Source organism: Anomalospiza imberbis, chromosome 3, assembly GCF_031753505.1.
Source record: "Anomalospiza imberbis isolate Cuckoo-Finch-1a 21T00152 chromosome 3, ASM3175350v1, whole genome shotgun sequence".
Classification (NCBI taxonomy): domain Eukaryota; kingdom Metazoa; phylum Chordata; class Aves; order Passeriformes; family Viduidae; genus Anomalospiza; species Anomalospiza imberbis.
Window position 1 is genome coordinate 83,190,319 of NC_089683.1, and position 138,949 is coordinate 83,329,267.

The 138,949-nt window shown below is 47.9% G+C and overlaps 1 protein-coding gene and 4 long non-coding RNA genes across 9 annotated transcripts; 2 read left to right on the forward strand and 3 right to left on the reverse strand.

Annotated features, from left to right (window-relative positions):
- Window positions 1–39,654: 39,654 nt before the first annotated feature.
- On the reverse strand, window positions 39,655–43,240 carry LOC137471264 (uncharacterized). Its single transcript, XR_010997492.1, has 2 exons — window positions 42,134–43,240; window positions 39,655–41,528 (listed from the first exon to the last, which is right to left on the reverse strand). It is a non-coding gene; the product is annotated as an uncharacterized lncRNA (long non-coding RNA).
- A 14,475-nt stretch (window positions 43,241–57,715) lies between these two features.
- LOC137471265 (uncharacterized) lies at window positions 57,716–61,748 on the forward strand. Its single transcript, XR_010997493.1, has 3 exons — window positions 57,716–58,176; window positions 58,213–59,989; window positions 60,440–61,748. It is a non-coding gene; the product is annotated as an uncharacterized lncRNA (long non-coding RNA).
- A 10,726-nt stretch (window positions 61,749–72,474) lies between these two features.
- Window positions 72,475–108,471, reverse strand: LOC137471266 (uncharacterized). 5 transcript variants are annotated; one of them, XR_010997496.1, is made up of 5 exons: window positions 106,091–108,471; window positions 102,115–103,801; window positions 101,923–102,016; window positions 81,024–81,065; window positions 72,475–73,540 (listed from the first exon to the last, which is right to left on the reverse strand). It is a non-coding gene; the product is annotated as an uncharacterized lncRNA (long non-coding RNA). The 5 variants fall into 5 exon arrangements; XR_010997498.1 differs by lacking the exon at window positions 102,115–103,801 and having other exon boundaries at window positions 106,091–107,257; window positions 107,932–108,455; XR_010997497.1 differs by lacking the exon at window positions 102,115–103,801 and having other exon boundaries at window positions 106,091–108,043; window positions 108,194–108,454.
- Window positions 108,472–115,251: 6,780 nt separating this feature from the next.
- Window positions 115,252–116,179, forward strand: LOC137471267 (uncharacterized). Its single transcript, XR_010997499.1, has 2 exons — window positions 115,252–115,431; window positions 116,034–116,179. It is a non-coding gene; the product is annotated as an uncharacterized lncRNA (long non-coding RNA).
- Window positions 116,180–129,327: 13,148 nt separating this feature from the next.
- On the reverse strand, window positions 129,328–132,540 carry MRPL14 (mitochondrial ribosomal protein L14). The gene is made up of 2 exons (XM_068185438.1): window positions 132,355–132,540; window positions 129,328–129,988 (listed from the first exon to the last, which is right to left on the reverse strand). Exons 1-2 carry the CDS (start codon window positions 132,444–132,446, stop codon window positions 129,622–129,624), a joined length of 459 nt encoding a protein of 152 aa, XP_068041539.1. The 5' UTR covers window positions 132,447–132,540; the 3' UTR covers window positions 129,328–129,621.
- Between the last annotated feature and the right edge of the window lie 6,409 nt (window positions 132,541–138,949).

The following is a 138,949-nucleotide window of genomic DNA, read 5'->3' on the forward strand; positions in this document are numbered from 1 at the left end:
AAATTTAAAAAGAAGCCATAGGAAGCCCAGGGGCCTAACTTGAGGGAAGAGACTTTCAAGAACACCCTATTGGAAGCAGATGTCCTGGTCTCCAGGAGTCTCCTTCAAACCCCAGGTTGTAAAATCTTTGGTTTTGAAAATGAGAGACAGTAATAGCTTCCCTTTGGATAGAAAGTTATTTGTGAGAAGCAACCATATGACTCAGCCTATTTCACCCTAGGACTACAACTGTGTGCCTGAAAGCAGTAAGAACTCTGCCCTCCCTTAAGCAAGAGAAAACTGATAATTTATGTTGCTGGAATAAATGTCCTAGTAAAGGCTACCACAAAAAGGCTTGGTGATATTCCTAACCCCAAATCCAGTCCTTTCTCCTGCACTGGGAGAGAAGGGAAGAGTTATTGGCAGGACACACTTGAAAAATCTGGATAGAGATGAGACCTATGTCAGTGGAGCCTTATGTAAAGGTGTTGCCTGGGGAACATCCAGTTCTGTGCCATCTCACTCTTAATTGAGGCCTGAGCTGTTAAATTTCTCTTGCTTCTAACCTTTACTTCTATAGCCCTGATGAGTGAGTTGGTGTGATAAGAACCTATAAGTGAGTCACAGTTTGAGGAACAGGATTCAAAGTAACATTCTGTTCTGGATGCTCAGACAGAAACTTTAATTAGTAGTAAGACAACCACCACATGGAAAATGTCAGCTGATTGCAGGGCCAAATTACTGGAGCTTTGCCTTCTTGGACATACAAAAGTTAGTTCCAATTTTTAAAGAACAGTTCTAGAAAAAGCACATAAAGGGGGTTTAGATGCACAGGTCATAATTTTCAGGGGATCTGTATACATGGTTTCAGGTAGTGGCATTTCCTGCTCAATTTCACAAGAAAGTAGGGATCTACTCAAGAAGGAACAGAGGAATATGGCTTAGGCATAGCACCTAATGATACTACGATGATGTGATTAGCATGGGAATTGAGTAGAAGCTCCAACTGCTCTTCTTGTTACTTCTTTAACGCTCATTCATCAATTAACTGCAAAGTGACTTGACCCTCACATACATGACTATAGGCTACTATAGTTACACAAGAAATGCAATTAACTCTGCAGAAATTACATCCTTGCTGCCAGCAGCCAGCATGTCCTAGTCTTCACCACACTTCACGTAGCAACCAGCTGAGCTGGGGAGATGGCTGCGGCAAGAGGTGGAAAACAAGCAGGTATGGGTAAAGTAGCCCTTAGAGAGCATTTCAGAGGGGTTCACAATATTTTATCCTACCTGTGGCATCTTAGTAATTTCATTGTCCATCTCTTAAACATTATTTCTTATTTATGTCCAGTGTCTTGGCAAAGGGAGCCGTTCAGTGCCCAATGCCAGGTTAAAGCCAGGGGTTTAGTGATAAGGGAACATGGAAATGAAGCCAATACTTATTTTTGTCTCTAAAGCGTGCACCTGATACTGCAGCATGAGCTTTGTCAGGCCTTACTTGTCTTCACGCCAAAGGCTCAAATCATGTGAGAGTGGGGGGCCATTCAGGAACATTTTGCTGAGTGGGAGTTCCTCAGGAGGACTTCCCTCTCCCCTGATTTCACCCTTTTGTTTGAGGAAAGCTGGTCCCTGACCTGCCCAGAGCATGAGCTCAGTTAACATTTGAGCCAGTTAGAGGCCAAGCAACTTATGAACTTCCCATCTCCCTGCAGTTACTGCTGGGAAATTGTACTTGTCCCAGGAGCAGAATCAGGGAACTAAACATAAAGCTGTGAATTTGCAGCTGACCTGGGTGAGAAGAGCCCCCATGCTTTAGATGGCCTCATATCTATTTCCACCAGCAGAAATATTGCCACCCTAGCCACTGAATCAGTGAGCTTGGAATTAAAAAGGAAGCAGTGTCCACCTGATAAAGATGATTTGCTCTTTTGCTTTAATTGTGGCGCTCAGAAGTGTAACTGATTGTAAAAGCTCCATGAGCTCCCTGATATCAGCTGAGCCACAGTATCTGGCCACGTCCAGGCTCCTCACCCACAGCAAAGGAGGAGTTAAATGCATTTTGTGGCAGCAGTGAAACCTTTACCCCTCACCTCATATTTGTGAAATGCTCACACACAGAATCCACTCCTCTGTCCAGCTGACACACGGCAATCTCCAATGACAGACCATATGTCTGGGCCTTCAGAAGTGATTTAGCCTGAGTGACTGATTTGTTCACAGCAGAGAAAAACATCCTTTTGTGGTCCTAAAGAGAGCCAGCAAAGATATTATCCAGCCCAGCTGCCAGTCACTAGTGTTGGCTGAGGGGAGCTCTCCCTCATCTGTTTTAGTGTGAAATTTTTAGTGCAAACCAGTTTTAGCAGTAGGTTAAGCTAAACCAGATGATTCTGTCCTTCCTCAGCTGAGGAACCCCACCCTAGCAGAGCTGTGGGATGTCGTACAACTCCAGCAGAAGCATCACGGCAAGTAGGTGTTCAGTGCAAGCATCCTAAAACTTTTCCTGGTCACTTGCAAAGTCAGTGTGCATCCTTGTTCTCAGTGGCAGAGATCGTTTCATGCACTGCATTGCCTGGGTCATTTACTTAAACCAAGGGATCCTTCCTGGTTATTCCATATGGGAGGCAGACATACTCTGCATGCAATTGGAGCTGCCTTACAAAGCTTTGTTGGGGGCACTGCAGGAGAAGTGAGTTTCTGCAGCCAGCTACTGACATTGAATAGCCCTGCTCCCTTCAGGAATCCACTAGTGAGACCCTTTATCCCTGCCTAACATTGCTAGTTTCACTGACTCTGCTCCTCTCCTCCTACCCCCATCTCTCTTTATGTGATCACCTAACCTCTCCAAAATTAGTGGTGCTATGTTTAGCCTGTTCTGGCACTCCAAGCACTCCTGTGGATGCTGAGATGGTCTCATAGGGACTCTACGAATTTCTACTGCTATTGGAGAGAGGAGTGTTTTCAAAACTGCTGACACCGGATCCCAGTGAGTGAACAAAACCAGGAGGCTGGAGCCTGTGAAATGTTCTTAATATAACTGGGGCAAATGGCTCCCATCTTGTGTTACTGAAGCCCCACAGTCATGTGCCCCAGCAGTCCCATGTCCCTGTCAAGCAGGAGGGCAAAAGTGTGAGGTCATTTCCAACAACTCTGTTTCTGTGATATCATCACAGGAAAGCCAAGCATCTACTCATTTTAGGCGTGGAAAGTCAGAGGAAGGGGCAGGTGCAGGACTTAAGCTTTCCTTTCTGCCCCCATGTGAGGCAAGCATAGTTTGGAAGGGTAGAGTGGGGTCATTTTCCTCCCCTTTCCTCCTTCTTGAGGACACTGTAGCCGTATCACTTGCAGCTCTTTAGGAGTGCTGGGCTGAGGCAGCTTTGCTCCAGCCCTACCGGAGTATGCAAGAGCCATCTACAGGTGATGGGAGATAAGGCGGCACAGCCCTACCTTCCCTTGCCAGCAGGAGGGCAAGATGCTAACCCCAGATGCTAACCCCAGCTTCCCAGTGTTACAGCCCTGTCCCCAGGGTCACCGCCATCCCTCTCAAAGGGCACCTGTGCCTTCTGTGGGTGGCCACAACCTCCTCCAGATCACAGCTGCTACCTTTTAGACAGGGAACCACCATCTGAGCTTGCTGAGAAGGCTGGTGGTCCCTGGGGTGGTGAATCCTGTCCAGAGGGCCATAAGGAACGTGCCACTTGCAAGCCACCACAGGTGTGAGAGCCCCATGGAGACAACTCTGAAGCAGCCCTTACATGCCTCCAGTGAGGCAGCAGGAGGCCAGACCTGTGTGAGGCCAAGAGACTGGATTCACAGAGCAAGAAAGGGACCTTCAGCCCTTAATAAGCAGCCTGGAGATCTAGCTAGACTTCAGCCATGTTCCAGAGAACTTTGCTGGCTGCTGCATGGCGCTTGCCTGAGGTAACCTGCAAGACCACTGTGCCAAAACACAAGAGGAGGCAGAGCCCAGCTGGCTGCTGGAGAAAACACAGTGGTCATGCACAGGATACTAAGGAGGGTCAGTCTTGCATTGAAAAGAGAGGGCTCCAGATGGAGATCAGTGGTTGCAAAACATTTAGAAAAAAAATGGCAACTTCTCATATTTAGAAGGGTCGGTGTGAATTGCTGTAGGAGGCAGAAGAAGGTCTAGACTGGAAGACCACTTTCACTCAATATTCCTTGAGAGTTTTCATGTAAATCTATAAACTTTTGTACATTTGCTTTTTTTAACATCCACTGTTACTGTAACAGTTCCTTCTTTCATCCCCTTATATTTCTACATGGACCAATGCTCGCAAAGACAGCAGGAGAGCTCTAGGCATGCTCTATGCCTAAAATTCTACTGATCCCAAGAAAGGCATGTGGTGTTTCTCTACCAAAGATATTTGCCTAGCTCATTTTTTTTTTCTTTCTTTTTACCCTCTTGCCTCCAATATCTCATCATTCTCTTTGTTTCCATTCAGGGTCTTCCCCCATTACACCCACCATCCCTCTGTCCTCTTCCATTTGTTTCCTACGTATTACTCTCATTGAACCCAGCTCTGGCTTCTGAGTGCTGTAGCCCCCAAGGGCTCTGTTTGACTGACACATGACATATTTTAAAAAGTGTGGACTTAGCCCCAGCATGGTGAAAGAGCAGTAGTCAGCATGTATGAGCTGTGCAGCTTAATAGAAAATACAGCTTTTAATTAAAACTGGTATTTCGGGATCTCTGCTGGTGGCAGCCTTGCTGAAATACGACATTGCTGAAGTCCATTGCTGATGGGTTGTAGTGTGACCCCATCCCCAGGAGCTGCCACTTCCACCATCAGTGCCAGCTCTTGGAGTGATGGGAAGTGCTCTGTGTAGTGACTAAATACCCATCTTGGGCTCAGAGCACTCCCATGACACGATGGCAACAGCTTTGTAGCCTGGAGTAATGACCTGTGTGGCAAAGTGCAGGTCACAGCCATGACACTGCTTTGCATACTGTTTCCAAGAATTTAAAATTACATGAAATTGAAATGTTGTGGGATTGTGCCCCTGTTGTCACATACATAAGTGGGACTAAATCCCAGGAGACTGGGAGCAAACTCTTCCAACATCAGTCCTGTTTATTTGACACAGGACAGCACCTGCTCTTACACCTTGTTCTCCAATATCTCATTTCATTTATTCCTTTTGTTTTTGGCACCTGCTGCAGATGACTCTCCAAAGCACTCTCTGCAAGGACAGCCCCATGCCTCTCTCAGCAGGATGAAGCACCTCAGCTCTCTGTTCACTCCTCAGCCCCTTGAAGATATCACCATGACTGCAGGGAGGCACAGCTGGGGATTAGAGCCAGTGCTCCAGGCACAGACAAGCCTTGATTTGCTCCTTGTGATGCTACTGCCTCCCTGTGATACCAGGGGCTAGTGACTTGGACCTTGATCTGCAAAGACAAGCATGACTTCCTCAGTCTTGGTGTCTGTAAACCTGATTAACAGCACCGCCTTATTTCACAAGGTACCACAGTGGAAGCGGATGTGCCCTAAGGACAACTCGCAGGACCAGGATGGCATCTCAGAGAGAGAAAGCAGCAGCAGGCTGACCACGTCATGAATAATTCTCTTAAAATGGAATCAGTGCTTCCCACGTGTCCCTGAATACCTTATCTTCCTGGCACAAGTGGAAAGGGCACTGGGAACCTCAGCTTGCCCAATTTGGTTCCTGTGTGCATGGTGCCCTTGTACAGCGAAACCAGCAAGCTCTCAGAAAGCTGCAGCAGCTTGATGCAGCATTTCTCATTTCCCTCTGTGCCCTTTCAGCCAGTCCATGATCTGTGCCCAAGGCAGGTCTCAGAGCTGAGTATCTCAACTCAAAGTCACGATGTTACCTTCTCCTGAATTTTCAAGAAAAAAAATACCTTCTCCATGGGTGGGCTGTGAGATCAATGTTTTCCATCAAAGGTGAAGTGAATCAGTGCTGTGTCCTTCAGGGTGCATCTGCCAGAGGCTAGTCACTGAATAGTACTTCAGAGAAAATTAGAGGGAGAATAGAAACTAGGTTTTTAGTATAGAAGAAAATATGGGGCACACCTGGTACCCAGAGCCATAGCTCATTTGATAGAGGTTGGTTGTTTGGGGGTTTTAAAGTTTCTAATATTAGGATGGATCATGGGGAACAACTCCATAATTTGGATCCAGCAATACCTCTACCTATCAGTAGAGGAAACAAAGAGCAAAGAACTGCCAGAAATGCTCCTTCACCAGCACTGCCCTCGGTGAGGCCCTGGGGCTCCTTGGTGCCAGATCCCATTGTGAGAGCATGGTCCCCTGGTGAGGAGTCAGCAGTGATTGAAGGTAGTCATTCTCTCTCCATAGAGTGCCTCAGAGGTCTGGCAAGAAAAAGGAAGGACCACCAACAAGAACACAAGTTCATGCTGGCTGCTGACTCAACATGGGAATGAAGTTTCAGGGTAGGAGCTGCAGGTCTGGTTTGGATTTTCTGGGGAATGTTTCCTACAGCTCTGGAAGTGAGGGCCTTAATGACTGCTACAGTCATGTAATGGAAGGAAGACCAGGGTTCTGCCAGTTAGCCCCAGACTTCCTGAGTGGAGAACCTTGAGAGCTCCCCTAGGCTGTGCAAGGGCTGCAGAGCACAAGGTACTGATCGTCTTCCCACTCTTGACCTTGCTGAAGCCCATTTGAGGAGAACCATCCCCAGAGGAGGAAGAGGAACTAATCCTGATCTTGTCCCTCAGCACCTGTCCTTCAGGACATGTGCAGGGGTGCTTTGGCTGTCAGCAGAGTTCAGCAAGAAAGTAATGAAAAACCCACCCCAAGGGACTCCTGTCCTTTTTATCCACAGGTTTAGGTCTTTCACACACCAGCAAGCGTGGAGTTAATACTGCAGTTCAGATGAAATCCAAACATTTGCAAGTGTGGGAATTCCCAAAGAAAGCAACAAAACTACCTTCACTCTGCCCTCCCAACAGTGCTTTTACAAAGCCTGCAGCTGAGTCTGCCTCAGCCAGCTGCAACAAAGACTTTTATCTTATCGGTGACCATAAAAACTTAAATTCCTCTTAGCAGAATTGCTGATGGGGACGGTAGTGCTAAGCCTGGCTTCATTGCAGGCTTGTGCAGTCAACAGCAGGGAAAAATGCTATATCACAAATTCCTGAATCACAAATTCCTGTATCATCCCCCACTCCACAGGATCCAAAATGGCTTTTCCCTCCATCACTCTAGGGGTAGGATTTTCACATTACTGAAGTTAAACAGGTACAATGCTTCCTGCAGGCTCATCTAAAAGTGCTGCAGAAGTGCTCTGTCCTGACAGCAGGTGTGATTGGCTGCAGGTGGGACTGACAGCTCCTCAGCATGGCTCCACCAAAAAGGCAAGGCAGGACTGTGTCTTCAGGCCTGAGGACAGAAGTTCCTGGCAAAGACATGCTTCTCCCTGCAAGGTGCAGTATGTTCAGCAAGGATGATGTATGTCCATGGAAATGGCTTGGCATTTTGATGGTGAGAAAGCAAAGCTTCAAGTGCTCATCTCCCACCTGGGCTCTCTTCCATGTATGAGGGCAGGTGCTAGAGCTGGAGAGCAATAGGTGGGATCAGGTCTCAGATATGGAGCTGAGACCTGGGTTACACCTCAGTGGCTAATTTTGGTGTTACTGACAAACAAGATGCTGATAAGGTTGCCTACCATGGTGTGTAACTTGGACGTGTGAGCTCCATCCCACAGATACTTGGACCTTGGGCAGGAGGTGGCGAGGAAGACCTCCCACATGCATGGGCCTTTCCTGGGCTACACTCAGCTGTCTCTCCCTTGCACACCAGCCACTGCCATCATCCTTCCTGCTGTCTCAGGTTCATCCCACTGTTTCCCTATGTGTCCCCTCTTGAGGTATTTATCCATTACCTGCTATGACCCCACCAACTATTCCCAGCCTCCCCACACCTTCAGAAGAATTAGCCATTTCTGTATTTCCCTTGCCTCTCCTGTATGGTGCATGCGTTCTCTCAGACCATTCACCAGTATGCATTTCCTTCCCCATGTACACTTCTCATGTAGGGCTCTGAGACAATCTGAGCACTGCTCCAGCTCAGACTGGTCTCTGATGGAGATGCCTCACCCATGGAAGGAGGTTTCCCCTCAGCACTACAGCTGATGGCTCATCTTGCCCACTGGGAGGACGCCCCAGGATACCCAAGGACAAAGCACACTTGTACCAAAGACCTGGAATGACCATGCCATGCAGACACACTTGAATGCCCTCTGAGAACAGGTCTGTAAGTACTGTTCATGGCTTTCCAAGGTCTCACTACTGATGCTGATAGGAAGTCACTCTGCTTACACAGGAGAGGCTGGTGGAAATACTTGGCATGCATTTCAGCTGTTGATAAGGCTGGACTATCTGCCAATACACACTGTGTCTCTCCCTCCGTCTGACTTGGAGTGGTCTACAGTTCTCATCTCCATCATATGTCAACAGCTGTGCCTTCTGGCTCCTTTACCTTGCCTCACCCTTTGTACATCTTGGATTATAGTTGCTCAGCACAGGGGTTGGCCAAGACGCCAACGTCCAGGTTCTGTGATATGTGACTGCTTTGGGAATCAAACCATGGAGGATATCACAGAGGCACACAGTAGTGCTTGCAACTGCATTCAGACACGTGGGTTTAGTTGCAGGAGTGTACATCTAACCCTGGTGTTGGGCAGAGGGAGATAATGGGCCTCCTTCTTTCCACTGTCTAAGGCTGGGAGGTGACAAAGAGCCATCCTAATTAAGGGCTACAGAGATGAGCTTCCAAGGAGAGCAAGTTTTATTTATGAGCCAGATTAGGAGGCATTAATTGCTTTCTCTCCTGGTTTCTGCTCAGAAAGGTACAGTAATCACAGGAACATTTTTGACATTGTTGACATAGCTTCCCAGCCCTCCTGCTGAGAAACAGGGACTCTTGCATACTTCAAAAGGGCTTAAAGGCTCGGGTTGTGCCACCACAGTAGTAGTGCCGATCTAGGACTGGGGTGGGGGGAATTTGCATTAGAAGGATTAAATACCAGGGCTATTGTGGAATTTTAAACTGATGTTTTCCGGCTGACCACAGGCCCAGAGCTTGTTTGTGGCATGTTTGAGCCTCAAAAGTGCTCTTGATCCTCTGATCTTTTATTTCATAACATTTCTCCTCACTCTCTCCCTTCAAATGTATTTTGCTTTTCTTTTGGTTGCTGAGCAGACACACACTAGCAAAAGGAACACGTTGGGTTGACAGAACTGAAAGCAGTCTGAAGCTCAGGAAAGCTTTCTTTGCATGTATTTGAAATGCTGAGTGTCTGGATTACTCTTGTAGTCCTGGGTCCTGTGGTAACAATGAAGTTAAGACAAGATCCATTCTGATCATTCTGATCCAAGTGCCCTGTGAAGTTTTGACACAGTCCCACACAAACACTAAGGAGTGTTCTTACATCTGATTATCTTATGAGATGTGTGTCTGGTTTGTGGTTCATACAAAACTCTCCTGACTTTCATAGCATGATGCAAAATGAGAGGTTTCTTGCAGCTTCATCAACATAATGGTGTCTCTGCTGAGACAACCCATTACCAAAACATCAGTCCATTATATTTCTGGCACTTTTCAAGTACCTCACTCTGCAGGAAGATATTGATCCTGTGAGGATGCTCAGCCTTTGACACCACTGCGACCATCATATTTTTGTGCCAACCTGCCATCCAGCTGTCATTAAACACAGGCTCAGGCTGCAAACAGATGTCCTGCTGTGGTAGCAAACTGCTTCTTATTAGGTACTGCAGCTGTTCCTGGGTTAATTCTCAGAATAGTCACCTCCCTGCACAGCATTGTGTAAGAAAAACATGGTTCTGGCAGGGAAAGATATCTGGGTCTGGGGTTTTGGGTTGGTTTTTTCTTTTTTTGTTTGTTCGTTTGTTTTTTTATGCTCTGCACAAAGGCGAATACCCAGCCTTCCAATATTAGCCTTGCCACATGCAGCATCCCAAAGTTGAGCAAGTCTTGCCTTGGCTTGTCTTTGAGACAGACATTAGAAGCTGGAAAGGGCCAGTCTTGGCCCTTAGAATGCAACATTGTGGTTTGATGCCTGAGCAGGGCCTCAAAGGGAGGCACATGCCCCCGCCTGAAGACTGGGAGCACTGGGGGAGTCCCCTTGCTGCTCCCCCACATCACCACATCACAGCCAGCAAGCATCCCTCCAGAGGATCATCATGAAAACAGAGACCCACAGCCTGCTCTCAGCTCTTGCTTAAATCTGGTTGTCTTCCCAGAGCACAGCCCTGTGTTTTACAGGGCACACACACCCTCTGTAAGCAGAACCAGTCTCTTTCCACTGCCATGTGGCCCTTTGTGGCTGAAGGCCCCTGTCAGTGTCAGCTAAAATTGCTGGGGACCTAATGTGCAAATATATATCTGCTCCTGTCCTTTCAAGAATCATTCTTTCATGTGTTTCTAGTAGTTATAATTTAGCAGGAACTTGGCAACTCATCAAAGCTAGCATTTTCCCTTAGTCTGATGCAGGAAAGTAATAGAAGAGCAGCCACTAAAGATCTTGGACACAGAGACACGGCAAGAGGATTTTTCCCTGCAGCCATGACTCAGATTTACAGTCCATCCCCTACAGAGTAGTCTCCCCAAAGTGATGGTTGTACCACAGCCAGCTATCCCTCTACCACATTTCCTCACATATCCCAGGATGAATCCTCCATGGGAAGCTAAGCATGCTGCCATGGAAGTAGATTCAGGCTCCAAAAGCAGGTGTGCTCTCATCTGTATTTGACAGATAGATGCCTGTTAATTATTTATAGTGCACAGGAGGTGTACTTGGTGCTAGACCAACAGCAAGCAAGACCAGCCCCTTTCCCCAATGAATTTTCCATGCAGATTATGCAGATACCAAGAGGGAAGGGAGGATTAGGCATGAAGGAGGAAGCCAACCATGTCACAGAGGAGGATGGTGATGAAAGGAAAGACAAAAGATGTAAGACATTTAGTGGAATTGAAAGGGGGTGGTTTGAAGAAGAGAAGAGAAGTGGTTTTCTACTCATGAGAAAAAAAGAGGCAGCAGATATTTGTCAGAAATACCAGAGAGTATTGAGATGACATACCATCTTCAGCCTTAAAACAAGCACAGCTCCTTCCCTGGCCACCATATCTTACTTGTGCAATAAGGCTGTTGGAACCTGGGAATGAATACTCCTAGAAATGCAGCAGAAGGTGCTGCCATGAGTTGGTCTTCTGCAATATGCACGGATGTGCAATATTCTGGATGTGTAGCACAAAAGGATAAGCAGGAGCTGGGGAGATACAGGCAGGACAAGATCTATGCTGAGCTGCCTGTACAGGCCTCTGTGGTCCTGGATACTTGGGAACGATTTGTCTCACAGTTAGTGGTGTTCAGATCCTGGTGTCATCATTCTGTTTAGGAAGGGGTGGGCAGGAAAGCACCAATGATACTACAAGAGGGGCATGAAATTACCACTACTTCCTCGCAGGAGACACAGCCCACAGTATATCCTTCTTCACTCTTGCAGCTGCAAACTGACAGGAGAAAAGCTGCTGACAAAAAGGAGTCCTTTAAATCAATAGTCAACCCAATGGTTTTTTGATTCACAGTGCCCTGATTCAATATCCTCCTGGAACAATGATAGTCTCTATTTGATGGTCTGCTTAGTAAGACACCTTTTTGGAATCCTGCACTGACCACATCAGACCACGCAATTCCTCTCCTCCTTGCCAGGATGCACTTACAGGTTGCCTGCTTTAATAGTTGAGGTGGCCCTTTTATTTAAATCACTTCTTTTCATTGGCTTCTGCAAACTTCTGAAACCATTTCAAGCTGATTTTTTTCCCCCTGGGCTTAAATTTCTCACGCTCATGCTCAGCCCTGAGTGATGAAATTTTGACGATAATCTGCTGGTGGTGGTGTCTTGACTCAACAGTGTGGTGATTTTGGGCTGGAACAACTGGAACTCGCTGATACACTGATTGGAGGAGGCATGGAACAAATTGTGCCTCCTTACCAACTCCATACACTCTAATTTTCAGGTCCCAGGATGTCTCTTCACCACTGTTTCAGCACCCAGGCAGACTCCAGATTCCAGAACACCCTCCTTGCTTCAGTCCATGTCGCCTGCTGATCCAGCATGTATGGTCCTGCTGTGGCTTACCCACGCAGGTCACTTCACTTAAGAGCCATTAGCAAAGTGGTTTATATTATTAAAGAGAAACATAATCAAACAGAGCCCACAGACTTAGCAAGCCAAGCTGTTGCCTTTTTTTTTCACACTGCTTTTCATTAACTTCTTTTTCCTTTGGCACAAACCTTGATGATGTATGGCCCCTGATTTTGCAGAGTGCCTGTACTTTTTCCTATGTGCCTCCCCTGACTTCTAATACACAGTACACAGTTTTGCTTTGAAATCCCTTAGGACAAATGGGCCCATTCACAGGATTAAGTGCTGCCCACTATGATTTCCAGGCTAGCTTGACTGCAGCACAAGACCTGAGGCTCTTGATTTCACCTGACTTCCTCTCGGTGTGAGAGAGTGAATTGCCTCTGTGTAGGTTCTTACGGCTCTCTTGCACTCCCTTGTTCTCTCTTTTTTAGGGTCCCTTCACCTTTTCTTCTCCCCTACACATACTAGTGCCAAGAGACCCCTTCAACACCACCTTCCCCTCCCTGCAACTGAGCCCTTGGCAACACAATCTCAGCTGAGTACTTCATCTCTGTACCCCACTGGTAGCTCAAGATCAGTCAAGGGTGACATCTGAGCCCACATTCTTTTTTACAGGGCTCCTGTGTGCTCTGCAACTGTTGGAAAGAACCCTGCTGGAGAGTTCCGTGAAAGGCAACACCAGGCAGTGGCAAAGGACTTTTCATTTTGTTTTACCCTATAAAGAGCCCAGCTGAGCAGATACTTCAACCCAAGCGTCTGTGAAAGGAGGATGGAAGAGATTAAAAGCCTTGAACCCCTTTAAAGTCACAAAGCAGTCTGATAGTGAAGGCCTCTGGCATTGGCCAAAAGGTAAGGGGGCATGGCAGGGAAAATTATCCAGAGCCAGGCTAAACTCAAAAGATGGCCAGAGTTCATCTGTGCTCCCCCTACTCTCTCGGCACTCTCCACCACCTGGAGCACCCACTGCAGAACCGGCTGGGAAGCAAGGAGGTTTCGCAAAGGGCAGACTATTAACTTTGAATCAAAAGGACATTCAGGCAGCCAGCAGGTCTGGTGCGAGGGAGGGCTGGGGGGAGCACAGCTCCCCATCCTGCCCAGCTCTTGGAGCCCAGCTGTATCAGCTGGGGCAGGGGGGAATAAAACATCTCCAGTGTCAGCCACTGAGGCTTGCCTTCCCTTTTTAGCAGCCCTGAGAGAGTGAGAGACACCGCAGGGAGAGCTGAGCTACGGGAGGGGGGGGGGGAGGGGGGGGGGGGGGGCAAATGCTGGCCTGCAAAGTCAATAGTAATTTAACACCCCACTGACTTTTTTGGTTGGCAACAGGATAGATATTTAAATCGTAACCTTCGCTCTCCTATACTCCTCCTCCCCACCAAAAATAAATAAATAAACCCAGCAGACCCTGTTTTGGCCTGCCAAGAACTTGGAGCATTTGCTGTGTACTCCCCGAGCCTCACGATGGGCACCATCAGCTGAGTCTTTCCTTGAATCAGGGATGCTCACTCCCATCCAGCCTTTGGAGGGGTGCTGAGGACCAGGTGTCAGCAGGGCTGGCCCCAGCAGCTGGCTGGGACCCAGGCCTGTGTCCCTGTGTTGCTGTGCAACCAGAGGCACAAAGCTCAGCATGGCAGTGCATACGTGCTGTTTCATCCATGCCGCAGCCAGCTCATACCAGCCTCTCTGACCCCTGGCACCGCGCTCATGGGCCCCAGCTGGGCTCATTGCCTGTCAGGGGGAGCAGCAGGCGAGGTCAGGAGTCTGTGAAGAAAGTGGGGAATATGGAGAGGGAGAGGAAAAAAAGGTATTTTTGAGTTTAAAGTAGTGTCCTCAGAGAGCCACCAGGATCTGAGACTAAATTCTTTTCCACTTGAAACGGATGCCTGAAAACAGGTCCTACAAACTCCCTGCTCTCTGCAGGTTACAGAGCCATTGCACGTCAGCCCCTCAAGCCTGCAATCTTATTTTTATTAATTTGTTCAGACCCTGAAAAAATGGAGCTCATTGCAGAGCCATCTTCTGCTCAGTGAGAATTGCCCCAATACCCATGCTTTGTCCTCCCACCCCACAGCGTAGGACAAAAACTGAGCTCCAGCATCTCCCTTACCCTCTCTCCCTTGAAGGAGTGTCTTTTCATTGCACATAGTACTGTAAAACAGTTCTTTCCCTAAGGGAGCTCTCTGTCATTCTTTACAGATCTGGTTTCTGTTTGCACCCTCTGTCCATGGGTCCTAATCCACAAGGCAATGAATTCAGTGGAAAAACATCCATCAGCTGCAAGGCCCATTGAGTATGACTGATATCAATTAGTATCTAATTTGTCTAGTCTTATTATTCACATATGAGTCCTGTGACTGAGACTGCCAGCATTAAATGGGAAATTTTCTCCCTCTCTGCACCTGGGTTTCAGTGGTTTTGATCAAACTAAATAGCCTGGCTTGAACTTCCATGGCTGCAGCCCCCACCTACCACCATTCGGCTGGATGTAGCAGAGAGAAGCACTGACTTTGGGAAGGGGGAAGCAAGAAGAGGAGCTAGCTTGGAAGAACACATACAAGTAATGAATGTGCAGTGGAATGTCCAGTTATCCCCAGAGTCTTTCTAATAGGATGACCTTCAGGTGAGCAACAGGGAAAGGAGCTTTTGTTAACATGTGTGGCGAGGCCTGTGTGCTTTCACAGGGTTGGCAGGGACTGAGGTGCTTGCCAACAGCCTGCTTTCTACTGGACTGTGCATGCCAGTTGTCTGAAAAGCTGAGAAGTCAAAAAAGGGGGCTGCAAACAAAGAGCTATGTGATGCCCAATAGAATTATGATATCAGCTCCCTCCAGTCTCCTTTGCACATTGACACAGTTCAGGGCAGAACTGCGAGTCCAAGCACCTATAAATTAAGGCTATAGTCCAAAAACTGTCTGAAGAGTGCCCTGCTGCCAAATGCAGGTGCTGACTGTGAATATTAGGGCTAAAGATGCTGATTTAAAATTTCTGAGAGTTGGATTCTGTCCTATTCCCTCCCCTATAGTGCTGCAGCAGAGGAGCTGCTTAGTGCAGCCCAGCCTTTTAAATGCTGGTGCCTGAAAGTAGGTTCTAAAATATGTGTGGAGCAGCCCTTTTCAGAAGGTCAGTTTATCTAGATGGATAATGTCAGATGTCCTCACAGCTATTGAAAACACATTCCAGCTGCCTAACTCTGGTATTTGGAGCCAAATTTGAGGTGAGTAGGATGGAAAAGTTTGGTTTCACTTGTTAACAAGTCCTTCAGTTCATACCCAGTGGAGAAAAGGGACTAGCAAAATTTAGGATGGCTACAGCAGAAAACAATAGAGACAGAAAATTGGTCTGTTAGCAGATTTCCTCCCGTTTCTTTTGTAAGCCCATGAATAAATATATCTCTGATGCCACTGTTTGTTTTTATTCTTCCTGAAAATGGTCCTCCTATTATTTTTACCTCATCCCTTGGCACTCATTGTAATCCCTCTAGTACATTATTTTCGTGAAGAAATTTAGTCTGAATAGAAGAAAGGTCGTGCTCTTGGCCACACCTCTGTTAAAGCCTAGACAACAGTGGGCTATGGCATGAGGTTATAGGTTGTGCCTCTGACTGAATGGAAACAGGAATGGCTATGGGACTGTGCTTCCTTTGTCCTTCAGATATGTCTCACTTTCAGGAATGGTGCACAATAAGTTCTAAGGACTGAGGGTTTTTTTCTCAGTAACTATTTAAAACTGAGCAACTTTTTCTTTCTGTATCAGTTTTGTACAACTCTTAGTTTATATGCACCTCCTTTCAGGACGAAGGGGATATTCAGGAATGCTGAGTTTCATAGACCACTGAACTTTGCCTTATGACATGATCAGACCCCAGGCACTGCTGAGTGGACAAACCTGGATAATGGAAGCAGTGGATCTGAGAGGAGGTAGATTATGAGTGTGCAGGACTGTACTCAGAGGAGTTCCACTTGCAGCTCTTCCCATCAGAGGGAGCCTCTCGTTCCCTGTGTCTTTGGGAGCTAGCTTTATTAGCTAAAATCAGGATCTTTGCCTGCAGATTCCAAAATAGTCCCATCCTTGTCTCCCTCCTTCCCTCTCTTTAACTAATACCTCCTTAGGGCTAGGGGGATGGCAGAGATCCCAAGGGAGTGGTGGTGGCAGGGAAATCCTAGATATCTGGTGACAACCTGCTGTAGAGGAGGAATTTAAATGCCAGTCTTCCCATGAGAGCTCAGGAGCCATGGGAAGGACCAGACTTCTTCTTTCAAGTCCCTCTGACATTCAAGAAAATGTTGCCCAAAGACCCCAGTGGGCTGGCTCTTACAAGATGCATCTTCTTGATGTTCTCCAGGCACAATTGCTCAACAGAAACACATTTGGCCTAAGCAGGAATAAATGAACTTCTGTGTCTCAGGCCTTTAACCCTCTCAGTCCTGGCTGGTCAATGTACCAACAGACACTGGCACTTGAACTATGTCTTTACAGAGTTCCACTGGTAGGGAGATGTTCTCATGGCAGAGAACCCTTGTGGGGGGCCACAGCAGCATTGTGAGCTTGGTATTTTATGAGTTAGTCTCATATGAACTCAGTCCCAGAGGGGAAAATGACACAAAATCAATTGCACAGATCAATACCTGTTCTGATGTATTTCCTGGTGACAGGCCAGATGGCTGATTGAAGGTAAACATAGTCTGAACAAAGTCTGGGCACAGCAAAATGTTCAAGCTGGGAACCAGAAGTTCAGAGCTCATCAGAGCCATCTCCACACACACATTACAGGCACCAACCAAACACTAATAAATAATTAACAGGGCTGCTGTGCATTAGCCTCAGCTTTTGGTCCCCTTCCACTACTTCTGGATAATTTCACAGAAAAGGCAGATGATAGGGCATTGTATATTTGGAGAAATCAATTAGATATTTAGCTCTCTGTGAACTTCATACAATCCTGAGAATCCTGTTTCCTCCTTCCTAAATGCTTCAGACTTCAGACCAGTCCTTTCACATGAAGGTTGTTCAAAGGCAGTCCCCTTTGGAGTCCATCCAAAGTCTTAAGCATCCAAGTCTTTCCTGAAGTTCTACAGAGCAATGCAGCAACCCTCTTCTTCCTACTGTGAACTGATCTTTATCTTCAGAATCCTCAGTTCTTCATATGATGGTAAAGAGAGACAAGACCCAGGGATGGAAGTTTCTGCTTATGATGAAGAGCTGAGAGAAGAAAATCACTTGGGCTTATTGCCTCCTTCACCATCCTCCCACATTTCCACTTCCCCTTCACTTCCTCTATCCTTCAGCTGTGGATAGTCTGGACATCCATCTGACACTTCTGCCTCTTGGCCCATTTTCCATGCCTGTAACACAACAGCACTGTAATATCAGAAATATTCTTTCTTGGGTGCTGCCCACTCTTTTGCTCTCCATAGCACACTAACACCGTCAGACTTATAACAGGCTGAAGGGAAGGAAGCCTTCATTTATTTTGTCAGGCTCCAGCCCCAGTTTTCAATACAGTCTGAAAATGGGAGGGATTCTATTATCCAGCTATGATCAGATATAGCCCAAGTGGGTGGAAGAACCTGGAGCTGAAATTGGTCTTGTCCTTTCTATTCCAAATGGGGTCTTCATAGCCTTTCCCGTGAACATGAGTACCTTAAGTAAGAGAATACCACTAGTCAGGTCTCCAGGAGCAAGAGAGGATGGCACCAGAGGGGACTGTGCCCTGACATCTCTGCAGAGCACAGCAGCTCTGCACCAGACAGCTTCATTCTTGTTCTCTGACCTTCAGTTCCCCCTCTCATTATACAACACCAGGATTAGACAGTGCCTGCTGGTTGGCACGCTCTGATGGGCATTAATACCTGCTGGCACAAAAGCAGGCACATGCCAATACTTCTGTGTGCTAATGAAAAGGCACCATTTCCACTTACATTTCACCACACATGAGGTTTCCTGACAGCCAGCATTGATCTTTGTGTTCAGGGGAACATGTGCTGCCATCAGTCCTACCTTGCAGCTCCAGAAGACCTGCAGCTTAGGGCAATGACAGAGAGCGGAGTGAGGGCAAACTGAATCCCTACAGAATTTTTGTGGGGCCAGAGCTTGTCAGCACCTTGTCACACAAAAGAACTCCCAGATCTAGGGCCCAACAGCAAGACAACACACCAAGAACACTGCACGTGACCTTACTGTCATCTTATCAGATTAGCAGGAACTCACTGTCTCATAGTGCTATGAGGCATACGAGCTAAGCAAGGTATTTTTCTAAGTAGGTAGTATTTATAATGGTCTCCAAATGTTGTGTTGGAATAGTAACTATTTAAAGCATGTTAGACTTCTAAAAGAAAAATGTCCCTTGTTGCCTCTGATAAACTGATTTCAAGGCCACGGGGCTGAGAAGGAATTTGCCCTCAAGCTTGCTTAGTCCAGAACCAACCACTGCACAGTATCTTGAAGTATATCTCTGGAGGAACTGATAACAATCACATTTCAACTCAGAATGGACAATGGAGCTATGGAGCCATTAGTCTGATTCAGATGTCTCCTATGACCAGAATGGACAGCATCTGTCCACCTGATCCATAATTGTTTGTGGTTTTGATCTAGAGGTGATGTATGGGGATATAAAACCTTTGAAAAAGTGGGGTACTAAGTGCAGAAATGGGCATTACAGGTACTAGCATGGAGGGGTTCATATCTAGCAGCTGACAGATCTGATGTTGTATGGCAAATCAATTTAAAACAATGCTCCAAGACTACCAACAGCAGCCTGGCACTGCTGCAGTTCATGTGTCAGACAGTGTGTCATCTGAAGCCTCTGTGAACAGGACCATATACACACATATGCTTGGTGACAGCCACCCACCCCCAGCAAGCTGAGGATATAAAGATTTGCTACTCAGCTCTTGGGGTGAGGGAATTTTGATTCAGTTCCACGCATGCAACTCTGGAATTCAAGTTCTGCAAACAATAGTTTGGTCACTCCAAGAGCAGTGAGCATGAAAGGGGTGTGACTGGAGTGGCTCTGCTCCCAGAAGTCAGGCCAATTCTGTAATGGGAGCTCAACCAGCATCTCTGCTGAGTGTCCAGGAAAGCAGTTTTGGCAGCCTCTCTGGAGATAGTTCCAGTTTGGGAGAAACTGCTGCTAGATTTGGGACAGACAGCATGCAGGTCATGGCTGTGTGCAGCCAACAGCACAAGCAGTCATCTTTGCCAGAGACGCTTCTACAGCACGCTTGATCTTGACTTTTTATTCATTGTATTGCATTGTTCTTGCATGTCAGCCCCTTCCACTCCCCTCTGCCTCATCAGTCTTTCATTGCCAAATCATGCCACATCTCCTCTCTGCCCAAAACTTTCTTTGTTTCTCTGCTCCTTCCCCCACAAAAAGATTTCTCTTTCACCTGTTTCAGACTCAAATGTCCCCTAGAAAACACTCTGATCTGAGTGTTTCCTATTAGACACAAAAAATACAGGAATTTTTTTGCTTAAACAAAAAGCCCGACTAACCTGCATGAGAAAAACATCTCTCCTGTAAATTCTTTGGGCTAGGCACTGTTTCATCCTATCTGTCAGAGAAATCCTCCAGCACAAAGCCTTCTGTGCAGCTCAGTTACAGTTAACAAACAGGAACGATGAACTGAGCTTGCAAGGGATGAAACAGTAAAACTGACCTTACTGGAATAAGTTCATTCCCATTTGCAATTATCTGGTGACAGATTTCACCTCAGGCTGAATAAATATAGTAATTCAGTTTCCAGAGCTCCAGTTACTATTTCATAAATGGTGCTCAACTGTGACTTGGCCTGGCTTCAAACGGGGATGAGTAGCTTAGCTCCAATTGATTTGCTCTTTAAGTAAAAATTAGAGGAAGTACAATGCCAGGATTGCAGTCCCCATGTGGAGCATGGTATCCCTGAGAGAGAGAATATGGCTTTGGACCTTGAGCTGATAGCTGGGTTCTGAAACTAATTCAGCAGGTGATCTTCAGAAAATCACCATTCTTTGGGTTTCAGTTTCCTGAAGGAAAAAGGGAGCATCAAAATGCAGTACCACATGAACCACTAGAGCGTATTTCCCTTTCTTGAAGCCAGTATAGAGTCATGTATAATTACATTTACAGTCAACTTCATGTGGTATTTCTTTCAGTGGAGCACTTCCTTCCTAAAAGCCTTGTCTTCAAATACTCATGAGAGCTACTTTGAAGAAGGGCACCATAGGCATCCAGCAGTCCTCTGGCGGAACAAAGCTTTCCCTGCACAGTATTGTCTGGTCCAGATAGGTCAGTAAGTACAAAATGTATCAGCAGACACCTAGGTTTGATAGATGTTATGTTTGAAATAAGTCAGAAATGAGCCTTCATAATTCTGTTCCTAAAACATGAGTCAACACCAAGACAAACATGGAGGTTTTAACCATCTCCATTGAGATTCTAAAAGACAGTGACTAGCAACACCTCTGCAGAGCAGCATGAATCAAGAGCTAGGGGATACTGAGGTCAGCTGAAACACGTACTGGTGGAACCAGGCTTGGAAAAGCTCTGGACCAGCTGAGAGATCAACAGCATCTCAGGCCGGGGGACAGATGACAGAGCTGTTAGAGGCAAGGGATTGGAAGAATGGTGGAGATGTTCTACATCTGAACAGAGTGGCAGCAGCAGAGCTGCATGTGAGGCAACGCAGACTGACAAGGTAAGGGATGTTGTCAGCAGGAGTGGTGGCCACAAAGGCTGCACACGCTGGCCTGCAGCCAGGCAGTGCAGCAATCAGTCTCTCACTGCTGTCAGCAGCTGGTAAGGCCACAAACTGAAAGACGAGGCTGCACAGACAAGATTATGAAACCCACCAAAGCTGCATGAGTAGGAGCAACCTTAAGTTGTTCAGATAATGAGATATTAAGGTGAGTCTTCACACACCCAGGCTCCATGTAATAGAACTACCACCTCACAGCAGTCCTCAGCACACACAGAACTGGCCTGCTGAAGGTAATGCAAGGGCACAGTGGAGTATTTCTGCAGGGCTTGGAGTTATTTGCAGTGCAGTAGTAGCTTTGTTGACAGCGGCAGCTCTGCATCTATCCATGAGGCACTGCTTTGCATAGGGCTGGCTGCTGGAAACCCAAGATACAGCACAGGGGGACAGGGCTGGTGTTTAGTCCCCTTAAAGGAAAAGGGCATGCTCTGCCTCAAGGGTGGCCAGTCTTCCACTTCAGCAGAGGGAAGAAATGAAATAGCTTGTTTGAAGGAGATACAAATGTTAAAACTGTTCCCTATAACCCTGCCTGGAGATGGTTACTGTAAATACCATCATGAGTGCACCACACTTCTTGCATAGCTGGCTGTTTTTTATTTTTTGAAATCACTCCTAGTGTTGATAAAAATCCAGAGACAGTGACATAATCCCAAAGTTATCCAAAGAGATTCAAAATATCCCATGGCTGGAAAACTTAAATAAAAGCTTTGATGTACCAAGGATGCCTCGACAGCACAGAGCTGCAATTGCCTGTGTTAAAGAATCTCACAGGACAACCTGCCTTTTACTGCCTTGACACAGTTCCAGCAAGAGGGATGGATGACAACCCTACAGAGGACAGGTCCAGCATGTAGACAACCACTACTCACCCATGGCCACGGGCACTCCAATGCCACAGTCCCCATGTGCCCCAGAGTTCCCTTGGCTAACAGGACTTAAACACAGGACTCTGCTGAGCACCAGGACACATGGCTGCCGGATAGGCATCACGAGCCACCATTGAGAAGTCCTGGAAGCCAGCCTCAGAAATCCTCAGGACTGCATTCAGCTCTCAAGATGCCACCTTATCTGCCCCTTTCCTAGCCAGCTGCCTCATAACCAGCTTCTGCAGTTGCAGTTGCTACACAAGACTGTTCACATCATCCTACATGCAGACACTGGCCAGAGCTTATAAGAAGGGAAGGACAGGTAGGAAGATCCTACCAGAGAGCATGAAAGCCAAAAATTAAAAATATACCCATGCTGGCAAGTAGCAAGAGCCCAAGTTTTGTATTCTCCAGTTCATCATGCTCAGCTCTTGCATTGCTTACACATGGGGTCTCAAGGTGGCAGAGGGTGCCAGCTCCCAAGAAGAGGACCCATCTTCCTTTCCAAAGACTTTTTTGGGCATCTGGCTTGAAATGTCAATGTAAGATACCTTAAACAAGCCTGATTTTTTTTTTTCAACCAGTATTGGAAGCCCAGTCCATAGGTGAGTGGGCACTGAAAATCCCAAGTAAATATTGAAAAACCTGATCCAAATAAATAACTTATGATATCAAATGCCTGCAATGAAGGGGGAGAACCCTGATGGCTACTATAAACCTCTGTTCATTGCAACTGCATTGGAAATGAGATCTGGGAAATCCCATTTCCAAGCAGGGCAGGATCTCCCCTACTTGCATGTGCACATGCAGCACTGACAGTCATGTCCACCCTTGCAGCAACTTCCCAACTTTGTCCTGGTGTCCTGCATGGAGATGAGTTTCACTCATGGCAAACATCTCTCAGACTGTCAAACCCAAACATGATTGCCTTGTTGCCTTGTTGCTGGAGGTCAAGGGAGGTAAAGACTTTGCATGAATACAGTGGAAAAAGAAAACAAACACACAAAAAATCCCCAGCAAGAAAGGACAAGCCAACCTTAACAAGCAAGTCCGCTACCCATAAATAAAAAGAAGCTAATCACAACATCCATTAAACTTGTAGGAGTCAAAAGTCTTCTCTCATCTGTGGGTGACCGATGGCGGGTTTTCCAGCACAAACATGCCTGGTGTCATTTGTCACCTGCGAGGGGTAAGCTGCTCCTGAAGGCTGCTCTGTGCTGGTGTGTGTGCGTGCGTGCATGTAACTCACGGAATTTCAGCAAAGTCGCATAAGAGGATTGTAGTCCTGGTTCAGCTAAAGACTTAAGATTCTGCATAATGTGTTAAGAGGAGCTTATTGCAATCCTACTACTCTGCCAGAGAAACCCTGAACAGCAGCCTATCTGTTCTCACCTTTCCCCATCTGCTAGCCAGCTGTGGAAGAGCTGGCTAGCCCTAGGACTGCTTAAAGGAGCAGGTGCATAGGCAGAGTTCAGGATTCTACATCTGTCTTCTCATGAGAGCAGATTTTTGTGCTCACTACAATAGAAAGACACTATGCAGGACAACTGATGCAAAATTCATAAGGTGTGGAGAATTCACATTTTTGCATAATCTGGAGGCCTCTGGTCAATGTCTTATAAGAAAGGAGGCTTCACAGCTCTGAAAGAGGAGTAGAGAGCCAAAAAGAGCAGTTTCATGTCTCAGTGGTGGGAAGTATTCTGAAAGCAAGGAATGGATCCCTTGGCCAAAATTACATCAACAAGGAGGATAAGTCCTATTGGGGATTAAGTTATCATGGCTAAGGCAACACAGGTAAATGTGCACTTGAGATGAGACCAGCTGTCCGAGGATTAGAGCAGGGACAGCAAAGGGTAGGGAAAAAGAAACAGAAAGGCAAGATACTCATAAATCAGACATGAATGTCAGGCAATAGTAAGGTCAAAAGGTTGGGTGAGGGTGTTTCCTGCTACTCAGCTGCTGGGAAAGTTTGGGTTTTAACAGCCAAGCCAGAATCACACACATCCTTATTCTGAACTTCTCCATGTCATTGTGCCCCATGTGCAAAACAAATCAATTGTGAAATCCTTTCTCCTAGATTCTGTGTAACTTCCTACTACATTCTCAGATTATGATGGTGCAGTGTTACCAACAGTCTTGCTACATGCTTAGGCACAAGCCCCTCTGGAGTCTCCAGTCACCACCCCATATAAACAAAGAAATAATAGTGCAGATTATGAAATAATGCATATTATGAAATAATTATTCACATTTCCCAAAGTTATCACACTGAGCAGGATAGTAGCACAATAAAGACTGGGGATAAAAATAAAGGAAGAAAATTTATTAAAACCTGATTTGCACACATATAGTAAAAAAAATAACAGTTTCAGGTGAATGTGAATGAGGCAAGGAAAGGAAGTGGACTGGAATATGAGTTATTCCCTATTCTGGAAGGCAGCAGAATCCTAGAACAGCATTTCAAAGCTCCCCATGCTAGAGAGTTTCTGAGTAGAGAACTGGAAAATTAAAATGGCTGTAACAGCAGATCAATGATACAAAGTGATTGCTGCTGTTTATAAATGGTCAGCAACCAAGCGATGTGTGTAATACCTTCTGTCCTAGAAGAATATTGCAGGGGGTAGTCCATATAGACAAGCTTTACAAGTTTATGAGGTTGCATTCTGGAAAACAATGACTTTGAGAAGCTCTGAAGGGTTACAGATAATTCACTGGAAGCTGGCTCTTGGCAGAGCAAGAAAGCCTATTCGTCCTGGTAGATAATTAAGGAGATATGGAGTAGCAGAAAGAACATTTCCCACTGGCTGACATTGACAAAACCTTTATCCACATTCAAAAGGGAAGCAGAATGACTTGGAAAGGTTCAGAATTGAGCTACAGAAATTATATGCAATCTCCAAGATACTATCTAGGATAAGAAATTCTTCAGGATACTATATAATTTATTTGAAGAAACTTAGGGACACTATGATATTTTAATGTTCTTCTAAAGAAAAATGAACCCAAGAGCAGAAAGGCCTATTACCCCACAAACAAAACCCTAATGAAGTCCAATCCAGAAAATGGAACTCACAAAATTCAAGCTGAAAGTAAGATGCAGGGGTGGGGGTTTTTTTAAGACTTCAGGAAAGAATAATTGAAATAATTTCCTGAGAAAAATGGTGAATTTGTCATCACTTGGACTCTTTACATCCAGTCTGCGATAATTGCTAAAGTACGTGGTCTAGTTTACCAGAATGTACTGGGTTTGATAAGTGCTGGGGAAGAACAAAATGACTGGACTGCCAGCTGACCAGGCATTGCTCTGTGTGTTGGTTTTTGCAAGTGGTAGGACGAGATCAGCTACTGTGGTCCTTGTGGCTGTAACAATCAGATCTTGTAATGCATTTTCCATCTGTAATTCTGACACTGGCTTTCATAAGAAGCCAGTGAGGTGGGCTGACCCACTGTGACTGTGACCAAAGATTCTCCTTCCTCAGTGCCTGATCAAGGCTAAAACCCTGTTGGCATTGCATAATGACCACTTTTCTTCTAAGGAGATGGATAATGAGAAATATCCTTGGTGGGATTTCTCTACAATGTTCAAGATACTTAACGTTTGGCATGTGGGCACTCCTGGAGCCAGAACCAGTGTCTCAATGGAGTTTTCCTTACATCTGCTGGCACTGATTTTATTATCCATGTTCTCTAGAAACTTATGCACAGGGTGAGATGTCAGCACCAACTTTTTATATCTGTCAAGATGATGACTCAGAAATATACTGCTTTTCACTAGGGCCAGCATTAGATGCAGAAAATTTGATGTATAAACAATAACGATTATTAATTTCAGGATGTGCCTACAGAGGAGTTAGGTCCTATCAGGAAACTTCAAAGAGACGAGAAGAACTTACGGTATAAGCAACAGTAATGGAGAGTACCATATTTCACTCCAGCTCTCAGCTTTGCCATGAATGGTCTTTGATTGCATGCATGTCCTCCTCCATGCCTGGACTTCTGCAGCAATAGAAAAATTGTACTTCCTGTCTCCCACCTGTATCTTTACAGATTCCTAAATCCAGGGGCTGTCTCTCTCCACCTATGCTTGTGTAGTGCCCAGCAAAGAAAGGCACTTTTGAGATTCTCAACCTGTTTTCTAAAACAATGTCTAATAATAACTACCATGTCTACTGAATCTGGTCACAATTTAGGAAGCAAAGTGTGTGGTCCTAGGTGAGATTTTGATGGAACCAAACAGATTGTATTGATGATGACTTAATTCTTTGCATTTCATTCTATCATCACATTCCAGTAAGATAGATAAGTTCCCCCAATATCTAAAAGATATATAGTTCCCCCAGTCTGCTCTGTAGTCTGTGGGCCCATAAGGTTTTAAATTACCCCAGCTCTCAGAACACTGCCCACTAAAGACAACTTCTTTCTCCCTTCTTTTACCACTTCTCTTTCCCAGTATACTCTGTTCTTCTCTAATTGAGTTATGTCAATATAAGTATTTAAGTCCTGCCTGCTACAGAGTGATTTTTAATTTAGTTTTGTGTCCAACTAGAAGCTTGCTACCCTGCTATGGAAATAATTGGAAGTTTTTCCATTCTTTTCCATGAGCTCTTGGACTAGGTTCACTCAAATTTTCAGTTTACTTGTCTTATCTTTAGTGCTGAGAGCTGGATTACTATTGCTGGCAGGTATGGAGACCAGACTATGTCCACAACGCAATTGTCTAGGAAATACATACTTTAAAGTGCTTGCTTAAGAAGCCAGTGAGAAGGAAAAATAGAAGTGGGATGAGACTGATAAAGGAGAGTAATAGCGGACAAACCCCATTTTTCTACTGCCAATGAAAATAATGGTTCACTAGAACATTCACAGGAGCAAGAAACACCACATCTCACATGCTGGGAAGAGAGTGGCATAAACTGTCTCTGGAGAAAAGACTGAGATTCAGTGAAAGATTTTGGGTAGTGAGTCATCATTTGTTAGTGAATTCTTTTGTGTATCATAGAGATGTAAATATTTCATCTTAAATAGCAGAACACCATCAAAATATACCAAATACTTAAAAGACCATGAAGGAACCTACTACTTGTCATTTCCCAAAGCTGTGCACTCCTGCATGATAACATGGAGAAAGAAAATGCTCTTGCCCCTAAAGCAGGGGTGGACTATAAGTACCACAGCAATGCCCTTGGGATGCTGATGGATAAAGACAATTCAGGAGAGCAGAGGTGAAGCTTCAGGATTGGGAGAGAAGTCCTAATCAAGCTGAGCATGTGTTTAGTTGCAGAGGATGGAATGAGAAATGCTGCTTATTAGGAAAAAGTTCTTTATCTCTGTGCAGAAGCTCTTTGCTAGGGGTAGGGAGCAGTTGCACGTCTGGAACAAGGCAGACTGTTGAGAGCTTGTCTCTTGACACTCTTGCTCACAGGGTCTTGTGAAGTCAGGCTCTGCAGAGCACAGGTTTCCCTCTGGGTACTACCTCTGTATTCCAACACAACCAGCTGATTCTGATTCAGTAGTAGTGGCTTCCAGAAACAGAGGAAGTGCCCATCCATCTCCAGACAGGTGCTGAATAGAAAAATGAAAGTAACTGAATAAAGATCCCTGGAAACAGAGATGGTGACAGCAAAAAGGGGGAAAGTAACTTTGTTACTCATCAGACTATTACCTTTGGGAAGGAAACCATGTAATTTAATATTCCTCTGGACCATTCATCTTCATTGTCCTAACTTGATATCAATAGCTGCCAGGTGGTGCCTGCAGAGGCCATTCAAATCAGATTATGTTATCATAGTTCTCCAGTCATCTCCAAGAACAGGATCATGATCATGAGGAGGAAATCTAATTATTCAGGTACATGTTACCTTATTAAAAGTTTGAGCAAGGTACATTGAGCCATTATAATGGGATTAGGGTTTGAGTTGTGTTCTCAGGGTTGCCATGACTATGTGATTTTGGTACTGTGTTGTGGGGCTTGGAGAGAACAGCTCCACTCTGGCCAACTGCAAATAATCCAGGCCATCATCACAAAAGAGTGGACACCAGCATGGACTGTTGCCAAGAGCATGAAGCTTGTAGAGATTAGATTTATCTAGTTTAAAATGCCTGAGGCAGAGACTGAAGGAGAGGTGTGGAAAGATACCAATGCCTTCTCAAACTTAGCAAAGCAGCAATCAGGGAGAGGAAGAAGAAACAGCTCTGATAAACCTTCTAGAGTACCCATTTCCAGGCTTTTGCTTCAGTATAAACACATGTCGCTCCAGAAATCCAGTCTTTTCTCATTAGTGTCACCTTTTCTAATAGGGTATGAAAAATGGTTTTTACTCCATCTGTCCGGAGTTCATGAGATTTGATGTCCTCCTTCACATTCTCAGTGAAACCCACATAACAATAGGCACTGGAAGATACTTCCCAGATATAAGACAGTGAAGGACAAAAGGGAAGGCAAGCAGGAGGAGCAGACTGTGACAAACATCATCTTCCTGAACTGCTTGTACAAAGAACTGTCTTGCTCCAGAACCAACAACACAGCATTTTTAACACTACTATTATTTGAATAGAACTACTATAGAGGTGAGATTCTCTGTCTACTTTTATAATTCAGCAACACACCGGCTTACCCAGGAAATGTTATTAGTGATGACCTGTGGACAAAATGGCCAGATTCTCAAAAAATCTTATCTCAGTGTAGGGTGCAGATCTCTCAGCAAGTCCTAAATATGTTTGAAGATATATGCCTTTTATTTTCAACTTTGGATTTTCATTTTTTCTGGTCCCATCAGCCTTAAAATGGTCACTCCTCACGTTTTAGTCCTGTGACTGGTGCATGGCTAGCACAGGAGACATTTCCAATAACAGGGAAAGCAACACTTCTTTTCCAACTACTCCTGTGCCTGGAATAACACTGACATTTTGGGATCACTTAGTAGGTTCCTATTCTTAATCTCCTGACAAGGAGTCAAAAGTACCTTGTCAAAACTGACAAGGGGTAGTTGTGGCCCCTCAGAGAATGGCCAAAGCTGACACGTCTCCACACACACTTTCCCAGGAGGGTTTATGGCACAAGCTTCAGCCCTTTCCTGTTATTACTGCAATCCTAAACTCACATGGCCAGCACAAGCCCAGATGTGTGCCTTCTGGCCATTCCCAGCTTTTGATGGTATGTATACACATCACTGAATCACACAGAATCACAAAATGACAGCCTATGCTTAGCTGGAATGTACTCATAAGGATCATTGGATCCAGCTCCTGGCCCTGCACAGGACTATCCCCAAGAGTGACACCATGTGCCTGAGAGCATTGTCCAAATGCTTCTTGAACTCTGACAAGCTTGGTGCTTTGACTTCTTCCCTGGCGCCTGTTCCAGTGCCCAACCACAGGTAAGAAAAAAGTTTTAATGCCTGCCAAACCCTCCACATTTATATATGCAACTGATGGGTAAGGAAATGCTGTCAGTGCTGCAGTGCCCTGGCAGAGAACAAAACACACCCCTACCCCTTCTCTGATGCACTGAATATGCAGGACACTTTCTCCTGACCTATCACTCCACAGCAAAAATGTGTGACATGTACTGTGGCAGAAGACTGTTCCCTTTCTGCATAGGGACCTGAATGAAGACAAACTCCTAATATGCATCTGCAAAGTGCTCCTGGATCTAGGATTAATTCCTGGAAAACAGTTACCCACTTAAAACTTTCAGCTGTCATAAAGCCTTTTTTACACACTGCCTCCCTGGATTGTTCTCCAAACCTGTCATGTGCTCAGGGATAAATCCCTTGATGAAGAGATTTACTTTTTTTCCTTCTTCACATTATTTTAATATATGTTATAATCATTTCAGTCAGCATTTTTTCTTTGGAAATGAAGATTTTAGATTTTGGAGTGGTGAGAACACCCATGCATTCATTAAATACAATTTCTGTTATGGGTTAAATGGGTGCAAATATGGAGTGCAGATTTGCTTAGGACAGGACAAGATTCCCTTCTCCTGGGGACCCAATGACTCAGGCAACAAAAAAAAAACAGGCAAGGAATTGCCCCATCCAGGGTCTTGGCATCAGTCCAGGCTCTTCCCAGCTTCTCCCAAGGGATCCATTCCCTAGAGGTGTGTGGTGGAAAGAGCAGGGCAGTGTAGTCCTATGGAGATGGCTGGAGGGTGACATTCATCCCCAGTGGGGAAAACTGGACCCATTAGGTCTGAAGAGACATGCAGGCTCCTGCTGGCTCTCTGCACAGGGCGCCAGCCACAGCGGGCTTCTTTGTATGAAATCCTGGCCCTGCTCACAGACTACCATGTGTCCCAGAAAATCCTCTTTTTTCTCATCCTCTCTCTCCCCACAAAGAAATTCTTCCACAGAATTTCTTAGAATCCCAGAATGTTGGCCATTTAGCTGAAGTTTCTGGCCGCAGCACAATTATAATTGGTCTCTCATGGACAGGCTCAGCACTGAGGCCAAAAAACTGCAAGGGTTATTAATGACTGAGTTCCCTTCTACTTCCTAACTACCAGACAGGCAGAAAAGCTAGAGGGGAGCACTTGGGGCTGAGCCACTACTCTGCTGTCATACACACTGGCCTGGTGCTCCAGCGCCTTCTTGCTGACATAAAATCATCCACAGTGCAGACACCAGATAGCACCGAGAGCTGTGAAAAGCAGGTCAGGCATTCAGAAGCCCCTCTGGTGCTCAGAGAACATTTTGGGGGCCTTCTCCCTGCAGCTGCAATGTGCATCAGGGTGCAACCTTTACAAAGGCACCTGGTTTGCCACAGGCAAGGTTGGAAGGATAAAGAGACACAGCTGGAATGGCAGACAGAAAACAGTCAGACAGAGATCCTTCTCTCTCCACCCCTCAAATAAAAAGACTGTCTCAGGAGAGGTTCGAACTGAGCAAGAATCATATTATTACAATTATTACATTCCCATTTTACAACAATCACATGGCACAGTGCCAGCTGGCACTGGGAAGCCATTGCTGCTTCTCCTTCCTTGCCTGACAAACACCGTGACAAGAATACAGTCCTTGTTAGGTTGAGAACTGAAGAATGGGCAAGGAGAGGCCAAAAACACCTCCTTGAACAATCACTGACAAGTAAACAGAGCTGAACTTGGGAAACACATATTTTAAACATATCTTCCCTGAGGTTTTTGGGGAGGGGAACTTGATGCATGGGTTGGGAAGGTGAGCATGTTCACACTTGGGCATATTTCTGTGGTGTCAAGCAGGCTAGTGGTAGCTAAGAGAAGAGACCGTGATGCCTTCATTTCACAGGGGAAGATAAAAGTCTATGAAGCTGAGAATTTAGGGACCCATGCCAACATAGCAGCTTGGGTAAATTTGGACTGGCACTCCATGCTAGCCACAGCTGTGTTCAGCCTTTGATAAGGGTTTGTCTCACAGGAGCTCCTAGCAATCTATGGTCATTCCAGCAAGCCATTCTCTTATCAAAGGTCATGTCAAAAATGTGGAGGGAAGCAGGCCCAATAAATGCAGATGACATAGGGCATTGTTTATTCATGTTAATGTTCCTAAAATCATACCTCCGACTGACAGAACAACTGCATGGAAGCACTGGGAAAAACTGTTGTTGTTTCATCAGCAAAATTGTGCATGTCAGCTGCTGTGGCTGAGTAATTTTACACTGAGTTTTGTACAGGGGAGCTGCCACTAAAGGTTTGGAAGTAGTGGATTTCAGAAAGACTTGTGCCTAATCCTGAACATGAACCACTTGTACCTATAAAACAATCTAAATTAACTGTCACCATAGCACAGTTATTAGGTTTATCCAAATGTGCATCCTTTTCCCTGTCATTCTGCTAGGCCAAGGCATTAAACTCAGGTAGCTGAAACACTGATTTCACCCAAGCATCATTTGCACCAACCTACCTGAGCAAGGCAGGACAAGATTTGGCCTGTGCAGTCTCTGGCGGGTTTGATAAATAAGACAATAGCTGTGTTCTTGTACTGCCCTAGCTTTCCAGGGCTGACCAAGAGACTCCGTAAGGGGATGTCCCATAAGGGACATTTATGTATCAATATTTGGCATCTCCTCCCTAGAAATAATTGCCCAACTATTGTCTCTCCCTGCCGTGAAGGTCCTACATTTGGTCCTATTGCAGTTGCACTTTGTCCATGACCTTTAGCAAATCTCTTAATTTCTGCTACATCTGAGACAAGTTTATCTTCACTGTCTTAAATAAGCTGGGGCTCAGATGAAGCTTCACAAGTCTCCTTGGATAAAGTCCACCAATTGCTGTCTCTTGAGCAACACTCCCTGAGATGGTAGCAAACCAAATCAGTGTTCTGAAAGTGCCATGGCCCTTGTGATCCACATGCAATCAAAAAGGCAGAGACCAAGAAGATGTCCATACCTCATTTTTAGTCTGCAAGGTTCAGCAGGCTGGTACAGCCTCCTGTATAGCTCTGCCTCTCCTTCTGTCCTTCCTTCCACATGCGACTGATTTAGGGGAGTAAAAAGGCTCTATGAAACAAGTAAATGAAAGAAAAAGAGACCTCTGGTAAATGTCCAAAGAGATCTGTCAGCAAAACCCTTTTAGTGGCCAGTTCTGCCTCCACCTTCCTCCCCAGGACAAGCATCCTTTTAAAAGAGGGCTGCAAGCAGACTACAGATAGCCAGCCTAAGATCACAGTATGGCTGCTCCACAAAGCATGGAAGTGAGAGCAAAAGGGGAAGGGAGGGTAACAGCTAATACTCTTCAACAACCTGTCCTCTTATGCTTTAGTAAAACTGGCACTGTGATTTTGCAAGGTAATAAGGAAGACAAAATGGTCTGCCACCATCCACCCTGCACCCCTCCTATGGTAAGGTTTAGATTGAGCTGCAGTGACCAAACACAGCTGGTGAGAGAGACGTAGCTCTCTGCCTGGATCTATTTTGGCTCCTCCTCTCTTCCCAACTTGCATTTCCCATATGTAATTTTGAATTATTAAAAATCAAATTTCCTTGGTGATGGATTTGCATTAATCTTAGGATAGGTTTGCATTTGTATTACTCTTAGTTTCTTCTCTTCCTCAGAGATAAAATGGTTTTTCAAATGGATGGAGAATCATTTTTTCCAGCATGACATTCAACCCAGGTCCAGCTGAATTAAACACATTATTTTTATCAGGATGCATGCAATGGCTAGGTCACGAGTAAAAGATGGTATGGGAGTTGTGGGAGGTTGTCCAAAGCTGGCACATGCTGAAGCCCTTTCTCCAAGAAGCATAATACTCTGCAATGTGTACCACTCAGGTGGATTACACAGGGAAAGAGAGTGGCTGGCCAAAAGGCCAGCCTTCAAACATGCAATTGTGGCACTTTTCTTCTGGAGCAGGAATGGCTGGTATGAACAGCTGGTTATTGTAGGCAATGTCCCAGCTTCCCCATCTCCAGTCAAGAGTGCTACACGCCCCAAAGGATTGGCCCTGGTGACTATGGGAGAGAAGTGCAGGCTTTCTGAATGACTGGGGTTTTCTGGGTACAGCATAGATTTGAAGGGTGTGGATAGAAGTTGATAATGAAGAACATTGCTTATTCAGCCCCCAGTTTATCACCTCTGCTGAGCCCACACCAAAGCAGCCGCTTCCTGTTCTACCTATGCCTGTATCTCTTTTCCTGGTACCCAATAAATACTCATCAATATCAGCACTTACTACTTTGTCACATGTTCTGCCTACTAACCCCAGACCAGAAAATATTTGACCCTGAGTGATGTTTTCTTTCTCCCCAACTGTACTTTGTAGTATCAGACTTCAATCTACATCCAACTCAAACTTCAGCTAAAGAATGTGTTGTTGCTAATGTATAACCAGGGAGTATGAAGCTGCATGTGAGAACAGCACACACCACCAGAATGAGAACAACAGCAAGCACATTGTGCTGCTGCAGAGCATTGCTTGATGTACTTTTTGCAGGACTGTGTTTGGAGACCTCAAGTTGAAGCTAGCTCCAAATGCAACGGCCTGTTGCAGGGCCAAAGCACATCATGGAAGAATTGAAGACTCATCCCTTCTAGGTGTTTGGTTTTAATCTGCACTGCTCAAAGATGCCTAAAATCTGACTAATAACAAATCTGTCTCTTGCCCCATGCCGCACTGTCTGGAGTCCATCTGGGAGGAGATTTAACAAGCTCCCTGCGTCTGGGGACCTGGCATCAAACCTTGCCTCCCCAAAGCTCAATTGCTAAGCCTGCTGTTGGCCACATCCCATTCGTCCCACATGCAAAACTTCTGCTGTGTGATGAGCTGAGAGACATCAGGGCAAGGGAGAAGCAGCTTCCAGGATGACTTCAATGGTGTGTTATGCACCAAAAAAGACACTTCCTACATTTAAGGATTGCAACGGCATATATGTGGTCATTTATCAGGAAGCATTCCTGCAGTCCCACAGAGAGCATGCATGTGAATACACTGCATCCCCTGGTGCCAGCTAACATCACCAAGGCTTGACTAATTGGCACCTGCTCACAGTGGGCAAAAGTGGTTCAATTAAAATTCCCTTGGATCAGCTGAGACACTCCAGTTTGGCAGCTGGCATGGTAGTTGCAGGGCCAGTGTGGGTGAGTTGCAGCAGCACTGCTGCAAGCAGCACAGAGGATCCCCCGGGCAGGAGAGGCTTCCTGAGCCAGGTCAGAGCTCCCTCCTACAGCCACAGCAACCACCTCAGATGCACTATGTGCTTCCACTCACCACAGCACATTTCCTAATACCCTCAGACAAACCCAGCATGCTGCCAAAGGAGAACAGAGTTTGCCTGCAGCTAGAGTGCCCAAATCCAAAATACATGCCCCACGCCAGCATGTGCGAGACCAGGCAAAGGCAGGAAGATTTTGCACGCTATATCCGGAAGAACCGGATGGGACAGTTTTCACTCAGAGCAATGAGTGAAATGATGGCAGGCCAAGATGGCTGATGGTGAGCTCAGCCCTCACGCAAGGGGAATGCAGCATGAGGAACCAGCCAGGAGCACTGAGCAAGGGTTTCAGAGGAAATGAGAACTAATTTTGTGGCTCAAGTGGTCCTAGGAGGCATCTCAGGAAGTAGTCAGACTGGGAGCAGTCTCTGTGTCCCATTGACTACTGGTGAAGGGACATCTTACTATATGCACATGACCACAGTGTGCTGCGGGAGTCCTGATGCCTCTACCAGACTTGCTCTGGTTACAGACTGTGCAGGGACTGTCTGCAGAGACTGGGCCTGGAATGGGACCCAAACTTTGGCGTACAGGACAGGAGGTCAACCAACCCTCCACTTCCCCATACTGCCAGTTTTGGAGCTCTTCTACAGGTCAAGCCAAGAAGGGTCATACCCTGAAGTGGAAAAGGGCTCAGGCAGCAGCCCTGCTGTTGACTGTGGTGTCTGCACAGGAGACAGGGTTGCTTGGAAGAACTTGTATGTGTCATGAAACCACCTGTGGCACAGCAGAACAATAACACTGCTACTCTCGAGGCCTGGTTCTGTTCCTAGCTTTGCCATGGTCTTCACAGGGTGATGAGGGGCAAGTCGTATCTCTTATCTGTGCCTCCACCTGTGCCTCCACCTGGGAAAATGTTGCTGCCTTCAGTTAGAAGGAGGATAATGAGGACAGATCTTTGGGCCCCAAGGCTGAAGTCTCCCAGCAGATTCAGGCTGAGAACAGATGAGGACACCATCTTTGCCTGAAACACCACCAGAGTGTGGTTTCAAAGATGACATCATGGCATGCGAACAGGCATTTACCCTCAGAAAGAGAAAATAGCAGAAGCATGTGTAATCATTTGCCTTTCATGCCAGCATATTTTTCTCATGTAAAGAGAGGCTCTGGCGGCCCTAAGGAGGCTGAGAGATGCCGGTGCTCCCCTGCGAAGGTGGAACTATCAGGCAAGGATGCCAGGGTACCCGCCTGGGTAAATTTGTGTATGCACTTCATGTTGTAATAGACTTTAGTATCTGATAACAGAGCCTTGCTGGAGTCTGGCATGAGGACAGAAGGAATCAAAGGTCATGCCATGAATTCCAGTTATGCTGATAGGCATCTATAGTCAGAGGAAGGAGCTCAAGAACAGGAACTGTAAACTGGTGGGGAGGGCTGAAAAACAGAAGCTGGTTCAGGGATGACAGGTATGGGTCATTTTGGATCCCAGCTGGACATTTGGTTGCACGTGTTTGCCAGGGACATGGGACAGTGTTTTCCCCGATGGAGTGAACATGAACTCTGCCATTACAAGTTTAACAAACAGACTAAACACACAGCAATAAATGCATTAAGTAGCTCACACATGTCCCTCCAGAGGCCTCTCCCTCATGGAGGAGCTGATTCATGACACAGATGGGCTGATCAGCAGATAGGTGGGAGATGCAATTATGTAGTGTGTACCTTGCACCAGGGGAACTGTATGCACACAGAAACAGCTGAGAATGGATATGATACACTGCCTGCTTTTGTCTCATGAGTCTGATGCTACCTCTCACCTTGTGCCTTACTCCTAGCAGATGCCTGGGTGGCACAGTGCTCTGTGATGCACACTGGGAGTTGGGAGAGTTCACACAAGAAGAGAGACTCTGCAGCTCTGCACAGAGATGGTTCAACAATTCCTGCATAGTACAGATCTGTGCTCGGCTCTGGAGGCAAGAAGAGGAGTTTTAAGTTCCTGTGGTATCCAGAAGAAAAGGATGGGATGGGATGGGATGGGATGGGATGGGATGGGATGGGATGGGATGGGATGGGATGGCATGGCATGGGGCAGGAACAGAAATGAAGGATGGGGAAGCAGAAGAAAAGCTCCTAGGAAGTGACTGATACTTCTAGTTGTATTGCAATAAATTATCTTATTTCTTTCTTCTTGTTCTTCAATAAAATGATGCCACTGTTTTCACAGTTTCACAACATTATCCTCCAGCCTCAGACTAGATTGGCTTACTCTGTCTTTACTTTCAAATTGTGATTTCTGTTTGGGTTCACCTGCTTCATGGCTGTTGTTTTTTGCCTCATCACAGGTACTGACAAAGGCTTTGATGACAGTCTAAAGTCACTTTTGAGATAGGAAAGATCTGGTAAACAGGCAGGAGCTTGAAATAGAGGTAGACATAGGCAGGGACAATATGAACTGTTAGCATGTGTTATCATCAGAGCATCTTTTTTCTTTGCTCCTCTGCTATTAGTGGAACACGTCAGGCAGCGACAGAAGCTACCAGTGAGGAATTGCACAGGGGGTTGATTTTTTGCAACTGAGCAGTCTCAGATCCAGACCACTGAAAGCTGGTCCCAGACTCCTAGAAAATTTATGGGAAAAATCTGATGGAGTTGAGGGAGGTTTGGCTTCAACTTCACAGAGAACAGCCTGAAATTGAAACATTGGGTGCATAAAACCCCACCCATTTAGTAACTACAAGGAAACTGGACTAAAACTGATAAATTTGAGCTTCAGTGAACAGATTAAATCACCCATTTAAATTAGTAAGCAGGAGAGCTTATTTTTAAATATTAAATAAAACCTTCTTTTCCAGTTATCCTTTTAATTATTTTCCATAAAGAAAGGAATTCTTGATTCCTTTCTAGGAATAGTCATCAGGCTGTAACCAGAAAGACTGTTGACTTAAAACCACATAGAGTCTATCTACTTAATTACTGTTACCAGCAGACAATTTTATGTACACATATTTATTTACAGCTTTATATGTTTTTATTAAATCTTGATTTTTACAATTTTCTATGCTGGGAAATAGTGAATTATGTATTTTTAATTTGTTGTAGGATGACTGTTTATCTTTAGAATTGATTCATATCCAGCTGCAATTGGAATGGATTTGAATCCATTAAAATATCTAAAAACATTTCTATTAAACTCTTTGTTTACTATTTATATAAACCACTTTAATTGCAAAATATAAAATAAAAATTAATATTAAACAAAATAAGTTGTATCAGTGGCTAGTGGGTCAAACAGGTTGTTCCAGGATACCATATACCCCAACACCATAGATCTGCTGGATCTTTTTTGCTCATCCTCATTTTCCTCACAGGTCAGAGCAGAAAAACAAGCTTGCCTGTTTTTTTTCAAACTTCATTAAGTATCTTAAGTTTGAATAAGCAAGTCACTGAATTTAAGCTGTTGAGTAAACTGAAATGGAATAAATAGTCATCTTCTACTCATAGAAGAGCAATTGGTCTCAAAAGTGGATTTATCAGTTATCAAGCTTTGGTTCCAGGTGCTTAGGCAGTGTTTTGGTTCAGATTTCTGAAACGTTTTGGCAGGAAGCCTGTGTAACTCGATATTTAAACAAATAATCAAGACAAAGAGATACTTTTTATCAAATATACTAAGCATCCAAATACAGATGGCCATTGTTCCACATTTAAATAGCTCAATTTTAAATTAGAGAAAATATATTGAATTTATGATTCTAAAAATTATTTAAAGTCTGCCATTGTTATCATAAGTCATCTGCAACGGATGTTAAGAATAGGTTGGAACTTGCATTTCCTACACAGTGACCAGTCTACCTTAAGCTGCCGCTAGGAGACTGTGGGTGGCTTCAGCACCACAAATCATTGCCCCAGAGACAAAGTTTCCACCTGGGAATTACATGTATCCCCCAGACAGAGCTGGACTGAGCTGTCAGACCAGTCATGTCCACTTGGGTTTTTAATCCTCTTCCCCCCAGCCTGTTTTTCCTGTTACAACCACAAAGGAAGTCTTTCTAAACTGCTTGTGAGACTGGAGGAAGACCCTAGACAACATGAACAGAGCATAAAATTGATGCTGATATGCCAGCTTGGATTGGAAAGGCATCTGAAATACCACCTTGAAGATCCTCCACCCCTGGCCTCTCTGTCCACCCTAGGAAAGTACTCTAATCATGTGGGAAAGGGGCAGCCACTCCATGCGGGACACTGTGAAAAAGGCTGACACATGCTCTCCTAAAAGGTTGTAATACTCTTCTGTTTTATTGCCAGTTGGCATTAATTAATTTGCTACTGTCTTCTTTCAGAATTGTCTCAATCAAGCAGTATCTGTTTGTGATTTATACTTGGCACTTCCCTGATAAAAGTTTTTCCACTCTAACTCAGCTTGAGCAAGACTTGCATCTTCTTCTTCATGCCAACTTCACTAAAGTGTCTCATCTTCCTGCTTCTGCCTCTCTTTGTACTAAATGCCATGGGAGACACAAATGGACAATATCTGAGCCAGTAGCCTGTCTGCTACTCTTCCATCACCAGCACTCAGTCTGTCATCTTGCCTGGTGGCAACAAACACATCACTATTAAGAGGAATTGTTTCGGGGTCAAATGCTCCTAACTTCCAGCTTCACTGCCTTCAGTGAGAGGAATCTGCATTATGCCAGCTGAGGATCTGTTCCTTCAAGAGAAAAACGCCCATCAGAAAGGCTGCCCAGGGAGGAAAAACAGGGTTTCTTAAAAGGTTAGCTAACGCTGCTTTAACTAAAGCCTGCCACAGCCCAGTTTCTGGAGGCTTATGGCACGTAAATCTTGGATTAACTCGATATTCAGTAGAGCTTTGCAATCCACTCGTAACACTTTCCAGTTCAGTGTGAAGAATTGGGTCTCTCATGAGCCTCTTTTCAGCATTTCTCCAAAGCTCTGGATATCCTTCTCCAGTGAGGGATTTGGAGGGGATGCATTATGAGCAGGACACTAATCTGCTCCTCACTGTGGCGTGTGAGGAACGGACTCTCAGACAGCATCATATGGCATTTGATCCCTATTTCGTCCCTAGGGTAACCTGGTGGAGAACAGTGTGCAGCCCTTTCAGCTCAGACTCCAGTATTTAACTGATAGAGATGTTCTGGTGTCAAGTTTTCACAGATGATTTTAGGTGGAAAAATATATCTAGTTCCTAAATTAACTTGAGTAGAGAAGGCAGATTGCTGTCACTGCTGGAACACTGCTGTCAGTCATTGCTGTTCAGAAATTTTATATACTTCTCAGGAGCTATGACAGAGAGAAAATCTGAAGCTCAGTCTGTTAAGGAATCATGGTGCTCACATTTTAGTTTCCAGGTTCACTCTTTTTTTTTTTTTTTTCAGATGCCTGAGAGGTCTTCTGTTTGCAATTCAGTGCAGGCTTCTGGCTACAAAAAACAATTAACCATGCCCCCAATCAGGACAGAAACAGAAAGGTACGGAGAGAAGATCGAATCCCCAAACACAAAAGGAAATATAAAGCAAAAAATTGAAAAGTGGAACGGCATGCTTCATCTCTATCATTGATAAAATATTTTGCAATCCTGGAAAACTTAATAGCTTCTTTGGCATAATCTTTATGACCTTAAAGGGGTGATAAGGAAGGTAAAAAACTGTTTCTGAAAGATTATGAATTTTCCTAGTCAACTCAGTTTTTCCTTCTCACCTCCAAGGCTAACATTCAAAAGGAAGTTTGACACATGTGGGTTGTGTTGGAACTTGGAAGCTGTTTATTTAGCTCCACCCAAGATATTACCTATGGAACCTTGCAGAGCAGGGCAAGAAAGGGAGCCCTGTGAAGTGGCAACGGCATCAGAAAAGTGAAGGGTCCATAGCTCAAACTGCTCAAGTTTATTAAAACAAAATAGGTCAGTGGAGTTGCCCAGAGGGTTACATAAGGCAGAAAGTAGCACTCCACAGGAAAGAAGGGAGCCTGTTAAAAGGCAAAGCCACTTCAGTTTGTTTATGGTCAGAGATAACTGTCTTGTGGTGTGTCTGTTCTCCATAGCTGACAGAGTAAATCACACCCTTTATCTCCACAGCAGATAAGAATTTGGACTGGGACGTTGCTTTGTGAGCTGTGGATTAAAGCAAATGGGGCTGTTATTTATTATTAGGGCTAGCATTATTATTTTGTTCCTGCCATCTCTGCATTTCAGTACCTATGTAAGGAATTTCACCACAATGGTTTCTTTCAGGGAATGTTAGGAATCGTAATAGTAGAAAGGATAAAAGCTTAATCCACATGAAAAGAAAGGTGGCTTGACAGTTGCATACAGACAAGGGAATGATCAAATGTCCTTTGAGATCATGACATTCTCACTCTGGGCTGGAGGTCAGCATGAAGTTGGATATGACATCTGGGAACATGGAAGTGCCTGTGGCCTGCTGACACATCTGTCCCAGTACCAATCTCCTCCTGCTCTGCCTGCTCCTCCTGTGCCAGAAATCCAGCTTCCTATCTTAAACACTGTCCTGTGTCCCAGTTCCCTGGCCCCGGTGTAGACAGGCATCTCTTACAAAGATGTTAGGCGCCCTGCAGCTTTCACATCTCAGTAAGGGTATTTTCTGTTTCAGGAACCCAAATCTCAAATATTTATCCTTCAGAAGTGGAAGCCTGCTGTCCCTTTTCATGCCTCCTCTTTAGCTCCTATGCTACATTGCCCCTTCCTTTCCGCAACTTCAGCTCAGTAACAGGGCAGAGTCACTTGTACTGAGAGCTCTTCCCAAAATCAGGCAGCACCTAGGTCCCACTGAAGCTCATACAATCAGAGAACACCTGATATCACAGAAAACATGAGTACTATTTTTCATGCTTTCAGGTCTGTAAGAACAAAGGAGAGCTCTTTACTAGTTTTTAGACTGTCTGATACAATGACACCTACTGAGTGGGCCATGACCTAGGAAGCTTCTCAGTGGCTTCAGGAACAGGTTCCTGGGAGGAAACATGAAACACATGCCTTTGAGCCATTTGCTGGGAGCTGGTCAGAGGAACAAAGGAGCTTTATCTTCTATGGGAAAATGCTGAATCATCAAAATCCACATTTCTCATAGGGGCACATCAGTTTTCATGACATTTTCAGGAAGAAGTTTCTCTAATGCAGGATAGAAAGCAGAAGGTTATTTTTATTTTCATTTAGGGCAGAGAGTTGAAAGAGACAGACAAGGATAAAAGGCTACAATCATACTCAGTCTGCTGGACAAACAATGTGAGAGTCAGTTCAAGTTTCACTCTGCACAGTCCAGAAGCAGGGCTGGATGTGCTCTGAGCAAACACCTGCATGCTAGAGAATAGCTGGAGGGGACAAGGTTGTAAATGTCTCTCCTTGCATAATTTTTGCAAGATACATTTGAAAAGGCCTGGGTCTGTCCCATGTCAGAAGAGCAATTCTGACACCATGCAAACATCTGTACCTGAGGATTTTGCCCTCCCAGCCAGATGGATGGTTTACATTCTCCTACACCTCATCTGCATCCTTCCAACTCACCAAGCTGCAGCAGCATCTGTGCCACGTGTCAGGGTCACATCCCTATAGGACAAAAAGGGATAAGACAGGAGCCCTCTCATTCACTCGGAGCACTGCTTCCATTTTTTCCTGTGCAGAAACTTTTCTCCTTATCAGCCAACCTCTGCCACACCAGCATGGAATAGGTTTTTGGCTGCAAGAGCACTGGCTTCTTTCATGCTACACCTATTTACCCATACAGAGGATCTGGGCCCCTGGAACACAGCGAGGATGCTCCCACCACAGCACTCAGCCCTTTCTGGAACAAGCTCCCAAGAGCACTGCACACTTCTCTCCTGATCTGTCAGAAATGCATCAGCCTCCTCCTGCAACATCCACCTGGACAGGAATGCTGCTCTTTAGGGTCACTTTCTTCCCCCACCAGGTCTGCGCCGGTCTTGTAGGATCTTGCTGCTGGGTTAAATGCGTTTTCTTTTGGCAAACAGATACCTTTGTTTGGTTGGCTCTGCTCTTTTTAAGGGATCACCCACAGCCCATGCAGCTCTCACCATGAGCTCTCTTCCTTTTTGGGGCCCCTGAAAGTGTGGCATTTTCTGATTAATTTACACCAAAGCTCAATTCCAAAGGGATCTGGTGTGTATCTTTCTTAGTAGGCCAGGCTTTGGCAAAGCAGAAATCATTCTCAGGTGTAGCAGCTCTGTTCTCCTAACATGTAGGCATTTCCACGACTAGTACAGGTATTCATTCCTCCTCACATGTGGCTGGGAGCCTTAATTCCTGGGAGGGAAGAGCACAGCGTGACTTGTATGATCCATAGTGTTACAGGCCTTTAAAACTGCATTTTCTAGTCCTTCAGCTTCTCGCTAGCTCCAAGAGGCCAAAATTTAAAGCAGGTCTGTGCTCTAGTGAGTAACTGATGTAATTACGCTCACTTGTTACAAGGAGAAGCTTTCACAAGAGGGGGAGGCGGTGGCCCCGCGCCAGGAGGTGTGTCCCCGATGACAAGCAGCGGAGCCAATCACAGCCCTGAAAGATCATCGCATTCATACAAAAAAGAAAAGAAACCGCCCCAGGGTATTTATACTGAGGAAGGAAAAAAAAAAAAAAAAAGAGAGAGAGAGAAAAGAGCTGGCAAGAAAGAGAAAAAGAGGCTGAGAACCTGCAACTTTGTTAACTAACTCTGCAGCTGAATTGAAAAAGGCCAGGCTGGTCCCCCTACAAATCTTGCTTCCTATCCCCTCCCCTCTCTTAAGTATCTCTGGAAATTTGTCTGTAAACTGGAGTGAAAAGTTCAGCTGCTTGGAGTGGTCCTCCTCTCCCCCTGGCAGGCAACCTCGTTAGCCGCTAAGCAGAGCCGGGCTTCGGGAGGGCGAGCCCTGGCAGGCAGGTGGGCAGCGATCCCTTGATCCCCAGCACAGCAGGGAGCAGGGTCGGCCAGGAGCCCCCGGGATTAATAATTACCTTCCCAGCACCCAGCACACCGGCATGGGCTCCCAGCTGCCCGTACCTCTGTTAAATAGCTAGGGAAAGAGAAGGCTGGTTTAGCTTTAACCAAGGGGTAAACGGTCAGCACTTACAAATGCTGAACCACCAAAAACCGGCCAGCCACAGGTTATTTATTCCACTTGCACAAGAGGACTGTGAGGCTCAAAGGATGAGATGGCCCGTGGCAGCCTACAAACCCCATTTTCTGCTCCTGGGCTGTTGGATGAACCAGGGTAAAAATGCTTCCCCTCCGAGTGGCGTTTCTTCCTGCCCGCCCTCTCTGCTGCCTTTCTCTGTTCTGACTGCCTGTTCCCGGGTACAGACTGTCTCTGACCGCCTTGTACGAAGCCTCGCACAATGGGGCTGTAATATAACCTCAGCGCGAACGAGCTGCCATTAATAATAATAATAAAACCGCCCATCACACCCTACGGCAGCTGCGGATAGGGCCGAGCAGCAGCCGCAGCCCCGCTCCCCCGTGGGAAACCGGTGTCCCCCGGGAGCCCGCAGCCCCCTCACCGCCGCCGCTCCGACTGCAGGGGGAAGGCGCTGTGCTTTGCCGGGGTGGGGAACACAAAGACTTTTCCCCGCCCGGGAAGCTCCGCAGCGGGCTGGGCGGCCGGGCCTGCCCGGGCCGTGCGGGCCGGGGCGAGGCGCGGGGCTGCCCTGCCACCTGCCGGCTGCGGTGGCTCCGTGCGGGCCGCGGGCACGGCCCCCACGCCGGCCTGGAGCCGCGGCCGGGGGCTGTGCTCAGCGCTGCCCTCGGGAAGGGCACCGCGCCGCGGCCGCCAGGGACCGCCGCGCCCTCCGCGGCTTGGGTCAGACTGGGGGCCCCGGCGCTCTGTGTAACCCTGCCCGCATCTGGCCAGCCTGCGGGGCCGCACAGCTGCCGAGGGCAGAGGCGCTAGGGCAAGCGGTGGCCTGGACATGGCCCGCCCCAGGCTGCAGGGGCAGCGTGGGGAGAAGGCTGAGTGTTGCTCTGCGATGGTTGGTGGTGCCGCGCTGTCAGCCCTGGCTCTTTGTTCCCTCTCCTCCCCACCTCCCGCACAATCGTCTGTTTCAGGCACGCACAGCTCTGGCTACTCAGCCCCTCCCCTTGCAAAAAACAGGAGACCGAGGAAACTCCTCTCCCATGCGCATGGTGTGAGAAATGGGGAGGAGACCTTTCTCATGCGGTACTGGGTTGTCAGTGGTAGTTCTCTGTGGGGCTGGAGTACCTCTCTGGCTCTGAACCAGGCAGCGGCCCTGCACCGCCAGCTGACCAGTCTCTGGTGGCCACGCAGTGTGGTCATCTTGGCCTGGCAGCAGGGCTTCTGCTAAAACACCAAAAGGCCTAGGGGTGGGGAGACGGGAGAGCAGAAGGGGCACATCCACGTGTCAGCTTTCAGTCAAGCAGGAGGCCTCGGGGGCTGATTGCAATGCCTTCTCTTTTGACAGGGGTAATGACCTCAGTGGAAATATGCGGGCTCAGTCTAAAGGTGCCCAGCTTGTAGCAGCTCAATAGAGAGCCCACACTGTGGGGCAGCCATGCCAGACAGATGTCAGGCTTGCTGTCAAAGCCACTTTGCCAAAGGTGGTTCTCTGAGCACCACCTCCCTGCCCTGCACCACAGTCCCTTCCCTCCCTTCCCGTGAGACTTTCAGGCTGCCTCCCTTTAGCATTGCTCCCCCCTTCTCCTCACACTAAGACTGTAGCTCACTCCCCTTCTCAGTAAAGACCACCCATTGCCATGGTAACATTGCCTCTTACAAAGTTGCAAGCAGACACAAAGATATGTTTCTCCCCTGCCTTATAGCCCCCCCAATCCCTTCATCCTGGTTAATAGGCCAGGACTTTGCTTGTAGCGAAGGGATGGAGGGCTCTTGCATTTCATTTTCATTGAGGAGGGAGAAGGTATTCCAACCCCTTTGCTCCACAAGTGCTGAAGCCTCTGGTCACCATAGGGAAAGAGCTGTCATTCATGGACCTCCTGAAAGCCCTTGAAGGCAATGGTGCCCCAGGCGGATACTGGTAGTGCAGATACTGATCCTGCACTGGGAAAGAGTAGCTGCCAATTAGAGGGGACAGGGCCCATGGAAGACAAAAGAGGGAAATTAAGACCTGTATTTCATCCACTCTGAGCAGAAAAAATCTCTGCTGTGGTTGTGTTCAGTTGCTGCCTCCCTGAGCAGCTCTGGTTCTCTTCCCAAAATTACTTCTTCAGCTTATAAAGCTAATTGGGCTGTCTCTAGGACTGCTGGCACCCCTTGCTGCCACAGCCACACCATGAATAATGGTGTGGTACTACTTACATGGGAGTACCAGCAATTTAATACTAGCCTGGATGCACCCATGGTTCACTGCAGCCATAGCTATGACTGCATCGTGGACAACAGCTTATATTTATCAATCTCTTGTTCACTTTTCCTTCCCTTTGTACTTATATACATCTCCCTCTTCTCTCCCAGTGGATCTGCCCCAGGCCTTTGCAACACTGAACAAAATCTTTCTTTCATCCTCCTTTTGCTTCTTCTTTCACCTCTTTTCACATATTTTCTCTCTTTCACTCTGACCAAGACATTCCTTCTCCTTGAAACCAGTGAAGGATCTCCCTTATCTCCTGACCTGTTTGTCAGTCTGGTCCCTCCCAGTTTATCATTTTTGTTGTATAGTTGCCATACTGGACTGTCACATGTTCTCTTACCTCCCTTTAAATACTCCATAAGTCTTCACCTCTCCTACAGTCTCCCATCCCCTGAGTTCACCTTACCACCCTCACCACTGTAGTTCAGGCTTTTTGCAACAGCTGTGCAGGAGAGCTTGGTGTGAACATCAGAGCTTCCCATCAAATGCTGTTGCTTGCAAATGTGCTGCTGAACCTGCTGACTGCCCCAAAGCAGGAGTGTGTATACAGCACCTGAGAACTGGCTCTGAACATTCCTACTTAATGCAGAGGTGTTATAATAAAATAACGTTATTAAAAGGTAGCTGGACGTTCATGCTCTGGCAACCCCGACAGACAATATGGCATGGAAAGGAATTATCTCTCCTAATATATTTTGCAGCAAATGGAAGAATCTGAGGGGGGAAAAAAGAACTGGTGCCATTAAAGTGAAGAAAAGTAATAGAAATCATTCCTGATATACAATCTGGACTCATCCCAGCATATTTCGAAAAAATAAAAATAAACATGTAGGCGATTCCAAGCTTTAATTATCTTTGACAAACTCCACTGTCAAAGTCCCTCTGATTGACTGCAAATTTTGCACCCTTCTGAGCATGAATGAGAATTAGGAGGAAAGCTACAGTAAATGAGGCTGTAGCAACAATGGACTTTCCCAGAGGCTGAAAAAAGTCCACAGAGAGGAAAATCTGCCAAGCCAGAAGTGCAAAGGCACCCCTGATCCCACTGCTCTCGTCCCTACATGTTCCTTCCTCAGTGAGGAAAACTGTAAACTCAGCAGCACCCATAACAATCAGCAGGGTCAAATCCAAACCTGAATTTTGTTTTCAAGTCAGAGCTTGGCCTAAATTCTTCTACAGTCCACCCATGTTCCAGCCATTGTTCTAGTCCAAACATTTACTAGTACTATGCTCTACTCTTCTGCTTATTCTCATGGTCCTTTTCTCTAACTTTTCTTTCCATTCTAATTTTTCCTTGAGATTTTGCCCACATTCCAACACACTATGTCAGGAGCATCCACTCTATGCTAATTTTACAATCATGATCTTTTCATTACTGTCTGGTCTCCTTCACTCTGACATGGAGGCTGGAGCTCAGGCCTTCCTGCAAAACTCAGGCATTGCCATGCCAGCTGACCTCTACTAGGCAGTGCTCCTCCCATGGGATTTTATTGGAATACTATGCCTGGGATACAGAGTTCTAGTAAGCAACTTCTGCCCTCCACAGGGCCCTCCACTGCCCTTTTCACAGGGACAAACACACACCTCTACAAAAAGCAAGACACACTTTAGTTAACCTGAGTATTTCTCTGGATGTTAATCTCTCTTCATTGACTACAAAGTAAAGACAAGGGTTTATGAGCCCCTAATTTTGTGTAAAGTGAGCTGAATTCAAGATTTTTCAGACACTATTGTAATTTTCCATAGTAGTTTTTCTTCCTCATAACAGATAGGCCACAATCCTGTGAGAAAAGCCTCCCAAGAAAGAGGATGCTTTTTCTTCCCATCAAATGCTGTTGCTTGGCTCCCCAGCCTAGCCAGAGCTCAGATAGCTACTACTCTCCCAGGGCACTGAGCCTGGCAGTGTCCAACTACAATGCTACTGATTTTTAGGCAGGACATACAGGACTTGTATTTAATTTTGATAGGCTCCTCCACTCACCAGCTAGAAATTCCTTCGTGTAATCCATATTGCCCTAGAGTCCTAGGATATCTCTTTCAAGTACAGAGGACAAACTTACCTCATGCAGTCTGAGCCTGGATATCATGGGCCCCTTTCTCAGTTAGGATAAACCAGCACAACTCCAGAGCCTCCAGAGAGGCTGTGCTGATTTACACCAGTCAAGAAGTGTGCCCCCTCGATGCAATGCCAGCTCTTAACTATGTAACACAGATCATCTGGGCTGCTTGGAAGGCTCACAGTCCCCCTTGGGCTGCCTTCTTCACTTCTGATTCCTTGTGAAACTGTTATGGCTGGAGGAAAGTCGCCACTGTGAAAAGGCACATATTACCACACAATATTCTTTCTAGCTTTGACAAACTTGTCCCCTCCTATGTTGCTCAAACCAGCTCCCATATGTGACAAGACACTTTGGCCCCCTCTTTCAGCTTTGTCAGAGTTACCCTGGGAATCTTCAGAACCCCTGGGTAAAGAGCAACATAAAACATTCGGTCATTGCTGGGCAAAAAAGGCTGTTGTGCCGTGCACAACAGGAGAGAAACCATTCAGCTTGTGTATAGTGGCACCCCCAAAAAGCATGGATAGGCTGCACATCCAGCACAGGAATACCTGTTCAGAAGAGTAGTGTTTAAAAGACATTGATTTCTGATCCTTTTCTTTATCACATCCTCCCATCCTGTATCACTGATTTCCCCAGAGCTGCCTTTCCTCTCTACCTTGCCTTCCCTTAAGCACAGACCAGGAAAAGGCATTGGACTGTCCAAGAGTTAATTCTGTAACTCAGTCCTCCAAGACAGATCAGATCATACTTGTTTCCTGAGAATAATTTTTACTGGTTTGTAACATAATAATTTGGCTTGTTCTGATCTCTGTGGCAGGTGCATTTCTGAGCAGCATGAATAGATTTCAAGGTTGGATACTCTGATACTGCTTCTTCTGGTCTTCTCTTCATATTGAAAAAAGCCAAAAGTGCCTTTCTGTTCCCAGGCATTATCTCTTCAAATACCTAATTAGAAATTATCCAGAAAGTGGAGACTTTTCTGAAGGTATACAGCAGAACAAAAAGCAACAGAACAAGTTGTAGCAAGAGAAAATATAATTAGATATTAGGAAACATTTTTGCACAATGACAGTGGTCAAATACTAGAACATGCTGTCCAGAGATTGTGTAATGTCCAGCCCTGGAGATCTTCAACTGAACAAAGAGCTGAGCAACTAGATCTAGCTCTGAAGGTGGACCTAACATAAAGATTTGCCATGCTTTGAGAAAAGGCTTGGACCAGATGACCTCTAGAAGTGCTTTGTAAAGTAAATTATTATATGAGTCATGAATATGTAATTTCAGGAGCAAGCTGTGCTTCCCTTTGTCACAGTACCCAAAGCAGTACCCTGCACCAAACTCAAAATCCACTCTGCCAGTTCATGATGTCTCAGCTTTGAATCACTAGGAGACCCTTATTAAAGAAGCTCAGGTGACTCCCAGTAAAGCAGAAACTTAAGAGATTGCTCTGACAGTTCTCATTGCACACCCTCAAACCATCTAAGCAAGCCAGAGCAGGGAATGATGGAGTCCAGGGGATTGACAGCACATCCTGCACAGTAAAGCTGTGTGGGTCATGCTGCCCATTCACACATCTTTTCAAGGGACCACTGACCTGCATCCTTTCCTGGTGAACTCCTGTGACACTGTAGTGTTTTAGGCATATCTAGAGGCTCCTCTTCACAGGAAAGAAATGTTTAACACATAGGACACCAGGTCTCAGAGCCACTCACCCTCAGGGTTATTTTGGAGGCACACTCCCTAATAGTCAAAAAAGAGAGGTAAAAGACAAAGGCTAAGAGCTCCATAAATGGCCATGTAGAAAATCCCTCCCAGGTTGCTCTTTACTTTTGCCTAAATCTCCTCCCCTTTCTTACCCCTCCTACTCTTCAAAAAGGAGCCAGATCACCCCAGAGAGTTATGATGTACTACATCCCAAGGTGCCTCGGTTTTGGAAACCCTTCGTACCACATTTTGCTTAGGTTGCCATGCTGCAGTAAAAAAATATTGCTGCCCTCTCCTCAGTGTTTCCAGAGCACTTGTCTCCAGAAGCAGCTATAGAAGAGCCAAGACAAGTGGGGAATGCTAGACACTTGAAAGGTTCCTTGGGTATGGGAAGCAGCTACTATTTGGGGTTTGGACATGGATGCAGATGAACACACATATGTGCATTTATGTGTACACCCCATTTCCCAGCCAGCAACATGTAGTATGTTTCCCCAGTGCAACAAACATCCTCCTGGGAACTGTGGGTGCTGGTGAGCAAGCAGTACAGCCCCAAATAGATTATTGACAGCAACTCATAGAGGGACATAAGAATCTAGCTGGCTTTCTCCACAGAAATTGCCTTTTAGCCACTGACTTCTGAACCTGATCCTCAGGGACATTTATAAAATACCTTCAAAGAAGAAGCTGTGAGCTAGGATCCACAGTACTTCTGGATGGCAAAGCTCATCAACTCCCTAAATGCACTATTTTATTACAGAGTATTTCTTTTTTTCTCACTACTTCTCATCCCTCAACTTTTTACAGGTGCTAACCACCTTTTTTTCAAACTGCCCAGTTGATTACCAAACCCAAATTAAGTTCAAAACATTTGTTCTCAGCCAGTCCTTTCCAGGAGTTTGCTGTTTGTTTTTTGAAATTGAAAAGGAGGCTTTTGTGCCTGTAAGTTTTCCCAGTTTTTTTCAAAACATGTCACTGTATCAAAAGAAATTGGTTCTCCCTACAAGCCTATCTGTTTCATGGCTGGTAGAGCATGGTGGTTGCACCAGAGTTATTGCTAGTGCCATGGAGAGGTTATGCTTGCCAGAGGAGACAGCATGACTCAGCTGCCAAGGAAGTCAGATGAGTGAAGAAAACCTTAGTTTCCTGATCAGGCCCAAAACTGTAAGTCAGGCAGAAATGCAGACATACAGTGAGGAGAGAGCCGGCAACTAGGGCAAAGGAACTGCCAGCATATCACACGACTTGGGGAAATGTATCTTGTGATGGGAATTGCTTGAGAAACAGGGGCCCTTAGCCATTTTCATCCAGCCCTCCCTCAGCTAAACAGATTATGATGGAAACAGAAGATGACACAAATGTCCAGAAAGAACTGAATGATCCCTGATTGGGATAAATGACCTGACTAAATTGTTGGTGCTGTGGGATGCAATCTGTTTAGATCTGACAGAGATCAGAGCAGGGATGCCACTTACCATTCAGAGCCTCTCTGCATGCTGTAGAATACCAGCAGATACTAATGGGAAGTTTAATGAGGTAGGCACATGAGGTAGGCACACACACACACACATATATAATAAAGCAGGACAGAAATCAGAGCTGGTGTCTGCTGTAAGCATGCACAGCTCAGAGAAGAAATCAATACATTCCTGCCTAGTCACACAATGCTAATGGCAACATCCCAGTACATGGTAGCCATGGAGGATTTTAATTACCACTCCTACATGTCTGCTGGGAAATGCACAATGCTAAACACCATCCAGCAGGAACTTTCTCAGAGAGCTTGAATACTATTCTCTGATTCAAGGCACTAGAAAGCCATGCTAGGCTGATAGCTAAGTAAGCCAGTAATGGGATAGGGAGCCCTTTACCTCGAGGTCACCTTCTAGTGACCCATGGTTATTACCATCTGATTGCTGTTGCCTGCGTGAAATGAGGTGAGGAGCTTCGACCAGTTCCTCATGGCCAAGTGCCTCTATCACACAAAACCTGACACTGAGGTTGGTGCTAATTGGCCCTGCTGGTCATCAGCCTCTCCGGGAAGGCTGGGGATCCTGGCTCCCTCCTCCCTGCTGGCGGCATCCCTGTCAAAGACATCAGCCCACCGCCCCCAGGACTGAAGCTCCCATGGTTGGGTAGGCTGGAGCTCTTTGAGGGCCCTTTCCTGTTGGCTAGGCTCCTTGGGAGGCGGGCAATTCCTTCTTTGTGAAGGGAAGGTTTAGGAAGGGCTTTCTGCTTTAAGACAGGGAGAAGCCCCCTTTCAGCAGCTCTCCCAGCTGACACACAATGGCTTGCCACCTCCTCGGCTGCACAGAAATGATAATCAGAGGTTCAGCTAAGAGGAGAGAAAGGGAGCTGCTCCCTGCCCTCCCAACCCCCGCCATCGGCGCGACTCGCGTCACACGAGATGAGGTGGCAGATGGGTCGTTAGGGCCGCTTTGACTTTTTTAACTCCTTCCTCCCCCAGACAGCCCACCCGCAGACGGATGTGTAGAGGCACACGCAAAGCAAGGAAGCCCCGGTCCAAGGGTTAGTTTTGCCATGGCGAGGAGCACAAGCTGTTGGCACGGAGGACTACTCTGTATCATATCAATAGCACAGTGTTTTATCAGGTGCTTGTTTAAAAGATGGTATCTGTGCTGAGTGAGGTATTTGGTTCTATCCCATTTCAGTCACCAGTTCTTCCAGGTTCCCACATCCAGACAGGGGAGATGTATCTGAGAGGGATGTGGGGCATCAGCACATCACAGAGGGATAGAAAAAAGAAGTGCCTGCATGTCCAGTGGCTCCATGTGCTTTACCTCATGGCCGTTATTCACACAGACTGGCAGGGACAAGCTCTCCCCCTCCACCTCAGCATGGACTGCCAGCGTTGGCTTAGCCAAGTAAACGTCACTGACCCAATCTCCATGAGGCAGTGCTACTCCTGGTGCAGGGCCAAACTGTAAAACTCCTCAGGGTCTTTTGCCACCTCATTTCTTCCAGGATGCTCTGAACTCTAGCAACTCGAGGAATGGCTGCAGGAGGAAGCACCTACCTGCTATGTACCTATTTTTGGTGGCTTCTTTTTTTCCCAGCAGTGGTATGTGCTGTCAAAAAGAGAGAGCCTGGCAATCCAAGCTGAGCTCTGCTACTGATTACATTGCTTCAGTCTGATCCCATTATCCCTGACTTACAGGGGCCTGGAGTTATGCCACTGTTTATTACCAGACATTATTAACATTAGAAACAATAATTCCTGGCATAGAGGTTAAAGGGGAGTTGGGGCATCTTCAATGAATTCTGCAGCATTTCCAGCATTTTTTGGGAGTGCGGTATTGTTGATCTTTTTTATTGTTGTGTCACATTTATTATGTGTGTGCTGCTTGTACTCAATCTGTTTGGCACATTTTAAAAGGCCACACCATGCAAAGGGTTGCTGCTCAGGGGAAGGCCATGTGTGCTCTGTTAACACAGCCAGTGCTTTGCTTCTGGAGATGTGTTTGGTATAGCAGTGTGAGCCATGGGTTTGCAATACCGGTACCATCAAGAACTGCTGCCTTGCAGCCTCCCCACTAGCCTAGTCCTGGCCCGACCGCGCTACCCTACTTGCTCCTGCCCCACAGTCCCTGCTATGCCCTTCCTCCAACTCTGCCAAATCCCTTTTCTCTCCATTGCTATAATGTTATTCAATCACAAATTCCTAATCTTTACTAAATTAACACATCACATTAACCCTTGTCTCTTATAGCATCATCCACAAGAAATATCTGTCTGATGCTGGACAAAAAATACTTATGTCAAGTGTCTGCTTAGAAATAGAAACCCAGCAGCATAAGGTGGGAGTTAGCAGTCTTTGAAGGGCCACATTCTGCACTGTAGTCCCCATACTAAGTTATCATGAGTGTGCAGTTTATCGGTAGCATCTCACCCTCTGTGGGAAGCAGCAGGTGCCTTGCTCCTGTTAAATGTTGAAATGAGGAGAAGCCAGGAGCCCTGATCTCTCATGGATACAAGTTCAGATTGCAGCAGGCAAAGTTTGCTGCTTACTGTGTTTGACTGCCTGGTGGCAGGTTGCCCCTGCTGCCTCCCATCAGGAAAGGGCTTTCTTGCTCATCCACCTCTCACTTTTTTTTCTCCACACCTGATGCTGACAGGAGATGCCATCGACTGGAAAGCTACTCCAGTTTGGGCAGGAGGGACTGGCAAAATTTTGCTGTGATTTAGGATTCATAGGTAGTATCTGCATATACCAGATGTGTAACATCCTTCATGCCCAGCTTCCCAGAGGTCAAAACAGAATTCAGGAAAGCAGAGTCTGTTCTTCATGCTTAAAAAATTCCTTGATCTTAGCCAGTACAATCCTGACACAGTGAGCAATCCTACTGCATTAACAGACATCAGTTTTCCAGAACCTCACCCAACCATCCATTTAACATACCAGTACTATTCCTTTCCTCATAAAACCTTACACTACCAGTGTTTCCAAGCCAGAAAAGATGTGTGGGCTCAAGGATCCCACCAGAGCCACCTGATCTCTTCAGGAATCTCCATGGACCTCAGCAGCCACTGGACTGTTCTTTGAATGAGCCAGAGTCCTGTGCTTAAGGAAAATATAGTGCTCTGTCTGCTCTTTCCCTCTTTCATTTGGGAAAGAATTCATCTTGGTTGATGAAATCTTCAGACAGTAGCTCCAGCTGCATGTAGGGTTTTCAATCCATTTTCTGCTCTTGCAGCTTCTGCATGACAACTGCATGTCCCAAACAGACCATGCCATGCCTCAAAGCAGAGCAGGAGTCAGGCTTGGCTGTTTCAAGCTGTCAGCACTGCATTGTGGGGTCAGAAGCAGGTTGCCAGAGGAGCCGGATCTGCTGGGCACAGCCCATGGCAGTGCCAGGCTCGCAGGAGAGGGAAAGGTACAGAGGCTTTCCCCTGGGGGGAAGTCTGGCTGGTGGTGACATCTGAGTACCTTGAGCCAAGCAGGAGTGCAGGAAAACCTTCCTATTATCCTCTGGTGACAAAAAGAGCCTGTGAAACAGATGTGCAAAGCCATGCTCTTCAGGATGCAGATTGCTCCATAGATTTGAGCTGATCAGTGAACCTCCTGCCCTCCTTCTTATCCAGCTCTACAAGTGTTTCAAACGACAATTACATTTGTATTTTATAAAATACACTGCTCATAAGAGGAGAGGAAGTCATGGTGCTCCCTGCCTCCACTCCTCTGGGCCCCCATTAAGTCTGTTTGCCTGTGATTTCTTCCAAATGACAGAGCCAGTCTGTTAGCAGTTAAGTTAAACAGATCTTGTCCTGTAATAACCCCGTCCAGGCTGCTAATTGGTACCAGTACCTACTCCCTGCCTCCTCCTTGCTACTGGCAGGGCTCGGTCTGCTGCTCTCCTGCCAGGTCAACAAGAGAAGGGGTGTCACCTGCTGGCCTTTGCTCTAGGGCAGGGCCTCTTGCCAGGGCACAGGTAACATTGGCATGGGAAGAGGAGCAAGGATGGGAAGGGCTTTTCCAGAGAAAGCAATGACCACATACCCACAAATGTGCTCTGTTCTCTAACGCTGAAATTGAAGACAGCAGTTTCTCCAACTGATCTGCCCACAAAGTCATCCTAATCCTCTCCTTATGACTTTGAGTGCATTGCTGTTCAAACAATAATGGCATCCCAGCATCACCACAGCAACATATGGCTTCACAGCAGGGAAGGCAGGCAAGGTACTGCTCCAGCCAGACACAGCTATGCAGTACTGATCCCATGAGGTGCCCAGCTTCCCTGGAGGTGCAGCTATTGTTACTACCAGAATGCTCAGGATAATCTCATAAAAGTCAGCCGTCATATAGCACCATGCACTAGGAACAATTCAAGTTCAGCAACAGGTGAAAATAAATATCCTGGGAAGGAATGTACTTGCAGCACTGCCCAGTCCCTTAGACAACACAGGTGAATGGGCAGAAGTCAAGGTTTGTTGTTTGGTGCTCATAGTACTTGGGTTCAAATCCTTTGGATGAGTTTTGGGAGTATACTATTTCACTTCCACGGGAAACTGTATTTTACTGCTCAAGATACTTTTAGCCATCACATTTCAGTCTCCTGCACAAAATAAGCAAGATAGAATTATTTTTTCAGTAATTTGCCTCACAGAGAACATACTTGCTCAATTGCTCAGGGATCAGCAACACCCTCTACATGTGAGGAGCCAGCCCCACTAACACACTGAATTTCAAATATTTGCTGTCAAGTCACACAAAAAGAGATGGCCAGATGTTTTCATTGATTTAATCAACAAACAAATGCAAGAATGCAAGAACGCAACTTCATAGTGAGTGCTGTTGAGGAAAAAAATGAGAAGGCTGAAACTGACAGGCTGCTCATTGTAAAATATTTGTGCACCTCCTATTATTAAGTCACTTGTTGTACATTTCCAAAGCAGTTAACTCAGTAATCCTCACAGGGCCCATGGGAGGTAAGACAGTTGTTGCCCATTGAGTAAAAAACCCTGGTTGTCAATGGTACCAAATGTTTTGGCTGCAGGAAGGCTACCGGAAAAGAGGATGCTCTGAACTCTTGAAAAGTAGGGCTTTGCTAGGGCAGCACAAGATCTTAGAAGTTCTCATTTTGCTTGTATCCAGAGTCAAAATGGTCTACCTGCTGCCCAGAGAGGCCTGCCTGCAGTATGTGCAGTGTTTCCAGGCACTGAAGGAATAATTTGAGCCTGCATCCTTCTCTGAAGACCTTTGGTAAGATTGTGAAGAGTGGTCTCAAGCCCCTGACAGAGCATCTGTCAAGCCTGATGCTCTTCCCAGTAACTACTGGGAATGACAGGAGCAAAGGATCTTTATCCTGAATATTGCCACATCTTTGTGTTGGCTCCCCACAGAAGCAACTGGAAGACCATCCTCAGACACTGCAGCCCTGCATAGAGGGGACCCTGCCCAGCCCTTGGCCCTGCAGAGCAGAGAAGGAATTCAGCATGGCCTTCCCCACCAGAGTTACTCAGAGATCAGGCTCCAAGATCCCACCCTGAACAGATTCTTAGAAAGAAAAAGAAATTTCTCTGTTCACTGACCAAGTGCCAAGAAGTGTATTTATGCAGCTCCTTCTTTGAGAGCAGTGTTTGATGCTGCTCACAAAGCCTCCCTCGTCCCCATTAGGCAGGGCTCCAAGCTCCTCCAAGCTTCCGCAGCTCACAGCTCCTTGGACCTGGAGCTATCCATGGTTTGTGCAACACGCCTGGTTCTAATGTTCTTACTCACTGCAAACATCTGACTTCATGCACAGTTCCTGTTTTGGCACTGTAGTGGCCAAATTATCCCATCATATCACAAAATTGTTCAGCTCAGAATGAGTGGCCCCTGCATTGACCCACCTTAGGAACCACCAACACCACAAACATGGATAAGGGAGATTGATTCTTGCAATTTCTGAAATGACATCTTAATTTAAGGAATTTTAGTAATCTCTACTGAGGAAAGGGAGATGCTCTGGAGAGATACTCTTGAGCTCCAGGTAATGGAAGAAAAACTTGATGAATTTAGGAGTTGGCAAAGACTGCTGGTGTGCGAAATTGTTCCAGAGAGTCCCGAGAGCATCTCCACACAGAAGTGGTCAATAGCCTCTGTGGCTGGACCAGAGGGAAAGCAGAAATCTGTGCTGGCTGTGAAGTCCAAAGCTTTTGGATCTCAGGAGCAGAAGCTATACAAGCCAGCACTTTCTGTGTCTCTGAGCTAGTGGAGTAGTTTTAGGGACCTTGATATCAAAGAGCAGTGAGAACTCACAAGGCAAATGGTTCTCATTAGTGGCTCATTTTCTTAGTGTGAGGGATAAAAGTGCAGAAAGAGCTAAAGCATCTCCCAGTGTTTTGGTGGAGGGGAAGAGAATAACTACAGAAGATCATCCTTTCCCCAGGCAGTGACTCTAGAGCTTGGCATGACATTGAAGCAGGGCTGTATTGCACCCCGTGCTGCTGTCCCAGGCTGAGTGCCTGGCAGCCCGTCTCCCAGCCTTCAGGACCTAAACAGGGAGAGACTGGGGCAACAAGGGCAAGAATACGCCAGCTGTGCTTTGAAAAGCCACATGAGCATGGTGTTTCTGGAGCTTGTAGGCTTGTAGGGGTCTCCTGGTTTTCTGAAGATTTCTCAGGGAAGCTGATATGCCATGCTTGAATATAACCAGCTGGGAAATACATGTATATATATATATATATATATATGTAACAATGTTTGCACCCTTTTTTTTTTCTTGCATTTTAAGAGCTATCAACCTGCCATCAAGTCAGTGGAGCACTACTGACTGAGGTCTCAGATTAGTCCTGTAAACTGACAGCCATTATCAGGCAGTAGTCTGACCTTTTAGTGTTGAAGAACCAGCATTAAAGGAGGACTCTGGAGAATGGTCCCCGGGTTAGGAGTGAGCTGATGAAGGATTGCTCCTCCCAAAGACCAAATGGTGATGTAGCAAATCTTCACTGGTGGTAGAGAAAAAACTCATATGCTTAGAGCAGCTGCAGAACAACTGACTATGCTGACCTTCTAAACAATAGCAAGAATTCTCTGGAATATCTGAGACCTGTGGTGCCCTTGCATCCGGCTATTTGCATGCTTAATGTAGATCCACTGCTTTGGGACCCATCCACTTGAAATCTTTACTGTGAGGGTTTGTTCACTCTTCCGAACACTCGCATTTTTTGGAAAGCAAGGTGCAGTACACAGAAACAAGGTCTAGTCTTCCCAACCACAGAGCGCCAGCCCTCTTTGAGTCCAGCACAGAGCGCCAGCCCTCTTTGAGTCCAGCTCACAGCTGTGAGCCATAACAGATTGTAAATCTGCAGGCTGGAATGGGAGAACATCTGGGTGGCCACCAGAGAGGGCTGGGGGGAGTTGTCAGGGGCACCGCATGGCTTTTGATCAGCCCCAGGAACCGGCAACATTCAGCAGGCGCTAATCTGCTCTTTTACCAATTCTCAGCAATCAGCTACCTGTCACAGCTGAAGGAGGCAAAAAGTTACTTGATCACAAACCTGGTGTTGAAACATACCTTTAGATTTTACTGAACTTCTTTAAATTATAAGAGGAAGGTAGGAGGGAAATACAAAGAAATATACACCAAATAGTCACTCTACGGAGTAGAAGTCTGGATTAACTCATGGTACGTTTTCAAACAGAGTATTTGCCTTTGGGTTTTCTGCTTTCTTGAGATTTCACATGATTTGGAGAAGGGATTTTAGTCTCTTGAAATCACACAGGCAACGATCAGGATAGTCAACTGTGGCCTCCTTCTACTGGAAGCTCGTACAGCCTGTTAGATAGCTTCACATTTGTGTGCAGCCTTCCCATATAAAATGGATAGAATACTGTTCCTTTCATAGAGAAGAGGAAGCTGAGAGCCTCAGCTCATGCTGCAAAGCTGTGGCTGAGAACTAGATCCAGATCCAATGATCCCAAATGCCTTAGCTGTAAGAGTCTCATTGTGAAATCCTTTGTTTGAACTATCTTTTCATTTGCTTGCTGCTGTTTCTGCATTTGATGGACCACCCTAGAACACATGCTGTCTCCTCAATGCAAAAGTGGATCTATCATTTAATTGCTGTCAGAGCATGAACTCTATTCACTTGCTGGGATCACAAAACTTCCTACAGAAATGTTCATCGACTGCGGAAAAAATGGTACCCAGTTAAAATTTAATTCCCTGATGGGAAAAAAAATCCTCTAAAGACTGACCATTTGTATTACAGCTGTCTTAAGGGGAAGAGAGACTAGAGACTTGCTGTGCTCTGTACTTGAAACTGCAGTCAGTCTCTAACTCAAAGATTTATTGCTCAGGCAGGGTCCCACTGGAGGCTCAGCACTCCCTGGCCTGTATGATGTGAATGGAGCCACAAGCCAGATGGCTTTCCCAACATCATGCTTTGAATCCAGCTGATTCAAGTGCAAAACTGAAAACTCCTGAGCTCTGTTTAAGCTCTTGACCTGTGGGACAGCCCTGCCTCTCTGAATTTAATAAGCCTTTAAATGGGACAAGGTGTGCAGCATAAGCTAAAAGAGTCCAAGGGAAACCTCTCACTCACTGGTAGTCACAACCATGTTCTGTAGGTTCAACCACCAGTGTCACAAGGACACACAAAAATGTCCTCTACCACCAAAGTATGTGTTGCTGTCCTTGATCCTAAACATACAGGTTGACTTTTAATTAGCAACACATGGCCCAGAAGAATGACAAGATGTGTATGAATTTACCTCTATCTTAATTGCATCGGGAAGTTGCCTTCTGGCGGTGATCAACTCTGAAACTCTTGGCACATCTCATGCTAATGGAGTGAGGCTGCAGCTGGCAGCTCCTCCCAGGCTCTCCCTGGGCTCTTATTCACCAGCCTCTGAGTAGCACCTGCTGCAGGCGAAGCCTCCTGGGAGTACCAAACTGGTCCACTGTTCCAGTGTGGGAGAATAGGATGCCCTAGTGAGCCACCTCAGTGCTGGCAAGCAGAGGAATTACAAGGCTGCAGTGGGATGGAGAAAGGGTAATTGAAAGGGTGGGAGGTTTATACAAGGATCATCCACAGGGTGAATCCCAAGACTGGATTTGTCATAGAGAAATCCCACTTGGTTATTCCAAATTACCTTAGTTCCAGTTCAGTTCTGTGTGGGTGGAGATGTATGCAAAAGTGAATGTGATACATGTACAAACAGAACACAGGCAGACTGACACCTCTACAACCATCTGGTTTCCCTCACACTTGCTACTGGCTCCACTGTGCCAGGGACTGATGTGACCCACTGATAAGCAGGCACAACGTGTCACAGCACAGCCCATTCTACCATCCTTAATCCTGGCTGGGAATGCAAAATGGGAAACTTCAGACCCAGGGGATAGAGCACATCACTTCCCCACCTGCCTCCTTATTCCAAGAGGAAAAATGGGCTCTGGTGAAGCCCTGGCTCACACCAGCCCCACTCCTCTCTCTCTTCAGGCTTGCTGTGTTTCTTCTTTCTGCCTAATTTCCCCATGAGGGAGTGTGGCCAGCCTCGTTTCCTCTCTGAAAGCAGATGTGAGGTTTGGGATTGCAGCTCCTGGAGAGCTGGGCTATGCTGTCCTGTACCAAAGCCCAGCTGTGTGGTGGCCTTGATCTTGCAGCACACAGCGAGTTCAAAATGGCACGGAGGTACTTGTGTTGAGCACATCTCCCTTGTTATACTGGGTGGCCCAAGCCTGTTGACAGCTTTAATTTAGGAAGCTGATGGTGGCTCTCTACACACTGTGTGTGCCCGTTGGTTTGACTGAGCTTGAAACACATCGCCCTCACTCCCCATGGCATAGCCTATTTGGGGTCACAAAGTGCCTCTGCTACCATGGGAATCATGCATTCCCAAGCTCCCCTCCTCCACTTGCCCTTTTCTTCTTGTGTTGCAGCCTAGAGAGCATTGCAGAGAAGTTTCTGAGGTCTGAGAGCCTGGCCAGCAGCAGGGTGACAGCATCCCTGCCTTCAAGAGCTTCAGAGTTAGAGGGTGAAGTCCAGTGGCCTTCATGGAGTCCATACTACAGGAAGGAGGCAGCAAGAAGGTCTGCAGCTCTCCAGATGGCCCTTAGCACATGTGAACAGCCCTACTCCCCTTTCCATAGACCCGTTTCTTGGACATAAATGTCCACTGTGGCAGAAATAGGGTCTGTGTATGGGAGAGGCTGAGCTGGAACAGGCACTGGGGCTGAGACAGCCTTCTTGGTGATTGCTTTTCTTTATATAGTACCTACTACTGGAGGGCAGCTTAATCCTAGCACTTGCCTTTCTTCCCACATTAAATGCCATTGCTCCAACTCTACACACCCAGGTGCTAACAGATTAACAAGATGAAGGAGCAGGGGCTGTATAATTGTGATACCAATATAGCACAGCTTACACAGCAGATAATCGGTGTGCGCCAAAAAGGCAGTAGCGAATGGCTCCCAGAGGACGTTTCTCCCTAAAGGAGCAGCATTTCACACCACCAGTCTCTGTAATGAGGGGGAAACTACGCATCCTTAGTCCCAGGGGTCCTACCATGAGGTGTAAGCAACCAATTTAGCTCTCCTGGGGCAGCCCTCAAGCACAGCAATTTGCCTTACCAGGGGCAGTGGACACACCAGACACCTCATGCTTCCTCAGTTTGTTTTGACGCTCTTCTACTGCTAGACTGTATTTAAAGAAAAGAAATGAGTAAATTGTGCCAAACCAAAAGTTTTGATGTTTGATTGCAAGTTTTGGGAGGAGAGATAAAATGGGGTTTTTTCTCAGCTATAACCACTTAAGAGTTTGGTTGACACACTTCCCACCACAGCAGTGCATTCAGAGCACACAGCTTTCTTAAGCCATCTTTTTGTTTTGGGCTGGGTGGTTTCTGTGGTGGGTCTCAGGTTTCCTTGTCAGATTTGGGAGCTGTGTGTCTATCCTCAAAACCGCTGAGCATGTCTCACAGGCCCCCTTCCCTGCACACCTAGGTTAAGTGTTGGTTTTTAGGTATTGTTTTCTATTGCTCAGGGTCTGAGAAAATGCCAGTGAAATAGGGAAGAGCTTAATGGAGAATGAATTTCTCTGGAGGAAAGAGAGAACCGCAGACGCCTGCCCTTCTATTCCTGTTTACCTTTGCTTTCAGGAGGTCAATTAAATTGTGGGCATAAACTTACATTGCGGTTTGCAAACTGATCCTCACCAGAAGGTGTTCTGGAGTCACAGGGCATTTTGTGTTTCAGTTTCTTCTTTCCCAGCTCCTTTATGGCTTGGTAATAACTGGCAACACATGTATCACAGCAACATTATTTGCACAACATTTTTGCAGCATCACAATTAAATTTATTTTGCAAAATTCCCATGAAGATGTTACTTATGTGGGATGGCCAACAACCCATTTTGAACTCGGACTTTCCCATTTTTTCTGTGTGGTACAGCTGCAGGATTTCTTCATAAGCTGTAATTGAAAAGTTCATAGTTTTTAATTCTGTGTATGTTGAGAAAGGGTGTGTGTGGGGGGGGGTAATAGTTCTGGCAGCAACATTCATTTGGCCTCCTACCCACTCAGTTATGCCCTTTCACATGGGACATAACCGTCCCATGGAACTCATTGCTACCGGATACTGTGGAAAACAACCATCTCAGTGGCTCAAACATCACAACAGATGATAAGAAGCCTCTCATAGTCAAATACAGTGGTCTAGCCAAAGCTCCATCTCAGGATGTGTCTGCAGTGCAAGCTGTCAGGTGCTAAAAGAGTGCAGAAGGGAAAAGATCCCTCTATCAATGCCCAGTTTTTATACTGCAGTTGCTGTCCAAGCTAGGAGAATGAACTAGGTGGACTTTTGATCTCATCCAATATAGCACTTACTTCGAATTTACATTGGCTGGGAGTCAAGCCTGGTTTCTATCACAGTGTGTTGTGCAATTCTTACTCTCATTTCCAGTGTTGCCCCCCTCTGCTACATCCCACAGAGGTTAGTGAGTTTGCATCTCAAGGAAAAGAAAGTATTTTCTGACTGCAGTCACATTTGTACCACCAAGCCAAGCCTTGCCCAATTTTGCCTCTGAGTTCTTACTCAGAGAACTGCTTGCACTTATTTCAAAGAAAGTGCTTACATGCAGCTGACTTTAATAGATATCCTGGAGTGAGGCTCCATCAGCTCTCTATCCATGTGATGGCTGTCCCCTCATTTCATCATCCATTTTCTTGGTACTGGGCTCTAACAGAACCTCTCTTAGGCTCTCCCTTCCCATGGATACTGTCCTGACACAGAGCCCAAGAGCTTAGGTCCTCAAGTCAGGAGGAGCTTAGGAGCTTTTCTTTGCTAGACTGACCTAAGGAGAAGAGTCAACTAACTCAAGAAGAGCTTTCCAGCAAGAATTAATGGGATGTAGTGTGTTTTTCAAATTCCCTTAGTAAAGCCCTGAAGTGAAAGGCAGAGGCTGGTAGATCTATCAAGTGGAACGGTCTGGGGTTGTTGGGATTTCTGTCCACTCATCATCCAGGCTTTTCTACAAATCTGCACTGTTGCATTTGTTGGCAAGTCTGTCTTTTTAGCATCTTGAGATCCCTTGCATTATACAATAGTCCTGAATTTCCCTGATCCTGGATCTTGACGTGCTTGCACCCAAACCTTATAATAGTTATCCTTCATTCCACATTCCTCCCTGGCAAAGCTCCCTCACTGGTCAGCAGCCCTTCTTCACTGCCATGTGCTGATTGCTTTAATGATCCAGAAAGGATGATGTACAATAATACAAGAAGGATGTGTAATGAGGTAAGGAAGATGTATAATGAGATAAAAGCGATGCAAATGCCTCCTGGATAAGAAAAGACTTGACAAAGCTTGGGGAGTCACTCCTCAGTGCTTCAGTGAAGAGGGGTCCCTTTACAAGAGAAAGTCAGAGTGATGAAAACAAGTAAAGGTACCCTGGAGCCTTTGTCTGACTCATGGACTTTATGGGGTTCTAGGTGATATGTAGTAATGCTCAGGGAGGAAGCTGGCACTTGTAGTCATGATGGGACCACTGCTGAGGTCCCAACACCTTTGTATCAGATGGTGTGAGCCACAGGTGTGATCACCCACCCCCATGCAGTGATAGCAGCAAGACCTTGAGCATTCCAGGATGAACATTGCCTCAGGAAGGAGAAAGGGAGTAATCAATAGGAGAGTGCCAGTGGTCTTAAAAGGTACAGTTGTGAACACCTGCCTTTTTCCCTTATAAGCACAAAAGTGATGGAGGAAAAAAAGTTAAAGAATGGGGAATTCCAGTGGAATACATATATTTTGACACCAGCCAGTGTCAGCCATATTTTGACTCAGCAGTACTCAGAAAGGGCCTGAGTAGCTAGAAGGCACAGGGCCAGTGCAAATAACACTAAGTTATGCAATTTTTCGTCTCATTCTTGTTGCTAGTTTGTGAGAGTTGGCCTAGGGAGTTTCCCTCTCAACCAGAGGGGGAATGTCTGACTTCAGTTATCTGTGTACCATCAGGCCAACTTCTATAATTTTGAAGGCAGTCAGCAAGGCTCAGAAACACTGCAAATAATGACCACTTGTCTGAAGGATTATGAGTTATCCTGCTCCAGGACCTGTCTTTGGCTTCTCATTGACTGAGCTGCTTAGTTGGCAGGTAGGCCCATGACAGGATGAAGAGCAGAAAGAGGCTTACTTCACGCTTGAGTCCTCCAAGCTCTCACATCTCTTCTAGGAAACCTGGTGCTGGCCACTGTTGGACATAGGACGGAAAGAGGGATTCATTCCAGGTGCATATTTCCAGTGGTGTCCTCTCTTTTTTTTTTTTTTTTCTCTGCTGCTGCAAGCACAATTTCAGGCTTTGATTCCTATACCTGCCATGACCTCCCATGCTTTAATGTCTGCAGCACCTGTAGAGAAACCTGGAGCATCCTGCATTTGATTGCCTGATTCCACCAGCTACAAGTCTGGGGATGACCTGGCTGTCATGGTTTCAGTCTGAAATAACACCTGGACCTTCAGGGTGTAGGAAGAGGGTTAGATAGTGTCTGAGTGATTTGAAAGAGAGGCAAAAGATTGTCTGCTCCAGAGTCACTATGGGCTTTGTGTTGAGCCAGCTTGGTGGAATCAGCAGTTCTCAGGACTTCTCAAGACTGTCCCCTCACCTGTGTGGGGACTCCAGCAATACTGAAAGCTGGCATTTTGCTTTATTAGTCAAGTTTTCTTGTGGCTTTCTCTTAGCTGCAGTTACAGCCTGTCTAGTCATTAGCAGCTCCAGGCTGACACACAAGCAGAGAAAAGACTGCTCACCACTCATCAAATGCTGAGCTTATTTGCATGCTTTCAGTTTTCATGCAATTTTTAAAAGTGCAAACAGATGTCATGAGATTTTTATCTCATTACCTTCATATGGTTTTTATCCCCATTAAACTTTCAAAGAAATACTACATGTCACTATGTTTTTGGTCCAGCAACTGTAAGAAGCCCCATGCAAAGAACAGCCCAAAGCCAGGTAGCTTGGTTACATAAAAAGCCTAAATACTCCAGGACTGAAGTGTTGTACAAACTGGAGTCTTAACAGCTCAGACTGATCCAAGTTACAGAAAACTGTCTTCCTTTTTCATATGCTCTTCTTTCATTTACAGCTCTGAACATCTTGGAAACTCCCTCCTCTCTTTTCTGATGAACTGCTTGCCTTCACTGCACATTGTGTCAGCCCAAGACATTGTCTCCTCAGAGTAGTCCTTGTGGTTGGAAAGTGCTCTGCTGATGTGCTGCAGGCACATGGATGAGGGTGGCACCCCAATAGGCTCCCCATCAGGCATCAGAGAGTCCCTGGTGAGTCTGGTGTCCAGGCACCATGTCCAGCCTTTGCTGCCTGCTACACAGCCTGGTAGAGGATTTGAATTGGATTGGAGGGTATTGTAAGAGTAAGTATGGGAAGCATAGGGAGTTCCAGCCCTGCAGTGCAGCCATTATAAGCTAGGCTTCCTTAACTCTGCTTCTCTCCATAGATTTAACTTCGCTTACTGGAGCTCATGCCTCAGAGCAGCACCTGCACCTTTACAGGGGACCATGCTGGTGCTCCTCTTTCAATAAAAATACCTCCTACGTCTTTGAAGCTGGAATTGAGCAAATCTTCCTTCAAGCTGCTTTGTATTGCCTCTAGTCCAGGCCATCAGCAGGAAACACATCTGCATTTCTGCATTATTGTGCCAGCAACAAGGAACTGCAGCAGCATCCCAAGGTGAGGTCTGATCTCTTCAAGCACATCATCAACTTTTACAACACCATTAAATGGTCCTGTGCCACAACAGACAAGGGGGCAAATCCGACAGACCTCTCCACTTTTCTGTCCAGGTGACAAGCATTATTCATATGACATCACTCTCTATGGGCTTTGACTGAGCCACACAGAGCCTCCCACAAAAAAAGAGGATGAGACAGAATCCACTATGAAGCACTCAGCCTGTAAGGAGACAAAAGAGTGATGGGATCTGAGAGGAAACAAATAAAAAAGCTTTTTTTTTTTCCAAGATCACAGAACAGGTCAGCAGCATTAGGTAACACAGTACTGAACTAAATACCAAAGTGCAGGTGCTTCCTGTAGGACTCCTTCTGTAGATAATTTAGTCTTTTGAGCAGGTTTTGTTACATAAATATTTAGGAAGATGTTCACTGCTTTGATTTGGGTTCACAGGACATCAAACATGTTGCAGCTGTGTATGGTTGAACTGAAATGAGCAACTGACAGTGTAGAATGGGGCAATCTGTCAAACTCATAAAGCCCTTTTTGATTCTTATTTCTAGGAATAAAAGAAACATTTGTGCAATTGCATGAACTGTTAAACATTCTCACATTGTTATGCTGTTAACTCCCTTCTGTACCAGATGGAGGAAGAGCCATTAGACCTTTATCCATTTTTTGATAAGATTCTTAAAGACCCCTGGAAATCTTGTCAGAAAAGGCATTTGGCGTTAAAAAAAAATTGCTTAGGTGAAAAAGATGGAATGTGGGGTGGTGTCCTACAGAAAGAGCCTGCTCTCCTGGAGCATCCACTCTGTGCTCTACTATATCTGCCAAAGCAATTCTGATAAAATAACCCCATTGTCCAGTTTCCAAAAAAAATATCAATTAAAAAAAAATCTTCAGTTTTTTTATTCCACTAAAATATTGAGCTGTAATATTGAGAAGGGATGCATGGATTTTGCTCTGGTTATTTGCAGAGCTGTTTCACATCAGGATCACTGATTCATCAATAGAAATGTAAATCACAGCTGAGCCAGTAGGAAAGGTGAAACAGATAAGATGGCAGCAATCCATTGTTTCGAGCCTTTTGCTCAGAAAGCTTTTTCTATTTCTTTTCACTGACATCTCATGTTGTTTTTTCTATTCCTTTTTTTTTTCTCACAAAACATAATTAACTTAATCAGATTTTTGTTAAAGAAAGGAGCCCAGAGATAGACTGAAGCCTCTCCTAAGCGCCTTTCTGTCTGGGAGGAATACGAGTCCCAAATATTGAATGTTCCAGTCTGGCATGCTGAATGTCACACAAATATCATCTGTAGTCCAAGTGAAATGCTTTGGTGAATCACTGGACAGTGCCTGAGACTGCTAACAGTTCAGTCCCATCCTATTAGCAGCCCTGATAAAAAAAAAATACCAGCCTGAAAATTATCCAGTGTAAAAAAATGTAATAAATTAATTTAGTGAAGACCTCTTAAGATTAACAAAACACATCCTACAACTTATTTTTATAAACATTTGTGATCACAAGTGGCCTTTTTAGAGGGTTCAGAATTTGCACCCTGGGTAGGCAACTTAAAAAAGAAAAATTCACTGGGCTTTCTCTAGCCACACGTTATACCTAATCCACTTAGCTGCCTAAGTTTTTTTCTAGGAGCAGAGGCATGCATCACTTTCATCATCTCACTCTCCAGACATGGAGATTCCTACGGAGAACAGAGATATCTTAGGGGATCAGAGATATTTTAGGCTGTGGACCTGTCTTCTGCTGAGCAGTAGATTGCAATATCATCTTCTCTAAATGAGAAAATATCCACTCATGCAACAACCAGGTGAACTACACTCCCTCCACAAAGGGATGCAAATCCCCCTTGTTCAAAAATCCAGAAGTGTTTATCACGCACTATTCAGAAAGAGAAGCAAGTGTCAGGTTTAGAGCTACTGCCTAAATGACCCAACATGAAATGAAAGAAACTGACCTGTTCAGAAAGACAGTATCAGCATGGGTGATAATTTTGGGGATTTTAAAGCCAATGGGGCCTATATAGTTCATGACACAGACCAAAACACCAACTCACAAAGCAGGAGCACAGTTATAGCCATACTTTACAGAATCTTGTGCTGTGCTGGCAGGTAAAATTAATTTAAATAAGGGAGAGGCACATGGTTGGTGTCTGCTTGAGGCTATAAAGCAGTGCTTAAACTTGCATGTAGGTAAGGAAATACAAGCCTACAGGAGAAAAATGTGAAGCTGACACAGCAAGGTGGCTGCAGTCATGGCTCATGAAGCAGCAGTACAAAGGACGTCTGCAAAAGAGTGGATGATGAAGTGAGGCTTAGTAGCACATGGATGTTTTTTTGTTCACTGCTTGTTCAGTTCATTATTCCATGTTGGCTGGTGCCACCTATCCCAAAGATTTCAGGATGCTCCTCTGTCACAGGTTTCCAGAGTGTTTTCAGCTGTGGAGTCACTATCTACCTTCACCAAGCGGCCACAGCCACCAGCCTGCAATCGCCTTCAACATCCGTGTCCCAGCCAAACTTCTCCATAGCCACGGCCAGCCACTCTCTTTGTTAAACAGCTTCCCCTTGGACCCACACAATGATCGTTTTCCCATGTCTGTCATGCCTTCTAGTCAGGGGCCCGCTTGCCACAGCTGGATATGGGGCTGCCCGAGCTGGGACCAGGAACAGCAGCCACAGCTGGCACGAAATGAGGGGTGGTTCAGACAAAGACAGTGAAAATACTGTGGTTCACACCAGGAAGACAGACCCAGTCCTGTCATACTTGAGCTCTGTCCCATGCTTTAGATGTACACAACCTCTTTTCCCATCTCAGCATTTCTTCAATATCCATTACAGCACAGGCTTCCCCAGCTGGCCTGTGTCCTCTCAAACACCTCAAGCCAGCAGCACCCTGCCCACAGGCAATATTTTTCATTATTTTTTTGTTTGTTTTATTAAAATACTGACAGTAAATACATTAATTAGTAAATACATTAATTAGTAAGATAGAGCAAGTAGGAAACAGGAGGCAGGATGGAAAGGTTTGACCAGCTATAAATAGCAGACAGAATAAACAGACAACTGTGAACCATGGGCTGTGAGGCTGGATTTCACATGGAGCCAGCACTTGCTGCCGGGAGACTTCCACCAATTTGTTTGTTTGCTTTTAAAACAAAAATTATTTACAATAATGGACTCCAGGCTGAAAGATTTGCCACTTTCTGGGAAAACATTTTTACTTAGTCATCGCTGGCAGGTATTTTTTTACCTCCTGTGCACTACTTGACCCACTCTGCATGCCAGAGGCAAGGTGGGGCTTTTGGCATGGACTTCCCTTACCCCAAAACCTTGGGATGTGCTGGCAGCCTGGGCAGCTGCTTGCAGATTAGCAGGATGGGTCACAGCACATTAGCTGAGCCTACAGTGGGCTTAGGATATTTCACAGAAATTGAGATTTTGGGAACAGAGGCATGGTTAGACAGGGGAGCACATGGAGGGCTCTGCCCTAGGGGCACACAACAGGAGGGGATCCTGAAAGGTCTGAGGGAAACATGCACTGATACTATGGATGAGGCAGGCTGTCAGAGGGATCACCCAGGACAGCTCTCAGAGTGGCTGTCCCAGGTCCATGTGTGTGGCGGTGGCCATGTTCCTGCAGACACCACACTGACTCCTCCTGGCCATTGACTCCTGGCCTCAAGCCTCCGCTCAAGACTGTGACTGCAGCCTGTGGCTGCTTCCACACAGACTAATCCCGCTTTCCACCAGGCAATAAAGGGATGCACGCTTTTCTCGGCGATGCAAACATCACGGCCCCTTAAGAAGGTGACTGTACTCACCACCACCCTGGGACAGTCTCTGTGGGTGAGGTGCTTGGGTGAGTATGGTATTTTTCAGTCAAGCCTCTGCCTGAATGAAGAAAAGGCAGGAATTCTTAGCCTGACTAATGCTCTGCCACTGAATTTCAGCCATCACTGCAGCTGAGCTCAGTAACTTGTTTTTATCTCCCAGAAAATCAGCTGTCTGGACACCAAGCCATTAAGAGATGGTGAGCCCCACACATACTCTGTTTCAATGTGTGCCAGCAGCCCCTGTGCAACATGCCTCATTTCTTATTTACATTTGCCAGGCTGGAAACGGCAACCCCTGTTGCTTGTTATGCCTCTCTCTCCTAGATTAAAGAGCCCTAAAATGTCACCCTTTCAGTGTTATCATCAGCCCTCTGCTATTATTGCCTCTCAGTAAATAAAAGGGACTTCCCAGTCATTATTTTATTCCCCACAATGACAGTGCTTTTTCAGATCAATTAGTTTTCACTCTTCTTGTCTGCATTCAAGCCTCACCTCCCTTTCAGTGTTCCCACTGCCTGCTCAGGGACCTTTCCTGTGTCTCTTCTGACCTCTGGGAGAGGAGCTGAGCTGACTTAAAAGGGGAGCTTGGTGTGAGGACATCCGATCTGCTTACAGACCAGCCAACCTAAGGTCGAACACAGCCGATGCCTTTGTGCATGTCTGAGCCCCCACTGCACATCCTGGGGAGATAACAATTGCTGGCTTGCCTGTAAAGTTATATCCGCTTTAGCACAATCAGCTCGCACAAGGCACATAAGTTTTTGTGACCAGGTACTTATCTATAAGGACTTTCATCTTCTACCTTGTGCACAATTACCTTTCAATAAGAACCTCTCAGTTGAAATAATCTTATTTTACACACTCTCCCTTTCTATCCTGAAATACATAAAAACATCAGGGCAAAATCTTTTTCTGCAAAAAGTAATTTGACTGGGGATGCTCTTTGTATTTTCTCCCCCTCTCTTCCAAATTAGTATTTTTTCATTCTGGCAAGTACCCACCCTATTCCTACCCAACACACAGAAACCAGAAACTAATCTTAAGTGGGTCAAACCATCTTCATTGTCCATCTTGAGAAAAGTTTAAAATGTAAGCTGTCAACAGCACAGAGTTAAAAAGCACACTGAAAGCCACCGAAGGCCAGTTTGGACTACATGACAGTGAAATCTCTTTTAAAGGATCGTATGGAACTGTGTTTAGCTTTTAAATATAGCTTTTCAACCCCCTGCTATGGTTTTACAAAGTAGGAGCAGCATCACTGTTCCCCAAAATATCCTAACCACATCATGTTAGAAATTGAGCTTTACTACTTCACTTTGTTTCCTAGCTACCAACATTTTTTTAGCTTAGTAGTAGAGATGAGCAGTGAAATTTGGCATTCAGACTGCAACTTCATAAAAGCCTTAAAAAACCTCATGCATATATACATATCTATCTATAAATACATTTGTAACAATTACAGTTGCTACCATAGCTCTCTTTTCAGAAATGTTTCAGTTACTACTGCCTCCATCCTGGTTATCCACTCATTCCCATCCTGGGGCCCCTGCCAACCTAGTCCTGTACACCCCCCAGTTCTGCCTCTGTCTCATAGCCCCCTCCATCCCAGCTCCCCAGCTCTGCCCTACACCCTTTTCCCACCCAAGCCCCATCTGCTGTCGAAGCATTCTCTCTTCTCTCCTCTCACCCTTTCCAGCTCTACCAGTCCCTTTACATTCATCACATTAAAGAAAACATTTCATGGTCATCTCTTTTATCTCCTTCAGTGAACAGTTAATCAGAAAAAATGCTTTCATGTTGCTAAATCAGGGCCAGTGGGCAAAGCCAGGCTGACAAGAGACATTTTCCTCTGCTACTAACCTGGGCTAAATAGTATTAATTACAGAGGCTGGGCTTTGATTGCTGGAGTGTGGTGGGGCTGGCGGAGCTCCCTCCTCCCCCTCTGCTCCCTCCCACCACAGACCCACACTGCGCCTCCTTACCTGCCTGCCCTTTGCCAGCACCTCCATCTCATGTCACAGCACAGCTGCAAGTGGACCCCCTAAATCTTCACCTGGGCTGCTCAGACAGTAACTCTGGGAAAGTCAGGTCCCTGGACTGGAGAACTGTCCTGCTGGGTGGTTGGGGTGTCCCTGTCCTTGCCTCCCCCATGCTTGTCTGCCCAAGGAAATGTCTTTTCCAGGACAGAAACTGCTTCTTTTTATGTGTTTCAAAGAACCTGAGTTCTGGGAGGCAACTCAGTAGACATCACCCCATACAGTATTTCTCAGCCTGTGGTCTGTGGGCCACAAGTGCTGTGTCAGATGTCAGAGGGACTGCAAAATGGCTGCAGACAATTTCTTGGGACAGACATATCCATCCTCACACATGCCACAAAGGAGCAAAGACAACAGGCAGTGGAAGCAGAAGGCAAATTGAGGACAATGGGCTACAACTCAGTCCTCCATGGGGCGGTCCAAAGGTGTTTATTGCTCTTTCAAAGAAAGAAATAAAAAATCAGCCAGACTACCTTCACAGACATGAGAGTCCCATCTCTGCACATCTCCAAGGACATTATGGAGGAAATGACACAGTGCCGCAATCTGTGTTGGTAATAGTATCCCCCATGTCTCCCAGGTGGAAGGCAACAACCTTCCATCCCAAAGGCGGCATCAGCAAACAACTGGTTACCAATTCTGCTGAATTGTCTTCCCACAAATTAGCAAAACAGGCCAAATCCCCAGACAAAATGAATCACAGCTGAAACATTCTGCTTTTTAGAGACAGAATGCCACTAACTTATTTCCCCATCCCTCTCCGAGCTGAGCAGGACTTTACAAAAGTGACCACAGGAGGAATTTTCAGGGCGGTCACTCTGTTTCAGAGACCTTCCCTTGGGATGGGTGGCACAGTTTGAGGCCTGAGTCAAGCTGTGGTTTAAGCTGATTAAGGTGACTGTCTCTGGAGACCCATGGTGCCAAGCCCTGACCCCATGCAGCTGTGGGCAGCATAATGGGAGCACAGGACTCCATGAAAAAAGCACCTCCAGATTCACTACAAAACTCATCTGGAGCAGCCAGGCAGGGCAATGTTTTAAAATGCTTTTTTTTTTTGTTTTGAATGTTTGTTTCTGTGTATGAAGACCTGTTTCTCCAGCCAGTGTGAGCTGGAGTGTGAGCCTAACCTTTGAAAGTTGAGGTTCCATATATCCATCTGAAGATGTTATGTCCTTCCTCCTCCTCCTCCTCTTCCTCCTCCTCTGTGCTGCATCTGATTTCCAAAGGCTAACCCTACCTTCCTAAGTCAATGCTTTGCTCTACCCTGCACAAGAACAGAGGAAAGCAGAAGAGGTAGATCTGGTCCATTTTTCCCCAGTCCACACTCTGATTGTCTATATATTCTTCTCAAGGACACACTGATCTGGTTTTCCCAGACAGCAACAGCGGGTTGGAGTCTCCACCAGGGCAAATCAGCACAAGGTCTTGGAGGTCTGCCAGCATGGTCTAGCCTCTTAGACATATTTCCTCTGAAAAGCAAAGAATAGGAGATTTTGGAAAACCCAACAACCAAATCAGATAAAACTTGATATAGCAGTAGCTTGCATGGATCCAGATGGTCAGGACAAGTCTACTCCAAGTTTTTTGGGAACAGGGCCATTTGGACTACCTGGATCTCTAGGGCAAAAGACTTCAGCCTTGTCAATAGCTTCATTCCCACCTTCAAATTACAGTGTAGCACTTAAGAGAATGAAATATCCAAGTAAACCAACTAGGTAGTTGTCCCCATGCTACTCCTCTCTATATTCAAATGTTTTAAGCTGACAGTGCTGTATTTATGGAATACAGGATAGCAGTTACTGTGCAACACTCTGGAAGAGCTGTTGAGGAGGCAGAAATAGGCATTTTGCTGCCTAGGAGGGCAGTACAGAGCCTAGGGGATAAACAGATCCTCAGGCAACATGCAATAGTGAGGGAAGCTAAGACTTGAGTGGCCATTGCTGAGTTTAGAGCCAAGAGCCTGTTGATATGAGTGACAGCTCAGAGTCCTCATTGTAGCATAAATTCAGGCTACAAACAATGCAGGGGCTTTTTATATTAACTTCAGATATTTAGGGCTCTCTTCATTGGCAGAAAGATGAGAAACTTTTCTCTTTTTTTTCTTTTTTCTTTTAACCAAAAAAAAAAAAAAAAAAAAAAAAAAAAAAAAAAAATTAAAATATAGGAGATAAGAACAGCCTGGATCAAATTAAGCCTCCATCTCGCCCAAAGTCTTCTGGCAGGCCAGTATTTGGTTGCTTCTAAGAGAAAAGCAAGAAGCTTTGCATCAGTGGGATAATGTGCTTCCAAAAGAGTTTCTTCCTCAGAAGTTGTCTCTCTTGCTTAGAAGTTGTCTTGTGCCTTGAGGCAGGGTGGTTTCTGTCCAAAGCTACTTGATTTGATTTTGTTCTTTGTTTATTTTCAGCTCTGCAGGCTGTCACTGTGAATAATGGGTCTTTGGTGCTGGAACACAATTCTCAGATGAATATTGTCTTCCATGGTAAATTCCAGGGCTGCTCAATTGCAGAATAAATCTTACCTTCACAGAGGGGGTGGCTGGTGCCTTTGGAGATGGCAGAGGGTGCCTGTACAGCACCTCCCTGTCCATGCACAGAAGGTCATAACTCCTTGCTGAAGTTCTGCCTACAAGGGCCAGGCCCTCCTCCAGCCTGAACTATAAGCTGGGCTTGCCTCAAGCTCTCCTGAGCTCCACACTTGGGAATCTGCTGCCACATGGTGGCATACACTCTCTCTTCCTGACCCTAGGAATCCCTCCTTGGCTTCCAAGAGGTAGCACATGTGGAAAGAGCACTTCTGAGCTCTGCATTGCAACTAGCTCACTAAGTTTCCAGAGACACGTTCCAGAGCTGCTAGAAGCTTTTCCAAGAGCAACACAAAAGTACGAGGAATCTGAGAGGATCTCATGTGCTTTGGGGTCAGCAGGTAGGATTTGTTAGTGAAAGACCTTTACCTAACCTGAAAATACTACAAGTATTTCCACAAAGCAGACCAAGGTCTGCATCCATCTCCTTTAATTTCTGCTCTGCAGCAGATGTGAAGGCAGCAGGAAAAGGAAAATAGGCAGGAAAATAAACAATAGGGATCATTCCTGTTCCTGACAAAGACTGAAAAGCAGAAAGGCGATTGTCACAGGAGCTAGTGGAGAGCATCACTTGCTCTGTCTGTGTGCAGCACTTTCAGTTTTCAAGGCTGTGTTTCACTCCTTGAGGCCACAGGTTGCTTTGTCCTGGGTCAGGCAACTGTGTGCTAGAGAGGATGCATTTGCAAGGCAGCAGCTCAAAACAAGGCTGACTGCTTCCTTCCAGAAGGGTGGTGGCACCTGTGGGTGGAAAATCCACGGGAAGTGCCCTGGGGCCACCTTTGCACTGGAGGCTGTGAGGCAGCATGCTCAGAGCCTGCTGTTCACACAGTGCTCTGTGTACAGTGCTGGAGATGGCAGCTTTGTACAGCAGGCTTGGCTGGCTGGGAGATGCAAGGAGCCATCCAGCCAAAGAGGGAGGGTGGCAGAGCAAGGCACCTGCCCAAAGGGTCACCTCAGTAGAGCCACTTAGTTTGCAAAGAACTTTGGGGAACTGGGCCCAAACCAATAATGCCTGGAGTCTACAACAGAAAGACTGATGCCTGGCATTGACAGAGTTCCTGCTCTCCTCCACATCAGGACAAAGTTGACGTCCCTCCAGCAGCAGCTCCTGGATGCAGGAAAAACAGAGATTCTATGAAAACAGTGAGTTGCCATGGACCTTCCTCCCATCCCACCACAGCCCATGCCCAGTTGTAAAAGGTGCACCTATTCTTCCAGCTTCATCTCCGTTGTAGTGCTCTGGCAGTAAAAATAATGCAGGGAGCAACACAGGATGGGCACAGTGACACTGGGAGCAGTAAAGCGTGAGAAAATAAGGATGGGGAGGTGTGGCCCCTAGAGAGGGACTGTCCAAGAAACAGAATGGAGAGGGGGAAAGGAATAAAGGTGCTGTGGGCAACACATTAGGAAATTCTGTGCTGTGGTGGGATCTTTGTGTTGGCAGGACACTGGTGCACAGAGGCACTGAGTACTCAGGCCAGCAGAGCAGGGACTGGAAGGACCATCTCTCCTGCAAGCCTAGTAGATGTCTTCATGGCACATCACAGAGCTGCCCCACCTTCTGCTTCTGCTGTTCCTTAGCTAGATGAGCTGTAGGAGAGGAAGGGATGGCCAAGGAAGGGAATTTTGCAAATGTTGTGACAAAATAGGCAACAAGGTTTTTAGAAGCTCAGCCACTCTCGTTCCATATGGTTTGATGTGGTATGGCAGTACATGCAGATAAGAGGGAGGCTTTAAGATTACCAGTATCCAGCTGTGGAGCATGCAGGCACCCAGGAAGAGTCCTGGGACCAAGCCATGGCCAGTATGGCACCAGTCAGGCCACTTATTGTCAGTTATGCCTCTCTTCCTCTCCTCATGGAGATGGGTTAGCCCTCTGCCCCAGATGCTCTGTCCTCATTGTTGCTCTCTGCTTTTGCCTGCTGCATTTTGTTTCGTGGAAAAGGATTCACTATGTGGGGCAGAGGCCGTGTGTGCCCTGGCAGACCTCAGATACCAGGGTAACCCACCTGGGTGATTAACAGTGGTGGAAGGTGCTGCAGAAGTACTTGGGTTGATTCCCCACAGAGGCACTGTGTGAATGAGCAAACACATCAAAGACTGTCTCCCTTTCATCTCACTGCTCCAAGCATATGGCTCCGGCTCCGAGGCATCCCATCCAAGGACAATATGGGGGAGAACTCTAATAACCTTACAGAGTGGAGCCGTGCCAGTGCTTCCAGTGGCCACTCTGGCGGCAGCTAAAGGGGTGCCTTCTCCGCTTCCACGCTAATTGCCCTTAATTGGCTCCTGCCTGCTGGCAGCAGAATGGCAAGGGCTCTCCAAGGATCACTGCACAAGAGTGAACACGTTTGGAGAAGGATTGTCGGCCCCTTCCTTGCACCACCTCCATCACACTCTTCCCCACCCACCAGAGAAATACAATAACCCTTCCCAGTAGGAGATTTTTCTGTCAGTACATATCATTTTCCTTCTAGGCCCTGATATGGAGGGGCCTTGCCAGGGAGCTGGGGCAGGGGGCAGGGCAAGGTCTGTGCCCTGAACCCAGAGGAGGGGGTGTGTGGTGGCCTTGGGCTAAGGGGGTTATAAGCATTGTCCCTCCATACAGGACTGCGGCCACGATGTCCAACAGCACACACGAGTGCAGTGAGCCCCGCTGCTCTGCTGTGTGCCAGGGCTCCCTGGGCAGGTGACCAGAGCTTTGAGGTATCCAATTGCAGAACCAGAACACCAGGGGATTCACAAAAATCCCCACAAAATCCCAATTTCCCTAGAGAGAGGTGTTGCTGTCGCAGGGCAGCCAGGTGGGAATGGGGCTGCATCCCAATGTGATCTCCTGGCTACGGCCTGCGCTGTTATCCTGGAGATGTGGAGATGTGGTAGGGAGGGCTCCTCTCTGTCCCTGTGCTGGGTGAGAGCACAGAAAACAGACGGTCCCCGAAACCCCCCTTCCCTAGGAAGGGTTCTCCAGGACACGCTGCCCCTTGGCTCATCTGACTACAGTTCACTGTGGAAGCCCACCCTGCACTTCCCCTCTCTGCCTGACACCCACACAAGCCATCACCTCATGTCAACAAGAGGATGGGAAGCCACAACACAAAAAGCACCTTTTAGCTCTGACCAGGCACGTCCCCATCTGACTGCCTCTTTGCTCCTGCTTCCAGCCAGGACAAACACTTGCTGCAGCAGCAAAATATAGCCAAGCATCTTCCCAGTCCCTCATGGTTTCCCACAGCCCAGCCAGGGCCAGTATCTGCAGGCAGCAGGCATCACATGAGCAACATGTTCCACGGCAAGCTGGCAGGGGCATGGAAGTGCAAACAGGACACATTCAGTTCTGATGGAGGGAGCTGCAATGTCTTTCCCACTGAGGTTATTTTTAAACTGTTTTAAACTGTTTATCAAAGGCTCACTGCTCTTGGCAGCAGGGTGGGCTATTTTTGGATGCCTGCTTCACCTCTCCACAGAGATATGCTGGCAAAGGCTTGCCCGTCTTTTGCCTGGCACCCTCAGACCTCCCGTGGTCTCTGAGGTTTGCCCTGCTATGGTCACTGCTGTTTGCTTCCTCACACATCGAGGGACTTTTTAAGCAGGAGGTCTGAGCTCAAGAACAGCCTCATTATGAGTCCTTGTTAACAAAGCCCCTCATCGTTTAGTGGTAACACTGCTGCTTGGGTATGGGCAAAATACACACTTGTGCCTACTGTTCTCCAGGATTGGTGGAATTTGTTCTGACCTAAGCCTGGCACCCTGGAGCTTTGCATTCAAGTTTTTTTTTTCTGCTATTGTGTGGATATTCTCAGTTCAGTCAGAGAGAAAAAGAGAAGGTTTTCTAACCAGGGAGAGCCTGGGAGACAGTTGGGAAAGAATATAAATAATTCTCTAATCTCTCTTGTTGTTCACATTGTTTATAGATAGGTTCTGCCACCATGCATCATTCACTGCACACCAATGGTGTGAGATGTTTTTACTCTAAAACCAATGGAATTAGTCTGCATGATGTTCTCTATATATAGAGTGGTACATTTGAAATAAATTGGAATCAGAGTTCATTTTCTTGCCTTCGACTTGGAGTCATTTCATTCCCGTCCTGCTCTACGGTGACACTATTGGCTTTCCACTTGCTGCTGCCACATCTCTTTGCCCATGTAGAAGAGCAAGGCCATGTTTCCCTACTCCCTGGGATTGCTGGGACAAGTAATTGGGACAGGATGACTGAAAACTCAGCACTGTCCTCACAGGGCCTCTCCTCTATGGATGGGTGAAGGACATGACAAGTTTCACTGAGGTGCAACATTGGCAAAGGTGGTCTGGTGAGGCAGGGCTCAAAGCAAGTGCAGGGAGACAACAGGGGTGTGTGGAAGCGCAGTAGCTGGTGTTGGAATCAGTGAAAGCACAGACTGGAATGGGAATGGGAATGCAAAGCAAGCCATCAGGCTCTAAGGTTAATAATAGGCTGTCTGAGTCTTGACTGTGTAAAAGAAAATCAGTCCTTAAAAGAAGCTCACTGGCACAGTGCTTGGCCCTAACAGAATTATCCACAGGAGCCCAAACAAATGACTGGCCTAATTACTGACCCGCAGCCTCAGACATGGCTTGAGACATGCTGGGCTCTCATAAAGAAATCTGCACTGTCCACGTTGCCCCTGCAGTACCAGAGAAAAGGACTTTGAGAAGTTTCCCAAGAACTTCTTGGGAAATCCCAAATTCAGGGATTTCCTTTTGTTAGCAAAGCACAAACCTTCTGCTGAAGGAAGATTTTTCTTCATTCAAAGATGATTTTGGAGAGCCAAAAGTACATGCAGGCCAGGAGATTCTCCTCCAGGAATGAGGACAGAAGAAAGCCAGTGTTGGCATGTGCAAGGTTTGTACTCACTTGTGAGATCTGTACTCAAAGAGAAAGGAGTCTTTGCTTACAGGAAGTGACTGGATGAAAAGGTGAAAACCACTTACTTGTGCTGGTTAGAAAGCTTCAAGCTATACAAGCACACATAATTGCACTCTCCAGCCCTGAGAGTTAATGGACAGACTTCTCTGAAATGAGAGACTGGCTCAGGCTTAGGAGAAAATGAGGTGGAACCCATTGTCATCTTGTGACATCCACCACCTAGTCAGCCCTTGTGGCCTCACTGGTCACCATCTCCATGGGCAAGATAGTCAGAGGGGACTGGAATTGCTGCCAGACCAACAACAAAGAGCTCAGGGGAAACATCCTCGGGGTAAAGAATCAAGGGAGAAATGCCAAGGGAGAAACACGGGTGAGGGAAGGGAGATGCACCTCCACGCTGCAGACACAGAACTATATCCAACAGCACCCACAAGTGCTGGAGTGTGTGTAAGACTGCTATGGCAGCACAAGACAGTGTGTCTGGGAAAACAGGCACTCTGATTTCTAAGCAAGTCAGGAATAAAATGGGCAAGGTCACTAAGCAGTTCCTTCAGACACACACCAGGGGAGGTGACAGCAGCATGTGGCTGGCTGTGGGGGCCAGCACTGTAAGCATGGCCAGGGCAAGCTGCACAGGGAGCACAAGCTCATGGAGTGAGTCTTGCTGGTGCACTGAGGCTGCTGGCACAACATGTATTGCTGGCATGAGGTCTCACTGAGGCAAGTTGCCCCCTGACATCTGTGGGCATGTTGGATGTGAGCAGACATTCCCGTGGCAAGTGAAGGTGATGCCATGGGGTACAGTCAGAAAGACACATTCACCATGAGAGGGTGCAAAGAAAAAAATCATACCCTTGACCTTTTCTCCCAGTAACAGGGGGAGATTCACTGTGAGCAGTAGGGTGATTGGGAAGTCTAGGGCAGGGACCATGAGAACCTGAGACTGCCTGGATGAAGGATGAGTTCACTGTTCCCAGCCAGAGAACTCAAAAGGATAGAATTTCTGGAAAGGAAATAAATGGAAGGCAAAAATGAAAGAAAAAAAAATAGTATTGTGTGCTGTTGTTTGTAGCAGCAGCTCTCTGGCCACAGAAAGCAACATATAACTTTCCGAGGCCTTTCTGGGAAAGGCTGTAGAAGATCAGAGAAAAGAATGATAAATAATTCTTATCTTAACCTGCTGCACCTGTTGTTGTGAACATGTGGAATGTGTTATGGAGATTTGTTTAGCAAAGGGTGATTTCTTAATTAGCCAATGGTGATGGTGTTTTAATTAGAGGACCAATTAGGTCCAGGTGTATCGTAACTGTCTATAAAGCAATGAGTTTCTTAATAACAATATAATATAATAAAGAGATTGATCAGCCTTATGTGAATCATAGAGTCAATGCTAATTATTACCCGTTTGGGGATGACTGGCAGCCACAGTTGCTGTAAGCAGGATTCACAGGTTAATGAAAGCAAAACTCATAACCCCTCAAACCTTGAGTCAGAGTCCACTTGGTTGTCTTCTGCCCTGAGTCAGCTACAAAAGAGAAAAGGAGAAAAATGCATCAGAGGGCTTTGCACAGTATGGCCAAGAGTCTGCCATAGTACCTTTGTCTTTCTGGGGTCATAACAATACAGGGGTAGGTTTCCCTGATATCAGTGCAAAGAACTCAGGCTGGAAAAGCTGGGGGAAAAGAACGTGGTGCAAGGTGGAGGAGAGACAGGGATCTAAAAGAACAGTGGGGAGAGGGACATCATCCTGGATATCACAGGGGACACTAAGAAACACGAATGCAAGCAACCTCTGCACACTACTAATGTCCAGATGGGTCCTGGTGTGGCCCTTTTAATCCTCCATCCATTATTTGAGTTGACAACATATAGACCCAGCATATAGGCCCCTTCATCTGACCATGTTTCTGTCACAGAGCTCCTCATCACCAGCCACCATTGTGTTTTGTACAATGTCCTGATGGGTCAGCCACCTATCCCAAAATCCAGGCCAGGCCACCCAGCCCTATGTGTCACAGCAAGACCTTGATGTGACACAGGGAACGAGGGGAAGCAATTACTTAGTCCATGTTGGCAGAGGCCCAGGGGTCCCAGCCCCACCTGGCAGCAGAACCCTTCTGCATTGGGCAGTGGGAACCAGGACAAAGACACAATCGTAAGCATAGCAGCTGCTTGGAGCACGCTGCCCCCCCCCATTGGGGACATGCTCCCTGCCTGGCACAGAGACCGTCCGCTCCTCCTTTGTGGTGTGAAACAAAGAGCAGAAGGAGGGAAGGAAGTGACTTCTCTGGAAGTGATTGTGGTGGTGGGATGAGCACCCATCTCTCTCCAAACAGAGTGAGCAGTGATGCCCAACCCTTCTCTCATCCCCTATTGCCTCCTATTCACTGCTGGCATTGCCTCTTTCTGTGCCCTCTGTCTCTCCTTATGCAACAGGGGGAGTGGGAAAAAAAGAAGCAAAAAGAAAGCCAGAGCGAGGGAGGGAGGAAGCTGATGGGGCACTGGCTGGCAGGCAGACAAGGAGCGCGGCAGGGGCAGCTGGGAGCCCGGGACACACGGCCTCTGCCAGGGCCTTCTGGGCTGCGGGCATGTACGTGCGGTCAGCAACGTGCGCGCTGCTGCGAGCGGGGCCAGGCACACGTGCGGCCGTGCCCATTGCCCAGGCTGGGCTGGCAGCCACCCTGCCCTCAGCTGGGCCGCGGGGGCTCCCTGCACCAGCCCCATCACCGGCAGGCAGCACGGCAGTGGGTGGCTGACAGGCTGCTTGTCCCCGGCCAGCCCCAAGGACAGCACGTGCCACCGCGCACATCCCCGGCCGCTGCCATCCAGGTGCTCGCAAGTTCCCAAGCAGGCAGGTGTGTGGTTCTATCTCACTGGCCGGCTTGCCAGCTTTGACTTAAGAGGGAGAAATTGTGACCTCTGCTGTCCCAAGGCCACACGCCTCCTCCTGCTGGCCCATGTGCGATGCCGTGCCAGGGATCACGCTGCTGCTGCTCCTGCTCCCCTCTGCCTGTGTCAGCAGTTTCAGAGCGGTTCCCAGCCTGGAACAGCTCCCACAGAGCACTCAACCCCCTGCATCCTGGCCACCTCCTGGCACCCCTCCTGGCACCCCTCTTTGGGAGCGCCCTGCCCTGCTCCCACTTCTCACGCACCAATCCAGGAGTAAAAGGAAGTCTCACTTGTACTCCCCAGTCAAAAATGCCTCCCCAAATCACCCAACATTCATATTCCACACTCACACACAATTTCCCCTATATTCATTGGAAGGGAAGGGAAGGGAAGGGAAGGGAAGGGAAGGGAAGGGAAGGGAAGGGAAGGGAAGGGAAGGGAAGGGAAGGGAAGGGAAGGGAAGGGAAGGGAAGGGAAGGGAAGGGAAGGGAAGGGAAGGGAAGGGAAGGGAAGGGAAGGGAAGGGAAGGGAAGGGAAGGGAAGGGAAGGGAAGGGAAGGGAAGGGAAGGGAAGGGAAGGGAAGGGAAGGGAAGGGAAGGGGACTGACACAGAGGAGCATTTCAGAAGACATGGTTTTTTCATGTGCACCTCTGTGCATTATGTCACAGGCCAACTGGGAGTTAAGTCTTAGTTTCCTTCTTTTCCTCATCTCCTGAAAATGGATGAGGTTTCCTGATATTTTGGAGACTGTTGGTGTGCTGCACCCATGAGTCAGCAGCTGTCAGTAACAGTTCCACACATGTGGGTGACACCACTGGGGTTGGAAAGTCCCTGGAATATCACACACCAGACAATAGGCACGCAGTGACTTGATTAGTCAAACCCACCCTTGGCACGACTAAGAATATACCAACACCACAACCAAGGTGTCCCTACGTCCTGGAGAGCACGTAGCACTTCTGCTCTCCAGGGAGGTGGCAACATTGTAGCTATGCAGGGATAGAGTCCGCAGCACCTCCTGTGGGTCAGGACTCTGCTGCTAGTGCCTGTCAGCTTTGTTTCTCTGCCATTTGCATCTCCATCTGCACACTTCTGGGATCTCCAACCCAAACAACTGCTCCTCAGAGGGGACAGGTTTCATCAGCTGAGATCCTCTGGGAAAGATATTAATCCTGCAGCAGACAAACCCAAGGGGAAGCAGTAGCATATGGACTTGGGGGTAGCTGGTGCTTTTTCAGGGTACTCAGATGCTCCTGGGCAGCAAGTTACCTCCCTTCCTGGGTGTCACCTGCAGACCAGCCCAGTGGGCATTGTCCCAGAGCCCTGGCTCTTTGCCAGGGAAAACAGAAAAGACTGTGGGCAGAGAGAGGCAAATGTCATGGGTAGGCAGGAACACCAGCTTCTGAGCTCACATCAATCGTGCTTGTAAATATTTTATTCATTTCTCAGTTACTCACCGTAGAAGGCTACTATCCAGACTCTGTCTATCACAGAGCAAAAGCATTTAAGAGCATTAAGTCTATAAGCAGGCCTGACACGTAAAAACTGCTGCGTGAAGGCAGCACTTTTCAACTTTGTGTCCTCACTGTGGCTTTCTAGCCCAGCCCCAAGGCCCTGGCTCTGCCCCTGCCCCTCACCCCTGCCCCGAAGCATGCCTGAATGTCACCTAACACGTCATGTACACAGCAGATTTATAATTCGTACTTCTAGTCACGGCAAAGTAGGGGCTGCCAAATAATAACCCAGGTTTCTTGAAGCAGATGAGTAATTATGTGTCTGTAAAACTGGAAAAAGCTAGATTGGCGATGGGCTGCCACCACATTCCCTTCAATGGAGGCAAATGAGGCAGATCTAATCGCATCCTTCATTCACTGCATCCTGCAAACTGCCTTTGCAGCGCTCAGTGAGGAAGAGAGAGCCTTTGATCCAGGTAGCCCAAGCAGAGCAGCTAAGATAGACAGACATGCAAACAAAGTCCAAGCTCCTGGGTCCAAACCAGCTCTGGAGAGCTCTCCAAATGTGGGCTGTTCAGTTCTGTTCTTCTAGTGGAAAGGCATCTTGGCCTGTTGGCCAAGGCACAGCAAGGTCCAACATAAGCGTGTTGGACTTCATTCCAGACTACTAGGCACAGTGCTGGGGTGACATGGCTACCTCTCTGCCACTGGGGAAGCAAGCAGGTCACTGTGGAAGAGAAAAAAGAGGGGTCAAGAAGTAGCAGGTGGGAAACTGGGATGAGTAGAAAGCAGGTAAGAAAAGTGTAGGAAGCAGTGTGGTCAGATAAGGGAGGGGGCAGAAAGAAGAAAAGTTAAGGGATAAATTGAAAGGACCAGAAGGGAAGAGGTTGTTAAAGAAAATTACAGAGGTTGTTTAAACTGAGAATTATCTGGACCAGAGACTCCCTCCACGGTTGCCCAACCTCTAGGCCTGGATGCCAAATGAGCAACAAATTAACAGATGAGAGAATTTAAAACAGATCTTAGGAGGGAGATAAATGAGTGGGAATTACCAGCATTCAGAAAACTGGTGGAGACATTCAGACCCAGAGAGGCAAATATAGAAAGAAGCTGGAAATGCAAATACAGCCAGGTGTATGCACTGAAATCCCTAACACACAGGGGATAAGCAAATGAAATTATGAAGCTGAGCTGGCACACAGGGAAACAGCCTGGCCCCGCCATGCGCCACCAGTGCTGCTTCGGAGCAGCTTAGCACTGGAGCACTCTGTTAGGGAAATGTTACTCTGGAAATAGTCTAGTTGGTGGTGAGATCATTTGTTCTTCTCAGCTGGAAACCTGACCCTGTTGCCAAACTTATTTTCCAGGCTAGAAGCTGATGCTCATGGAAAACTTTGGCCCTGAGGCCCAAATAGAGATCCTGAGCTTGTCAGTGCCAGTGCTCAGCACCCCAGCAGTCTGCACAGCCATCTCAGAAGTGTCTCTGGTCACATTGCAGCTGGGTCAGTGGCTCAGCTGGGGAAGATGAGCACAGCCAGCATGATGTGGTGGCAAGTCACACTCCACACACTGTCACCAGCTCCCAGGCAGCCATGTGCTGGCTAAATTTGGGTTGGCATGGAGTACTCATTGTATGATCTTCAAAGAGATTTTACAGAGGCAAAAGCCTGGCAGTAAGTGGAAAGGGTGTAAGAGGGCTCAAATACCTGGTTTGATGTTAAGTCCCCTAGCTGCTATTAAAAGGAGTTCATTTCTCCTGGATCTCTGGCAGCAGGAGGAGACGTGTTTAGAAGTCTTTTCTGGCTCCAAGCATCACATGAATGAGTGTGGATACGTCAAACTCTTTCAGTTGTGTCTTTTGTCACAAAGTCATGACTGCCAAACCGCCATCCTACATCAGAGGTTTTGGGCAACCTACACTGTGCCACACCAGGGAAGTGAGCCATTGCATTGGCAGGGCAGTCCCCCCAGCCCAGCTCTGTGCTACCTGCTGTCCGTGCTGCATCAGCTGCTTTTCCATAAGGAGTTGGCCTCAATCCAAAGAAAACAGCAGCAGTGGTGCCATGTCAGTGCAAATGTCTGTGGGAAAGCCTGCTGTGTGCAAGCAGTCTTCATGGAGCTCAGGCGGAGGCTGGGCCTGCTTCAGGTCCTGTGCCTAATATTTGCCATGACACCCAGATAATACTTGTAGGCTGCTGGCAGGTGCTCACCTCGCTTTGGCTGGTGCAGTATTTGAGTGTGTGGTGAAGGTGTGAATTACACCCTGTTTCAGGCACTGTGTAGCATTAAGGGATAGCCAGAGGTACAGGCATCTACCCTGCCTCCAGCTGGGGTTGCAGGCAAACTCCTGCAAAGCCCTTATCTCCCTCCCTTGCCTTCCTTGCAAAAAGCACTGGCCTGGGGGGACAGGGCAGCCCCAGGAGCCCCCAGGCACTTCGGTCTCAGGCACACCAGGGAGAACCAAGGGACAACATTCCTAAGGAGGAGCTGAATTTGGAGAGTCAGACGCACATCATTTGGGGCACTGGAGTGAACTGAAATGCCAGGTGTCCGGATGGAAGGATAGCGAGGGTGCCTGCTCCGGCCGGCAGTGCCTAATAACCATTAGCCGGGGCGCCTACAAAGGCCACTGCCTGCGGGCAGACGTGATTGCAGGCACAGCTCCTGGGCTTGTGGGAACCTGGCGGAAACCCTCCCGGTTTCCCCTGGTCCCGGCTCAGCTGCGCCGGGAGATTTGCATTGGCAGCAGGGTGGCGGAGAAGCTCGCCCGCCCCTCGCCCGCATGCTGCCAGCGTCCTGCCAGTGCCGGCAGCCTTTCGCCTCTGTGAACTTTTTGTCTTTTGTGTGAAAGGGGAGTGTTTATCAAAGGAATCGTTTAAACAATTTAAATGCATCTTAATTAGAAGTGGACCACTGGCACAAGGAGCCATACAAGGAGCAACACCTGTAGCTTAGAAGCACACCTTTCCCCGTGCACTCCTCTCTCACCTACAGACATCCCTCCCTTCCATCACAGGTCTCTGGGAAGCTCAGCTGGCTAAGTACCTCGATCCACCCTGGAAGCCTGCAGTGTCCCCACAGCCCCAAGCTGCCCCCATCCCAGCTGCGTGTTACGATATGCACGGCTGGGTCAGTGACCCCCTCCATCCCCTCTCCCAGCCTCCCACTGCTCTCCCAGCCCCAGGACCCTGCCCTCTTCCTGCCACCCCTCACTCCTGACCCTGGTGTCACCTATAGCTGCAACAGCTATTCAGCCTATATCCATTACTAAAAGAAGAATCCTCTGTAGAGCAGCAGAAAAGCCCTGGCTGTACAATGTGCACAGAGTGAAAAGGGAAGGCTGTTAACACCACTTGGAAAGGGGCCTGCATTTGACAACAAACACAGCCAAGTTTCGAGCTCCTTGCTAATTAGTCTATTAGCTGTATGAGCAGAGAAATCCTCTCACCATCCAGCGCCACTCCACTCTCGCGCTTCACCCTGTCACCTCAGGAATCCTGTGCCCCATCTCCGTGGTCCGGTGCTACGTAGGCATCACACCAGCAACTGGCCACTCGTGCCTGCACAGAAGAGCCAGCCAGAGATGGCTCCTTGCTGCTGACCTTCTCCAAGGGACAAAAGCTGCTTAAGAACTGGAGCCAAAGTGCCAGGTGCTGCCGGGATACCAGGCTGTGGAAGAAGAGAGCCCCCTGTACAGACCCACAGACCTGAATGTCTGCCGGATGGACACCCCCAGCCCCATGGCACTGCCAAGGAGCCACTGAGAACAGCCCTGTGTAGAAGGTGTTCCGGAGAACCCATCCTCCTGCCAAGCAGCACACCTCCCAGTCACACTCCTGTGCCTGCAGAGCCATCAGACCAGAGAAGATGTTGCTCCCTGGGGCATACTCGAGCAGGGATCAAGCAAAACCATCCTTATTCACCCTGGCACATGAACCCATACACCTCTGCACCCCCAGCCTTTCAGCACCTTTCTGGCAACCCAGCCAGCCAGTCCAGCAGAGAGAGGTTCCTAGTGCATCAGCAGCAGCTGTGGAGCATCCATGCATCCATCTGTCCATTTGTCCAGGGAAAGGGTTAAACAGCCTGTGCCCTACCCTTTAGGCCAGTCTGGGTTTCCAGGATGGGAGGGAGAGGCTTACAGCTGGGGATCATTACTGGGCAGCCATAAGGAGGGTGGAGGCCTTCCTCCCACACTGATCAGAGGAGCTTTGCAACTGTATGCCCTGGAGCTAAGGGATGAGGTCCAGGGCTTGCTTACCACCTTCTGTGAAACAGGGGAGTTTTGTCCACACCAAGGAGAATATCAGCAAACCCCACCACGAAGTGATGTGTTATGTGCTCCCCAGAGCACGGGGACCACTTGATGACCACCCAGTCTGCTTCGGTTGACTTCTCCAAATCAGAAGGCCCTGATTTGGATGGCCTGCCTTGGAGTATTTATTAATCTAATATTCTCCCAAGCAGGAGGCAAGAGGGGATATTGTGTTCCCTCACCTTTTACTCCTGCTAACAGAGCCCACTGACAAGTCATGGGAACAGATACACCTCTGCTGTCTGAAAATATGGAGCAGCAAAACATCTGATTCTGTCCTGCCCTGTGCAGAACTTGCAGGAATCAAGGGAAAAGGACAGGCAGCCTTTCTGACTTGAACACAGTGCAAAACCTCCAGACGCTGAGTGCTCTCTACTCAGACTGTCCAAAAGACTTGGAGAAATGTAGCAAAATCCTAAGGGGTGAACTAATAGTAGAAGAACTAAGCAGCAGCCATTTTGTCGTGGGGATGGCATGTTGCCTGGACATCCACAGATGAATGGAAACCCACATGCCAAGGGATGCCGGAAGCATGGCCTTGTCTTGGAACAACAGGGATCTCCAAGTGAAAAATGGATGACTCAGTCTCCTTAGCACCACAGTCAGACAGGGAGGGGAAGAAGTTGTGCTACTCCTCCAAGCTCAGCCCCTTGGAACAAATTTGCCAGATACAAAAATGAGATGTTATGAGATGTTTGGCTAGTTTGGCTGTTTCCCTGCTTCATGCCCTCAAGCAGCAAAGCTGTGCTGGCAGGTGGAAATCAACAGTGTAGACACAATCTACTTGGTTTCCAATGAAAGCCAGGAATGTCTGGAGGGCCAGTTGTAGCTTCTGAGTGTTGAATGGATGTGTATCTGTTCATCCAGCAGAACTGAACCAACTGCTGGGGAAGTTTCATCTTGGCTAAGCAGGACATCCAGGGAAGGTACTTTCCAAGATTTAATTTGTACTATGCACTGTGACCCCCTTCTCCTCCCTTCCAAGCACAGGGGATTTTGTAATCTTTGCAGGATGGCCTTATCAAATACTCTTGAGCTGCAATATAACATCTTGGAGGAAGCTATTCCCCTTGATTTCATCCTGCACATTACACAAGTGTGATTCAGCCAAAGAGTTTGGAGGAATTATTTATTAATGGGTCATGAGATCACTGATGTCGCTATTCTGTGAAATCACTGAGAAGCAGAAAACAGATCATTGGCCTCAGGTCCTTGAAAATCATATAAACCTGTGGGGAATGTTTCTGCTGCAGACCTCATCTGCTCTTGACAGATGTTTATACCGCAGTGGCCTCTCTCATCTCAGAGCTGTAATCCAGACAACAGTCAGCTCAATCATTGCAAATGTGCCTCCATTACACTGAAGTGTGTGGTGGGTTGGCTTTTTTGTGTCAGCCAGTTTTAGGGTCTAGTTTTTCCATGCAGAGTCCACCAGCCTCTGTGAACATGCTCACCCTCTAGCAGAGGCACCCAACTGCTTGAGCCGGCTTTTACAGAGCATTTGAGTTTGAAGGAGCAGTTTGTGCATTTCAGCACCAGGCTGAATCAGCACAGACAGAAAAGGATTCCCCATGCAGACAATGGCAACCAGTCAGTGTGAAAGGAAGGTAGCTCAGGTCCTCTCTGGACAGCCTTTTACAGAAGTCTGGCATGGCTCTGAAGGATTCCTGTGGGTTCACCTTCACACTGAATCCCTGGAGGACTCAGCAGCTTCATTGTTCTCTCCTCCAAAGGGCTAGTGGAGGTCTAGTGGAGACTGAGCCCCTCCTTCTCCTGCTGTCACGAAAACTCATTCAAAGATTGTTGTTTACTTCACATTTGTAGCTTACCTTCCATTAGTGGTTTAACTTCAGTCACCACAAAGGGTATGCTTCCTCCACCTCCTCTCTAGATCTTCACTTGTTATCTACCCAGCACCAAATGAGGGATCTACTCAAGAAGTCTTCCCATCTGATTGTTGTACACAGGAATGATGTAATGAGCCTTTCTGGTTGATTGCAAATTTAGAAGCCTCCACAGTGCAACTAAATCACTCCATTTCCCATGAAGAAGTGATAGCAGCCTGCTGTTTTCTGTCAGCTCAAGGAGAGGTCTGTCTGAACAGCAGGTTAAACTTCATTTAGGCTTCCTGGTGTTGTGCCATACATCCTGCAAGGCTATCCACTTTTTGAAACAGGGAATATAGTGTGGTGTCTAGAAAACATGGCAACGTGGGGAGAATCAGTGTTATGACCTTGTCACCCTGCAAAGACCAGGTGTGTCTTACCATGTAATGGTGCAGGATCTAAAACAGGGCACCTGAGACATCATCTAGCTGTATCTCTTGCCAAGGATAGATACCACTATCCAAGTAGGCCTGACAAGTACTTGTAGCATCTTGGTTTTGGAAATTTCTCAAGAAAGAGATTGTGTCATTGGAGTTGGAGCATCTGGTTGGAGATCTGTCACTAGTGGTGTCCCCAAGGTTCACTGCTGGGCCCAGTATTGTTTCACAAGTTCATCAATGACTTGGATGAAGGCACAGATGCCTCCTCAGCAAGTTCCTTGATGACACAAAGCTGGGAGGAGCAGTACCCCAGAGTGCTGTACAGCCCTTCAGAAGGACCTCGACAGGCTGGAGAGATGGACAGAGGGGAGCTGTCTGATATTCAACAAGGGGAAATGCAGGGTCCTGCACCTGGGCAAGAATAACCCTAGGCACCAGTACAGGCTGGGGGCCAAGGTGCTGAGGAGCAGTTCTGTGGAGAAGGAGCTGGAGGTCCTAGTGGACAACCAGCTGTCCATGAGCCACCAGTGTGTCCTAGTGGCCAAGAAGGCCAATGGAATCCTGGGCTGCATTAGGAAGGGCATTGCCAGCAGGTCAAGGGAGGTGATCCTGTCCCTCTACTCAGCCCTGGTGAGGTGTACTTGGAGTGCTGTGTCCAGTTCTGGGCTTCTCAGGACACAAGAGACATGGAGCTCCTTGAGTGGATACAGTGGAGGGTAAAAAAGATGGTTAAAGGATTGGAGCATATTTCTTACCAGGAAAGACTGGCGGAGCTGGGCCTGCTCAGTTTCAAGAAAAGACAACTAAGAGAGGACCTCATCAGTGTCTGTAAGTATCTGAAGGGCAGTGCCAAGAGGGTATTTCCAGGCTCTGCTCAGTGGTGTTATGTAATAGGATAAGATGCAATGGGGAGAAACTGATGCACAGGAAATTCCACCTGAATATGAGGAAAAGCTTTACTGTGTGGGTGACCCAGCACTGAAACAGATTGCCACAAGAGAGAGGTTGCGGAGTCTTCCTCACTGAAGATATTGAAGAACTGTCTGGACACAACCTAGTGCCATGTGCTCTAGGATGACCCTGCTTAAGCAGAGATGTTGGACCAGGTGACCCACTGTGGTCCCTTCCAACCTGACCCATTCTGTGATTCTGTGATTGTGTGGTCTCCACAAAGAATTCTGTCTTAAGAGAACAGGAACCCTTAAGGAGCTGAAAAGTTTTTCTGGATGTCTAACCTTCTCTAACCTCCTGAAGACAGAGAACAACTTGTTTGGTTTCTTTTTTAGACATTTTTTACGAATCTGAAGGTTGTCACGTTTTCCCTTTCCTCCTGTTATAAGCAGACTAAACAAATTAAGTTCTTTGAAACTTCACTCATAGGTCATGGTTACTAGGCTGCTGATCATCTTTCATGGATTCTGATAGGTGTAAGCTTTTCTTGAACTATATTGCCTAAACTGAATATATTCAGAAAGTATGAGGCTTTCCGAATACTTCAAAAAGTGGAATGATTGCAGCATGCCTGATGCTTGTGGCACTTTTGTTTATATAGCCTTGCAGCAACCTTTGTTTTTCTTCACATCTGTGTGTCATCAAGTCACTCACAGTAATGACACCCATTACCTCAATGATATCCATGTCCTTTTCTGAAGGCCTTGTTGCCCCTTTGTATATGCATACAGCAAATTATCCTGTAGTGTATGGCTTGCATTTGCCCTTATTGCAGAATTGCATCCTGTTTATATCCTTTTCACCAGTGTCACACCCTGCCTGAACTCCCATCCTGAGCTCCAAAGTGCCTGCAAATCAATTTCAGCAAAAACCTGAACATGAGCCAGCACTGTGCGCTCACAGCTCAAAGGCCAATGGAATCCTGGGCTGCATCAAAAGCAGTGTGGCCAGCAGGGCAAGGGAGGGGATTCTGCCCCGCTGTTCTGCTCCAGTGAGAGCCCACCTGCAGTGCTGCACCCAGCTCTGGGGTCCCCAGCACAAGGAAGGACATGGACCTGTTGGAGCAAGTCCAGATGCGGGCCATAAAATTGGTAAGAGGACCAGAGCACCTTCCCAACAAAGACAGGTGGAGGAACTTGGGGCTGTTCAGCTTGGTGAAGAGAAGGCTGCATGGAGACCCTATAGGAGCCTTCCAGTATCTGAAGGGAGCCTACAGGAAAGCTGAGCAGGGATTCTTCATCAGGAACTGTAGAGATAGGACAATAAGTAATGGCTACGAACTGAAAGAGACAGAATTTAGGTTAGATATTAGGAAGAAATTCTTTACTGTGAGCGTGGTGAGACACTGGAACAGGTTGCCCAGGGAGGCTGTGGATCCCCCACTCCTGACAATGTTCAAAGCCAGGCTAGGTAAGGCCTTGAGCAACCTGGTCTAGTGGGAGGTGCCCCTGCCCATAGCAGAGGTTGTGGGGACTAGATGGTCTTTAAGCCATTTCAACCCCTTAACATTCTGTGATTCTGTGGAATGTAAGACACATCTTTGAAACCAACAACCAGGTTGATCATGCAAGTAGCTCTCAGCATTAGAGCCAGGACACATCTTGCTCATCTCCTCCAACCCTCTTGTAGAAGGAAATTAGGCTGTTGCCAAACCCATGTTGACTCTTACTTCTCACCTTGCTCTCTTGGTCAGCCTTATAAACAGAATATCTGTTCCAGGGCCCTCGCTGTTCCTGAAGGCAGCCTGAAAGTTCTGAAGTCCTGTGACTCCATTTCCTTTACTGCTTTTATTCCCAAATCATCTGGAACCTCACCCCTTCTCTTAGATAATTACTACCACATTTAAAACCATTTCAGCCAGTATTTCTGCAGGGCCAAGTAATCTGAAAGGAAGGGAGACACATTTGAGGTCACTGACAAAAGGATGAGGGAACCAGTGACTCCGCCCCATCTGTGGGGCATGTGGCTCCAATCTCTCTGCCTGCTTAAAGGGGCCTGCAGGTGCAAGTCCAGCACCTCCCGTGGCACAAGGAGTGTACGTGAGCCTGCAGACAGCACCCTGCAGCATCTGGCCTGTTTACATAGCAGGGAGCTTTTGTTAACATCAGGAGGTTAGCCAATGAAGGGAAATTTTACAATTACACCACACAACTCTGTTGACTCAAAAGGAAGAGTTAACTTCAAAGCTCCACATAGCCAGGCTCACGTAGTCCAGCCAGCTGCACAATGGGACATTTCAGTGGAAGGCTGGGAGTCTGCTGGATGGATGCAAGACATTCACACAGGGCAGATAGCAGCTCTCGCTAGGCAGCTGGCAAACGGGCAGCTCCCAGGAGCCAGAGAGCACCCTGGGAAGGGGCAGGCAGAGCAGGGAACAAAGACTGCCGAGTGGCTGCGGGGTGCAATGCTGATCAGCATCCTCTCCATCAAGCTGGAGCTGGCAGCTGCCTCTGCGCACCCTGGATGAGTGGGCCACTGAGTTCCCAGGCCCATTGAGGGGTGCAACAGCAGTTTCACAAAGTGCAATTCTGCGCATCAGTGAAGGGGCTGCCCCAGCATTGCCCCCCTGTCCCACCCACGCTTTTTTTCATTTCTTTTCCTAGACAGGAGAGGTCCAAGTCTTTGGGGAACCTTTCTGCCTTGTCCCCTTACCTTTAGCCATGAATGAATTTATTCTTTGCCCTGTTCTTGGTCCAGCAGTTTTCCCAGCCGAGCCATTTGAGTGAGGCAGGCGGAGGGAAACACTACACCCAACTCTCACTCACTTCTCCCCTGCCCGCCGCAGAGCCAGGCAGCCCTGCACACGATCAATTACAGGGGACGGAAACGCCCCATGCCCAATATCCAGTGGGCCTGAGTGATGACAGCCCACTAATCATTTCCAGAATATGTGACTGGAATTAAAGGGCTGGGTTTGCCTTCGGTGAGTGTGGGAAGGGCAGCTGGGGGAAGGGACTGGCCCATCTTTAGGTAGGGAAGAGAAAAAGCTGTGCAGAATATTGCCGTGCTGCTGCAGTGATTCAAGCTGAGAGCTGTTTTATGAGTTTCTAGGACAGAGATAGATGTCCTGTGGGACATCTCAGGATAGTGAGTGGTTATAGCTTTGCTGGACACCAATCTACCTTCCCACCCATCACACAGCACCTCCACTTCCAACAACTTCATGGTCCCTCCCCACTTTCTCAAGGTCTTGGAGGGAGTAGGTCCTGCCTCCACTCTGCCAGCCCTGCCAGGCAATCAGTTCTGCCTGCTGGCCTGCTTTCCCAACAAGCGCCTACATGCTCCTTCGCTTCTCACCTGCTTGTGTCCAGGAGAAGCTTCCCACACATCTTCTCCAGATCTCTTTTTCCACTGTGGTGCTGGGGAGTGTAGACTGAAATCAGTCACTTGCTTTATCCCAACTGTGAACCTGCCTCACTGAATTTCGAGGTCTTCCCCAAATCCCTCAGGGCTGGTGCGAGGGTTGTTGCTTGGCTGCCTGCTCTGGGAGAAGTATGTCCTTGGAAGAAGCCATCTTTTATAGTTTTGTGTCTCAGCAGGACCCAGCAGCACCCCAGGGGCTCTGCTTGCAGAAGGAGTACTTGGTCAAAAATCAGATGCACTCCAGACACAAGGTGTGGCTCCAGTGGTACACAAGGTATGGCCCACAGGATACCAAAGGCAAAGAAAGCCTTTTATTATTACCTATTTCACCATGAGATCACTCCAGAAGAGAAGCAAGGAGGTACTTGCTGACCTGGCTTGTTGCTTTGAAGCCCCTCATCCAAAAGCAGCCTGAAGAGGGTCTCTAGGATGTTGCCCTAAGAATAGACCTGTTTTCCCCTGGGAACAAGGCACTGCCAATTTTTCTCCCATGCTCCTTTTAGGGGCTTCTCTCATTTTTGTTTGAAGGTATAGGTCTGGTCTACAAAGTATGAAAAAACCCCTCTGGTCCTTCCATATACCCCCACTCTGGGCCTCAGCAATGAAGCTCCTCTGAAGGGAGGCTAGCAGCAAAGTCCTGTGGAGACAAGCTGGAGAGAGCTATGGAAATGGAAGCCAGCAAGAGGGTGGGACACCTGGAGGGTTGCAAAGAAACTTTTAAGTAATTGTTTCAGAGGAAGAAGAGATTGGGCTCTGGAATGGAAATTAAGGAGCTGTCTGCAGTGCATGTGCAGGACAGGCAGGAAGCCTTGGGACACTCCTGGAGTAGGGTGGCCAGCTCCCGCAAGAGCGACATCTTATGTAACACCCTCGTGTCCACGCTACACACAGAGCTTTGGCAGTATATATATTTTGGGATGAGCCTCACTACCTGATTTCCAGATAAGGATTTTACAAACATTACTTGCTCCCAATTTCAAACCACTGCACATTTCCAAACTTTAGGCGGCTACTTTTTCCCAGCTGCTGCAGGCAGGGAAAAAGACATCATTTAGCAGAGATCAGTCAGAACAGGAAACCTTCCCTGAGTAGCCCACTATACGCTAAGTTTGACAACCTTCTGCAGACCCTGCCTGCCCCAGCTGGGCGAGGAGGATGTTTGCAAAGAGCCTGGGATGAAATTACAGTCTGGGAGGTCTCTTATTCCTCCTCACAGCCTCAGAGCTGAGCCCAGTGCCCTGCTCAGATCCACTTTATGAGTGCTGCTGTTCGATGTGAAATTGCCATCCTGAGTTCAGGACTTGAGATAGATAAAATTAACAGGTTTCATGTAGTAACCGAGATAAAGGAGGATGTCTGATGGATGCCAGGCCAAGCCCTGCCCAGGATCGTGCCAACACACACATTTGGGAGAGCAAACATGTATCAGGAGTGTGAATTAATTACACAGGCTCATTTATCACCACCTCTCATTTATCCCTGCCTCTCAAGGAGGCTCACTTCCTGTCTCAGTGCCAGGCTGCACGTACAGGCGCAGAGCTCTGGCTAAGTCTTGCCTAGGAATGCCAGGCAGCATGCTCCCATGCCCACAGCCTGGCTGCTCCCTCCCGAGCCTGGCAGGCAGGGCAGAGCTGTGGGGCAAGCCAGGCAGGAGGGTGGCAGCAGCCCACTTGTGCCTTTCACTGGCTCCTGTGGGCCTTGCTCCTAAATGGTGCCAGCTCCTTGCAGGTGACCATCTGGGATGCAAGTCACTGGCTAATGGGACCGTGCAGAACTGGGGGATGCTGCAGTGCTGGGGCAGTGCTGCATAGCTTCCAGAAGAGGGATGCTATCTGTGGAGGGCCTGGGTGACAGTGGGGTCTTGGTAGGTGATGTAGGGGAGAGAGGACCCAGATCAGCCCTTCTCAGATGAAGAGTAAAGCAAGGAGAGAGCCCAAAGAGCAAGATGTGGCATTATGTGTCAGGCATTGGGAAAGGCTTGCAGTTGCATCCTGAGGCACAGGGATGCACGGAAACAGGGACATGTTTGCTCTGCTCTGACTGCCAGGGCCACACTGAGGGAAGGTTTCTCCTTCCAACGCCTTTAGTCCCACTTCAGTACATCCCTGAGGTCACAGCAGAACTAGGTCCGAACAAACAGGACTATGCTTCTTCAAAAATGGAGTTGGTGAAGGCTGAGAGAACCCACTCCTACCGAACTGCAGGGTTCCTCCCCCAGGCAGCTCCATCTCCTGGGCCCTCCCTTGGCTCCTGATGGGCTGCATCTCCTGTCACCCCACAGTCTCCTTCTCCACCATTGGCCACCAAGAGCTGAGTCTATTGGTGTTGTTTGCATCAGCCAGTCTAAGGCTGATCCGGCCAGGGATGTTACTGAGGAGCTGGCAACAAAGAAAACTCTGTACCGCTGCCCAGAGATTCCCCATATGCTTCAAGAGCAAAATCCCTTTGGCTTTGTAATTCTTTTACAAAGGAAGAAAGATGCAAGCTTTACAAAGTAAGGAAGATGCAGACAAGTGTCTTGTGAGCTTGTTCAGCAGATAGCACCCTGTGTTCACCCTCCTTTCACACCACCAAGGGGCTAGGTCAGTACCAAAACAAGGAGAATGTAGTATGTCCCCAAAGCCTGAAGAGCCCCACAGCTTTCTGAAAGCCCTCACACTCTGCATGCCCTACAAACTTCTGCAAGCACTGGCCACACTGGGACTGCAGTTTGCAGAAGAGGGCTCGGATCTTAAGGAGAACTTGGACAGTGAGAAAATTTGGGGAGACAAAAGACCAGGCTTGGATGTAAAAAAATCCAAGGAAGAGAGAAAGTTTGTAACCGGCTCAGAGAAGGAAGGTTGTGGGAAGACAGAAAGTGTGCTCCAAGGGATGTCATGGTGCAAGGTCTGCACAGGCACAGCAATTCCTATATGCAGTGAGCTCTTGGAGCAGCAGCAGGAAAGGGATTCAAACACAAGTCAGGTGGCCTCTTACTTAAAGGAAGGGAATGGTGCAGAGGACAAACACCAGCCAGGTAAGTGAAGAAAAGGGCCACTACCTCCTCTCCTGAAACACTGCTCTAGCCCTCACGTACCAGGGGATTCTGCAAGAGGAACCATCAATATCTCCTAGGGGAAGGGATTTGCTCCAGCTGCCCAGCTCAGATGAATAGAAATGGGGGAGCTCCTTGACACACTGTCTAATAAAATATAGCAGCAGCCCAGATACTCAACTTGAGAACATGTTCTAAAACACCGTGCCCACTACACATCCCTTGCCCTCCAGTGACATCTGTCTGTACTCAGCACAGTCACAGCAGGCAGCCCTGATGGTGTGTGCTATGAGGCACAGAGACAAGCACAGGGACCGCAGCAAGCTGGTGAGCTGCCCTGTGCAAAAATTCCCTCTAAGAATTTACTGCAAATGTCTTGACTCCTTTGGCATCTCCCCCAAACACACAGTAGGGTACTGATGGGAAGGATGGCTCTTAGGCTCATAGGATGTTTGTCCCAGAGAGCATATGTGCTGTCCTTGCAAATGGCATAGCATGATGCGAAGGACTCTATATCAGTCCTGAAGGAGGGACCCAATCTATCATTAAATCCAGATGGCTTGAGTGCCAAAAGCAACAAATCTCTGGTCCCACAGACTTCAACATGAGTCATTTACCCCCAGCAAGGAGCCTGGACCATGTCCTTGTGGTGACTAACTATTGGCATTCCTAGTTCAGAGGTGTCTATGTATGTTCTATACCTGCTCAGCTGCTGTCCTTTCCTAGAGAAAAGTCATCCCTCACACAAATAGCCCTTGGGCTCTGCCACCAATGCTGTCCTGCACAGTTTCTGCCCTGTGCTGCCTCCCCCTGCCTTGACTGGCAGGCAGCATGGTTGGTGCTGTGGTCTCCTCAGTTCTCCCTTCCCTTGTGCTGCAGCCAGTCATAGAATCATGAGACCATAGCCTGTGGGAACAATGACGACAGCAGAAATCCTCCTAACACAGTATGTACAAGCACTGATGCTGGTCCCTACCCTCAGTTCCAGGCCTACACCTCTCCTTTCTAGCTCCCCAGCACCTTGTTTTCACTGCCAGGGCAGCCTGTGACAAGCTTTGGTTATTTAAAGAGACTCACTCCCAATCAGTACAAGGCTTCCTTGGCCATCCCAGTCCCATGCTGATGGGCATCTCACACAATCAAAACACAGCATATTTGTGGCCAGAGCCAAGTCTTTAGCAGGATGAGCAAAGAGCTCTTCTCCAGGGTCTCTCTGGTGGTTTCACCCTCCTTGGTTGCTGGGAAATAATAACCCATTGAAAAAGCAAAAGAATAAGTCCCCCTGTGTTCCCTCTGTGTACAAACCAATCCCAAAGTTCCCAACCAGACTAGAGTGCAAGACACCAGGGGACCCCCACAGGTCCACCTACTGGGAGAGAAGCAGCACAAGAGATCTGAGCCATGCCATGGCTCCCAAAAACCTTCTTCTTCCCCACCTGCTTCTCAATACCCCTACCACTGCCCCAGCTGCCTCTCGGCTCCCTTTCTCACTACCTCTGCCAGGTCAGCCCACAGCTGTGTTCACTGCGGGATTCAGTCACTTCCTGACATTCAGCACTATGCAGGGTGACCAGGAGCAGATGTATATGAGCAATCAGAGGAGAGTGGGAGATCTAATACCGCAACCAACAGCACATGGAGAGCATGTCAGGCAAGTGAAGGAAAAAAAAAAAAAAAAATAAAGTAGAGAACGAGAGAAGGGAAAACGGAAAAAAAAAAAAAAAAAAAAAAAAACAAACAAAAAAAAAACCTAAACCACAGACGACTCAATACTTTCCATGTGGTGCCGCTAAGGAGGAAATCGCCTCCATTTGCTACGTGCAGAGCCGGGTGTCCGCACAGCGGCCGGGAAGAGAAGGGAGCCTGTTTCCCAGGTGGGGAGGAGGGGCTGCCGGAGGAGCTGCAGCCGGGAGGAAGGTGCCTCCCACACCCACGCGGGACGGGGGTGGCGGGGCCATGCCGGCGGTGGCTGTGCTGGAGGGGCACCTCCGCAGGGGCACCGGGCCAGGGTCCTGGGGGCCCCCGCTGCCCGCCGCGGGGTGCGGCCGCGCCGCTCCAGCGCTGTTCCGCTCGGGAAGGCTGCCCGGGCGTCCCGCGCCCGCTCAGCCCCCAGCGCCAGGGTCTGCGGGCCACCGGCTCCTTATCCAGCATCCAGTCCTGCTGCTTGAGCTGGGGTGCCAGCTCTGACCACCCCCTCCCCCGTGTGCATTTTGCCACCGCTCTAAACAGAGGCCAGGGGAGATGAGGACAATTCTCCCAACCCCGCTGCGTCCCGCTGAAGAGTGTAGTGGGTGGGACGAAGGCTATAATGTCTTCCCCGCTCCCTTCTCGTGACTGCCTCTCTGGCCTCTGCACCCACCAGGGTGCTGCCAGCCTGCCACGGCAGCTGCCTCTTGCTGTGCCCTGTCCCCTCCCTGGGCCTCCTGCCCAGCGCAGCCGCCTCTGAGAGCTGCTGCCCCCATCCTCGTCCCAGCTGGCAGCCATTTCTGCTGGGGCAGGAGAGGGGGAAGGGTGCTCCTGCCCAAAGTCCCTATCTGAGACACACACAGATTGCTGCTTGCAAGATGATGGCAGAGGATGCAGCACCTGAGGACAGCTGAAGTCCCCCTGGAATTGCGAGGGCTTATTCTGTGAGGTGCTCTGAGCACCTCAGAGGATGAGGAGGTCCCTTCTCTCCAGCCACTCCTTCCTCACTTCCACCAGCACCACCAACACCACAGCTACCCCTTCTTCATCCACAGACTTGTTTCTGGGCTGGTTGGGGATGCCACAAGGTCCATGCTCCTCACCCTATCCACAGCACAGTTTAGACATGCTGCAAAAGCCACCCCTCCAGCACCAGAGTGGGGTGCCCTCCTTGTGCCAGCCTCACTGGGGCAGGAAGAGCCTTGGGCTGAGGGGTGGCACCACATTACCTCATGCACTTGGATCAGGAGGCAAAGTCCCTGATCAGAGGTCTGTGAAATCACACCTGGGCTTTGCCAGCCAGGGAAAGTCCATGGTGTGCAAGACGAGCAAAGTCGGGTTGAGGGCAGGGGCTCAGCCTGGGGACCAGGGCACAAGAAGACCTTCCCCCTCTGCCCGGGGCACCTCAGTGAAAAGCAAAGAGGTGTTTGCTGTGGCCTCACTGCTCTCATGTCCAAGCTGCTGTCCGCTACACCCCACAGAGCACATGGGCTTGGCATCAGGAGACTCATGTCCAAAGCATTTCTCCAGCTGTGAAAAGGGACCACCAGAAAGGCTGGGAAAATACCTTCTGCTGCCTGCAGCGAACACCTCAGCTGTGAACTGTAAAGTCAGCCTGGTTCCGCTCCAGGCTGCCTAAACACCGGCTCAGACCCCCTGAGTGCCTTCCCCATCATATCTACAGGATCACAGCTGCTGAGGAAGTTACAGCCCTCCCATCCCCTCTCTGGGAAGCCACTACTCTGTCCCAGCTTGACCCATGTCACAGGGGCCTTGCCTAATCTCATTTGCACAGAGGGGGAACCCTTGTAATCCACAGATCTGCATTCATGCCAGGTAAAGCACAATCAGCCTTTAGGCTGTTGCTGTTTCCTGGGAAAATACAGGATTAACAGGGCCAAGTAATGGGAAATCCAAATGGCCCATTTTAGAAACTGCTACAAAAAAGGTTCTGGAGGGGAAGACAATATTTTGATGGCTGTGGAGTCTTTTTCAAATTCATCAACCATAAAACACAGGGAAGCAAGACAGTGTGTAACACAACCCATACCATTTTGCCACCAATGGCATTTTGGCTGGTCCATCACTTGTCCCACAGTCCCGGTAGTCCTCAGAAGACCCCATGTGATCAGTGCCAAGACCCATCGCAGATTTTTGTCGGGTGCACTGAGATACAGATCATTTGGCAAAGCCTTTGAGCCTCCTGTGATATGCAGAGGAAAGCTTCAGACTGACTCACACAAGTCTCCAGCACCCTGCTGGAAAGAGAACTGCCACTGCAGTTCTCAAAAATGTCACTCAGTTCACTTCCTGACCCACACGACCTTCTGGCAATTATGGTGCCTGTAGGATACCACAGGAATCAGGATCCTAGGCAGTCCACCCCAAGACCCTCCCCAACCTTTTGCAAAGAGCAGAACTTACCTCCAAACACCTCCTGACATGTGGGACTCTCCCCATTGGGATGTCTCATGGTTCCCCTGCAAATTGTTACAACTGGAGACTTCCTGGGCACCTTCTGCAATGAAGAAGGCTGTCAGGTGGTGAGGCTGTGTGTCCTAGCTCTGCAGCTGCCAGCCAGCTCCCGCTGCAGGGGCTGTCCAGCTCTGTATTCACCACTGTGCTTTATCAAATGTTCATGCACAAGAGCTGATGGTACCTTACTGAGGAAGGTCCAGTCCATCTGCCTGCAGGATGGGTGACCCCCTCACCACACGCAGAGCTTGAAAGCAGCCCCAGCATAACTGGGTGCAAAGCCATAAGACAGTGGCTTGGTTTTCCTGGAAATCAACATGGTGTCCATAGGAGCTAGCAGTCCCCCAGCAAAGCACAGGGACTTTCAACAGGGACCCCAGTTCATCTTCCAGGAAGGTGTAGGGAGGCAACATCTTCTGCCTGCTGGTGGTAAAGGCATAGTGGGGATGATGCCACACCATGCTGCCCATGGGCAGAACACCCACTTCTAACAAGGCATCTCTCCCTGTGTTGGTTCATCAATTTATTTTTCATTTTCTCTTCCCCCCCTCCTCCTCCTCCTTGTTTCCCCCTAATCCATGAACAAGACTCTCAGAGCTAGAAGAGAGGAGAAAACCAGCACAGCTGCAGATTGGATCAGCGGCGTGCTGGCAGGCAGGCACGCACAGCTGGGAGAGGGGAGCATGCTCTCACACACACAAAGCAGCACCAAATGGAGCGTGTGGAAGAAGGCCAGGGGAGGCCAGTGACTCAGATTCCTGGCCTCCATCAGCTTTGAGCCAAGGAACACCAGTAGGTGACCAAGGCTTGCAGGAGATACCACAATGCTGGAGCCATGCCGAGCACCCACTAGCCACCCAAGCAAAGGATGGACAAACTCTCCTGACCTCAAAGGCGGCTCATCACATCGTGGCAGCAGCCAGATGCAAAGCACCACATTATCTTCTGTGGATCCGAGTCTAAATATTTATTTCTTTGTCCAAGCCCTGACATGTCCCTCCTTTCTTCTTTGTTTGTCAAAAGCATCCATATCATCAGTGGCAAGAAAGACTTAAATGGGAGAGAGATGCCACAGACTCAGCAGATGGGCAGAAAGGAAAGTGTGGTTTGCTCCGCATTGAGCACCCAGGAGATGTGGAGGGCCAGAGGCCCATGGCAGAGGTGGAAAGTAAGGAGGCTGTTGTGAAAATTGCAGCTGCACCATGAATTCCTGCTCTCTGCCTCTTGGGTTATTTTCTCCCCTTCCCAAACACCCCAGTGACACAGCAGGGCCTGGGATGACTGCCAGATTCTCCTTGCTCAGAGGCTATTTAGTCTCCCAGAGAGGAAAAAGAATGCTCATGGGAAACTGTCAGCAGAGCAAAACCAGCACCTCTGAGGACACACAGCACCTTTGCTAAGAGCTTCCCAGCTATGCCTGCACCCACTGCAGCACCACCACTGCAGGATCACCTTCTTGCCTTCCTTGTCTTCTGTGACCGCAGTGGCCTGTGCCAGGGCACAGCAGTGGTGCAGGAGAGAGAGGAGGGAACAGGGCCCTGAGCTGATGCAGCATCTGCACCCACCTCTCAGTGCACAGTGTTTCAGCAGCTAAAGAAGGACTTAAGGTTTCTGCCATCTTCTGCAACACCTCCACTGCTGCAGTGCAGCCCTCTGCCATTTGCTATGGCCCAGCTGTACATCCCAGTGCTGGTCTCCTTGCAGTATGAGTTCCTCTCAGTCCTTGGCAGCATCTCTTCTGTTTGGGATGCTGACTCCCCAGCTTGACAGAACACAGACACACCACAGACCACCAGAAGAGAAGCTGGTAAAGCACCATTTCATCACGCTGCAGAAAAATGGGAGAGGATACTGTACAGCCCTGACTGGTGGTAAAGCCTCATCCAGCCCTGACTGCACCTAGAGCCCCCATCTTCAACCATTTCCTCTTGCTCATCTGCACTTCCCAGCACACATTGGTCGGTGATGCCTGGCTCCACTCTTCCCTCCCCTCCTCGCCCTGGGGTAAGGATCACACAGCCTCCTGCTGATGCAGAATGTGTTGCAGGATACACCACCACTCAGAGGTGCCATGAAGTGTAAACTCGAGGTAGCTGGAAAGCACTGGCATAAGCTGACCTAAGAAATCATACTATCTCCACTCCAAGTGCCATCTCTAAACCAGGGCATACCACTCACAGCTTAAAGATGGGGCACTGTCATTCTGGCTTGGAGGAAAAAGAAAGTGAAGGCAAAAAAGGATGAAAGTTTAAGTTTCCTTCACCCCACCAAAATTATCACCATTCCAGCAGATCTATAAAAGCAATGACACAAGGGACAGGCATTGCAGGTAAGTCTGCTCCTTCCCAGCGCTGTGGACCTGCGGTCACTCTTCCCCTGCCAAGCACTGTTATTCAGCTGGTTTTTAACTAGGCCATGCTAAAATGTTTGGGTTAAACTTTATCTTGCTGGTTAGCTGCCTAATGCTGAAGTATCTAAGCAAATAGAGTTATAAAATATATAATTTCAGCCAAAAGGATTCATCTACTTCCAAGAACATTGTAAGGGGAAATGCTTTGGTTTCTCTTGCTTTTGTTACAGAGAAATCTGATGACCTTTTCTTTGAAGAGCTCTTCAAGCTGCATGTTTTTGGCATGCAGACTTGAAGTTTGGCAAAAGGAGAAGCAGGGAAGGCCTTTGGTTTAGTCCAGATGCACCCTTTGCTGCCGCCAAACTTAGCCAAGTCTTTGAAATGCTCCGTTTCACATGTGCTCCCTTAAGGCAGTCATAGAGCTTACTAGCCGAATTCCCTGAAACTTTTCTCTTTCAGGATGCGCTCCAGCCAGGGGCTGAGCAGGATTTCCAGATAAGCAAAGCTGTGAATCACTGCAATCCAAATCACAAGTCTGGTTCATCCCTGAGACTAGGCAGCTCCTGCCACCTCACACCTGGCCCCATCCTGGCTCAGACAGAATGAGCAATGCATGCACAGGCATTTGGGGAAAGGTGCTGACTGGACCAAGAGACAAACCCAGGTACTGCTATGAGGAGGAAGGATTTGGGATGGGAATTTGAGTGAAGGGAAACTGGACTGAATCTAGGAGGGAAAAGGAAGGTGAACCTCCATGAAGACTCAACATAAAGAAATGCAACCAAGTGAAAGCACAGGACAATGATGCAGAGGATCCTGCAAGGCTGCAGCCCTAGAGAAAGCTGGGGTATCCCAAGAACCAGAAGAAACAAGGAGAGGGGCAGGAGGAGGGGACAGCCAGTTGCTGAGTATTTTCAGCAATAAATGAGGCAAGCACTCATTTAAACAAAGAGGTGTTGGACGGCATTGCAGGCAAAGGTGACAGACAAAAGGTGTGCAGGGAGCACAAGAGCTGCCTTTGGAGATGTCAGGACAAGACCGCATCTGCAAAAAGGTTTCTTGAACAGGAGGTATGGAGGGGTAGCTGCATGTCATGGAAATACACTATGAGTGCTCATGCTGGTAAGGGGTGAATCAGTCCTGCACCATGATGCCCTGCTAGTGGAAACCAACAGATCCCTTTAAGAGTGAGCTGAGAGTCTACCAGAGGTGTGCAGGCTCCCTTCCCAGAAGACAGAGGAGGGAATTCACCAGAAAGTAATAGACTGTAAATCAGGACACTGCTCCCAAACAGGGAGGGACACATCCTGCACACTGTGGTGCAAATGAAACACTTCAATGTGTTTGAGGCTCATAAATAAATAAATTTGTTTATTTATTTATTTTCATTGTGATGGCTCTGGTTTTGCTTGGAAGCAGCTGCACTAAAGTCTTCGCAGCTCTGAGGTCTCCAACCTCAGCTGTAGCCCAAAGAATGGCAGACAGGTTGGAGACCATCCAAGAAAGCATTTGAAGCTTGTGAGCCTTGCTTTGCACTAGCCCCCTTCACAGTCATACTTCATTAGCTGTAGGAACCAATGCAAACAGCAGACTTTAGCCTTTCATGGAACCACTGTTCTCCATGGATGAGCAATCAACACTACCAGTCTCTGCTTTTGCTTTGTTTTTCCCTTAAGGAAGAAAATTTTCCTACCACTTTCTTAAAAATAAAAATAATGCAAAAGCAACACACATTAAAAAAAAAAAAAAAAAAAAAACAGTACTTACCCTCATAAAGCAGCAAAGCTTTTTCATTTTTCCCCCAGAATACCACAGGAAGCCCAGAACAAATCCAGTCACTTTTTCTTATGAAGCACATTTCCTCTTCCTCATCTCATAACCAGGTAAGAGTAGAAAGTCTGTATTCAGGCTATGTCAGCAGCATGGGGGTGGCTCATCCATCTTCCAGCCAAGGTGGCAGCCAGTGACTCATGTGCCACAGATATCAGGGCGGTTGAAGTAGAAGGATGGAGAAAGCAGCGGTCCATGTTATTCCAAGTGCATCACTTTGCCAGGAGATTGGGTCACAGGTTCTGGCAGGCCCGATGGGCAGAGCTGGACCTCAAGCTGTGGGAAAAATTGTGAGGAAAATTTATGCATGTGAGGGCCATTGGGAAAGGGAGCATCGGTGGGTAGCTCTCCCCTGAAAGGCTTTCTGTATGGAGTAGCTGGAGAGTATCTCTTGGAGCTTTCTCTTTCTATCAGAATATCTTGAGTCAGAAGGGACCCACAAGGATCGTTGAGTCCAAATTATAACTAAGTGTTGAGTATTGAGTTTTTTATTCTGCTGTAACAGCAGATTCTGTATTCTGCAGGGACCATTTACTTTTTAACACAAACCTGAACTCCTGGAAGCTGGGAAGTCTGGCAAAATGCCCTCCCTCCCCCAGGCCTTCACTGTGAAGAACAAGGGCTGCTGCCTGGTCCCCACATCCTGCCCTGCCAGACACTCACCTGCCATGGAGACTCCCATTCAGCACCATGGCCATGCCACCACATTTTGGTAGCAGGGCATTGTGGCACACAGTGGGATCAGTGCTCCAGCTAGGGTGCTGAGCCTGCAAAAGGACAAGATGGTCATGAGCTACCTGGACTGTAGCTCCCAGGAGACAGAGCAGTGTCTATACCAGGTCTGTGTTTTAACCTCTCTAGAGGAAGGCTGGGCAGGCATCCAAACTGGGGTAGTCCTCAGGAACTGCACAACCCAAGTGGCTTTCACAGGAGCATTTGGCATCAGAAGAAGGACCAGATGAGATTTGGCTGCTGAAGTCCTTCTTCCCTCAACTTCTCCTCCACAGGGTGGCTACCGCCAGCTGTTTCTCCATTTTTTCACCACAGCACTTTCATTTTTGGCCAAGCCGAAAGATGAGCCTTTCCCGCCTCAAAGCTGGGAATCTGCCAAGGGGATCTAGACTTTAGCAGAGATCATATGCCTCATAAATTGATCTGAGAGCTCCTCCAAGGGGCAATGGCAGTGCTAACCCACCATTTCTCTCTCCCTGCATATCTGCAGGTGTCTGCAGAACTGTCAGACCTGTGATGCTCAGCAACCTCAGGCGTCTGCTCCACTTTCTCTGGGAGAGACAGCCAGGACACTTCTCTGAGCTCGAGCAGCTCCCACGCAGCGGGCCAGAGCTCAGTGCCAGGGGATGTGTGTGCAGAGCCAGCCGGAGGTAGAATTTGAGCCTTCTTTCTCTGAGACAGTCAAGGGCCAAGTCCAGACGAAAAGGCGAAGAAAGGCTTTGCTGTCAGAGTCAGGGTTTACAACCAGCCGTAAATGGCCTCAGTCCCTAAAGTTCCCATGGTGACAGCCCTGATGGGAACAGAGCTGTCTCCTCTGTCCAGTCCCCACCAACCCTTCCCAGGTCAGGGGGTGCAGCTGCCTAGCACAGCCTGGGTGAGCTCACCCAACTCCAGTACCTCTGAGATGGGGCTGAAGTGCAGCCCCAGCTCCAGGGGAGCAGCAGCCAGGGCACCGTGCATAGCATCCCTCTAGGTATGAGCTGCAAATGCAGCAGCTTTGGGCCTTGATGCTTCTCCTCCAGCTGAGTACAGGGTTTGGTATTCACCTCCTTCCACTCAGATTCCAACAGACAAGAGATTGGAGACAGCAATGGATGGACCATCTCTCCATTGGACACAGGTACAGAACACCTTCCACCAAGGTCAAAAGCAAGCTTTCTGGAGAGAAAGGCTGTTTGCAACACATGGCCATTGCTACAAGATTCTCTTAATTTACTAGCTAGTTTTCTTTGCTGATGTCTGGCCAACTTGACTTATAACTCTTCCCAAAACATGATATTCTCTTGCTTGTTATATCAACTTGCTTACTTAATGCATTCAGAAGGAGGAGAGGCCCTGCAGAAGCATCAGTGTGCAGTGCAGATCTAGGTTTGCTCCCAGAGAAGGTTCTCTTTGACCTACTGGGAGACCATGGCTAAATCACTTGGTTCTTCTGTGTCAAAGACTCCTGTGCATTAAAAGAAGACATAGCTTTTTGCCTGCTCTTGCTCTGCCTTCCATGCTGTTAAATAAAAATCTTGTGGAGATACATGGATGGACCACATCCAACCATGGGAGCTCCTCTAAATTGCCAGCAAGTGTGACTGGTCCCAGCAGACTATCCCTGCTGTAGACACTGCTGCCTGAGCCTATTACCTCTGACTCCCCATAAAGCTCATGGGAAGAAAAAGCATTTTTAGGACTTGACCAAGAGATCCTGTTTGATTGATCTACTTGAGGGTGAAACAACAGATGCCCTATAAGTGCTACTGGATGCTCATGAAGTCCAGGACATGTTGGTGACATTAGGTGTGTCCACTGCAGAGCCTGAGACATGGTCAGACAACTCATGCTGGCCATGGCAGCTGCAGTTAGGATGCACAGATGGTGTGACTCCGTTGAGTGAAAGAGCTGACTTTCCTCAGTCATCTGTCTGTGTGTAATTCCTCTTAAGGCAGAAGGCCTTGCCTTGGCTGGCATCACTGTGCAATGAACATGAGTCACTGCTCTAACAGGCTGAATTACGACTCCTTGCTTGCTGAGTTTAAAACAGAGGAAGGCAGCTTAAGCAAATGGAAGGGCCTAAGCATGTGAAAAATGTTCCCTTTTCAAAACTGCCATTAGCCAATTGGAAATCTCTGTATTTGGGTTGCAAGTCTATGCCAAGTCTCTGTCTGAGGCTCAGTTCAAACACTCAGGCTACATAATCCCTTTCAGTCTGGGCTCATAATGGAAATGCCAACAGACCGTTAAGAACAGCGGTATTGCCAGGTTTTGCTATAATTAAACACACACAGGAAAAGGTATAAATAACCAGGTTAAATTAAGGCAGGGGGCTGTGACTGAAGGGGTCTCCGGGAAAGCCTGCAACCTGGTTGTGTCTGACTGGTTCAGGGGTGGTCGACCAGGGACTTGGGATTTGTGCCTGCCTCAGGTGAACCCTCTCTAGCAAATGCTGTGTAATAAAGTGAAGTCAGCTGGCAACAACCCCCTGCAGAGCATGATGTTGCAGCCCCAGGTCTGTGCTCCTGCCCTTGAGGAGCAGCTAAACCTTGTCTTACAGAAAGCCAGGTGAGGGGGAAAATGGGAGCCTTGCTGCCTTCTGAGTCACACTCGACCTTGCTGGGTTTATTTGCCCTGTTGGGGGCCCATGTTTGTTGTTTGCCACCTTGTCCTCATTTCCACAACAACCAGATGAAGTGGCCTGAGGAAATGATGATGCAGGAACCATAGAAAAAGTTAAATATATAGCAAAGAAAGAGTGGCAGAGGAGGCAGAGACTTCCGTCTGGGATGTTGGTTCCTACAGACCACTCGGTCCAAAGCCTGTAGGTCCCCCAAGGGAAGCACCTCTCTGCAACACACAGGCATCGCAAAACAGCCAGCAGAGACACGGCAGGTTCCACTCTCTCCTCTCTGCAGATTGTTCACTTTGACATCCCAGCTGTCTGGCAATAAGCCCTCCTGTATGTAAATGCTGGGGAAAGGGGGAACACCCCCAAGGAGGACACTGGCTTAGGTGTGCCAGCAGACAAGTAAAGCTAGAAAAAAGGCAGATTCACATGAGAAACAATCCCAAGCCAGCCTTCTTCCTTCTGATAATGTGTGTAACACCACAGGAATGCTGCAGGACTCTCAGGGAGGGCAGCGTAGGCTGCACCATGCACCAATGCCACTGCACAGTCCCATCCTCACTTGGGGCAGCAGTACCAGGTCCAGAGCTTTTCAGCAGAATTAGCTGCACGCACACATCCCTCTTGGGTTTTCCTCTTGTGACTCTAACTCAGTTTGAATGAGTTTTCTGAGCCAACTCTTCTAAATTTGTATCAGTATCCAGGGAGTTTTAGTAAATAGCACAATAAATATTTGTTTTTGATATTTGTCTTTCAAAAAGACAATGAGGCAGCAGCCACGCACAAGGACACGGCCATGTGTGTGACCTCAGGCAACCGCAGAGCTCACCTCGCATCCAAAAACCGAGACTCGCTTTTTTGTCTAAAGAAATAACTTCACTGGAATTAATGTGAAAAAGTCCCCCTCCACTGAAACCAGATCCATGCATGTTCTAGCACATACACATTATTTTGTATGGCTGTATATCTTTCTGACCAGAGTCATCATACACCAAATCTTGCACTTTCCAAAAAAAGAAAAAGATCATTTCCAGCCTGCAAGACCAACTCTGACCTCAGCTTGTGCTTCCCCAGCTGAGCTAATAACACTCCCAACCCCCAAAATATGGAGGCAGCTCAAAATGGAAATGTTAAAGAGCCATAATTCCAGAGGATGTGAATGGCTAATTCTGTACATTCAGATGAAACAGAGGGGAAATATACTGAATGGAGCCCATGTATAAGATCATATGAAATGTAAAAAGACTTGTTGTTCAGCACACACACTGCCTCTTCAATCTAGTTCTGTTTAAATGCCCATTCTTTTCGTTTGGCATCTCCTTGTCCCTCGATGGCTGAATCAAAAGAGGAACGAAATAATTACACAAAGATTTTTAAAAACTCAGCTCCAGCTGCAGCAGGGAGAAGCCTGAAGCGAAACATGAGAGCGTACGGCTCTTTGTTAAGGCTTCCTTGGCTATAGAATATGGTATATGAAACGCCTGGCGGATCCCGTTTGGTCCTTTGGAGGGAGAGCTCTTAAGGTGGCTCTCGGGTTTGTGGAGAATTGCGGGAAGGCTGCCCCACATTTGCAGGCAGCAAGCATCCCACCTGCAGAGACCCTAGGGCCCAGATGGTTCCCCCTCCCAGCACCCCGGGGGCCCAGGGCACTCTCTCCCCTGACAGTGGGTGGTACAGCCTTTTTTTGTCTTTTTCTTCATTGTAGCTGCCACTTTACATCAGGAAACCAAACTCAGCACTTCTTGCTGGGAGATGGTTCCAACTTATACACATTTCTAAGAAATAAATATGTTTTATTCCATACCTATAAGGTATTTTTGCATGCCCAGCTGGCAGAGCCACATATACAACTGCTACAAAGTGTTGGTGCCAGTGGAGAGCAGCTCACAGTCCCACAGCTTTTCCTAAACTCTGCATTTGGAAGTTGGTGGAACAGTCTGATGACTGCAAGGACCCCAGTGTCACCATCCCAGCAGGGCTGGGACTGAGCTGGGGCAAGGCTGCCTGTCACCTCCATATCTCCAGCACCCACAGGAACGTTTGGCAGGTCCTTGCACCAGATGCCTCACCACGGCCTCCTTGCAAATGCTGCATATGCCTTCTGGGACAGGGCATCACCCAGAGCATCCACTTCTGGAAAGGAAAACCACCATTGCCTCAGCTCTCTGGCAGAGGAGAAACCAGGGAGAGATGGTGTGGTGCAGAGGAGGAGGTTTCCGAGGGTGGGGCCAGCTCTCCCCACCACCACTCAGTCCCTTGGCCAGTGCCATGAACAGCAACACCAAAAAACATCCAGTAAATGCTGTGGTGACTGGCTCCCCACAGCTGAGACACTTGGAGCCATATTGCTTAATCTAAACAAATGTTCAGTGAATGTCAACAATAATTCATTTTCTGTGGGCTGAATACTTTTCTTCTCTGAGGCTCTTCCAGCAGCTGTGGCTGATTTCTGCTTATGCCCAGCATGCCTTCCCCAGGACCCCCCACCTTCATGGTCACCACGGTGGTTCTCAGCATGTCCACTCACAGACACCAGCCCTTTGCACATGCTGGGAGTGAGCTCTTTCCAGGGGTTCCCTGGGGGAAAAAGCAGTGATGCTGGCATGCCCTGAGCTAGCATCAACACTGAAAGCCCAGTATGCAACCTGTGCACCTGGACAGGTATAAAAATCATTCATCAGCATTGAAGGATTCTCTGTATTGTGTGTTACTTGGGAAGTGGAGTCCCTTTATGTTATGCCTACCCCACTTCACAGTTGCTGGCACCACAGGGGCAGTACAAGCAGAGTGCCATGCCTGGACAGGCAGCAGGACACTTCCCTGCTGCAAGGAGCGCAGGTCTGCCCTGTTCAGCTCTTTGCCTGGCACGAGGATCCTTGCAAAGCACCAGGGAGAAATTTCCAAAGGTATTTGGTCACCTCAGTGCCCTTGGCTATCTTTGTTGAATCCCTGAGAGGAGGGGTGCCATGACCACTGCTGCCTGCTGCCAGGGCTGTGCCCTGGCCACATGTGCTGCTGGCACATCAGGAGACACATCACCTGCCTGTCCTGGAGGCTGGTAAGGAGGAGCACGTTCCTCAGCAGCCACTGAAGCCACCTCATGACACTTGTGTGCGTGGCTGCCAGAAGGCTGTCATAGTGCAGGGGAGGACAGCCAGAGTGGCCATGTGATCCCCCCACTGCTATTCCTGGTGCCCCGTGAGGCTGGAGGACTGTCACACGGAGTGAGAATCACCCGGCTGTAGCGTACAAGCCAGGTGAGTCCAGCTGTGGTGACAGCAAATTCCTAATTAGTTCATTACTTCAGATGGCCAAACACTCAGAGTCATTACCCAAGGATGGCCTACGTGCCCGGCAGGGCATACTCCCCTGATCCCTGCTTCCCAAAACAGGACTGGGAGAGCCAGACAAGCTCACCCTGGAAAAGGGACATGCTGTGTGGTGTGCCCAGCAGGCCAACAAGCTCCAGGTCCCGCAAACCACATGGGGAAAACCCAGCGAGACAAAGTGCCAGGCACGCAGCAAATGGCCTGAGTGTGCCTGTCCTACACGGCAAGATCTCATCCTGCGCCATGCATAGATGTAGAGTGGATCTCCCCCACAGCCACAGGGACCTGAGCACAGGATGATGGGTTGCACATCAGCTCCCCCATCCTGCTGTCCTCCACCTGAGACTGCAGGCAGGCATTATCTGCTCCTTTCCAACCACTGCCTGAGGACAGAGATCTGGGCACACATTTGGACGCCCCTCAGCAAAGTGGTATCAGGGCAACTCCCTGTGTGCTGGCTGGCAGGTGTGCAGAGAGATCCTCTCCCCGTGAGCTCAGCCGGACAGTGGGTCGGAGCCCTGCCACACACCCACTCCCTGCAGCACCACAGAGCAGTGGCACTGCTGCCTCAGAGGTAGCACAGGCAGGTTTGGCAGAGATTTATATATCTTGGAGTAGCTTTCCCTGTGGGGGTAACTGGAACTGATTCTGAATACTTAGCTGGTTTAATATGAAAACAAAAATCCCTGGATTGACAGCTTGTCCGAGCAAGGCACTGTTTGAGTTCCTGGCAGCCAAGCAGTGAGAACTAATGCTGGTCACAAAGTGAGAAACTGCAGGCCCATCTGAGCAGCTGGGCTCTGCTCCGCACTTCATCTGGAGTTTAGATGCTCTTCTTTCCTCAAGCCAGGCTAACATGGGGCAGCAAGGTGTGCCCTTGTCCTTCCTGGGCTAGAGCCCCACCAAGGCCTGTGATGCCAGTGGCTTGGAGGTGCTGCAAAGTGCAAAACCAGACAGGGACCTCCTGCCTACCACAATGTGGAAGCATCTGTGTCACTACAGGCTCTCCTGTCCTCCTCCTGCATCCCCTCGTGGCCCCAGGAGCACCTCACTTCACTGGATGGATAGTTCTCCTCTTGCCTGTTCTCTGGATGAAGGATCATGCAGGATCCAGGATGCACGGACACCTTTAGAGTAGCCACCTCCCAGGACACAGCAATCCTACCTAACTGGTTCAGACATGGGACGATGAAAAGCCCTGTGTCCTGCTGAAACTACTGTGGGATTTAGGTCAGGCAGGTGGGATCATCCAGGCTACAGCAGGACCAAAGTGCCTGAACTGGTGCCAAAGCAGTTCCAAGGGCACCACCAGATCTGCATGACATCATTCTTGGGGCACAGCTGGCCATGCTGAAGGGGTCAGTGCTGCAGCACCATCCTTGTCCATCCCCTAAGTAATGTGAGTGCTGCTGAAAAATGGGGCCCAGCCACTGCAAGCACTGTGCTGGCACTTTCTGTGGGGTCCCTGGCCCCACACTTCAGGACAGCTCTGCTCCTGCATAGTGGCATGGGGGTGGCACATGGGTAAGTACCCCCAGCAGGAACAGGGTCAATGTGCTATTTGGAAAAGCCATGTTAGACCTTCTCTCCTGGAGAAGTGCCTCTCTCAGAGTCTCATCCAGAGCTGCCACTGAGTAGCTCTGCACCTCCAATGCTCCCCCAGAAGGCAACCTCACCAATGCAGGCAGACAAAGCTGCCTCTGAAGGAAATTTCATTCCCCATGTGACAGAATGAGCAGGGTGGATAGGAAAGCAGCGATTGCCCCAGCTCACTCCCTCCTGGGAACAGCAAGGGCTGGTTCGTGGTGCATTGCAGGCATGATCCACACCCGCCCCGGGGGGAGAGGGAAGCTGTGGGGCTGTGCTCAGTCACCCTCCCACAGCTGTGCCAGCGAAGCTATTGTCCTGGTCCCTACAGTGGGAAATCCCAGATCCAGCTGGAAACGACCAACATATTAAGTCCCAGGTGAGCCTCAGAGGCCTCAGAAACGAATAAAAAAAGGGGGCTTTTCCTCTCCTTATATCAAAGCATCAAGCAGACCTCACTTCCTGCCTCTGCCAGCAAATACCAGGGAGTTACTCAGCTTCTTCTCCTGGCTTTCTCCACCAAAGGGGATCTCTGATTCAAGTGGTGGGTCATTGGAGAGCAGGATGAGGGGCTGTGAACATGACCCAGGGCACAGAGAAGCTGCAGAAGAAAAGGATGCCCCGGCACCGCCGTGCGAGGCCGGGCATGGAAACGGGCAGCAGAGAGTTTGTTGACCGCACGAGGCAGCTGTGCCACCCAAAGCCCAGCCTGCTTCCAGCACCCCTGCCCTGGGAGTGCCAACAGGGCACCGAGGGGCTCGTGGAGAGTAGCGCTAGGCCACGCTAGGACCCGAACTCGCGGTGGCAGTCCGGCGTAAAACCTGCCCGGTCCCGCTCGCCCCGGGGCGCGGGAGCCGGAGCCATCTCCTCGGGGACACCTTAACGGCGGTGCCCGCGGCCGCCTCCCGCCGCCCGCCCCGCTCGGCTCCCGCCGCTCCTCGCAGGGAAGCAGCTGACTCGGGGCGGCTGCCAGCGCTGCTGGCTGCTGGATCCGGCCGCGGCAACGTGCAGCCCGACATGTAAACCGGGCAGGCCTATGCTAATGACGGGGGGAGGGTGCCTGGCGCAGGGGCGAGGGGGACGGAGGTGTAGGCCGGAGCACAGCCAGAAAATTCCCCCGCTTCTCCGCCCCCCCGCTTCTCCATCACCACCTCCCCGCATCCATCTGCCTCCCCTCCTCCTCCTCCATTCATAAATTCCGGGCGGCACTGCCACCTACCGTAGCTGCGACGGCCGGCCCGCCGCGCTGCTCGGCCCGCGGGCAGCCCCCAGCCCAGCCCCCCTGCCCCCCGGCACCCAGCCACACCCCCGACCCCTGCCCGCGGGTCCCGGCCCCACCGCCAGCCCCCGTCCCAGCAGCGTCCCCAAAGCCCACACGAGACTTCCGCCGGGGCAGAACGGCAATCCTGTTCTTGCCCTTAATACCAAGTTGGGGTCTTTCCGTCCAGCCCCTCACCCCAGCCAGCCTCAGGTGTGTCCCAGCTGTATTTGGGGTGGTCTCCTCGCCACCCTGGGGTGAGCACTGCCAAGAGCTCAGCGGTCAGCCCCACCGCCGCCTAACCTGCTGGAAATCAGAAGACAGAGCAGTCTCCTACCTATGCTGTCTGGTTCCCACCCATAGGGAAACCCCCAGCTCGTGTTTTCAAGCACCTCCTTAAAATCACAAAGCCCTCTCTCGGCACGGGGGAGATAGAGGAGATAAAAGCCTGAGACAAGTCATGGGCCTTAGGTTTCAAAAGAAGAGAATAAAGTAGCACATACCCGCCAGGAGAAGGGTGAGTGAAGCCGTCAGTCATAGTCCCTGCTCAGGAAGAAACCCTCCCAGGGCTAAGCAACCCCCTCCAGGAAGAGACACTGAGGGGCAGCCCCTTTTCCTCGGCAATCCCTTTCCAATTCCCCACTGAAGAGGGCCGAGACACCCACCACCCTCTCCTTGTAGCGTTCTGTTCTCCCTTCTCAGCACACAATGGGGCAATCCCTGCTTGGGTCTTATTCCACATCCCTTACCAGCACCCACGAGAATAAACGCCTGTGCCTTCCCACATCAAGGGACTCTCCCCGGTCCCGCATGGCTTTTCCTTCCTTCCCTCCTTCCCTCTCCCCTAACAAAGGATAGTTATCCCCAGTCAGTAAAGATGGCAACTCCACGCAGCAGTCTCCCTGGCCAGGTGTCGCCCCTTGCAGCATTTCAGCTCGCACCAGCCTCCCTCTTTGTTCACCACAGTCCCCCCCACCAGACTAAAGCCTCGATGAAGTGGGAAAAAGGGAAGGGGCTGAATTTGGACAGGCCCAACAGAACCTGCATGCAAGTCAGCATGCGCAATGCCTGTGCAGGTGGAAGACCTTGTGCTTGAAGCTGAATGGGGAACACTGAGCATCTCTACAGGGAACAGAGGGAGGGAGGGAAGTAGAGAGGGAGAGAGGAAAAAAAATCTTGTGAGTGCAGAGTTTGCAAAATGAGCTGGTGGTAAATAGCTGGAGGATAATCAGCATCTCTGTACGTGAGGCGCAGCACGGAGAACTGCACCTGAGCAAGGCTGGGCCACTGCTCGCTCCAGCATCACACGTCACTCACTGATGCATCCTCCCCAGCCTGCTCTCTCTGCACCAGCTCCCCCGCCTCCACCACGAAAATGCAGTGGGAAAAATGAGTTCCCCCCACGCTCAGTACAGTCACAAAGCAGAGAGCTGGGAGAAGCACAACTGAACTTGATTCAAGGTCCAGCAGGTGCCTGCCAAGGGAGATTCAGTACCACGAACCTCCTGATCCCCTTTTCCTGCTGGGAACCCACAGCCCCTTGAGCTTAGTGTCTCCCCATGCCCCTGCTCAGCTGGTTTCTTCCCAGAGCAATGGCAGCCGTATTTGCCAACACTCCCTGCTCGCAACTGCTGCTATCCAAGGCCCTTTGTTCCCCTCATCGTGCTGCCTTCCTTTGCATTCCGCAGCCAAACGCTGAGGCCCAATACAACTCATCTCACCTGGGGTGCTCCAGACTGGAGACCACCAGCTTTGCCCTCCCTCCTCTGAAAGACCAGGCAAAACTCACACAGCACCTGGAAAACCTGTCTCCCTCCGTACGCGGGAAAAGGAAGAGAAGCCATCCTTTCCCTGGAGAGAGGCGCGCTCAGGGGTGTCGGTGACTGCAAACCCTGCCCCTCATTTGCAGTTTTGCGAGGCGTGCTCCCCAGGCCCGCCGGGATCGCCGGTCTCACGGGCGGCAGCCGGCGGTCCCGCCGCCCGGCTCCGTGGGAAGGCGGCCCGGCACCCGCCTGACACCCTGTGGCCGCCTGCCGCCTTGCAGGGACGTGGAGAGGGACGGGGATGGGGATGGGGATGTTGCGTGGGAGGGGGCACACAGGATCTCTTAGCGGAGCAAAGCCGACAGGAGCAGGGAGAAACCACAGACCGGGCACAGGCCTGACTCCTGCCACCCGCCATGCAGGGATGAAATGCTGCATACTTTAATAAAGCAGCACACACGTGTCCCAGCAGTTTCCATAAGTGCCCATGGATTCAGCCCAGCATGTCCAAGAGGAAAAGAATTTTCATTTACTGCTAGCTGATGCCACATGCTCATATGAGTGTAGAAGATCTCTTGCTCTATGGCAGCACGTGACAGCGGGGGCTGCTATGGGAGGATCCTAAGAACATCCATATGGGTTTCAAGCCCCTCAGAGAGTCCTCCCTACTGCACAGCAAGGCCTTTTCCCTGCTTCTCCCTGGCTTTACTCACCTCCTGCCAGAAGGATGAATTTCTACTTTCCAAAGAGCACGGGTTGGGGTCTCTGCAGGGGCTGGAGTAAAACATCGTTATTTGCACACCACCAACCCCACAGGGTGCCCACTTGTGGCATCCGAATGTGAGGTGTGAATATCACAGCGACCATGTGCGGCATGTGTCCCGCCCAGGTCGGGATGGGGGACACACTCGTACAAGAGTGCCACACCCTGGCAATTCCCATTGCTCAGCGCTAAGCCTGCAGCGTGTCTGAGGCACCACCAGCAGCTATGCTGCTGCAGGACCCCAGAAGTGGGAAATTCCTGCAGCAGCTGTGGGTGGAGCGAGCACTCACCCTTCTTAGGGAAGTGGGAGGAATAGCTCCATGTGGTGCTCCAGGGGAGTTACTGATCCTTAGCAGCCTTCTCTTTTCCCATCCCTGGAAAAGCTGCCAGTACACTGGGGGCAGGGGGAGGTGAAGGTGGTTTACTTGAGAGCTAAGCCACCTTGGAGCAGGAGGCCCTTGCTCCAGATGATCTCCTAGGTAACCCAAATGAAGCCCTGCAACCTTGGAAGGAAAACTTGTCTCCATTTAGGAGGGATTCCTTTGTGTACTCTTACTGAGCTGCCTCCCATCTCCATTTTACAAACCCCAGTGGAGGTCCCACCCTGACTCCTCTCGAGGCCTTGAAGGGAGTCCTCCAAACCCCACCAAGCATGGTGCATGGCTGCTAGCTTGATTCTCCTGCAGGAACATCAGTCGTGCCCAAGGAGCTGGCGATCCCTGCTCACAGCATCCATTCCCAGCCTCCCCTGGGCATCCACAGTTCCTCAGCCTCTGCAGGGAGAAAGGTCTTGTCTCATTCCCGGCCTTCCTGGGGCAGAGCTCCCCCTTGCTGGGAGCTCATCGGCAGCAGGGCAGTGAAGCCATCCGCTGCTTTCTCTGGCTGCAGCTTGGAGAGATTTTGACCTAATACTCTGCCCCCGCACATCCCTCTGGCTGGAGCCCAGCGGGAATAAGCGGAGACATTCAGATGATGCATCGCAGGGGAACCATTTTAATTAAAAGTGATGCTTCGGTCAGCGGGGTACAGACTTCTTTGGGAATATAGGAAGGAGAAGTGAGCTGGGTGAGTGATGGGGGGGGAAGAGATGTGCCCTGTCAGGATTAGCTCTGAACTCAGCAGCTTTGCCAGGGAAGTGGAAAGTGGCAGGGTGAGCTCAATTCTCAGAGGTCTTACCATGGGGCTGGTGCTCTTGGCAATGCTTAACAGTGTCCTGAAAGCCTGGTGCAAACTGGAGTATGCCCTCCCCTCAAACTCAGCATTTGCTGCTCCCTGAATACCAATCCCTTTCCCAGCAGAGAAGGGGGATGTCTGTGCACTGCTTTCAGATGTTTAGGGGTACAGGGACCTCATGTTAACTCTCTAGCTCTGCCAGAAAAGAAATCTAAAAACAGAGCAAGGCCCTGAACCAGGTGGATTAGTGCAGTGTAGTGGGGAGCCACTGCAGCCACAGCCACCTCCTGTAGGGGGGAATCACCACAAGGCCCGATGTCCCACTGCAGTCTCAGCTGCTGTGTTTGCAGCTCTGCTGTCAGAGGGGATCCATCACTGCTGGGAGTGTTAAGACCAGAAATTACTTGTGGGGGGGAGTAGGGTTTGAGGAAGAATTAGGCAAGGGGATTCTTCCTCACACAGAAGTGAGGAATCCCCTGAGACTGGGAGGCTTGAAAGAGGGCCAAGCCCTGGTGTCCATCCTAAAAAGCCTGTCTTAGGTTGGTTTTCTAGCTAGAGCCTACTCCACCCTGGGCATCTTCCTGCCTTCATGAAGGATGCTCTGGGAAAAGCTCCCAGACACCAAACCACACCATTCTAAATTACCAGGAATGTTTTTACATTCAAACACCCACTAGGTCTGTTTTCTGCTCCTGGGACAGCCATGGAAAACCACATCCAGGCCCTGCATGCTGCACCTGCCCACAGCCATAACCCTGGAGGAGTCAGAAGTGGAGCAGCCTCCAGCCTGGCACAAAGGCAGGTGCCATGATGGCAAGAAGTACCACACTCCTGTCCCAGAAAGGATGTGTCCCACCACCTTCCCACCTTGGCCAGCAGAAGCCTGGCCATGTGGTCAGCACTGAACCCACCACATAAACCACAATTACATCTCAGGTAACATGGGGAGCACTTCCAGCCTGCACTGCTGGTTGCTCTGAAGAGCCATATTTACCAATCAGCAATAGCAAGACAGAGGGAGCATGGCAGGAGGATGAGTGGCATAGGATGGAGGTGGGAAAGTTATATAATGCCATGGCCATAGCAATGCCTGGTGAGACAGTGAGGAAAGGGTGGAGATCGACTACGTGATGCTTCGCAGGGAGAACTGATCTTATTAATAAAAGCTGCTCCTTCCCAAGGCCTTGATAATCTCTCCTGCTGCAGATTATTTACAGCTGTGGAATTGAATACTCCAATGAACAAAGCTCTCTGAAGCACAGAGGGAGCAAGCAGACTGTTAACCCTTCTGCATAGCACCAGGGGCTTTCGGCTCAGGTTTGATGTCTCAATGCAGCTAAGCCACAGGCTGCCACAGCCCCAACAGATCTCAGCACCTAGGAGGCCAGCACCCAAGACAGGCTGAGACTTGGTAGAAAGTAAACCCAAAGCCCATTCAAACTCCTGGATTCCTTTAATTAAAAAGGCAGGCCACTGAATAGTGCTCCGAGGCAGAACTTGGGTAGGGCTGGGGAGCTGTGTTGCCAGTGAGGTGCTGCTGCATTACAACACCAGGTAAGCACTTGACCTTACAGGTACCTTACAGGGTCGACAGACTCAGCCTCCAGGGTGAGTAGATTGTCAGTCCTAGGTAAGTTATCCACCCCTGACGTTCAGTGACAGGTGTGTGAAACTGAGTCAGCTAAGACCTGGGAGCCTTGCTGCGAGTCTGCAACACTGCTGGGGACACAACTGCAGCACAGCACTCCTGCTGCCTTCCCTGGGACCAGAGAGCCCATGGCTAAAGTAGATGCATTAGTATATGCTCTGCAAGGTAACCCCTTCCTCAGATTGTCTTGAAATCTGGTGCATCTCAAGAGGAGGGCATAGGAACCATCAGACATGCCTTATTGCCTGAATGGCCCCTTAAATAAAGGCGATTTGGAGCAGGATTTAATAGAGTGGTCTTGAGGCACAGCTTGGCGAAATCAGAGGGGAGAGGGATGTACAGGAAGGACAGGGTAATCATATGGGCTTGTCCCACCAGTGCGTGGGCTTGGTTTGAGTGTATGCATTGCTGAATGGGATGGGCACAAGACAGCAACTAGGGTAAGGGGTGGGTTGACAGATGGAGAAAGAAAGGCAAACACCAGCCTCGCTTGCATGCTAAAATCCACTCAGCACCCCATAACAAAGTGGCAGATTTTGGAGCCATGAATGCAGCCTGGGTTTGGTCTGCACCTTTCTTAGCCTGCCTGTACTTCAGACATTCCCCAAGGACCACAAGAATTGTTGGTCTAGTTCTGCATAGCATCGTTTAAAGGGTCACAGTAACATCCCTGCCATAAATTAGGTAACTATAATCTCTAGACATGATAAACAGCCCCTATCCACCCCCCCTAGTCCATGTAGGAAAAAGCAGAATTCATGTGGAATCTTTTGTCCCCGCAGTCAGTAAAAGCCTGGCTGCTGAAGTGCAGGAAACACAGAGCCTGTGCACCAGCTCTTGAGTCCCTTGGGGTGGTAGTCCTTTTATATCTCAGCAGTGCTCAGCCTTTGCACAGCACCAGAGCACCATAGAATACCTGCCCTAAAACCTCAGCATATTCCTCCCAGGTTATGCAGCCCCATTGCTCTGAATTTGAACCCCTCTCCCTATAGTTCCTCTCCCTGCCCTGTGATGCTATCTGCCAAGGATTTCTCAGAGCTCTTCCCCATCCTTCAACCACCCACAAAGGAGTAGCTGGAGGTTGTAGAAAGTAGTTTAGCTCAGCCTCAGGTGGCCCAAAATTTGCACAGGACAGCCCATTAATGCTGCATTTCCCCATTCTTAAAAGTCTTAATGTTTGTTCAGCTTCCCACAGAAACACAAGGTACTGCCTGCCAGCCATCACTCTACATTGGCAGTGTTTTGGCCTTGAGTTTTTTTGCAAGCAAGGCAGGCTGGCAAAGTGGAGACACCAGCAGTGAAGGGAGCACAGGGAGTAGGGGAAGGGTGGATCCTGCCCCACAGAGCCTGATGGGTGTTTGGAGATCCTCCCCTACAGACATGAAGCCCAGTTTCCCTCTCCTCCAGGTTCCACTGCCTGAGCTGTCAAGCCTTCATGAGGAAACTGCCTCTGCAGGGCTGCCTTTGATGCCCTGGAGGTCTCCACATCCTCAGCCCACCCCACTGCAGGTGAGGCCTCCTGGGAACCTATTCCTCCTCCACAAGGCAGAGCCGAGGCAAAGTGTCAGACTTGTGAAGCCAGTTAAACCAGCTATTTACAGATGTTAGCATTATGAAACACGGATTGGAGGCTCCTGGAGCTGTCTAGAGCCTCTGGAAGAATGTCCAAAAGCCAATCATAAGGCTTAGGAAACAAGGGCAAAGATAACATCTACCACCCTACTACTTCCTCTCCTCACTTTCTACTTCTCCAAGCAGAGTTTTCTGCTGCCAGTGAACTGGAGCCTTTCCTCCCCTTCTCCAAACACCCACAGGGAATCTTGAGCATTGTTCTGAAGAGGAAAGTAAACATAATTAGGAGTAAAGCTCTGGTGGCTGAGCAGCACACAACCATTGTCTTTGCTCCAGTCAAACACACATGCAAAACCCCAAAATCTCGTCCTGCAGAAGTAATATTTTCGCCTGCACTGCAGATGGATACCACCTTCCCAAGCCGCCTGCTCATCCCAAGTAGATGCATGGGGTGAAGTATGAAAAATCAGGACAAAACTGCACCTGAAGGCCCTCGGCAAGGCTCCCTTAGGGATGGCCTGAAGCACAAGAGTAAAAAACACATTCTGGTCTGCTCAGCTTTTGCCATCCCTGGTGAACCTAAGGTGGTCTTCTGCTGTCAGTGCCTCCACGGAACTATGTGCCATCAGAGTGGACTGGGCATCACTCACCCCACTGTACCTCTCTCTGCCCCATCCCAACATGTGGTGCCTGTTTGAGTAAGCAGGACCAGGCTTGGCAGGACCAGGACATCAAGGAACACCTGAGCTCCTCCTATACCCTGAACACAGTGGGTGAAACATGCCCCCCAGCAGTACATGCCATCCCTAATGTTTGACTGCAGCTTTCCCGATGCACATTACTCATTTTGGAGCCAAGAAGGGAGCACCATGACTTCCAATCACTGCATCATATTGCCCCAGAAATGTGAGGAAGATTTACCTCATCCATGGTCAGCATTGAGTCTTACAAGCTAGAGCAACAAATACTTTAATCCAAAGAGATGTATCTGTCTACGGCACCCCAGTGGTGCCATAGTCACAACTGGGGGCCATCAGAGGAAGACATTTTTGTCCATGTCCTGGCCTTGGCCCTGGGGAATGGTCACCAATGCCCCTCATACTCCACACCCATAGCCGTAGCTATGAAGAGCAGCTCATTTGAGCTAGAGGATGAGCTGGATATGGGGTACAGCCTTGTAACAAAAGACCTTGGATGTCCTTCACAGGCTCTGCCTTAGGCCATGTTGTACCTTGAGGCTTGCATGTTTATTTTTAAGGAACTGCACTTGGTTCATGGAGTTTACAGCCTTCTGACACTTGCAAAGCAAGCTCATATTTCCAAGGCCCAAGGGACAGCCTGTCTTTGGTGTCTGTGCCACAATAACCAGGCATATCACTTCCCAGTCTTCTGGGGAGGGTGTGTGTACTATTCACACTGAGCACACTCACTGTAGCCAGCATGGAGGTGAGCATCCAGGTTAATTTTGAGCTCTGTTAAGCAGTGAAGCCCTGGAGCAATGAACTTCATGAGGCATCTTGTGTTTTGGGTGAAAGGGAAAATGAAAAAAAGGTAATTTTATTTCCTCCAACAGCCTGCTTGATTGAACACTGCCACTACTGCACTCTCAGAGAGGGTGAATGGATGTGCCTGATGTGTTTTCTCCACATCCTTCTTTTTATCCTTCTGTCATGAGCCATCATTAATCTTTCCTCTTTCCAGGCTAGACACTCCTGAGTTTTCCAATTCTATTTTCTTGTTAGAGAGTGTATCTGCAACAGGCCTAGGAAAATTTTCATCCTCTGAGATAAGCTGACCAGCCTGGCATGCTCACTTGAGGCTCCACCACTGCAACAGCATTCAGACTAGATTCAGTGTCATTCACCACCCCATTTCTTATGCTGTAGAACAGGAGAAACTACTCAGAAAATAAGGTGGCAAGACTGTAGTTGGTGCTAATGCACTCAGGGGAGAGCCCTTTGGGCAGCGACCACACAAACCTTGGGGTTCTGCCCTGGCAGTGGTACCAACCCCATCTCCCTTCCCTCACTCCCAACTCTTTGCCCCCTTTACCCCCTCTGCATTTCCCAGTGCAAGTGTCCAGCCCATTGAGTTTCCCTGATGGACACTCTTCCCCTGCCCTTGTCTATCTTGAATAGTAGCTGCAGGATATAAACAAGTGTCCAGCTGTTTCCCTGTCCTCTTTGCTCTTCCTGGGTCATGTAGACAGCACAGCCACATCCAATGAGATGCAGACACTTAAAAAAATGACAGCCCTCCGTTGTCTCATCAGAAGGGCTCAGCAGGGTCCTGCCACTGCTTCTGTGTTTGGCTGGGTGGAAAATGCTGCTCAGCCTGCAGTCCTGAGGCTCAGCATCTCTTTCCCTCAGGGAAGGAGATCTGGCATCTGCCTCTAGACGGAAGACCCTAGCAAGAATGACAATGCATACTGAGGAGTTGTTTTGCACCAGGAGAGTGGCCCAGCTCAGGGCTTCACAAGAGAGCCAGGCTGTGCCTCTCTGCTGCCCAGCCCGACTCCTGTTTTGCAGCCCCCTGCAATCCATGAGCAGCATCCTGCTGCTGTCCCTCCTCTTCCCAACCAGCTACCAGCCCCACGGCAGTCAGAATGATGCTTTGCAGACCAGTCTTCCCAGTGGTCTTCCTAGACCTTGACGCCCCTGGTTACCCAGCAACCTTCCGTGGAGACAGGGTTCAAAGGCAGTCAGAATTCCCTGGCTCTCCCCGGGTCTTTTCCCGAGGGAGCAGGTCAGGCTCGGTCCCCCCAGAACCTTCCGGCGGCCGGCCGGAGCTGCGCTGCCCTGCTGCGGGCCGGCGGCCGGGGAACGTGCTGACCAAGGGAGATTTTGTGTGCGGCGATTTTGTGTCGTCAGTCAGGCTCAGGGGCCCGCCGAGCGCGGGGCACGGGCCAGGCACACGCCCACATTGCCATCTAGCCTCCCGCTCGGGGATGTGCAGCTCGCCGCCCGCAGCCCTGCCAGCCGAGCGAGGCGTCCCGTCTCCGGCTGCATCACCCGCAGTTCGGCTGAGGTTTCAGCTCTCTCCCCCTCCTCCCAGCCCCTAAAGTCACCAGCTGCCCTCCCCCATCTCTGGGGTCCATCCACCCTGCTGGCACAGGGCCACGAGACGGGGCCGCCTGTTTCCCAGCCTCAGTCTCCAAGCAGATGGAAGACATCAGCTCCCTCCTGCATCCTTCCACGATAATATGTCTCGCCCGCTTCCTTTCAGGGACACCTCTTCTCACGGCCAGTAAATCCCCAGTGCTTGCCTGTCTTTTTCCAGACCCCAGCCTCATCACATGTCTTTCATGGGCAAGCATCTTCCCAAAGGCCATCTCTCCCTACCCATGCAGGATGCCCTAAAAAAAGACACCTCTTCCCCAACTACCATGAAAGAATGTCTGGGCACAAAGTCCCCACCATCACTAGCAAATAGGCACCCTCCTGGGAGCTTCAGCTGATGCAAATTCTATATCCAAATGCACAGACCAGTGTCTGTGCAACCCAAAGACCCAGTTGGAACTGAAGCAGGGCACATTTGTAATGAGGAAGAAGACTCCAGGACTCTGCCTTTGGCTTCCCCTTCCCTTTGCAGCAGGTGGCAGCTCCCCCAGAAGCTGCACAGGACATGAAAGAACTCTTCCTAAGCATGTGTCATCCTGGAATTTTTTTTCATTTATTATATAGAAGCATGTTAATGCCAGAATAAAAAACAGGGACCAGGGGAGAAAGTGACCTTCTGGCAGCAGCTGAGATAGGAAGCGTTTTGGTTTTTCTTCCCTCCTCTGAGGGAATCATTCCACCTGCCTGTAGCCATCCTTTAAGAAAAGAACCTGCAGAAAGAATTGCTACACAGAGAGGAAATCACGCCTGTTTTCCTAGTAGGATGGATGCAAAAAAAAATAGCCTCCCATTTGGAGAAGTTTAAGCCTCAGTGGATTCCAAAGAAGGATGCCCCAAGCCAGAGCCCAGGAAACCCAGTAGCTACTCCCAAGACAGCACTGGCTCACTGCTCAGAAGACTCTGGAACAGAGCAGAGCACAGCCTGGAGGTTGAGAGCAAGCAGGTATTACCCGTGTGCAGAAACAAAAGAGGGGACCTGGAAATGGGGATCCTTGAGCAGGGTCTGCTCGAAGGAAAAGATGGAGATCCTGGAGAACTCATATCAGCCTGGGCAAGGCCTCAGCCATCTGCCCCTGCCTGCACAGGCTCTGCTGCCAGAGCAGCAGGGGCTCACCATCCTGCAGCCATGGCAGGGCCCATATCAGTGGGATGGGTGGCAGCAGGCTATGGCCTCATCCACAAGCCGGATCCTTTCCCCTTGGAGAGATACTGCTACAGGCAGCACCTGGAATTTGCCAAGCACATAGCTGTCAACATAGGTCAGGGATTTCTGCTGAGACTATATTCCTCATCAGGGAAGACAGGTAAAAACTGCAGGAGACACACTATGGGATATGCTTAGCTTAGCTCTCTGCATGTCTGCTTATTAAGCTCTGAGATTAAGGATTTAGTTCCACACGTATCAGTTTACTTAGAACTAAAGCATCACTTCACATTTTAATCTCAAGTATGCTGCATTGTCTTGCCCGCTTCCTCTCGTGCCCTCTCCCCATGACCTCTTCTTCAGCAAAATGCTGGAAAGTTATTAGCAAATATTATGTGAAATGTTTAATATCCAAACAGCAGGGTCTGGCATCCCATGAGAGATTCATAGCTCCTATGGTCAGGACAAGAAAAACAAGGACTGCTTGCAGGCGCCCAGGTCCTGCTGGTTGATGCTTGGAGGCTGGAGTTGTTGTTAAGCAAAAATCTCAGTAAAGTGTCCCTTCAGACAAGTTATAAATCAGGCTAGGCAGGAATGAGGTATTCAGCTGGGGTGAACTCTGCTTCAGTTCTACCTACAGACGGTGCACAGAAACAAAATACCCCATACAAGTGCTACTTCAAATTCTATTCTCCAGCACTGTGTTAGTAGAAGGTATTTTCCTCTTCTGTTCTCAAAAGCATTTACATTAAGGAAGGCTGAGCTCCTTCTGTCTGCAGGAAGGCTGGGACAGACCTTTCAACTGGCTTGTGATTTATTAAAAAATTATAAAAGTATTTGTTTATGTATTTATCAGGGTTGGAGGAGTTTCAAAAGTTGCAGAAGGTTTTCTAAAGCAAGACCCCAGAGCAATTGAGTGGCATAAACACTTTCCCTAAAATTGCATAAAAGCATATACCCTTTTTCAACTCCAAATATGATCCAGAAACAAATCTAACCATGAAAAAAAAAAAAAGTCAGTGGACAATGTTTGAGACATGAGGCTGTGCCATGCCCTTGTGACACCAAAGTAAACCCCACCCAAGGGAGGGAGGCCAGTCACACTTTTCGCTGTGACTGCCAGACAGTTTGCTCACTATCCCACTTAGAAAAACAGCATAAACATCTCCGAGCACACAGAGTTCCTCCTGGAAGTTGACTGCACTCAGATTGACTGGAAACACTGACTTCAACCAGGCGAGCATCTGCTCTGCTGCTGTGCCATTGGGCAGACACCTATGGAGGAGGCAAGCCCAGGGCTTAAAGGCAATGCCCATGGGGCACAGAGGACTTGGAGCAGCAGACCCAATGTTCCCCAGACAACAGCAAACAAGGAACATGCCGCCAGCAGCATGATTCTGCTTTACCACCGAACAGAATTCACAGGGAAGTTTTACTTAGTGGGACAGTGCCATTACTTAAAGGTTAATATTGAAATTAAACCTATAGTATAATCTTTTGTGTGTTACCTGGAGTAATGGAGTTGGAGGGGATCCAAGGCTCACTTTTTCCAGGGACAATGTGGATTTCACAGTGGGAACCATGGGGCAGATACCTCTGCAAGGAGTAAGTGGAGTGCGCGATAGGTCAGCACCACACTCTTTAGATCTTCTCACTGAGGCAATGCAGAGCCAAAGGAGCTTTCCCAGCATAACAGGAAGAAAAGGCAGAAGGGCAGCCAACCACCACTGCCACCTGACCTGTGAGGAACTGGCCTAACTGCTGCTTACTGCACCTCCTGCACCCTCTTCCCCAGCACTGCTATGTCTAGGAGTGCTCTGCACTGATGTCTCTTCACCAGTCATGAGCACCAAGTTTCTCTGCTCAGCTCCATAGAAAAGCAGCTCTTTGGCTCCTGGATCCCAACCAGTCCTGAAAGCAACAGAGTAGTATTTGCCCATCCCTGTGCCTAAGCTTAGGAAACTGGACAACAGCCAACCTCAACAATAGCCCACTAAAGATTATGTCCAACAATGGTCCCAAGAAGCAGTCCAAAAGAAAGCTTCTTTCTATGGTCCTTCCAATCTGAACCCAGCCCTTGCATTAATCTGAGAACACAGTTTTCAGGGGTTGGTCAGGTGGAGAGCACAGGCTGCATCTCAGCTCACCCTTTGGCTTCCCCTTCAGCTCCCCTTCCTACTTCTGCTTCCCAGTCTCTGCTGTGCCCTGTTCAAGCACACACCACTGACAGATGTCGCAGGCCACTGTGCCCTCATGATCCTAATTGTTCCTACTTATCCTAGGCAATGACAGAAACTAGTCTTTTTACTGAATGTGCCCAAAACACCCATAGTTCATTACGTATCTCTCCTCTCTATTACTTGTGAATCCATTTTGTAGACCCCCAGTATGACTGGGCCAGGGATTGAGTCTTGTTCCTGGGGAACCGGGAAAGGCAGAAATAGGGAAAAGAGAACATAAGCAATACAGCACAAGGATTTTCATGTTCTCATTTTAATGATGACAGACCAGAATAACACCACAGGAGGAATAAGGGTGAAGGACTGTTTCCTAAACGTACTGCTGGTGTTCTGTGAAATAAACCAACCTTCTTTTGGAGAAAAAGAAACTATTTCAATATTTAAATTAGTTGCTTGAAATTCTTAAAAGGGAGGAGATATTCTTGATGAACATCAGCTTTTTCATGTTTCACCAGTTTCTGGAAAAGGACCAAGGAATGGCTACTGCATGAAAGGATATAAAAGGAGTGCTGAAGACCTCCCTTAGCATTTATACAAAATTGCGGGCAATGGCCAATACTTTGGAGAACTCGCCTTCTCTTCTTCGCAGTGTATAGGGTATTGGTGTTCTTATTCTAGTCCCTATTGGATTTCCATTATCTTCTATGAGTACCACATTGTTGGAATCAAATCTAGGCGTCATGGTGGGGCCAGGCATCTTGTGCCCTACAATTAAAGCCTTCTTCTTTTCTCCTTTGATAGCCAGAAGGATCTTATCTCCAACTTTGCCAACTCCAGTCTTGTTATACACGTGGATACATTTTGGTGGTCGGTGGTACGGTGTGTTCCCCAAGGTGCTGTTGTCCACCACTCGAACGCGGGTTAGTTTCTGTATTGCTCGACACGCTCCAGTGATGCTACCAAAAGACAGGAGAGAATGAGAGACAGATCTCCTCACTAATCCTTGGGGAGCAAAGGCAAACACAGAACAGAATCTTGTCATTACACAAGCCACTCAGAAGGCACCAGCAACGAATATATACCATATGGGTGACACACTGACTGCATTCAATGTGCTCTTTGAAAGCCAGATGCTACTTTGGGCTTTGCACACTCTTTACTAAATGTCAAATATAAAATGACCTTTCTACTCCAAAACACAACTAAAAGATGGCATGAAGAGTGGCTTGCGTATATGGGTTTTTTAGCAACTGAAGATGATGTAGCTTCAATCTACTAGCAAAAAAATGTGCTCACTTCTGTTTCAAACAGCCTGCAAGAAGCTAAGACTCATGTCAGGCTCTTTCAATCTTCCGCACAGTACCCAGCACTAATACTTTTATGATCAACCTTCCTTTCACTGACATCTGTGAGTCTCACAGTTTATTTTGTTCTCAGTAAGACCTCCGAAGTCCTGCAGTGGCTGTCCTAAGCTATTCCCAACTAGAATCTAAGAGATTACCACCTTCTCTCTGTGGAAGGAATCCAGAGAGACACAGTCTCTTCTGTATGCTTGTTTTGTGGGAGTAAGAAGCAACATAAATCAACTGCACAATACTAGTTGTTAGGTCCAACTCTGAATATTCTTGGGAACAGCAGGAACATACTACCTTAGAGAAACCATTATTCTTTTATTCAGTGAGCTCAAACTCAACTGATTTGTTGCTTGTCTTCAAATGACACCCAAACACAGACCATTGGAAAAGCAGGAAGATCCTCTCTCCTGCTGAACAACTGCTTTGCAATGAGGTACTAGAAACATGCTGGCCAGAGCTGCAGGAATGCCAATCTGCTGCCAGCTGAACTACTCAGTGACAGCATATGGAAGCAACCTAACCATTCATCTTGTTTTTCAAAAGTGCATGAAATAAATAGGGACCATCATCCCTTCTTGAAGAGGAAAGGCCTGTATTTGCAAAACTACCTAAAAGATAAGCATGCATACCAAATGTGGTATGGATGGACATCAACTGAAGCAGGAAGTTTTACACATGGTGAAGGACAGTGGAGTCAATCTGCATTAGTCCAACTGCTCCAGAGGTCAAGCACTGCCTTTCAAGATGTTTCCCACAGTAGAGGCCTACTTTAGCTTTCCTCTCTCTCTCTCAGAAGTCACTAATCTCTGCAACCAGCCATGCCATCCTGTCCAGTCCCATCCCATCCTATGGCAGGGACTGCAGTACACCACACTCTCTCTCCTCTGCCTGCCATCTGTGGCTGCACAACAGGGAAAGTATAAGGGAGGAGGCTGGAAAAAGAGAAGTGTTGTCACGGGAAGGAGCAGGGAAAACCTCAGTGAGACCAAGTGTATAACACAGCAGTAGCAAATACATATGAATGTGACTGTCCAGGAACCACTAGATAAGAATAACCGCACTGGGAGAACTTTCTCTTTCCCTTTTTTCTTGATTTCTGCCACAGTCTTGGAGGAATACTCCACAAAGAAAAGGTGTCCCCATTAAGTTTTCTGAAGTCCTGTTGACCTCTATGGACTGGACTTCACCTCCCTGTCACTGTCACTTATACACCCTTTAAATGTATGCTGGCCAATGCTCTCATGCAGCCCAGAGAGCTGAGAGCTGCCAGAAAGCAAGAAAGACCTGGATACCTCCTTGAGATAGCTCCCAGGACTATCACACAACCTAGCCCTAAGCATGTCTTAATCCTCCCTCTAGACCACAATCCTGAAAAGGACTATTCTCATCCTTGAAACTGAAGCACTGACCCTTCAAAGAGTTAGAGATTCCCCAAACTGGCAGTGTACTGTGGGATTAAGGTCTAATATTTGTGCAAGGCATTGTAAAATATTAAGTCCATAAATTTAAAACTTTAAATGCCTAGAGCAAGAAACAAAAGAAAAATACAATAGACATTGTTAGAGTATGAGAAAGTAATTTTTCAGATTATTTTTATTCCAAATAAATGATAAACTCTTGAATAATTTTGAGCTGTAATTTCCTCTGCATCAGCAGGAGCTCACTGTTTTTGTTTTTTTTTTTTGCACTTGCATGAGAAACAGACACTTTCAAGTTCTACTTGCAGGCCCATGTATCACTGTCAAAGGCCTAAAAGCCTCCTTATACACATAGGAAAATGCAGAATGCCAGGAACCTGCAAATGGAGTGTCTGGGCTCACTTTTCAACCTATGAAAGGACAACTGTAAGATTTTTTTTATTACCCTTTTGAATTAAAAATGCTGTATCTTATTCTTGATTAACTTAACAGCATCTCTTTCAACCATGAAACATTCTGAAGAAAACAAAAGCAAAATTTAAAAGTTACCTGAACTGTCGTTGGATCACAGCACTGTTTAGATAGGTTAAAGATAAACCAATTCGTCTATTCAAGAGAGCCATTTGGTAGCCACCCTGCATAAGAAACAAAATAATTATTAACTCTGGAAAATGGACAGAATTTGGTTTGCTTTCTTTCCTTTATATGAATCACACACTAGGGCCTCAGCACCTATTTAGATGCTGCAATCCACAGGACACAGATTGGCAGCAGCAGCTGTAGCACACTACAAGCAGATCTACAACCCCTGCCTAAATTCAGGAGAAAATGTAATTCAGACACATATACTGCAAAGCTGGATTCAGTATCACTGCACTGCAGTTTCCTAGACACAGAGGTAAGGGCCCTTCTGCATGCACTGTGAATCATGTAAGAATCAGGTTTTGAGAATTTCAGATGTGAACTGGTTTAGAGGCTGCAATGCCCAGAAAAAGCCATCATGGTTACTTGTTAAAAGCTACCAAGGTTATCTACAAAACCAAGCAAAAGGCCAAATAACTTACAGACTGCCATCACAGCTTCAGGAAACAATTTGCTGGACAAGAAACAAGTCAGAGCTCCATTGGTGAGGGCATGCTCTCTCTTAGCATACAGAGGTGTTAAGCAGCCTGTTATGAGACCACAGTTACACCACTGCCAGTCTTGCCCTGTTCAGGCTGCCCAGAGAAAATAGTTCCCTGTACCTTTACAGTTCTCACTCCATGCTGCTGTACACTGTACACCATGCTGACTGTAGCAGAGCTGGGTTACAAGGGTAACCTCCCACTGAGAACCACACCCTATCTATTCCCTGCCTACGTCTGGGGCAGTTTCCTAACCTCATTCTGTCTGACTGACTGGGACCAGCTTGCATGCGCAGTCACAAAGGCTTATCTGAACCCAGATCATCATGACTTTCCCAAACATCATTAGGGAGTGATGACCCAGGTGGTTATGCTGGCACATCCAAGTGAAGGGAGGAAACAACACAGACCTAGATCCAGGCCTCTTTCAGGCCAGCTCAGGTACAGCTAAGACTTTCCACCTGACTGCAACTAATACCATATGACACAGCTTGCTGTGACCTTGGCAGAGTAACCAACACATGCTCTGCTTCTCTCCTTTCAAAAGCAAACACTAAAAATCCAGACCTCATCTCTCTCTCACAGTTCTGATGAGTTTTGGGCCAAACTATAGTAATACATTGTAAAGCCATTTTTTTAAACTTTTATTTTTAAAATAAAGATGAGTTAACTTCTCTAGGGGAAAAAAATACGCAGAGCCTTCAAATAGACAATGCCACAGCTCTTAATACAACCAAGGTCCAGCCTAAATCTTAACTTCCTTTCTTATTATTTTTTTCTCCAATGTGTTTGCTTACTTGGGGATGTGTATAAGTTTTAGGGTTTGCAGTTGTTCTACAAAGCAAGTGTTACCTGAGAGCACGATGAAAAGCACAGGACATGTGCACCGCAGCAGTTTTGAGTGGTGCTACCTGAGCAAAGCACAGGTGGCAAACCAACTCTGTCAAACAGGCAGGTTTGGAAGAGAACAGCAACAGCCAAAGCTTACATTTATTTACTTGAAAAAAAAAAAAAGCCACTTTTCTGTGGGGTAATGACCATCAAATGAGTCGAGGACTTACCCACACTGTCTCCTCTCTGTAATGAGACTCCAAAAAAACTGTGTTTATGCCACATGTCCTTACCTAGCTGTGTAATCTTAATGACAGCAAGGTCCTGTTGTATTTACAGTGCTGCTGGCAATCAAGGTCCAATACCTGGCCTTCCTGCTGCTAAGATTTCTAAGAAAGTTCAAATATGCTGACTTGATTTAAGCCCACTGTCTGCCTGTGTCCTGTGCTGCACAGGGTGTGCTGTCTCCTCATGTGAAACTCAAATTTGGTGGGTAGTAATGCTCCTACTTCCTCCAGACTCACAAAGAGCCTTTGGATCCCTCTACAAACCCCAAAAAAGCAGCAGCAAGTTGGGCTCTCTGTTGTCTTTCACGGACACTTCTTGGGGAGTTCAGATAGCACTGTCACCCCCATCTCTATTTCCTAGCAGGCATGGTAGCCTTGGTGGCTGGAGAAGGCTACCATGGAGACATGCAATAGGAGAGGTCTACGGGCTCACGACAAGGCAGGCACAGCTGCAGGCTCTGCCTGCTGTCAAGTGGACAGCAGCGTCAGGACCAGCACACCCAGATGTGCTTAAAGCACATCTAAAATGTGCTAAAGTACTGCATAAATTCTGAACTCACTCATTGCTCCTGGGAGAAATTACTGTTTGTTTCTACCCCGTGGCAGCAGTGAAGGTTTGAAGTTACAAAACTACCAGCGGAAGATTCCAAAAGCATTAAGTGTCCAAGGACTGTTTATTTTTTCAGATGACTCAGTATCCCTTCTTAGCTAAAAATTATTCCTCAGCACATAAAGATGTGTCACAAGCTATGAAATTTCTCATGATTGATTATTTGGTATGAAGCACCCTGTTAGCAACTGAGTAAACAAGGGGGATGCTTCCAATTAGCAGGAGGGTTAAGGGTGGAGGGAAAAGAATGGATCTATGGCATGAAAAACAGCATTCAAGGGTGCAAGTGTGTTCACAAAGAGTGAATCACAACTTCAGCTACTGTAGCATGCCAGTTTCCTTTCTAGAAAGGAACAGCTAATAGTCTGGGTCTGACTCCAGGTGCTCCTCAACCAGACCCAGTTCCAATTTGATCCCTCTGTGGCTGTGAACTTCATCTCTCCTGCCCTCAGTTTTCCCCTATGGAGTTGCTAACTACTAAACAATTAAACTTTGAAGGGCACAGAAGCTGTTCACTCTGCCACACTCGGTGCTGCCACATGAACGCTCCCAAGCTGGTGCCAAAATAGAAGAGCTGCTACAAATTGATGACAGCCATCAGCCCCAGTGCCCCCAGCACTCTTCTCCTTCCCAGCACACGTTGACTCACATCAGGAGGCCTTCAAAAGGCTCAGAAGAAGCTGCACTTAGGCATGGGGAATGCGTAAGATCCAAGTTTGCCTTTGAATTTGGCTCTCCCTAGGTCACCAGGTTTCAGTGCTGCCAGGTGTATGGCAAGAGTAACCCTGTAACTTTCAAGCACAGCAAAATTTTTAAGAATTCCCACAAGTCTGCCATCGGTACTGCCCAACTGATACAGGCAGGAGCACACTCCAACATACCCTGGACAGACAAAACACCACCACTTGCTTGGTACTTAGTCACTAATACACTCCTGACCAAGGATTTATCTTTGAAGGGGGTTTTGGAGGTCATCTAGTCCAATCTCCTGCTCAAGCAGGATAAATTTCCAAGTTTTTCATGCTAAGCAAGAGCAGTATTTAAACAGATACTATCCTAAAATGAGAAGCCTCAAAGGCAACTATTGGTATAACACTCACCATGCACAGCTGCACCAAAGCAGCATTAAAGAACCATGAGAGCAATCTCTTGCTGTTTCTACCCTGCTGACCCTAATTTCTAGTAGTGGCTCTATCTCATGAAAATCACAGTCACAGAGACACTTTGCCCCTCTCCACATATCTGTTAAAAGTTATCACAGACCTTAGACAAGAGCTCAAAGTAACATTCAGAAAAGGGTGAGGAATTTGTTAATCAAATATTCACTAAAATGACCCTATTTCTACTTCACTGAATTTCTTTTGAGCATGCAGTAACCTGCTACTGCAAATATTCTTTTCAAGGGTCCTTCAGCCTTACCCCATTCAATGCAAAAGAGTGACATAACATTTCAGCACTGCTCAACAAAGAAACTCTTCACCAGTTATAAATGTATGGAAGTTATTTACCCACTGCACCATTTTCAAGCGCTCTAGCTATCACATTCAGTGGTTTTCCTTGATATTAAAGAACTAACCTGTATTTGCTGCAATCTTGAGTGTTTTTTGAATGGAGAATTTCTGGAAAGTTTCATCTCAGCTAATAAAATTGGAAAATACAAAAGATACATGTACACTATGTTCATCAAATGCATGCAAATGCACAAGTAGACCACCTCGCGGAACTGATACAGAGGAAGGACATGTGCCAGACAAGGAAGACAGGATTACATACTCACTTTAAATGAACATCAGGGCACAGAGCACCAAGAAAGGAAGCCCTGTGTCCCCCCAGCACACACTTCCATCACCTCCCTTATGCTGGCTTTAGTACTTAGGTAAATCAGGCCGTTTTCAGCTAGCTCAGTTTCTTGATCCAGCTCAACCTGAAGGCACATGAACACTGCTGCAATGGAATGTGGCACAACACAAGACTGGGACTTCTGCCACTGGCAATGCAGCCTTATGTGGTAGCAGTATCTCCAAAGAAACACCAGGAGACTTGGACAAGAAAATAATCTCTTGTCATTTCAGCAAGAACACCGGTGTGCCTCACAAGAATGGTCTGCATGAATCTGCTCTACTAATACATCTATGGGAGCACTGAAAAGGTCTGCATCTGAGCACTCCAGAAGGCAGTGCAACAGCTCTGACAAAGGTCTTACCAGTGGTGTACACCCTAAAAAAACAGTCAAGGCACCATTCTTACCCTGCTTGCATCCTAGAGTAAATGTAATTTTAAAGAGGCTGTTACTTGGCAATCCAGCAGTACTTTCCTTTTTAACCACAAGTTTTGGAACTAACCCCTCCTCCCTATATTTCCAAGATCTCTAATTCTATAATCATTCAGCTCTTCCTTTTCCTTTTTTCTGTTGCCAACTCATCCACACAGACAGGCCCCATGGAAAACCAACAGATGTTACAAAGCAAATGCTGAGGCCAACTACCCAAAGCCTGCTGTCAAAGCCAAAGAAACCAGGTAAAAATATTTTTCACTTTTATAGCAGTGACCTGATCTGCACAGCCAGTGGGGACAAACATCACCTTTATTCTTTCAAAAGATCAAAACAGACATGCTCCAGGCAGCATAAAGGTTTGAACTGCATCTGTCATCCATCATTAAAACACAGGAAATAAACTCAAGACAGTACATGTAACACAAATGCCTAAACCCCTACTCTGCCACTGCAGGTCTATTTATACACCGTCTGCTACAGTGAGCTAGTGACTGTGAACTAGGGGACTCAATCTATTCACAGCTCTCCTCATAAAGGAAACAATGTGATTAAGGGCTGTGTGTGTTAAAAATACACAAGATATTCATTACCAAGACATAATTGGTTTTACATCAATGACAAACAAAAAGACCAGGATTCACAAAGAGGAATTAAGTATTTTTTAAATCTGTTTATGTACAGGATTAGCTATTAAACAGGATATTTAATGATCCAAGTTACCAAGAGAAATTCATTACAGGTGCATCTGTTAACACTTTTGAAGCAAAACACACTAACCTCATTTTCCAGACCATGATCAGGAATGGCAGATAACAAAAGAGCTGCATACCTTTAAAATAAAACTTACTTTTGACATTTTAAGTATCCAGAAGTCACAACTCTAAAGTACTTATTTGTTCTAATATCCGAACACCTAAAATCATCCTATATATTCATATTCACAGCACTGTACTAAAATAGGGAGGGGTTATTCCCAGTGCACCAGCAGAAAATTAAGTTACAGAGAGGACAACTATCTGTGTGAAGTCAGAGGAAATGAGCAGTATGGCAGGTATTGGATTAGCCACAGAAGTTCTCTCTGGTGGGCTCGTGGGGTTTGAGGTGAAGCCAAGAAAGGCCCCTCCCCTGTCTCTGCCTTTTGGGAATCACATGTGAATTCAGAGAACTGCCTGCACTATCATCATTTTACACAGCTATCACCTCTCAAATGTCTCTTTACTGGTTTTAAAAGTATTGAGGTCTCAAGAGCAGGACAATGGTGGAAAGCCACACCATTTGGTTCCCAGCCCCGACCTCGGTGGCCAGGCCTCGACCAATAAGGTGCAATCACAACCTAGACAGCAGTAACCACGCTGGGGGGAGCTGTGGCAGGGAGAACACAAACAAGAAGGGAGAAGATGTGTAGCTGTGTCTCAACCATGAAAAAACGTCAGAACAACTGACCTAGGCTAGTTGTTCACAGAACAAAAAAACATATTTGCTCTAGGTCTTCCTGATAAAGCTATACCAGAAAAGGATACCTAATGCTGTTGGAATTCAGGCTTAAAAGAAACATGACATGGAGACAAAGGCATGCTTGCATTACAAGGCAGTACAGAGCTACCTGTAGCTTTAGTGGCATAAGCCTCATTTCTCACTCAGAAACTTCCCTTAACTCAGTCTCCTTCCAAATAAGACCCTCTCAGGCAAGCCTGGAGCTCTGGAACCAGAGAAGCATACAGAGCTCAGATGAGCATCTGTGTCCTGCTGTGAAAAAGGCTGGCTTGCCCACCTGTTTTTACTACAAATATTAAGTTGTTCGTGCTTTTAAGAAATATGTCATGCAGTCTTTTCCCGCAATTTCCTCCCCTTACTCACTGGACCTCCAAAAGAGGTTTCTGAAGAATAACCAGGAAAGCACAGGTTAGTGCCCACACTTCCCAAGCCCCCATGACACACGCAAATAAATGCCACAGTTGTCAGGACAGAGGAATTTTGGTCTAACTTTGCTGCATGACTACTCATATCCACAAAAGCC

Bases quoted from the DNA above. Each gene is read 5' to 3' on its own strand.
- MRPL14 (XM_068185438.1), bottom strand. From the start codon at position 132,446: ATGCAGGGTGGCTACCAAATGGCTCTCTTGAATAGACGAATTGGTTTA. The intron at 129,989-132,354 runs GTAACTTTTAAA...GTCTTTTGGTAG, and splicing joins GTGATCCAACGACAGTTCAG to CATCACTGGAGCGTGTCGAG.